Source organism: Euprymna scolopes, chromosome 31, assembly GCF_053919585.1.
Source record: "Euprymna scolopes isolate OS-2025 chromosome 31, ASM5391958v1, whole genome shotgun sequence".
Classification (NCBI taxonomy): domain Eukaryota; kingdom Metazoa; phylum Mollusca; class Cephalopoda; order Sepiida; family Sepiolidae; genus Euprymna; species Euprymna scolopes.
In genome coordinates, this window is record NC_136512.1 from 32,927,667 (window position 1) to 33,071,845 (window position 144,179).

General features: G+C 35.1%; 2 protein-coding genes across 3 annotated transcripts; one reads left to right on the forward strand and one right to left on the reverse strand.

The window, feature by feature from the left end:
- Positions 1-2,319: 2,319 nt before the first annotated feature.
- Positions 2,320-21,632, reverse strand: LOC145255683 (B9 domain-containing protein 2-like). The gene is made up of 4 exons (XM_080114247.1): positions 21,446-21,632; positions 16,619-16,721; positions 3,882-4,007; positions 2,320-2,738 (listed from the first exon to the last, which is right to left on the reverse strand). Exons 2-4 carry the CDS (start codon positions 16,704-16,706, stop codon positions 2,425-2,427), a joined length of 528 nt encoding a protein of 175 aa, XP_079970373.1. The 5' UTR covers positions 16,707-16,721; positions 21,446-21,632; the 3' UTR covers positions 2,320-2,424.
- Positions 21,633-22,171: 539 nt separating this feature from the next.
- On the forward strand, positions 22,172-116,487 carry LOC145255684 (tyrosyl-DNA phosphodiesterase 1-like). 2 transcript variants are annotated; one of them, XM_080114248.1, is made up of 16 exons: positions 22,172-22,259; positions 51,297-52,641; positions 59,711-59,887; positions 62,286-62,329; positions 75,106-75,161; positions 77,388-77,484; positions 81,034-81,068; positions 87,707-87,799; positions 88,613-88,783; positions 90,121-90,199; positions 92,967-93,149; positions 105,735-105,850; positions 110,688-110,795; positions 112,140-112,242; positions 113,186-113,294; positions 116,327-116,487. In XM_080114248.1, the coding sequence occupies exons 1-16, from the start codon at positions 22,209-22,211 to the stop codon at positions 116,404-116,406; spliced, it is 2,847 nt and encodes a 948-aa protein (XP_079970374.1). In that variant the 5' UTR covers positions 22,172-22,208; the 3' UTR covers positions 116,407-116,487. The 2 variants fall into 2 exon arrangements, with proteins under 2 accessions (XP_079970374.1, XP_079970375.1); XM_080114249.1 differs by lacking the exon at positions 22,172-22,259 and adding an exon at positions 39,292-39,659.
- Positions 116,488-144,179: the final 27,692 nt, after the last annotated feature.

Sequence of the window (144,179 nt, forward strand, 5' to 3'; positions counted from 1 at the left end):
TTTAGACCCAAGTCCAACTGGCAAGGTCATAATTCCCCCTAAAAACGCACAGAATTTATCTCTTAGAGAAAACTAATGTTTTGGTTAACTGCTCTAAAATGCTACAACATCTTGGAAATAAAACTCATTTTACGTTAAATTAATAAGTGGAGCAGATCTTCCCTCCTAAATTCTTAAATAAATTACTGTTTTTTTTTTTGTTTTTCTTCCCACCAAATTTTTCAGGATGTTAACACATAATCACCTAAAAGGGTTGAATCTCGTTTTAGTTTTGGGGGCATGATTTAGCTAAGGGGTGTTAATTTACAACAACAACAACAACAAATAATAATAATAATAATAATAATAATAATAATAATAATAATAATATAAACAATACTTATCAGTTCGTATATAGTAAAAAAAGAATCTATTTAATTTCTACAAAGATTTATTAAAATATAAGTTTTAATATGAAAAATAATTGGGAAAATATAAGTAATTCATTTTTAATTCATAAAACACAATTTAAATGTCTTCAGATTAATATTTAAAAATACAACTACATTGGCAAATTTTCAGTCTTTCACATGGGTCTAGTCAGTGGAACACTTCTGTGACAAATAAACTACCCAAAGGTTTCAAATAACCAAAAATCATTTTTTATTTTTTATTAGTAGTCTCGATTTTATGGCTTTAAAAAAAAAAAAGAAAGAGAAAAGTTCTTTGCTGTGGTTGTAGGTAGATGAATTCTTGTTGTCAATGTTTTACAAATGCAAGTACCAGTCGAGCACCTATCATGAATATAACGATAGAGTCAAGAGGGGTGATCAGCTTCTCTTTTGAGTGAAAGAAGGTGAAAGAAGTTATAATGGCAAAGAAATCAACCCAACTAGATTGTGAAGTCAATTATGTTATTATATTCACATTTTGGTTGATATAACCTCTGAATTTCTTCAGGTTGATCCTTCCTGAATTTAGAAACTATGGACGGAATTTTGGAATTGGAATCCTTTCTGAATTTGAAAACATGGACGGAATTTTGAATTAAACACAACTTAGATTAGAATATTCCCAAATTTGAAAAGATACACCCGAAGAAGGTTAGAGGTTATTATATTGGCTGAAACATTGTGAATATAATAACCAAGATGATATTAGTATTCCGGTAATCCAAATTATTAATTTTCAAAAAATCCCGAAATATACAGGACACAGATGATATTTGTTTGCAATTTTTAACTGCTATTTTTTTTTTTTTTACTTATATTGTCAGTTTTGCTTTCATAAAAACGGCAATTATTTTTTATTCATTATTTTTTTTTACAGAATAATTATGAACAATTCTGAAACTTCATATTTGCAGAAAAAGACACAGTCTTCTTTGGAATTTGCACTAAAAGAACAAACCAGATTTTTACTATCAGGCTGATAGTAGAAAAATTCAGAAAAAAAATTGAAAGATTCAGGGTTCGATCATGAGATTTCATCAGAGAAAAAAAAAATAAACCACATTATCAACTATCTGACAACATCAGAATGGTGTTGGAAACAATAAAGATTATGTATTACCTCAGACTAAACAACAATAATTATATGTACAGTCTAAGCGAGTTAGAGAAATGCTGATTCAACCAGGGAACTGCATGAAGACATAGTGCTCTGCCAAAGCAGCCAGAAGACCCATGCCTGTATATCGGAGAATGTCATCGACTGACCACACTTGAATGTCTATTAGAAAGAACTTAAATGCCTACTAGACACTGTCCTCGAGTGTCTTGGGTCTCCCTGTACAAGTATGGCTAACACAGTGGTTTATACAAGGAACGGTGCACCTTCTCCAAGCGTTGTTACCTATAGTAACAGCACTAAGCTGGATATTCCACCAGACTAGATGAATATTTGTTCTGGAACTTAATAAGACCAAGAAATTACATTGAACTGGTCAATTGGGGAGAAGAAAATTAATATTCTTAACTTCTTTACGAACTCAGTGTTTGAGAAGTAAAGGATATTTAATGGAATACTCGAATATCTATCTCATATAAAGATCAAGTGTTAGCCCCCAAGAAAGGGTCTTTTTGACCTTTGAGAACGTTGACTGAAGTAAAATGAAACAAAAAAATTGTCTCACAACTTGCTTGATTGTAATCTCTTCAACTTTCGGTCGCAACATGAAGGAAGAATTAAAGGTCAGGAGGAAAGGGTCTGGTTGCTTCAGACAGGAAGTGATGAAGAACGCTGGCTGGTTCTGAGGCTATTATCAAAGTCAAAAGTTGGAGTGAAATTAAGAGAACAATTTATGTAAAAAAAAAAAATAAAAATATTATGAATTTTTTCTTTGATCTTGCAAACAAATATCGTGTGCACCCTATAAAAAGTTTTCGCATTTTGAGAATTTTAGCTCTCTCAAGGATCTGCAAATTTGCATTTGAAACCATTCTTCTAGTACTCAACTCCAAATTCACTAAAACCTCGAAAGATTACACCGAGTTGTAGGGAAACTGTTCCTCGGGCCACAGTGTGCAGCCGATAACGATCTGCTCCACTATAGACGAGGTCGGGATGCCGTAGTTGAACACTTCCTCCAAGAAAATTCTGTGATATCTGCTCCCAAAATGTTCCACTTGGGCTCCAAGTCGGACATTCCACTGTGTGCATGCCTGGAGTGGAAGGTACGTGACAAAATCCATAACCATAGAGTTCGTTGCGTCCAAATTGATCTTTGTGCCAAACTTGGAGGTGGATTTTGGGCCAACCTGAAAATTTAAGACAAGAATGGATGATGGCGGGAAAAAGCAATAACACTTTTAATGTTGGCAACGTTTTTATTTCTGCAGAATGGATCTATTAATAGAGGCATTGCAATTAGTTAATTATTTAGGCTTAAGTTTGTCATATATCTGTATATTATTTATATATATTTATAAATATTAATTATTGTTATACCTACAGACACTAGTGTTTCACCCTTTCGCAATCATCAGTGCAGGAAGTGATAATTACTGCTGGTCAGGAGATTCGAATCCAGTTACAAAGTCACCTTTGACTCCATTCACCAGGGTGTTACCTCTGGGCCAGCATCAATCAACACAAGTATTAAGAGAAATTAAACATCTGATATGATTAACAGAATTGGTTGATGATTTGGTTCGGTTTGTTTGGTTCAGTCGTTTTACAGGTTATTTAATGCCGAATCCAGTTATTTTGGAAATAGTATTCACGTTGCATCCAGTTATTTTGTAGAATGTTTTTATTCTTCAAGCTCTTTGTATCTTCAATCGCTAGTTTGTAGTGTTTAGTTTGGTTGTTTTATAGTGGATTTTATCGCTTTTGTTCCCTGTCCTGCAGAACATGAATGAGTTTTGCAATGGGAGAGGGAAAAGGGTTACTATTAATGTTTGGTACATTTTAAGTTAGGAAACCAGTCAGGAAGAAAGAGAAAGGGGAAATGGGAAGAAGTAAAAGGGGGAGGGGAGGTAGGTAGTTGTTTTTGTTTTTGGTTTTGCAGAACATAATTAAGTTTTGCAAAAAGAAAGTGGAACAACAAAAAGTATTAATGTTAGGTGCATTTCGTCTCAGGAAGTCAATATCTTCCGACAGCTTGATCTGGTATCACCAGGGTTGATGAATTAAGCACAAGAAGAATCAAACGTTCGAATTGCTGTGTGTGCATTTCCATCTTAACAATGAACCATCCATCACTATCAGTGAGAATAAAGATATATTGTTATATTTTTATATATCAGTGTGTTGTCATTCTTTTAATCATGGCAGAAATAAAAAGATCTTGAATGACATCCGATATGATAAACACATTCCTTTCAGCTGCATAATTTAAGTACTGAAAATACGTTTAGTCTGAAATTCTCTTGATGATGATGATGACGATGAAAACTCACCTTGCAAGCCTTTTGAACCAAAGTGGACGTCAATTGGGTGTGACCAGTAAGCAGCATCTTCATGTTCACAATGGTCAACTTGGGTTTGTCCTTCCGTTAAACCAGATATCACATTCCAGGTATTTCCTAAAAAAAAAAAATGTATATTGAAAAATGCATCAGCAAGGACAGACGTAAGGTGCAAACATGCACAGTGATGCATGTTTAGTGTGCGTGCGCATAGATGCATGCCACAAGTATGAATCCGGCAATCGGAAAATGTTTAGCTTTATCTAAAAGAAGGAACCAAGAGATTAGCTCACCTTTTTGAGGTGATAATGACTTCTTGAGAATGAGAGTTCAAGCCGAGAAAGCAAATTACATGAAATTTTACAAAATTAATGTCCACTTCAGAAAGACGTCATTATCACTGTGGTACAGTTGATAGGGGACGTTGAATCTCTACGGTTCCAGGTGAGCATTGTTTGAAGATAGCGGTTTCAATCCTACCCAAAGCAGGCTGGAGGATTAGTTGGCCAAAATGTGGTCAGACAACAGCAAGTATGGAAGCCAACATTTATTGAGGATACAGTTAAGAGACTTGGCATTTCTATCCTGTTGCGGTTAATCATCTGAAAAAGGCCAGAGAAGGAGTTGGCCGAAATGTGATAAAACAACAATAGCTATGAATATGAGGATAACAGTCCGCAAATAAATAAATAAATTATTGGTCAGTGTTTTTTTTTATTTATTAAAGATTCAATAATTCTGAAATGGTTTTGCTGTGTGGCCTACCTTGAATGACAGGTTATCTATATATATATATTTCAGGAGAATTGCCAGGGAGGGTTGGTTTGATCTCTGTTGGTTTAAGAGACAGTAGAACTTAAGCAGAGAGACTGTTTTTTTTTGTTTTTTTTTACATAGGAGTCATCGCTTATCAAGGCCCAGAGGCCACTCGAGGATAAGGGTTAAAGAGTGTACAGTATTCAATGGGACAATATCATAGTAATCGTTAGTAATGGAAATTTGGTAAATTGGATTACTGAAGGGGAATGACTCATCAAGAACTTGTTTACCTTGGACTTGAAGATGACCATATTGTAGTCAGCTGGAAAGCAGGCAAACGGAAAACAGTTCCACAGGTGTGCAGTTCTAAGGAAGATTTGTTCATGTAATCTATGTTTAGGTTTAAGCACAGATAAAGAGTGGGGGAAATTATTGATAGTGTCTTTCCGCTAGACAAGTATTTCTCGTGAAAGTTTGGCAAAGGAGGGGAACTATAGATTGAAACTCAGACGAGCACTTGCCATGAAAATAATGATAAAGCAGAGACAGACTCGCAACGCCTTTTCTGTGAGAAAGGGGTTGTAGGGGAAAAAAAGGGCATCCCCTATGAGGCTATGAAGTCTATTTTGAACTCTGTCAAAGCATAATCAGGTTTTTCTAGCAGCTCTTGCCTAGATGTGGCAACAATACTCCATGCTTGGATGTACCTGGCTCTTATATAGGTAGAGAATTGTTTGCTGGTTGGAAGAAATGTTTGTTCTGGTTGCAAGTCTGTCTTGTACTTGTTTCAACATTCGCCCTGGAACGGTTGGGCCAATTTCATCCAGAGAATTTACAGCGTCTTGAACAAATGCTGACCAGGCGTGATAGTCCACTACAGTAGCAAGTACGAGTGTTAGCTAACCAAGATTCCAGTGGTGAATGCCATAGAGATGAGGGTCCAGGATCACCCTGGTATCCTGCTTCATTGTTTTGAGTAAGGTTTTCAGCTGGCATCTGCATCGTTTTTCTAAATCTGAGGAGAGAAGCTGGTTCAATGGCTTTGTGGATGAAATCATCTGGGTAATGATGATGAAGGTGACTGAACCAATAAAGACATCTAAAGAGGAGAGTTTGTTGTAGAGAGAACATGTGGCAGTAAGAACAAACAGTGGCATTTGAGGTGAACTTTTGCCAGTAAATACAAAGGATGTGACATAAACAATCAATAAACACGTCAAGCTTTTGTAGGTTGCTTTCATTGACCAAACCAATATATTTATCTCTATTATTATATAAAAGTCAGTTTTTTTTTTTGTTTTTACATGGGGGTCACGACTTATCAAAGCCCAAAGGCCACTCAGGGATAAGGGTTATTGCGTGTACAGTAATCAATGAGATAGTATTGTAGTCATCATTAGTGCTGAAGATTTGATAGAGTGTCTTACTTAAGGGGGCGGTTTGTCAGGAGTTTGTTTATGTTGGACTTGAAGACATCCAAGTTGTAGTCAGGTGGGAAACAGGCAAGCGGCAGAGAGTTCCACTGGCGTGCAGTTCTAAGAAAGAAGCTTTGCTCATGGAATCTTCGTTTGGATTTAGGCACAGATAAAGAGTGGGGAAAATTATTAACAGTAGTTTCAGCCAGACGGGTGTTTCTCGTGAAAGATTAGCGAGGGGGGGACGAGAGATTGGAGCTCAGACGAGCACTTGCCATGGAAATAACAATAAAACAAAGACAGGCTCACAACGTCTCTTCTGCGGGAGAGAGGTTGCAGGAAAGAGAAAAGGACATCCCCCACTAAACCACGAAGTCTATTTTGTACTCTGTTAAGGCAGGATAGGCTGTTTTTAGCAGCTCCTGCCCAAATGTGGCAGCAGTACTCCATCCTTGGACGTACTTGGCTTTTATACAGATAGAGAATTGCATCAGTAGTGAGATATCTTCTGGAGCGGTAGAAGGATCCCACCATCCTTGGTAACAGACCTGATGTACGTGTTCCATTTCAGACCAGGAGTAAAGGTCAAACTCAGAAGCTTGTCAAAATATGAAGTCTCCCCAAGACGAGAGCCATCCATTTCAATTGATGCCAGATTGGGATCAGAGCATTGATGATGTAAAGATAGAAGCTTGGTTTTGGATGCATTAAAAGTGACCAGCCACCTCTTCCCCCACTGTACCACGCGCTCAAGATCAGAGGAGAGAGAATTAGAGAGAACTTTGTCATTTACGGCCTTTGATGTGTTGCCATAGATGGTCGTGTCATCAGCATAGATGTCAACGAATGATTTAAGTATGTGTTTTGGGAGATCATTGATGTAAATCAGGAAGAGTGGGAGTTCCTTCCTTATAGGTTCCAAAACGGCTGAGCCTATCTTTTGCAAATTTTAGTGCAGTAAAATGATGTGGATGAAATTTTAATAGATGCAAATTTTAGTACCAAGTTTGATTTAAAATCTTAAAAAATGATTAAAAAAAATGGTTCAGTAAAAAAATAATAAGTAAAGATAGAATTTATCAAATTATCTAGTTTTATCGTATATTTTAATATGGAAAAGTTCTGTGATCAATTTTGTATGACAAACAGAGTTATCTTCCTTGAATTAAATTAAAGATCTGTCATTTTTAAACACAATGCATCAGAAAGTAACCATGGATGATTTTTATTGTTAAAAATACATCTAGCACATCTTTTACTGGATGATTTTTTGTAATTTAAAAAAATTCTTTTTCACCCCAAACATGGCATATTGACACTTGAAATATAAGGGAGCTACTATTCTGGGATCATGTCTAATGGAAGACTGTAGGAAGTTGAGCAGTAAGATGTTTGTGCACATTACATTTAAACTTGTAGAGGTTAGTAAAGTCAGTAAAGTGGAAACAGGAGAGAATTCTAAAGTCTAGCAGTCTTAGGGGAAAAAATATTGGAGTAGAAGGGCTTCAAGCATCTAGGGGTCTCAACCGTAAAGAGGAGACACAAGTGCTATGAGTTCATCACAGCACATTCCATTAACATACTTGTAAAATAGGCACAGAGATGCCACATTGTGGTGATGAAACAGAGGTTGGCGGAGAGTGCAGGAACTATTAGATTTGAGACTCTTTTTTGGATCCTGTCTAAAAGAAAGAGACTAGTGGTAGATACAGCAGTCCAAATATCACAACACTACTCCATGCACCGGCAAATTATGGCTTTGTAAAGATATAGGATGTTCTCTGGTGTGAATAATTTTCTAGTCTGAGAGAGGGAGTCGAGCTTCTTTGCAGCAACCTTTGCAATGTCCTCAATTTGTGTTCCTTGTGAATGTTAGACCGAGGAGTTTGAAAGATGTGCTTTCAGGTAGCAATCGGTGGTTGAGAAGGGTTTCTTTTTTTTGTTGTTAAAGGAAAGAAGCTTAGTCTTAGTCGCATTAAATGTTACCAACTATTTACGGATCCATTCTACTACAGACTGAAGGTCGTTTTTTAGGGTTTTTGTGATTGCCTTGGATGGCATAATCACGTTGACACACTGGTTCCCGTTAGATCATCAAAGTTAAGCAATGTCGAATCTGGTCAGTACTAAATGGGTGACCATTTGGGACTTCCATGTGCTGTATGTGCTCTCCGCTTACTTCGGCATTGTTACCAGTCGTCCTGAACTTCTCTCTGCCATTGGACTTAAACAATGCTGATTCAGGAGATGTATAGTTGGAGATTATGCAACCCTTGCTTCACAATTACATGCACAACTGCCACTACAGGGGTATCCTTTTGTTTTTCAAGACTGAACAGAGGCCATTTTCTTGGACAAGGGTACCTTCCTTTTACCCTCATGCCTTTTATAGAGCATGGTGTTACCAGCAACCACACCTATCTTAGACATAATTTTATCCAGAAAATCAATTATGAATATCAGGAATAATAAAAGTCCAAAGATCACCTACTGGGGCACACTTTTATAAATATCATGTTGTTTAGACATACGGCCATTGGAGAGAACCAGGACTTTTGTTTTGTCTAGACAGGATCTGATGTATGTGTCCATAAATATTATATGATTTAATTTTCACAAGGAGCTCTTTATGCAAGACCTTGTCAAAGGATTTGGATATATTAAAGGCTACAGCTCTAACTTCCCCTGTCTCATCTGGTGCATGGCATATGTGTCCAGAGATGACTGTTAAAATAGAACGGGCTTGTCTAAATCCATATTGTTTCTCAAAAAGAAGTTTAGCATTTACAAGATGGTGGATTATTGCTTGATCGATTTTGACTCAAAGATTTTATTTGAATTTTTGGAATTTATATTTGTTGCAATAATTTTTGGTAGAATGAGAACGGTATGATTACAAAAAATTGGAAGGTTCTATTTATAGACAGGGGTGATAAGAACTGGCCAATCAAATGGAAAGACGCTCTGCTACCGACCAATCAGAAACCAGAATCACTCCATAAAACATTTGAAAAATTTGCACACACTTTTTGTTCTTCACACAAGAGAGAACTTTGCTCTTCAGGACTTCTTTGAATGGATGTCCCAATGGAAACTCTATTCTTCGTCTTTGTTTGCAAACTTTTACGATTCAAAGCTTCTCTTGAATGATACTACCATTTTGTTTGTAACAGCATTTCTCTTCTAAAACTAAAATTGTTGTACAGGGGGTACACATAACAGGGACAAGACGACATCTATAAATATAAAAGTGAAAATGTTTGTGTGTGTGTGTGTGTGTGTTTGTGTGTGTGTGTGTGTGCGTTTTCGTGTATGTCCAAGAAAGGATTTTTTCTGCTTGCTTTTCGCTCGGGTTGCTTCTTCTTAAAACTTTTTATATCACGTCTAAATGATAATATGTACGAGTTACAAACTGGCGTCGCGTGTGTATTTAATTTGCCCGACTTACAAAACTTAAATATTCAACAGTTTTTGATTCGACTTTTTCGTATAAAGAAAGAATCGAACAGACTCGTGGTAAATAAAACACTGTCCCGCACTCAAAGTTGACGTCAGTAAGTCGTCAAAAACGCGCACCTGCCGTTAAACGTCGTTTTTTTCACACTTTATTATTTTCCAACCGCACGTCAAGGCTTCGTTTTTTTTTAAACAAACACCCGGCTAACGATTTTTGTTTTCATTTACCCAAAAAACACACACATCTCCAAACACTCAGGCAATGCAGGGTACCTCTCGCTAGTATAATATAAATCTCACCTATCTGTTTAAATGTATGTATGTCTGCCTAAAACTTTTGACAGAGGTGACGGATTTTCACGGGATCAGTATCGTTTTGAAGCTCAACCCTTCAGATGACAAATATCGAAAAATTGGCTAAAAACATTAATTCTTACACCCTCAACTGGGCACTTTTCTACAAAGAGGGTTCGTATTTTTGCCGATATTTTCGAAAGTCATCCCCTTATTTTGATTGACTAGCCTTAATTTAAACCTTAACCACTTCCGACATTATTTTTATTTTCACATTCTTTTCCTCCTTCGCGGTACAGATTCAAGCCTACTTGCCTCCTACTACTACCACTTTTTTTGTTTTTGCTCAACACACACCTTCAAACACTCGGGTAACACCGGGCACCCAGGCTAGTTTATAATAGAAGGCTGAGATGTGAAGAGATGTATAATGAACAGTTGTTTAAACAGGAGGGGTGGGTAATGCATTATCAAAGAGGGGGATACAGTCAACCTTTGGAAGAGGTTTACATACAAAGTTGATTTTACAAGACGAAAACAAAACACATTACCTTGCGGTTGATGACAAACAAAGACAAAAGGTTTGCATAACAAATAGAAGACATTTATTTTTTCAGCTGGTGATGAGAATCCAATGCTTGTTCCTACACTGTTTCGTCTTTGTTTCCCTTTCGCTTTCTAAGGAGCTAACTCTCTGCTAGACTAACTTGGACTGTTCTCTGACTCACCTCTTCTCTCAAACTCTCTGACTGAACTGAATTCAAGTGTATATATTAATTCTATGTGACATCAACAAGTGGCCCAAACATGTGCATCCTATAAACATGCCTCCAACATGCGTCCCGGTAACACAAGGACATTCCTTAATTTCATCATTCCATTATTCTTGCGTCAACCCAAATTAACCAACCCAACTTTTTGTTTACCGCATTCATTTATTGTATAAGTTATTCTAATTTTGCATTCCTCACTACAATGGATAATTCCACTGCATTCCTGGAATCGTATCCAACTAACAAAAATGTATTCATTTTAACTTTTAATAACTGTGTTCGATTTCAGCGTTCTCCTTCGATAATAATAATAATAATATTCGATCCTAATTACTTTGTTTCTAACTAAGAACCAGAAGCTGTCAAAATGGCTTACGACTAAAAAACAATACTAATTTTGACATGACAAGTAAGTATGGAATAATGTTTTCACCTGAAATGCGTTAGTTTAAAAGATCTTTAATCTATACAAATACCTTTGTTTTTGTGGAAGGATAATCCTTTTGTCGCATCAGTAAGCAACACCACATGATCGATAACATGGTCATCATCAAAATTAAATTTGGATGAAGACAACAAACAGATGATCACAACTTATGCAACGAATGCATACAAAATTAACACAAGTTCAGGACCTCCTCCTCTCCATCATCCTCTCCCGACTTGAAGAGGAGGAACTTTTGAGTACATACTAATGGCAAATTGATGTAACAGAGCACGTATGATCGCATGGGAAAATATCAGCAGAAGCTGTAAGATAGTTGGCTTGCTGAAAAAAAAGCACATATGCAAATTAGGAAGTGTGCGAGATGAAAAATTAAAAAAAAAAGGATATCACATGATCCAGAGAAGAAAAGTGCGGTTGAAAAAGATAGATGTGTGAGATCAAAGATGAGCAAATGCTGTCTACGGCCGGCATATAGTTAAGCAGAAAGGAAAACGCCTGCCAGGGAAGATGGACATGTGGCCCCACAGTAGCAGAGAGATACTCTTTAAGCTGGTGTTGAGACGGGGAGAAAGAAAAACGGTAATAAATGACTTGCTTGTGTTATGTTGATTAATCGGACTATTATTCTGATCTTGCATGTTAATAGTACAACGTTTCGGTCGCTGCAACCTGCGACCTTCTTCGGGTGTTGAGAACATGCTTCTTTTCCTACTAAGGAAAAAGAGGGTTGGCTCTGCATTATCAGAATTTGAACCGTTTGTTTGAGGGTGGGTCCGTAGATCATAAATAGGGTTCAATCATGAGGGGGTCACTAAGATATTTGTTAAAAGTTTTTCTATGATTCAATTCTTTGGGATATTTTTTTTCTTTTTTTTTTTACACAGGAATCACCACATTATCAAGGCCAAGAGGCCACTCAAGGATAAGGGTTAAAGAGTGTACAGTAGAAATTGGACAATATAGTAATCATTAGTAATGAAAATTCGGTTAATTTGATAACTTATATGGAACGGCTCATCAAGAACTTATTTACGTTAGACTTGAACACAACCATATTGTAGTCAGCCGGAAAGCAGGAAAACGGAAGACAATTGCACAGGCGTGCAGTTCTAAGAAAGAAGCTTTGTTCATGGAATCTACATTTAGGTTTAGGCACAGATAAAGAGTGGGGGGAATTATTGATAGTGTTTTCAGCTAGACGAGTGTTTCTTGTGAAAGTTTGGCGAGGGGGGACCATAGACTTAAGCTCAGTCGAACACTTTCCATGAAAGTAACGATACAACAGAGACAAACTTGCAACATCTCTTCTGTGAGATTTAGGTCTAAACTAATTGTTAATATTAGTGAAGAAAAAGTGTTTTACGAAACAGTAGAAAAAGAAGCATGTTTTTAACACCCAAAGAAGGTCGCAGGTTGCAGCGACCGAAACATTGTGCTAATAACACCCAACATCAGAAGAATAGTCTGATTAATCAACATAACACAAGCATTCTCATTTTAATTGCAAAAATCGTTATTGTTATGAATAAAGATTTTCAAATACTGAGTTGAATTTATTTATTTTTGTTTGTTTATTCCTTTTCGATAGTGCCAGATGGCATGGGGGGGTTCAAGAGAGGTTTGAAATGCAATGAACATGGTTTGAGCGTAACGGCTATGTTACATTGATACCACGGTTTATGAAATGATTTTCCCTGTTAGTGTTTAATAAAAAATAATTAATTCTTGCTGTATTGTATTTTATGATGACACAAACCTGTGCTACATTTTCTCAATGAAACCATGATGGCAAACATTCACGTTTCACAGAACTGCAGATAACAATAGCAAAAGTTAGAAGAGATGCAAGATAAAAAATAAAAAAACTGGCACTCGTGCGAACACATACTTCCACCAACAACAATCGGTGCTGTTTTAATTCAATCACCCTCCAAAAACAACTTATGATAAAATTATGTCTTGGTTTTGTTAATCTGATGCAGACATTAAAAATATTGTGCAATTTTAAAATGGATTCGTTTCATATTGTTGTCCTTTCATGTCTGAGCCAAATACTGCAGCTAGCCAAAGAACCAATGGCTGGACAACATCAAGCCTGACCTCCACGTTCATCCGGTCAGTGATCGTAATGCCTGGAGAGCAGCCATCAACACCAATAGTAACACGGCAAGAAGGTGTCCAGTAGACATCCCTGAGTGGCTTCCGGGCCTTGATAAGTGGTGACCACCATGTAAAAAAACAAAAAAAAAAAACAAACCTGCAATAGTAGTAATAGCAGTAGTAGTAGTAGATTTTATTCTGATGTTAACCCATTATTGTCTATGATTCTTATTTTAAGGACCAGAATTATGATGAACGAGTGTGCCTTAGTAGATCTAGAATAGGAGAAATAACAGAAAAACAAAAAAGACGTCCAATACATGGCAGCATATATTATTCAATTGAAATTCATTGAGATGAGTATCATTTATTAATTTTATTGCGGACTATTATCCTCATCTTTTCTTAGTTGTTTCACAACGTTTCGACCAACTATTCCTCTGGCCTTCGTCAGGTGGTAACCACGATGAGATAGGAGCTCTGAATCTTTGGAACCCATGGCGCAGTTGATAGAGACATTGAATCTCCACATTTCCAGGTGAGAATTGTCTGAAGATAGCGGTTTCAATTCTACCCAAAACCGGCCAAAGGCTTACTTGGCCAAAACGTGGTGAGACGACAACACCTATGGAAAGCAGTAATTGCAGTGGATGCAGTCAGGAGATTCAGAGTTCCTATCTGTCACGGTTAACACCTGACGAAGGCCAGAGGAATAGTTGGCTGAAACGTCATGAAACAACAAAGAAAAAGATGAGGATAATAGTCTGCAATAAAAAAAAATTAATACATGGCAGCATATAAAACAAATGTTAAATCGATAATAAAATAATAATATATAAAAATCGATAATAAAATAATAATATATAAAAGTAAATGTAAAAAATATTCATGAAACCAATATATATATATATATATATATATATATATATATATATATATATATATACACTAGCTGAACACCTGGCATTGCCTGGTCATACAATACGCTTAAACATGATATTCCTCCGCCAATTTTGGGTCTAAACACTTGAAATTTTAGATGTAGGTTACCTGGACATGAGTCAAACTTCTTAATATATATATATATATATATATATATATATATATATATATATATATATATATATACAATATATATATGCACATAACGTTATGAACAGTACATAGGGCCCAAGCAAAGCCAGGCTGAACTGCTAGTAGATTAAAAAATTGATATAATAATTACTTGAATGATTCTGCGCTACGAAACAAATGCTGTCAAGAATTGAACATTACAACATACTGAAAGAAATAAATGGTAAGATGGACAACATCTTGAAATTTGGAATATAGACTTTTTGTTCATTTATTTGTATATGCTCTGTAGTTACATCGAGCTTCATAAATTAAAGGATTGGTATTAATAAAGGCTGGAATATAATTGATTAAAAATGTTTTTCCCATAAATATAAAAAATATATATATATATATATATATATATATATATATATATATATATATGGATGACTATATTGCTCCCTATCTTGGGTTAAGCATATTGGGAAGTGATATACAAATTACCATTAACGTATGAAGTGATGCTCTTTGTGCAAACAAATTGAGCTTAGGTATTTGATCAATGTCAAAACATTGTTAATTCACTGCGGGCATAGCAGCAGCCGAATAGCGCAATGGTTAGAAGCTCTGACTGTCATATGGGTGGTCGGGTTTCGATCCTGGCTTGAAGTAGTTGCTTATCTAGCCGCACTGATGAGCTGTGAAACAGCGAAACAGTACTGTATGTGGATGACTATATATATATATATATATATATATATATATATATATAAAGCTGAATGTATGTGTGTGTGTCTGGTCACGAATAGGCTCCTATATGGTTGACTATTATAGAAAACTGATCACATATAATGATAGAAGATGTATTGAGACACAGGAATGGGTATGTTTGATCTGGCATAATGATGATTCATTAAAATTGTGGGGTCCACGTACACGCCTGGTCCACAAAGTATAGAAATAAAAAATTTAGAAATTAAAAAAAAAAACGTTTACAAGGGTTTTTGATATAGATGTACATAATACTTTGATAAGTATATTTTAACTTAAATAGGGATGGTATAATAAAATTGTGGGGTCTGCGTTCATGCCTGGCCTCCATAGAATGGAAATAGGCACAAACTTTAATAAAGACTTTTCATATCTATCTGTGTAAGTATACTTTGACAATTATGTTTCAATTTGAAGAAATATGGTATAATAAAATTATGGGGTGTTCGTTCGCGCATGACCTCCATAGAAAGGAAATATGTCACAAAGTTTAACAAGGTTTTTTAATATAGATCCACAGAATATTGTGATAAGTGTTTCAGTGTGAACAGGTATGGTATAATAAATTATGTGGTTTATCTATTTTATTTTTACTTTCATCATATTTTGCTTTGGTTTTGATACCCCCAAATTCGAAGCTATCTCTTTACAACCCTTCCTTTTCATAACTTATCATACTTTCATAAATCAGAGTCCATTTTCTGTAGGCTGTTTTTGAACCCAGTCAACGACGGGTACTTTTGCTAGTATATATATATATATATATATATATATGTACAATGGTTATATAGATTGGTTTCCTAAAGGTAAATCCAATAAAACCCATGTGATTATCAAAGAGTGCTCATGGGAGTTGTTTTTTTATTCTCTGTATTATTGTTGGTTATAGAAATTACTAGTTTTATCAGGTTTTAAAAAGAGGTTATTTGATTTCCCATTCTTTTTAACAATATTATCGAGTTTCCTCTGCAAGAAGTTCTTGCTCCTGTAAAATTCAATGCTTCTTGCTAGGTCATAGAGACCCTTTTCAAAGAGTGCTAGTTGGGGGATTATAGGCGGAAGTTTCATCCTTTTAACTGCAAAGTTTTCCTTTATGCTGTTATCCTCATTATTTTGTAAAGAAAATGCCTTCCATTTCATGCCTAATTAGATCGTCCATGTTCCATATTAGTTTCAGGAAGTAATCAATAGTACTTTGTGTAGGAATGTTCTTGAGAGAGTTTTCAAAGTTGACCCTTTCCATGTTTGTGTTTAATACACGTTTAAGAGTGCTCGACAGTTTAGAGCTGGATCATGGTTATATAGATTGGTTTCTTCGGTGTAAATCAACTGAAACCTGGATAATAGAGCACAGAACAGGTATATAGTCTGTTTATTATACAAACATTATTGGTTACATATGTGCATACATGTTTCAGTGGAATCCTAACTCAAAGAGACTATCTCATCAGAACAAAAAACAAAGAAGCGATATTGAGAAGAGTGTCATTTTTTAAAAGATAATCGGGTATGGTTTCCACTTTGGAAGAAAGTGAGGTGTCAAGTTTATTCTTATTTTTTTTTAGTTTTTATGTATTTGACCTATATATTAAAATTTGTTAGATTCAAATTTTAGAGTCACCAACCATTCAGCAAATATTATATTCTAAATCTTACCCATGTGGATTCCAAATTTGCAGAATAAACTGTTGTCAGGAAAGCCGCGGGCGCTAGCAATTTGCCCAATCAAATGCACCTCGGCCATTTTTTTTTACGTCATCTGAAATAATATGAATTAAAAAGTACAAATAGGAAAACAAATTAAATCTCAAATGGAATACATATATCCAGTCTGTTGCTAAGGTCACTACAAAAATGGTTAGATCATTCCACTGCTCCAGAAAGTATCTGACACCAGACACAATCACTTACCTATATAAGAGTCAGATCAGATATGTCCTAAGATGGAGTAGTGCCGCTCATGACACTCTTTGCTGATTTTATTTTAAATCATTTTTTTTTTGCATAATTTAGAATGACAAATAATTTAAACAACTTTTAACAATTCTTTTGGAACGAAATAAGGCAAAGCTGACTAGTCGGAACATGACAAATTTTAACAACATTTATTTTTATTTATGTAGAATAAATGCAACAAAAAAAAACATAACAAATAATTTAAACAACTTTTAAAAGTTGTTTCAATTATTTGTCATTTTTTTTTTTTTTTTTTTTTGCATTTCGTCCGTTTTGACTTTTGATCGCAAGGTCAAGGCAACTACTACATACAGCCAGAACAAATCCCTGGCAGGAACATTTTCATAGTAATCACCATTTTCAACACCCATACGTATGAAGAATGCACAAACACACAACATCGTGATGCGACCACCACACACATAAAACAAAAAACTATATTACGTTTCCTCGTGTAGAGATACAGCAAACTGGCTGGAACATTCAAGAACATCTTTATATAAACATTTGCCATGAAAAATCAAATCAGTTTCTCTCCAGATTTCTCCCGTCCGATCCGTGTTGAAGAAACTGCGTCCTTGAGACGTTAAATCCCCCATCATGAACTTTACACATGCTACAGACAAAAAAATCAAACCGGTTTTTCTCTTTAACATCCATCGTGGAATGTTACCACATTCAACGAGAATTTAAATCTTCCTTTCAAACAATTTTATTTGAACTAGCATTCACTTTCATGATTAATGACTGTTTTTTCTCAGAGAACAACCACATTAACTTCAAGCCATGTGTGACACGCTGATCATAAAAGTTAGTCATTTTAAATCTTGTGCTATTCTCACAAAATCTGCACTTTGTTAATCCGTCAGTATGAACACTCCACGCTAGAAAACACTTATATTGGAACAATTTAAACTAATATATTGACGGGTAAATAAATTTTGTTTATTTCATGTTAATAGTGATTTCGAGTTCTTTGTCAAGTGTTGTTATTTCCCGGTGTTATTTCTATATTTTTATTTTATTTACGTGGATGGTGGAAACCTTCTATTAATCGGTGAGCTCATTAAATTTACCTTTAACAGTCCCGCGAATGCCCTCCTACTTGCGTCTTCAAAAAATTTCAACACCTGCAACCTCGGTCCTAAAAACTGATAGATCCCTACTATAGATTGGTGAACACCGACTCACACCATTGTTGTCTGTTGCAATCTGATCGGCTAAACAGTATGGCATCTTCCGGCGATTTACATGCACTGTCGAAAGATGCCTATGAAACGTCTGTTTCAGCACAGGTCATAAACTGTGTAGCGACTCGCTACAAATATTAAGTGATTGTGCAAGCAACATTTTGGTTCCGCATACATCCGTGGTTTACACACACGCCATTTTCGCGATCGTAAAAACTTGTAGCAGCCGACAGCCGCTACTAAGAAAGAAGAGCTACATCTCACAACTTCGAGATTTGAAATTCATTTCCTCATGGCTTTTCCAATCACAAGCCAGCTCTCTATCACGTGACAGAGTATATAAAAAACAAAATCTGAAACCATTAACCCTCTTTCTAGTTGGTCTACCCAACAGCAAACATCGCCGGGGGGGGGGGGGCTTTGGCCCCCAGGCCTAACGTGAGTACAAAACAAGCTTCTCTTCAAACTACTATTTGCTTCCACGTGCCGTACCCAAACGAACATTCTTTGTCATGCTTAAGAACTGTCTTCGATGATACAACTCACACGCACTCATGACAACACGCTGAACGTCTTTGCCCTTTCTTTCTTTTAACCGGTTTCCTTGTACCGACGACTACTAGCTATAAACACGTGCACGCACCTAAATTCTCCACATGGAAGTACCAAAGCAGCGAGAATTAACATTTACCCTTCATTTTGCCTCAGCCAGAGCAAGATTTCTCTCTCTCTTTACGCATTTAATTCAAAACCTATCAGACTAAATACAAATATACATAGAGTCCTAGCGACCATACAAGAAGTTACAAACTTTATTGCCAAAATATTCCTTTCCTGAACATTTTAGCTTTATCACTTTCATGACTCTCGTGCTAAATCAGCAAATGCACAAATAAAAATACATCAACACAATAACATCATTCGCCTTTCTTATATTGTTAAATAAGATTCATACTGAACTTTTAAAATTCGCCATTTCTGACAGTCTTATCTTTTTTTTTATTTTTTTGTTAGGGGTTAGGAAACGTTTATCTATGCTCACATTATGACCGTGATACAAGGCATCGGTGCATGTCGACCAAGCACTCCACAACTGCACCAGCATGGAAAAGCGTGCACGGTGACAAGCAAAATAACATCGGCATTTTAAAAATACAATCCTTTGTCTTTTAAAATTATAAGATAAAATTTTAGGGTAATCTCCAAAAATACCGTTAGGGCTTACAACATGGCCGCCAGAAGAGTCACGTGATCCGGTTGATCCAAAACATGAATCGCCGTATTACGAAACCGGAAAACGCAAATTTAAAGCAAACTTTGACAAACAAGCATAATAATTAAGCACAGAAACAGTTTTTCAATATCATAATAATAAATAATTTAACTAAAAACAACCTAAGATTGTTTCTCAAAGTTTGCCTATTTTTATAACAACATTATATCAACAAAAAATTAAATACAAACAAATTGTGATTGTTTGTCAAAGTTTGCCTTCAAGGCTGCGTTTTCCATTTGCACGATTCATGTTTTGGATCAACCGGATCACGTGACTCTTCTGGCGGCCATGTTGTAAGCCCTAACGGTATTTTTGGAGATTACCAATTTTAGATAGGGTTTGTATTACTGTACACATAGATTCGAAAAAGTTGTCAAAAAGCAAATACATAACAAATAAATGTTATCAAAGGCAAGATAAGTTACTTTTCTACCAAACTGGATATATTTTTTGTGTTTTTATTCAATGTAACATATTTATTCAGCTCGAAAAACATACAGTGTTTACCGATGTATTCGAAAATTCAAGATGGCGTCTCACACCCTCTTTGACACCGTAAGTTTGGGAAAAGGTGTTATAAATAAAAAAACTATACAAAATACTATTAAAAACCCGCCGAATATATGTCAACCTATGTCACGGTAACATATATTGAGCGAGTTTTTAACCGTATTTTATCCGGTTTTTTATTTATAACATCTTTTCCCACACTTACCGTGTTAAAGAGAGAATCAGACGCCATCTTGAATGTTCCAATACATCGGTAAACACTGTATGGTTTGCGAGCTGAATAAACATGCTACATTGAATAAAAACATGAAAAATATATCCAGTTTGGTAGAAAGGTAACTTATCTTGCCTTTGATAACATTTATTTGTTATATATTTGTTTTTTGACAACTTTTTCGAATCTATGTGTACAGTAATACAAACCCCATTTTTTAAAATTATAAACCGAAAAAAATGGTAAAAGAAACAATCTGTCACCATGACATGGATGTGGTAATGGTGTAGATTGGCCTTCCTTTGTTTTCAAAGCCATTTGACGGAAGTGACGTCAGACATATTTTTATCTACGGATGGCCAAAACCGTATAGAATGAACCCTTTTTTTTTTTTTTTTAAATAAGTTTTATTCAAACAGTCTGTATTTGAACTTAATGGATTGTTTTTTTTTTGTATTTATTAACGGTTTTAGTCTTTTTATCAAACAAAAATAGAACTTTTATAATGAAATATATATTATGGACTGTTTTTCAAACATCAAAATTTTAAAATATTTTTTTTTTTCACCATTTATCACTTTGAAATTTTATTCAACAATGAAATTATAAAAAAAACAAAAACTTTTCGTTAAATATATTTAAAAAATATTATAAAATATCTATAAAGTATATTTTTTATGTCTGTAAAAGTTTGTTGAAAAGTTCAAATAGAGTTTATAATTTAATTGAAAAAAAAACACCTCGTCTTTTTTTTTTTTAATAAAACTAACTTTAATATTAAAATTTCGATGTTTGAAAAACAGTCCATAATATATGTTTTAGTTTTGTTTGATAAAAACAATAAAACAGTTAATAAATACAAAACAAAATAAAAAACAGTCCATTAAGTTCAAATACAGACTGTTTAACTTATATAAAAAAAAAGGTTCATTCTATACGGTTTTGGTCATCCGTAGATAAAAATATGTCTGACGTCCTTCCGTCAAATGGCTTTGTAAACAAAGGAAGGCCAATCTACACCATTACCATGGATATTTTATGGAATGGATATTTTAATTTTCGAGTTTTAAGCGATTATCAAGTCTCACGTCAGCCGTATTGTTCTCATTCTAACTTAGCAACTCAACACTACTTATACTGCAAACTTAAAAACAAACGCTTTAAAATAAGTTAAAACACACAACAACTGATCCAGATAAGTAGTAGAGTAACTTATATTGTCTTTGTTGTATATTTGTTTCTTGGTCACTTTTTCGGTTTGTTGTCTATAGTAATAAATGCCCAAAAAGTAATTTCAAAATGACATTTAACAAATATTTTTTTAGTTAGAAACTTACCCGAGGCAGTAGATAAAATTGCCTTTTTTAAATTTTTTTTTTTATCAATAAAGAATCATTTAGAAAAATAAAGAATCATTTAGAAAGAAAAATGAAAGAAATCGTTAAAAAAAAAAATCAAATAAACTTTTCTGAAAATTGTTTCCGACGTGAAGTTTTCTTTTTAAAAAACAGTTGCTACTGTTGTAACAGTTTACATAGCAACAGCCGTACTTTCTTAAGTTATTATTATAAAAATAAACCACAAAACCATTTTATGTATACTTCATTAATATTACTCGCTTTTTGAAAACAAGCAAGTAGAATAAAATAAAATAATTAATCTGTTACATTTTTTTCCAGATTAAATTAAATTTGACAAATAAAATTCGAAACTAAAAATAATATATTTATTCAGTTTCCATAGCAACAGCCATGATTTCGTAAATTTAATTTTAAAAAATTATAATAAATGCAGTTTATTTATATTTTATTAATGTTATTATTTTAATTTTAAATATTGCACAATAAAATATAAGAATTAAAACTAAGAAAAGTGTTTTCATGAATAATAAGTTTTAGCAAATACAATAGTTTCGTAAATTTTATAAACAAAATTATAATAGATTTTATTAATATTTCATTAATAATTAATTTTAGTTTAAGATATTTAATTTAAAATATACATAAAAATATGTTCATGATAAATAAAACTGAGCAAATAAAATACGAAAATAAAATATCTTTTGTGTTTTTAGATGGCGGTAAACAATTGTCTGTTTTGATGACATTTCATGACTTTGTTTTTTTTTTGGATATGTTTTCAAATGCAAAGGTAACTTTTTTTTTTCTTATACCGGACCTTTCTCCTTCTTTCTTCGCATTAAAAAAAAAAAAAAAATAATAAAATAAAATAAATATAGCCTAACTAAGAAAGATGCAACCATAATTCTCTATATTTTGATTTACCAAAACAGCAAACATTGAACGACGTTGTCCGTTCTTTGATACAATTGGGGCGCCGTTGGTAAGTCTGTTTTCTTTTTAATTTTGAGGAGCAAACCACATCGGTGCTTGTTTTCATTGGTGACCTTTTAAACTAACGCATTTAAGGTGAAAACATTGGTACTTGTGCAGTTGTGCATGTGCACTCTTGTCACCGTGCTGAAAGGGTAAATATTATCTTACGCGGTACTCATTGGGCGTTGAGTTCCATGACGACCCCCCCCCCCACCAAAAAAAATAACACATTTTATTGGTCTGTGTTCTGTTGTAGTTAAAGTAAACGGGGTTGTATTACTGTACACATCGATTCGAAAAAAGTTGTCAAAAAACAAATATATAACAAATAAATGTTATCAAAGGCAAGATAAGTTACTTTTCTACCTAACTGGATATATATTTTGTGTTTTTATTCAATGTAACATATTTATTCAGCTCGAAAAACATACAGTGTTTACCGATGTATTGGAAAATTCAAGATGGCGTCTCACACCCTCTTTAACACCGTAAGTTTGGGAAAAGGTGTTATAAATAAAAAACTATACAAAATACTATTAAAAACCCGCCGAATATATGTCAACCTATGTCACGGTAACATATATTGAGCGAGTTTTTAACAGTATTTTAACTGGTTTTTTATTTATAACACCTTTTCCCAAACTTACCGTGTTAAAGAGAGAATCAGACGCCATCTTGAATGTTCCAATAAATCGGTAAACACTGTATGGTTTTCGAGCTGAATAAACATGTTACATTGAATAAAAACACGAAAAATATATCCAGTTGTGTAGAAAAGTAACTTATCTTGCCTTTGATAACATTTATTTGTTATATATTTGTTTTTTGACAACTTTTTCGAATCTGTGTGTACAGTAATACAAACCCAGAGTCTATAGTTTGCCGTGCGTCTCTCGTTGTTAGCTGGTTTATTGTTGTAGAGAGAGAGAGAGTGAGTTTGTGTGTGTATGGAGTGCTTCGTTCAACCTCATCCATTTCATTTTTAAATAACGGGGTCACCATCCATGTTGCGGACCAGGGTATATAAATCCCAATCCCGTTACAAAAGAATAATGAAACGAATGGAATTGAAGGATAAGATAAACGTAGTTTATTTACTGTTGAAAGAATGTTTTAGATATAACATGTGTTCATGTCCGCGCGGGTGTAACCATCATTTGTAGAGGACTGGTATTGTAGAAGGAAAAAGGAAATGTGTTTTCATCTCACGTTCGGGTCACTATCATTTGTTCGCGCGTGGGAAGAGAAGTGAGTAATGTAATGGAACGAGAAATGGCTGTCCATCGTGTAGACAAAGAAGAGGATAGAGGGTTGATGTCAGTTAGCAGTCAGCTACGCGAAGGTGTTCTCAGGGACCAGTAGTAGATAGAGAGAGAAAGAGTGAGAATGTGTACGTACGGTCTGTTAGCTTTTTGTCCCACATAGTAGTAAATGGCGTGAGGTAGGTACGCGGTTGGTCCGTAGACCCAACCAGCTCGAAAGCTGGGCCGAAAAAATGGAGCCGCTTATTGCTTTTTCTTTTATACTCGTTTCCGGAGTGTCTTTTTGCACATGTGTGGATTTCCTTTGAAAGCGGAAGTGACGCTGTCCATGCGCGCGTGTATGTGAGTACATGTGTGTACGTTAACATGTGTATATACACGTGAATGTGAGTGTATGTACGCGAATGTGAATATATGTACGTGGGCGCGTATGTTTGTGTGCGCGTATGTATGCGACAAGTAATATAGCTTGAAATGTGAATGTGTGTTTGTGTGAGACTAGGAAAGGCTCGCACAGTAGTCTCAGGTTCCAGGGGTTCATACCATGCAAACAGTAAATTTGCGACGGGTTTGATTATCAGATTCGTTGTCAGCGACCTCAAATACCGCTAAAAAACAAATTAGAGTGGTCGGTGTTCTGTTGTAGCGTAAGGTAATATTTGGCACTTGTACAGTTTAATCAAGACATACAAAAAAAAAAAAATGAAATATCGAAAAAACGTTATATTGTACGTATCCGTTTTGGACTGAAGATCTCCGAAAAAAAAATTCACTTAATTCGATTGAGTAGTTTTTTTTTTTTTTTACAGCGGAAAAACACGTTTTTATGACAACGCGTTGAATGCAGACATTTTGGAATTTTTTTAACACGCCACGGGGAGATAACTGAATTTAAAGCGCCGGCACCCCCTCCCCATCTTTAATACTAGCTTTTCTTCCTAAACATCGAACCTTTTACCACTGAAAGAATAACGTTATTATTTTGAAAGCCATTCTTAACATGGGGAGGGGAGGGTTTTTGTGATTATTTTGTGCTTCCACCTAACAATTAAATAAAAAAATGGTAAATGTTTATTTTAACTGTAATACAATGCCGGACGTTCTAGTTTGTGGTTTTAGGCGTTATTGAAGTCGCTGAAAACGAATCTGGCATTTAAACCCGCCGCAAATTTACCGTTTACATGGTATTAACCCCATAGCCACTGGGACTAACAAATAAACAAAAAAGAAATACAATAAAAATTGAATTCAACTATAAAATGCTATTCACAAAAGGTATGAAAAAAATAAGTTGAATTTAACTATAAAATCCTATCTAAAAAAAAACACAGAAAAAATATGGTACTTATGCTGAAATAATAACGGTTTTATTTAGAAAGACATGGAGTATTGTGGCGGCCGCCACAACACTCCCCTCCCTTCCCCTCCCCTCATGTAAACAGAATTTATGTGAAATATTAAACGGTTCTTCTACTCTGTTAATGTCGTGCGTTACTTACAGAAAACGTTTAATTAAATTGCAGAAGCACTTGTTAAAAAATTAAAAAAATGAACTACATTTTTATTTTTTAAAAACTTTCTCATTTCAAATGTCTGCTAAAAACTCCTCTGCAATGTGACAAGTCACTTTACTACGCAAACACATCATGTAAGAAAAGCGTTAACGAAAGCGGTGAAATGGCGCAAAATAGTCCCAGGATCCAGAGGTTAATACCATGCAAACGGTAAATTTGTGACGGGTTTAAATGCTAGATTCGTTTTCAGCGGCCTCAATGACCCTAAAAATACAAACTAGAATGGTCGGCGTTGAAGCTTGAATTTAACCCGAAAAAAACTGTTTAAAAAAATGCACAATCATCAAAACTTTATTACATACTTACGTTTCATGGCATATGAAAATTTGTATAAATTCCAAAAATTACGAAAAATAAAACAAAAATCCAGTAGATGTGATAGATGTACTTTTAACAAAATAAAATCAGCCACAAAGGCTCCTGAAAATAAAAATGGAGTACCCTTAATTTGTCAATTTAAATTTATCTCCCTTGTTTGTCATACTGAATTGGTTGCACAACTCTACCTTATTAAAACATACAATAAAATTTGATAATTTGATACATTCTAGTTTTACTTGTAATTATTTTTGTATTGGGTCACTTTTCGTAATCTTTCAAATTTATACTAATTTCGACATGACACGTTGGTACATAATAATGTTTTCACCTGAAATGTGTTGGTTTGAAAGATCACCAATGTTAAAAAGCATCACTACACCATTTCTGACTCAAGCAAAAAATTTTTCTGTCCAGAGTTTAACTAATTAAAAAAAATAAAACAAAAAGAAACAAAACAAAAAACAATATGAATAAAGAAAAAATCCTTTAGCTGCTTCTTTGTGAAAAAAACTGACATAAGAGATAGACCCTGAAGAACATGAAATTTGCAACACTAAGACGCTTACCTTAAATGAATTTCTCGATTCTGTCATTGCCTCATTCCTCCCAATTATAAATGAGAGCAAAAAAAAGGCAGATCCCCTTCCCTAAAAAAAAAAAAAAAAGCGAAAAATAAAAATGCCCCCACTTCCAATCTAAAAACAAACAAACTTTCCTTGCATGGACTCTCCAATAGCGATGCCCACCCCCTCCTAAAATTTTTGAAAATCGAAAAAGAAAACCAGGTTGACTTGTTTTACTTGTAAACAACAATATTCAAAATGGCTACCAGTGAATTTATAAGCAAAGCATTGGAAAATGAAGGTCTTAATATCGAAAGAACTACTTGCCAGTGACAAGTTTAAATGCGATATTCATTCGAAATAGACTCAACTACCCCTAAAAATGAACTCTTTAATTGTAAGTCTTCATTTGGTCTGCCAGGCCACAAATACCCTCTCATTATCAGTTACAAGATTACAATTCAAATCCAGCTTCCTTCAGCTTTCACGAACAGAACGATAAATAGACCTGACCGATTCAAAATCACTACTGGTCTTGAGCAGGTTGTCAACAAGAATTATTGGATAGGATGATAGAAGCTTCATCATAAGTAAACTGTTCAGTATAATCTTTGAGTATGGAACTCAAGAAGAACAGACTCACATTAAAGCTAAAAATAATAGATTTATATGTGAAGGTATGCAGACAATCCCCATCCTTCAGAAAAAAACCCAAAAAAACAAAATCGAGTAGACGAACTTGCAAAAAGGCCTTCCTGAGATCTCCTAGGAGCACCTGATCGTTTTTCCTGAATGCTACTAACAAATCCAATAATTTGGAAGTCAAATTTACACCCGAATATACTTTCATATATTCAGAGAAACAACCGCTCGCATTTTAAACGATCAATTGAAAACTGGATGGAATCTTAGTGGTGAAATCTGTACCTTGTTCACCGGACGATGGGAGATCCAACAATATTTTCCAAAGACTTCCCAAGATACATGTATGCATTCAATAATGTCTATATTTTTCATACTCCTGGAAGAGTCTTTTCTATACATTTCCTTTTTCTCCAGAGAGTTCACCACTCTCTCAAGGAAGGAACATAATTCCACTCCACCTGAGATCTTGTTATCATCCCAAGGCAGATCAACGTGGTATCTCCCCGCCTTCATAATAATAGTTTCTTTAAAAACTTTAATTTTGTTCTCATTATATGATGACAAATCAGAGTCCCTCTCTATACCAACTCAGTCGAGAGAAAAAAAAACTCAATTCCATGTTCAACTGAGGATTTTTCAAAAAGTAGTCCCTAAAGATCAGGAAACAAAATGGTGTGATTCAATACTCCTTCGCTGAAGTAGTTTGAACATTTCGGTAATTCACAGATTGAGCAAGTGAAGGAATGAAAGCCACTTCTTCAAACCTTTTCCAAAAAAACAACTAATTTGTCCGAAAGGAATGATACCATCTGAAGTTTACCAAGCAGGTCTGTCCAGACATTTAATCAAACCAAAATTCTTCAAGCACTGGATCAAATCCAAATTTATAATACCATCCAAGGTGGAATGGTTATTACTTAGATGGAATCTCGCAGTAAAATCTTGTCAAAGCAAAGGCTATTAAATTTCAAATTCAGCTGACCAGTAAACAATGCATTAAAGAAATAGGGCTTTTGAGACCCCAGTTTTAAGGACACTTTGATTTGATGATGATTAATATTTTTTGTACCTATAAAGGTATTTATGGGCATACTAACTGGTTCCGAGGCTATGCACTCAAAAGAACCCAATTTTTTGTACACGGCACTGGAAAAGAAAGAATGTTGGGTCCCAGTGTCTAATAGACAATTCAAATATATGGGGGATCCTTTCTTTTCACTGATACGTGCAGTATGGGACTAATACATTTGTCATGGGCTGACGGTAATGAAGTCTTCCTCATGGAGGATTGAGTAGAATTTGGATACATTGCCAAAAAATTTGAACTCTACAAATAACACTCGGGTAAGGAGATTCCCTTATTCCTGGACAGTTTACCACCTTGTGTGAACCCAAGCAGTTTTTGCATAAATCGAGGTCTGCTGCTTGCTTAAATCTTGAACTGAAAGATTTGAACGTAGAGCAATTCTTTGTTCTGTGTTCAACTTTATTGTGCAATGTTCAGGCTTTATTGTTTTTTCCAGAAAGAGTGGTGTTTTTTGGGAGAATTTCCTTCCTTTGTGATAAGAATTTACTAAAAGGCTTCTTTTTCCCACCTTACTGTTTATCAGACAAAATGGCGGACATTGTTGGCACCCGATTTTCCCGCTGATAATTTCTGGAACGTTCTCAACTATTACTGTGGACGACGGATATTTATCTCTAGTTTGGACATCAATTCTTTCCGAATTTTAGCAGGAATCCTTTTAAATATCACGTGAGCAACTAACTGTCCTGAAGATGAACCTTTCTTAAAAAATTTCCATTAAAGGAGTGGTCAACTACTGCCAATCAACTTGACTCATTCAGTATGATTTCTCAGTTGATCAGGGTTTGTAAATGGGTCAGTATGATGAAGAATTTTTTCACATATTTTATCTCTTATGAAAAATCTTTCCCTGAGGACATTCAAAGCTCTTTCGAATTTCTCCGATTTAATGTCGAACTCTAAGATTAATTTGAAGATTTTTTCCACTTAACTTGGATTTTAATAGAAGCAATTTGTCTGCTTCTAAAGAGGATGTATAGAATTCAAAACAGTTGAGAAATGTTCAGAATGCAAATTTGTTCATGGGGGGGGGGTGATTTGTCTTTGAAAACTTGACACTAGACTTTCAACTTCACCTTAGGAGATTTTTTAACATGCTGATCTCGGGGCCCGTGACGCAGTGAATAGAGACGTTGAATCTCTACGGTTCCAGGTGAGAATTGTCTGACGATAGTGGTTTCAATCCTACCCAAAGCTGGCCAGAGGTTTACTTGGCCAAATCGTGGTGAGACGACAACAACTATGGATTGCAGTAATTGCTGAGAATGCAGTTGGGAGATTTGGAGTTCCTATCCGTCGCGGTCACCACCTGATGAAGGCCAGAGGAATAGTTGGCTGAAACGTCGGGAAACAACATCTAAGAAAAGATGAGGATAATAGTCCGCAATAAATAAATTAATAAATAATACTCATCTCAATAATGAATTCCAATTAAAAAATATATATATGCTGATCTCTTATTCCCCGGTTCCAAACCTGCTCTTCAAACTTAGCAATATTCTCTCGTATATCCTGTGCAAACGCCAAATCTTCCTGGCAAATCACAACTCGCTCATCTACCATACATTTAGTCAATATCTGGTCCACGAGAGCTTCTCTTTTAACGTCAGATGCATAAGCACTTATTATTGATGGAAACACATCAGACTCGTTCAATTTCATGAGGGTTGCTTCAATTTGAAGTTTTTTTGCCACCAACATCCCTTCTAGGTCCTTTTCAAGCAGAAGCCATTTTGAACTAAACCAGCAGCTGTAATAAGCTTAACTTTGAAGCCGATATCAATTTCTTATAACATATAATGTTTAACAATTTAACCCTAATTAACAAGTACAGACCGATACAAAATATCTGAAATGCATTAAAAATTAAAACAATTAAAGTTTAAGAACTAGATAACATAATCTAAATGTAAAATGTTTTTGATGGGGGTATGAGACGAATGGATTCGCCAATCATTTTTATAACCAACGGCTGTGCTAAACAACCAATCAAAACGTCACAAAATTATTATAAAAATCGTCGAATTTTGGATTCAATCAGTTCGCCATTTGCTACGTCACGGACCGCATTTAATTCTTCGCCGCCATCTTGGTTACTGATCTGAACTATGCCGCCATCTTTGTTCAACATAATATCTCAGAACTTAAGAGGTTAACTACGCGACGGACCGCATTTGATTCTTGGTCGCCATCTTCGTTACTGATCTGAACTACGCCGCCATCTTTGTTAAACACAATGTCTCAAAACTTAACACTAAATATTTATTTGATTTTATAATTTTTTTATAAAGGCAAAGTTTTGAACATTAACCATTTCAAACTAGAAAGATATTTTTTTAACTAGAGTTTTTATTATCGATCAAACAGTTTAAACATTTAAACATGTATATATTATTTTTTAAGGTTTAATCATTATTAAACAACATTTATATTCAAAAGTCAAACAATAAATTTATATATATACTAGACTAACTGTAACCCGTTGGGTCAGTATGCTATAATAGCTATGGAATTCATGTATGAGCGTGACATTTGTGACGTAAAGAAAATAGTTTTTTTTTAACATAACAGAAACATTTCTATGAAAATATATTAAAATGAAAAAAGAATATAGATAGATTTCTATAAAAAAAAATTTAGTTACTGAATTATAAGTGGTTGGCCATACTTATAGGTAAATGTGCACTGAACAGATACCAGAATACTAAATTAAAATTTTGATATGTCTGCTTTTTTTAAATTTTTTTTACATTGTTCATTTCTGTAAGTTATTTCAAACACCCCACTCTTCCCATGTTAAATAATAATTTCGAAATAATAACGTTAATATTTCAGTATCCCAATTGTTCTTTTTTTTTTTTGCGTTTAAATTATCCAAATAAACAATTGTTAATACTGTCTGCTTTTTTTTTTTTTACATCGTTCATTTCTGTATTACGTTTAAGTTATTTTAAACCCCACTCTTCCCATGTTAAATAATAATTTCGAAATAATAACGTTAATATTTTAGTGTGCATGTCATGTGTGCATGCGCAACCGGATGTCGTAAACCGGAAAGTGGGTTACATACATCGTTACAAGGTCATTTGAGTTTTATAATTATATAGAAAATTTATATATATATATATATATATATATATAAAATTTTTAATACTAAATTAGTATTGAGGAACAATCTAGTTGCTTCTGGTAAATTGCAGAATAAATGCTTTTGCACTGAATCACACAATTATTATTATTATTATGAAATAAATAAGCAGAATGCACACTTATAAATCACTTTTTTTTTCTTTTTTTTTTTTTTTATTACATTTTCACCCCAAACAAGGCACATTGCCACTTTGGTGTAGGGGGCTACTATCAGGGGAAACATCTACTGGGGTACTATGTAGGGATTAGGGCAGCGAGATGTTGGTTCACGTTGCACTTGAACTTATGCATGTCAGTACAGTTGGGGAAGCAGTGACCTGGAATGGAATTCCAAAGTCTAGCTGTTCTGGGGAAGAAACTACTGGAGTAGAAAGATCTTTTACATCTAGGGATCTCTACAGTGTGGGGGTGGGATTTTGCAGCTTGTCGGGTCTGTCGAGGGTGTTCACGTCGTGGGGGCACAAGTGCTTGCAGTTCTTCAGAGCATTCACCATTATAATACTTGTAGAACAGGCAGAGGGATGCAACGTTTCGACGATGGGACAGAGGCTGAAGTTTAGATGCCAGTTTAGGGCCTATCAGATTTGCGACTCTCTTTTGAACCCTGTCAAGGAGCGAGAGACTAGTAGCCGATGCACCGGCCCAAATATGACAGCAATACTCCATACATGGGCGAATAGTGGCCTTATAGAGGTACAGGATACTTTCGGGTGTTAGAAGCTTTCTAGCACGGTAGAGAGAGCCCACCTTCCTTGCAGCGGCCCTGGCAATGCCCTCGATGTAATTGTTCCAACTCATGTTTCCTGTGAACGTTAGGCCAAGGAGCTTGAGAGACGTACTCTCAGATAAAGAGTCGTTGGCCATTGCTATAGGTGGTAGAGAAGGTTTCTTGTAATTATTGAATGAAACCAGTTTTGTCTTGGTGGCATTGAACGTTACCATCCATTTTTCTCCCCATTCCACTACTGATTGGAGGTCATCCTCTAGTGTTTCTGCCATTACTTTAGATATATGTTCATTTGTTTTCCTGTCGTGCCTGCTATAGAGTGTGGTGTCATCAGCATATATACCCATCTCAGAGGCAATTTTGTCGGGGAGGTCATTTATGAATATCAGGAACAGCAGAGGTCCAAGGATAGAACCCTGGGGCACTCCCACATTTATATCATATTGTTTAGATGTACGACCGTCGAGGACAACCTGGAATTTTCTCTTATCTAAGAAGGATTTAATTATGTTAAGTATTCTACCAGTGATACCGTAAGATCTAATCTTCCTGAGGAGACCCTCATGCCATACCCTGTCAAAAGCCTTAGATATATCTAGAGCTACCGCTCTGCCCTCTCCCGCTTTGTCCAGTGAATGGTATATGCGTTCAGAGATTACAGTGAGGATGTCTGCCGTGGAATGGGCTTGTCTAAATCCATATTGATGGTCGGTCAGAAGTTTAGTATCTGTAAGGTGCTGGACTAGAGCATGGTTAATTAAGGTCTCAAATATTTTGGCAAAAAGTGGGAGGAGGCTAATAGGGCGATAATTTAATGGGTCAGTTCTTTCACCAGAATTCTTGAATACTGGTACTACAAAAGCGGTTTTCCAACAGCTCGGAAAGCAAGATTCATTAAGGCATTTGTTGTAGAGTTTGGAGAGAACTGGAGCTACTTCGGCTGAGCACTTTTTTAATAGCACAGCTGGGATGAGGTCGGGTTCACATGCTTTGGAAGTGTCAAGGTTTTTTATGATAGCATGCACCTGAGCAGGGGTGATTTTCAGATCGTCTAGCGGGGCGTCTGTCCGCATAGGAAATTGAGGTAGGGGGTGGTTTAGAGGGTCCAGTGTGGAGTTTGAGGCAAATCAACTGGCAAGCATGTTAGCCTTCTCGGTTGCTGAGCAAAGAACCTCGTGATTGTTAGTTAGTGGGGGAATTGTTGATTGCCCATTATTTACTACACTGTTGTAGATTTTCCAGAAGTCACGAGTTCCTAGTTTTTGTGCTTCGATGCGTTTTTTAGTGGTTTCCGTAAATTCCCTCTTAGCTGTCGCTATTTCTTTCTTAACGTTACTTCTAGCTTCTATGTACTTCTGTCTGTTTGAACTGGACTTATGTCGGTTAAACCTGCGGAATGCATGCTGCCTTTGAGCAATGGCAGTTGCGCAAGTTGAAGTAAACCATTGGGGAGAGTGGGGCTTGCTATAGAATTTCCGCATGGGAACATGCGCTTCGATTGCAGTTTTGAACCATTCAGTGGTCTCGGTTGCACACTGTTCAGCAGGAAGAGAAAAAATATTTCCCCATGGGGCGTCTCTGATAAGATCTCTGATAGCTTCCCAGTCAGCCTTTTTATAATATCTCGTTGTTTTGAGCACTGGCTCTTCAGTTTTGGGTCTAGAGTTTAGGGCGATTTCAACCATTATCACCGCATGATCAGCGTTCCCAAGTGGGCTGTCGGCTTTCGTTACACAATCATCAGGAACTGTGGTCAAAAACAGATCTAATAGTGATGCGTGTTGTTCTTCCTGATCAGGGAAGCGGGTTGGAAAAGTAACAATTTGCGATAGGGAGTGAGATACAGAGAAGCTATGAGTTGCGCTGCCTGCTGCATCTGTGTAAGTAGAGAATCCAAGCCAGTTTTTGTGATGGACATTAAAGTCGCCAAATACATGTACTTGGGCGCTAGTGTCGAAGGAGAGTGCTGTATCTATGCTGTCAGATACTTTGTTTATTATGATGCAGTCTTGGGTCGAGGGAGAGCGGTAGAGAAAGTAAAAGTAGCTAATGTTGTGTTGCATGATTAGTCTAAAGCACATAAAGGCTTGATCATCCGTTTCTAGGTTTGTTTCTCTAGTCAAGGGAAGGGTATTACGAATGTAAACTCCAAGCCCGTGCATATGTTTGTCAGAGTCCTTACGGCAGAGTGGGAGATATCCAGGCATGTTAAAGTAGTTAGAGGGGATGGAGGAGTGTAGGTTAGTCTCACTTAGTGCTAAGATATCCGGGGTATTTGTTAGGAGAAATGCTTCAACATCAGCTAAATTAGTTCTAAGCCCACGGATATTTGTGAATGCAAGCCTCAAGGGAGGAGGCAAGTTGGATTTGTTTGACCCTAAGCCTGGTTTAAGCTTATTTTTAGATTGTACTGTCATCATGTTTTTTAACGAGTTTCAGTTAGGTTAGGGGAAGCTGAACAGGAGGTTATGCAGAATATCACACATGCATCACAAGTAGACCATCAGCTGACCCTCCATCAACTAGGACTGTGGCCTCAGGAAAGCCCACCGGGGATGAGTGCAGGGTCCCTTTCCATGCGCGCCATGGCACTGCAAACAACCCGATATTATTCAACTGTTGATGGAGCAGCCGCTCTAAGCGCTACCAAAGAGTTAGGGCACCTGTACTACCAGTCGGAAACAGCAGCCTGTAACTGTCAATCCGGTACCCTCAACCCATCAGAGGAAGGTCAACCCAATCTAATTGCTCAGGCATATGTGGTACTCAAGCATTCTCAAGTGCCCAGCTTTAGGGGTGGGGTGTGTCGGGAGTGGGGAAACGGCGTTCATTGCCCTAGACAAGAAACAAGATCTACCACTGGGTGTTTCTGTCGAATCACTGTGATAGTATCTCTGCGCCTGACTAATAGGCAAAGAAGGAGTATGGAAGCCGGGCGATAGGCAGGACCTATCTACTCCTTAAGCATTTTAGGTTTGCAAACCAAAATCTCTCGTGTGAATAAAATTCACACAAGAGATAAACCAGAAAAGGACAGAAAATTCACAAATGCTAAGACACTTGAATGAATTTCTCAATTCTGTTTGTGCTTGCACAAGCAATATGTTTTTGCGTACTGATTGGTCTGGTTGAGACCTCTCCAAGTAATCTGATTTTTTTTTTAATGATTTTTAGCGATTTACTATTAATCATAAGCCATTACAAGGCTAATTTTGATCTATATTTCTGGAGAGGTTGTTAAGGGTGGGAAAAACTTCTTTGCTCATTTATAAAAAATATTATTCATTGAAAGTGGTTTATAAGAGTCAATGTTCATTTGATTTTGTATTAGAAAAGTAGTTCAGTGAGAAAGATTGGGAATATTTCAATGATTAAAGTTTTTCTGCAATCGATAATAAGTCAGTGAGTTGTGTGTGTCTGTGTGTACGCTAACGTTTGTGTGTGCGTTAGTAGAGAGATGTTGCAGAGATTAGCACCTAATGAGAGGCGCCCTAGATCCATAGACTCTGGTCAACTGAGTTCCACTGTTTTATTGAAAAAAAATCCGGCTTTTTAACGGATTTAGGTAGCACCCAGAAAAACTATCTATATATATTAAAGGCAAAAGTGGCGCACGCGTTTTTGCATGTCCAGCAAAGGTTTTTTCGGGGTGGGGGGGGGGTGGGGGTTCTTGAGAAGGTTACTATTTTTTACAACTTTTTATATGCTGCCTAGATTATAATATCTACGATTGTTGAATGAAGGTTGTCTCCACATTTATTTTGAGCGAGTTTAAAAAAAAAAAACTGGTTTCAAGTGTTTGTTTGTCTTTCTCGTATAAATAAAGTGAAACTGAATCGAAACAAAGCGAATCGCTGGCCTTCATGGCCGACACGCCTTGAAAGCAATTAGCTTGGATCAATGTGGGGAAAACCCTTCATATCAGACAATTGCTATTCATTTGATAGTTCCCCTTTTTCGGGGGAGCTTGGTTTCCTGAACATCGATAATAAATGAAACGGCAGAAAACTGAACTGGCTTCCAGCCAATGCTCATTTGTGCACCTGCGTGAACTCATCCACTTAGCAAGTCAACGTTTTGATTGACATCGCTAAATTTGAATGCTTTTCACCTCCTATGGCCTCGTAGCGTAGCAGTAAGATGTCACGTTTTCTTTCACTTTCTTTTCCGCTTTCCTGCCTACTAACACATTTTTTTTCTTTTACACCTCCAAACACCTGCGCAACACCGGATACCCTCTCCCTGCTAGTCTATAAATATAAAAGCGAAAATGTATGTATGTATGTATGTATATGTGTTCGCTTTTTCTGTATGTCTACAAAAGGCTTTTTTCAGAGAAGCGGTCGGTCGGTTCACAATTTTTTAAAACTTTTTATATCACATATAAATCGTAATATCTCACAGTTAACAACAAAGCTCGCCTGTCTATTTAATTTGCTCGATTTCGGAAAGATAAATATCCAACATTTGTCGCTCGCTGCATGTGGGTTAGTCTTTTTCCTATAACATCTTGGGAAAATAAAAATCCCGCAGTCAAACTTGACCTCATTAACTCATTAAAACGGGCATCTGCCAAATCCAAGTAATTAAGTAAATTCAAACATGTTTCCGTTAGCATATCGCGGTCGGGCAATGGTTAACGTCGCACGTTTTTTTTTTTTTCATACTTTAATTTACAACTTTGCCTTAACGGTTCGGCTTCGATCCTCATACTTACTTTTTTTACCCCCCCCCCTGGAGTTTCCACACACACCTCCAAACACCCGGGCAACGCTGGGTACCCCCCGCTAGTCTATATATATAAAAGCAAAAATGTGTGTTTGTGCATTTTGTGTATGTCCGCAAAAGGCTTGTTTTTTTTTCGGGAAGAGATCAGTTGGCTCGCTCCTTCTTAAAACTTTTTATATCACGTCTAAATCATAATATCTATAAGTCAACAACGGGGGTCGCCTGTCTATTTAATTTGCCCGACTTTGAAAAACTAAACATTCCACATTTTTGGATTGCCCCGTGTGGATTCGGCTTTTTTGTGTAAAAGCGAAACTAATTCGAAGCTTAACACCGGTCCTAGCGCAATCGCCGGAAATGTCCAAAAGCAATCAGCTTTGATCAATGCGGAGTTTCTCCTTATATCAAACAATTGCTATTCAATTTCGACAATCCCCTTTTTATGGGGAGCTGGTTTTCCTCCAACATCTTGTGGAAGCAAAAATAACTTCCCCGCAGTAAATAAAAAGCTGCCTCGCAGTGAAAGTTGACCTCATTAAGTCATTAAGTATGGACACCTACCAATTCTTAATATTTAAATAAATTCAAACATCTTTCGTGCTGGCTCAGCGATTAATGTTGCATGTTTTTTTTTCACACTGTATTTTCCAACTTTGCATCACGGCTTCGGGTTCGATTCTTCCTACTTACCTACCAAAACTTTTTTTAACCCCCTCCCCCTCCCGACACAAACACCAAGGCAAGAATTCTTCGCTTATTCTTTTGTTTTGATTTACCCAAAACCACACACACCTCGAAACAGGCAACGCTGGGTACCCCCGCTAGTCTATAATATAAATCTCACCTGTCTGTTTAAATGTATGTATGTATGCATGTATGTATGTTTGTATGTCTGCCTAAAACTTTTGAATTAGACCATGGATTTTCACGAGATCAGTATCATTTTTAAGCTTGACGTCTCAGACAATAAATATCGAAAAATTGGTCAAAAACATTAATTCCTTCACCCTCAACTGGGCAGTTTTCTGCAAGAAGGGATCGATTTTTTTGCGAGCCATTTTTGCAAGTCATCGTATTGGTTGGATTGACTTTGCTTAATTTTAACGTTCCGAACTTCCGGTCGCGTCATGGAGTATGGGTAACACTTCAGGTTTTCTTTCACTTTCTTTTTCGCCTTTGCGTCACGGTTTCAAGCCTGCCTGATTACTACTTTTTTTTTTTTTTTGTTCAACACGCACCTCCAAACATCCGGGCAATGCTGGGCACCCAGGCTAGTTTCGAATAAATTCAGAAAGTTCTCTGATTGATCCAAAATATAATTATTGTTTTTTATTCAGGATAGTGTATGCACAGATGATGTACATACAAACGAATTTACGCATTTTGATTTTGGATGTCAATGTGTAAACATTGGACGCTACAAATGAAAAGTTTGCATGGAAGAAAAACCTCCAAAAAACCCCTCTTTTTACACAACAACAAAAGGTTTATTCACTTCGAAGAAAGTGGGACAGTGTCCGAGCAAGGAAAATAAACGGTTGAAAGTTTGGTGGTCAGTCACCAGTTATTTTAGGCGAATATTGTCAATGCTGAAGCGTCCAGTGGACAGGGACATGAGAGAGAAAGAGAAGGGATGTCTTTGATGCTTCCTGGGTTCTCTCTGCTGATGGTGTTTCACAAAAAGAAGAAATTTCTCAGCAGACATGCAATCCCTCTGCAAGCTGATTGGTCAGAGTCTGACCAAATTGCCTAGCAGGGACATTAATTCGCAAGAGAAAATAAATCTTTTATGACTAGTTAAAGACTTTCTTTGGAGGGGGGGGGATTGAATTTTCCCACATTAAAAACCGAATTTGTGTCCACCTCTGTCCTTGTGGGGAGGCAAGTAAATAAAGACAAAGAGAAATTCTTCATGCCTAGAACAAATTTGATGTTGTTCTATACGAATTGCCCCTTTTTGGGAACTAGATATATCCCACCTAGAAAAGAACAAGCAAAAAAACAAAAAAACAATCATATTTGTTTTGCTTTTTTTTCTATTAAATCGATGTCCGTTCCCCCTTTGAACTGACATGTGTTGATATTTTACCAGCACGTGTCCCTTCTCCCGTTGTTATTGAACAGGCGCATGTTTCACCGTTCATTGCTATTTGACCAGCAAGTATTCTCCCCCCACCCGACTACCTCGGAGTTCGTTGCTATTCGACCGACATGTAATCCCCCACCCCCTTCGTTGCTATTCGACCGGCGTGTAACACCCCTTCCCCACAGCATTCATTGCTATTCGGTGTAATCCTCCTCCTCCTCCTTCGGCGTTTGTTGCTATTCGACCGACGTGTAATCCCCTCCCCCTCAGTGTTTCTAGCTATTCGATCGGCGTTAATTCCACCTCCTTCAGCGTGCTTTGCTATTCGACCGGTGTTATAACCCCCCCCCCCCCCAGCTTTCTTTGCTATTCGACCGACGTTAATTCCCCCCCCCCCTTCAGCGTTATTTGCTATTCGACCGGCGTTAATTCCCCCTCCCCTTCAGCTTTCTTCGCTATTCGACCGGTGTAATTCCACCCCCTTCAGTTCTTTGCTATTCGACCGGTGTAATCCCCCCCCCCCCCTTCAGTGTTCTTTGCTTTTCGACCGGCGTTTTTTGCTATTTGACCGGCGTTAATTCCCCCTCCCATTCCGCGGTTTTTGCTAATCGACTGGCGTTAATTCCCCTTCCCCTTCAGCGTTCTTCTCTATTCGACCGGTGTTAATTAATCCCCCCATCCCCCTCGCCCCACCTGTCAGCGTTCTTTGCTATTCGACCGGTGTTTATTCCACCTCCCCTTCAGCGTGTTAATTCCCACGCTTCTTCACTATTCGACCGGCGTTAGTTCCCCTTCCCCTTCATATACTTTGCTATTTGACCAACGTTAATTACCCCCTCGTCTTCAGCATTCTTTGCTAATCGACCGGCGTTGGTTCCCCCTCCCCTTCTGCGTTCTTTTGCTATTCGACCGGCTTCAGCGCCTTCGTTCGTTGCATGCGTGTCGTCGATTGCTGAGGTTCGCAGTTAACGGCGAACGATCGTCTCGCATCTTCCCTTACTTATATCTATATAAGTCTAGCATCTTTTATTTTTTTTTTGGTGTTTGTTTTTTTCTTCAAAATCTGCAGCAGGTAAGTCTTTTTTATTTTTATTTTTTTTTTTTAAATTTATTTAAATATCATCTTCTCATGGTTTTAAATCCGCTTTTTTCTTCGTTTCTTGAAATTACGTCGAACTTTTTCTCACCATATTGTAGACGACACATATCGGCATGAAAACAGACCATTAACAAAAAATGCCAGACATTTTTAATTTTTAAATTTATTTTACAATAAAAACTTTTTTTATCATTGACATTAATTATGAATTTATTTTTATTTTCTCAAGAATTAATTTTTTTTTTTATCAGAAAATAAAATATCACTTTAAAAAATTGCCTACGTAACTAGTATTACTTTTTTTTTCTTCTCTAAGTTCTATAGGCTTTCTTAAAGATCAGAGCACCCCTGTGTTTACATAGGCTTTCTTCGGTCTGGTCGACTGGACGAAAAAAAAAAATGTCGTTATTTGAGCTTTTATAATAATAAAAAATATTTATCAAACGAGATGTTACATTTTTAATCAAACATCATACAAACGTGGGATGAAGTTTTATTTTATTTTTTTTTTCGTTCAGCTGACAGAACCGCAGAGTAGAGCCCTCCGAAAGGCTTTGTCAACACAGTTGTCACAGGGATGCTGATTTTGTTGTATAATAATGAAATTTAAGTTGCGATACAGAAGCATAGGCGACTCTATGTGCGACTGTACCGGTGTCAGATGAAAACCTAGCCTCGGTGTGAAAATATTCCGATTACCAAACTGGACTTCTTGTTTCAGTTTTTTAAATAAACAAATTGACATAAAAGAAAATCTGTGAAACTTTTGAACACGTTTTTATTATTTATAAATATATTTTACAGATTTATTTTAAACTAAAACAGGAAGTCCGGTTTGGTAATCTGAACATTTTCACATCGAATATGCTTCTGGATCGCCAATTAATTTCTGTTACTGTTAGTGTTAACTTAATATACTTTTTGCATTTATTTATTATTTATTTAACATTGTGTCAAGATCTTGGGCGAAATTGACTTTTAACGGTCCCTAAACATGTAACGGTAGCAGTGTCAGAAATTTCGTGAAAATAGTGAATAATTCCACCCCATCTTTCCAAGCTTATAACTCCTCGAAAAATGTAATTCAAGCCCTAATTTTTTTTTCAATTAAAGGAGTAAGGACCAAGGTTTTATTTAAAAAAAAAAAAAAAAAAAAACAATGTGTTTTTTTTTTTTTAAAAAGGTTTTAAACTTCGGACTTTACAGGTAAATTTCTAAAAAACTGATTTTTTTTTTTGTTTTAAATTTGAATATATTATTTATTGACCTTTTCTCTTCAATTTGTGATATATAAACCTATTAAACATAAATTAATTATTTACTTTTTAATAGACATTTCAAAATGAGAGGCGTAAATTATTCCACCCCCTATCTTTCTAAGCTTATAACTCCTCGAAAAATGTAATTCAAGCCCTAATTTTTTTTTCAATTAAAGGAGCAAGGACCAAGGTTTCATTAAAAAAAAAAAAAAAAAGACAAAAAGAAAAAATGTGTTCTTATAAAATAAGGTTTTAAACTTCGGACTTTACAGGTAAATTTCTAAAAAACTGATTTTTTTTTTTGTTTTAAATTTGAATATATTATTTATTGACCTTTTCTCTTCAATTTGTGATATATAAACCTATTAAACATAAATTAATTATTTACTTTTTAATAGACATTTCAAAATGGGGGGGGCGTGAAAATGGGGGGGGCGTGAAAATGGGGGGGCGTGAATTTAAAAAAAACGTTTGTCTAAAATATTATATTCGGTTTATTGGAAAGAACATAAAATTTCACATTGACCCTGAAAATATCGTAAAAATAGAATCAATAGAAAAATTTTGATAGATTTTTAAAATTTAAAAATTTAAAAATATTGAGTTTAAAAATTGAAAAATATTGAGTTCGGAAAATTCATTACTGTTTTAAAAAAAAAATAAAAATATTTTTATTACTTTTAAAACAACTGTAATAGTTTATTTTGGAAGTATAATCCATAAAGAAAATAAATAACCCACTTTTAACAGAGAAATTACGAGATTTTTATATTGTATTCGCAGTTTCGTGTTAGGGGTGTCAAAAATTCCTACAAAAATTCTGATACTGCTAATGTAACGGGGAACGGTCCCAAACAATTTATTGTATAATGTTCTTGAATGATCAAACTTTAGAATGAAAATAACACTATTAAAAGTTACGGTACAAATCCAGAATTATTAAAAACAAAAATACAAGAAAAAATATTTATGATATACGTACCCGTTATAGAACGGAAATATTATATTTAAAAAATCACGTAAATTGATGAAGTAAATTTTTTTTTTTATCTAAGAAAATCAAATTTTGGTACTCATGCCATGCAGAGAGTGATCCGTGCTGATGAAATAATAAAGTTATTATTTAAAAAGCCATTCTTAACATGGGGAGGGTGTTTTGTACCTATTCTGTACTTTAACCTTACAATTGAATAAAAAAAACATATAAAACTTTAATTAAACGTATAAATACGATTTCAAAAATAGTGCTGGCTGATCACTCTCTGCATTAGCACCCAAATTTTATAGGTACGGGCAAAAATGGCCGAATAAAGATGGGGGACCTCCTAGTTTTGAAAGCCGATTTATCATAATTTTTTTCTAAGTTTCCGACTACTTTTGGATTGTATTTGGAAGATTAAAGACTAAAGCTAATTTCCAAAAGGAAAAAAATATTTGTACACGTGTGTGTGTGGGGGGGGGGGAAGTTATGAAAAATGTTTTCACGGCGAGTTAACCAATTCAACTAAATTTTGAAGTTAAATAAATTCATTGTAAAAATCCTTTAAAAGATAAATTAGTTTTCTGACTCTATTTCAAAGATAATTAGTGAAGTCCTAAGACATTGAATTAAATTAAAAACAAACAAACAAACAAACCCTTGTTTGTACAAAAGAATAGCTTAATTAGCCCAAAAAATTCTGCACTTCGCAAAATCGCAAGTTTTGTAAACACGGATTATACGGAAGCCCAAAATTTCAGCCAGTCGAAAGGCTGTGTGAAAATGACGTCATGTAATTAAAAGGAGGTAGAGGTGCTAGTTTTCTTCTCCCCCCCCCCAGATGTGCATTCGTACATTCCTATCCTGAACGTTTGTATCATTTTTACTATTTTTTTAATGTATCGATTGCAGAAAATAGAATCTCAGGATTTCTTGAAGATTTATAATAGTGTGATGAATAATGGACACTCAACAATTCTCCAACTATCCAACAACCATGAGGTCGTTTGCATGGCAACTGAGAAAGCTGGCTTACTTGCCCGGTGGTTTGCCTCCAACTCCACCTTAGACCCCACAAACCACTCCCTCTCAAATTTCCCTTTGTGGACAGAAGCCACACTCGTAGATCTGAAAATCATCCCTTCTCATGTCCATAATGTCATAAAAAACCATGACACCTCTAAGGTATGTAGGCATGATCTCATCCCTGCCATAGTGATTAAGAAATGCTCAGATTCTCCAAACCCTTCAACAAATGCCTAACTAACTCTTGCTTCTTCGTTAGCTGAAAAAATCGTTTCAATTGTACCAGTATTCAAGAATTCTGGTGAAAGAACTCATTCAATTATTTCCCCATCAATCTCCAGCCCCTCTTCACTAAAATCTTTGAGTCTGTAATTAATCAAGCACTAGTCCACCATCTAAGCTTCTTTCTAACCGACACTATGGATTTAGGCAAGCTTGTTCTACTACAGATATTTTAAACGTCCTCTCTATCAGATTCTTCCTAAACAAGAGAAAAATTAAAGTTGCCTTCGAGGGCCGTATGTTTAAACAACATGATATTAATGCGGGTGTGCCTCAGGTGTTTATCCTTGGACATTTATTATTTCTAATTTTCATAAAGGACCATTACTCCTGATCTTAAATGGAACACGTATATCAAATCTGTTGCCAAGGCCGCTGGAAAAATGGTGGGATCTTTCTATCGATCCAGTAGATATCTCACTGCTGATGCTATTCTCTATCTATATAAGAGCCAGGTACGTCCAAGGATGGAATACTGTTGCCACATCTGGGCAGGAGCTGCTAGAAAGGACTTGTCCTGCCTTGATAGAGTTCAAAATAGACTTCGTAGCCTCGTAGGAGATGTCCTTTTCTCCTCCTTACAACCTCTATCTCACAGAAGAGATGTTGCGAGTTTGTCTCTGATGTATCGTTATTTTCATGGAAAGTGTTCAACTGAGCTTCAATCTATGGTCCCCCCTCGCCAAACTTTCACAAGAAACACTTGTCTAGCTGTAAACACTATCAATAATTTCCCCCACTCTTTATCTGTGCCTAAACCTAAACATAGATTCCATGAACAAAGCTTCTTTCTTAGAACTGCACGCCTGTGGAATTGTCTTCCGTTTTCCTGCTTTCCGGCTGACTACAATATGGTTGTGTTCAAGTCTAAGGTAAATAAGTTCTTGATGAGCCGTTCCATATAAGTTATTAAATTTACCAAATTTTCATTACTAATGATTACTATATTGACCAACTTCTACTGTACACTCTTTAACCCTTATCCTTGAGTGGCCTCTGGGCCTTGATAATGTGGTGATGCCTTTGTAAAAAAAAAAAAAAAAAAAAAAAATAAAGGACCTCCCTGATCAAATTGTGTCTGAGACGGGTACATTTGTTGATAACAACTTGCTCTATAATGGCCATGATGGAAAAATGAATGTATACATATCCAAAGCAATGGCAGAAACCCTATAAAACGACTTTCAGTCGGTAGTGAAATGGGGGCTTGAAGTGAAGAGTAACATTTAATTCTACAAAGACAAAGCTTCTTTCCTTTAACAACTACAAAAAACCTTCTCAACCGCTGATTGCCAGGACACCCTACCTTTCAAACTCTTCAGCCTTACGTTCATAGGCAACATGAATTGGAACAAATACATTGAGGATATTGCTAAAGTTGCTCCAGAGAAGGTGGGCTCCCTCTATTGTGCTAGAAAATTACTCACACTAGAGAGCATCTTATATCTTTACAAAGCCACAATTCATCCATGCATGGAGTATTGTTGCCACTAATTGGTCCTGCACTATTCGCCAGCCTCAACCCTTGTCTTATCGGTGTCGCATCCCTATGTCTGTTTTATAAGTTCTTTAATTGAAGTTTCCTGCTTTTCTCGGTGATACTAACATGCAAAAGTTTAAATGTAATGTGAACAGACATCTTGCTGCTCAACTCTGTTCTGTTAAGCACAACCCCAAATAGTAACTCCTTCCGTTCCCTGTGACAGTATACTTTGTTTGGGGTGAAAATAAGTTTTTTATATATATATGTGTGTGTGTGTGTATATATATATATATATATATATATATATATATTTTTTTTTTTTACACAAGGTCGTCACCTTTTATCAAAGCCCGGAAGCCACTCGGGGATAAGGGTTATTGTGTGTACAGTACGTTAGTATTGGAGATTTGATAAAGTGTCTTACTTAAGTTAATCAGGAATTTGTTTATGTTGGACTTGAAAACATCCAGGTTGTAGTCAGGTGGGAAACAGGTAAATGGAACAGAGTTCCACAGGCGTGCACTTCTAAGAAAGAAGTTTTGTCCATGGAATCTACGTTTTGGTTTTGGCACAGATAGAGAGTGGGGAAAATTTTTGACAGTGGTTTCAGCTAGACGGGTGTTTATCATGAAAGATTGGCGAGGGGAGACGAGAGATTGAAGCCCAGACGAGCACTTGCCATGGAAGCAACGATAAAACAAAGACAGGCTCGCAACGTCTCCCCTGCGAGAGAGAGGCCGCAGGGAAGAGAAAAGGGCATCCCCCACGAAGCCAAGAAGCCTATTTTGTATATACTAGTGGCCTGGCAAGGCCACAGCAGAAACAACCAAGCAAAAAAACCCAAGCAAAATTCATCCTAAAGCAGCAAAACTAAAGATAGCCTGCCAGGACACTATATACAATTGTAGGAAAATTTGGGCATATTTTATTGATTTGAAAATATAGGTTCTTTTTTACTAATTGTCATAAAATGTTAACCATAGAATAGTATTATAATCTTCAAAAAGCCTGCACATTTTCATATAATTTTGTTCCATAGAAACAAATATATGAGCATTTCAATATTCAATTTAGCTAAGAGTGTATATATATATCTATATCTATATCTATCTATCTATATCTATATCTATCTATATCTATATCTATCTATCTATCTATCTATAAAAACAGATGTGTGTGCCACAGACGATTTCTGATTGGTTAATCCAATAATCACATGTCCTAAAAAACTATGGTTCGTAGGCTCTTAACTTTACCATAAAATATTATGGCTTTATTTATTGTCCATCTTGGAAGGGTTTAATTTTTTCCTAACTTGCGATTTACAAATTACAAAAATACGAAACTAACTTACAATCTAACAATCGAACCTCCGACATCACGGCCGCCATTATGAAACTAAACTAAAAAAAAAAAAAAACGCGCGTCCACTCGTGGTCTTTACATTTCGGGTTTGGGTACTTGTGCAGTTTTCCATTGACATTAAAAAATGGAAATATTTTTTAAAAAAATATATTGTACGTACTCGTCATGGGATAAAGTTTTCCTACAGAAAAAATCACGTAATTTCATCAAGTAGTTATTTTTCTATAGCGAAAAAAGAAAAAAATCACCGCTACAAGCGAAATTAAACAGAAAGTTCAAGTAGGGGGATTTCCCCCTTTTTTTTTTATAGCGAGGCCAAATTTCGCGAATTTGGCCTTTTTTTTAAAGCAGTTTGGCCTTCAAAATTTCTGTTTGGCCATTTTCTTCACCGATGAAATAAAAAAAGCAAATAAAAACAACGCAATAAAACTTTTAAAAATACGGCAAACTTTTGTTGTTCTTGTTTGTTTTTTTTTGTAATTTTCCTTAATTTTTTATTTTTTCAAGATAATACTATTAAATGGACACTATTATGCCAAATTAGCCCCCCCCCCAAAAAAAATGCACAAAAATTCGAGATTTAAGGTTTTGACGAGATAATTTAGCGAATTGTCCGGACTATTGCGAGATAACCATCCATTAGTTTTTCCTGAAATTTTGCCACAAATTGTATTTCATTACATAGATGTGCATAGTAACAACATTTTTTTTCCGAAAATTCCCGTTGAGTCTCCAGATTTCATCGGTGAAGAAAAAGGCCAAACAGAAATTTTGAAGGCCAAACTGCTTTAAAAAAAAGGCCAAATTCGCGAAATTTGGCCTCGCTATAAAAAAAAAAGGGAACTTTCTGTTTGGTAAAGAATCAAGATGGCTGAATTATTAATTACTCGCTTATAAGATTATCATTACACACAAAAAAAATATAGATTTATTTTTGGGTAAAGTTCCCCCGGGTTTTCCTTTCACTTGAGTAAATAATGGTCTTTTGTTACATATATGGCGTACTATTATCCTTATATATATGATGTTTATGTTTATAACAACATCTTAATACGGCGCTGCTGATCCATAGTCGTTTCGACTGACGGATGCCACACACATGTTATATATATATATATATATATATATATATAAAGTGTCTGTGTGTGTCTGTGTGCATTTCCCTACGCTAAAACTCTGTCAATTTTAAGCCTAGAGATTCGAAATTTGATATACAGGGTACTGAGATTTGGGAAAATCGATGTGATAGGTTTTCGACAGAAATTTGGCGATTAAGTGGTCAATATTCAACGATTTGACCTTTGAGAACTCTACCAAACTCCTCCTACAATTTTGGGTCTAAACAGTAAACACGTGATATTTTAGATATAGATTCCTTGGACATGGATCTAACTTATTAACTTTACTTGATCCCTAAACAATAAATGTTAAGAGGTCATAATAGGGGTCAAAGTTTTAAAAAATTGACCGTTTTTTTTTTTTTTTCTCAGCATTAACCTCAAAACACCTGGGCAACGCCGGGCACCGATTGCTAGTGTATATATATATATATATATATATATATATATATATATATATATATCACCTTTTTTGGCAATTTTATTAGTTACAAATCTCAGTGACTCTTGATCAAAATTTAACGAACAAAAGCTCGTTGGAAAGATAATGATCTGAATTGTGTAGTGGGCTATGTAACATTTGCCCTTAAGGTCGCACATTAAGGAGATCATCCATCATTCAAAGCCTACTTTTGGCACTTTTTTACAGCCATAAAATGTTTTGGTTTCGATTATGGCTGAAAGAACTCAAGTTATTTATATATATATATATATATATACATATAATTTTTTAAAAGTTTTTATTTCGATTTCGATTTAAGCTAATGCACCCAAGTCAAATAGATATATTTTTTTATTTTTGAAATCGCAACTTTATAATATATAAAAATCGATAGAAGATTAACTCTATAATAATATATATACAAAATCTGCAAGAATTAAAATATCATATTTAAGCATACTTTACAACCGGGCTTTACCAGACGTTTGTGCTAGCTGAGATAAATACTTTTGCAGTTTTAACAAAAGAGCTACAATAATATCAGAGCGTCTCCATTTACATTGAACATCTACAGAATGCCAACATCAATATATTACATATAAATGAGTACCCTGTGGAATTTCCACAGGTCCCGCTAGTATAAATATTAATACTAATATTTATATTTGCTTTAAGTTTACAGAATTATTCCATTTTTAAACTGAAATAAAATTTTTCTTGTATTTGTTTTTGTAAGAAAATAAAAATCACGATGTCAGCAACCTCTCAATCCAACTATGAATGATGTATTAGTTATTAAATCCGATAAAATGTTCCCAACTTCAAAAAGATGTACCTGAAGAAGATCCGAGATTACAGCAGTCGAAGCATAATGAATAGTTTATATTGATTACGCTTCGTCTGATGAGAACAGGAATCTGAATAGCCATAATTGAATTACTCGGTGGTCGTGCAGCTAAGTAATGTTTTAAACCAATGCATTTCAGGTGAACACATTATCATGTACTTGTCATGTCAGAATTAGTATAAATTCCAAAAATTATGAAAAATGATCTAGTTGATATGCTGGATGCATTTTTAAGAAAAAATCATCCACAATTACGTTCTTTAAAAATGGTGGACCCTTAATTTAAGTCAAGAAAAATAAGCCGGTTTGTCATACAGAATTGGTTGCATAACTCTTCATCATTAAAGCATATAATGATTTAATAAATTCTATTTTTAATAGTAATTATTCTTTTGCTGGATCATTTTTCATAACTTTTGGAATTTATACTAATTTTGACATCGGTCATGACTGGGTAAAAGTCCTAAGTAATTCACAATTATACTTTGAGTGTCCCCCATGCTGCGGATTGAACCTTCGATCTCCAGAAGAATGTAACTTTAACTAAATTTTACCAAGTACTTTATTCACTATGCCACAGGTTCTTATGGATGAAATTCAGTGCAGATTCCCGAGTTTGACAGAAAGATTTCCGAATTTGACAAGCCAGAGGTTACATCAACCGAAATGTTGTGGAATCAGAAGCTCACAGTATAAATGCTGGAGTCCCTCAGGGGTCCATCCTGGGCCCAACTCTTTTCCTGATCTACATTAATGATCTTCCAAATCACATCCTTACATCATTCGTAGACATTTTTGCTGACGACACTACCATCTATGGTAGCACATCTAAGACAGTAAACGACCAAGTTCTCTCCGATTCTCTCTCCTCTGATCTTGATCACGTTGTACAATGGGGAAAGGAGTGGCTGGTTACTTTTAATGCATCTAAAACCAAGCTTCTATCTTTACATCATCAACATTCTGATCCCCATCTGGCATCAATTAAAATGAATGGCTCTCGTCTTGGGGAGGTCTCAAGTTTTGACAGGCTTCTGGGCTTGACCTTTACTCCTGATCTTAAATGGAATACGTACATCAAATCTGTTGCCAAGGCCGCTGGAAAAATGGTGGGATCCTTCTATCGATCCAGTAGATATCTCACTGCTGATGCAATTCTCTATCTATATAAGAGCCAGATACGTCCAAGGATGGAATACTGGTGCCACATATGGGCAGGAGCTGCTAGAAAAGACTTGTCCTGCCTTGATAGGGTTCAAAATAGACTTCGTGGCCTGGTGGGAGATGTCCTTTTCTCTTCGCTGCAACCTCTATCTTACAGAAGAGATGTTGCGAGTTTGTCTCTGCTTTATCGTTATTTTCATGGAAAGTGTTCGACTGAGCTTCAATCTATGGTCCCCCCTCGCCAAACTTTCACAAGAAACACTAGACTAGCTGAAAACATTATCAATAATTTTCCCCACTCTTTATCTGTGCCTAAAGCTAAACATAGATTCTATGATCAAAGCTTCTTTCTTAGAACTGCACGCCTGTGGAATTGTCTTCCGTTTTCCTGCTTTCCAGCTGTTTATAATATGGTTATCTTCAAGTCCAACGTAAACAAGTTTCTGATGAGCCGTTCCACTTAACAAATTTACCGAACTTCCATCACTATCGATTACTATATTGTCCTTTTGACTACTCTACACTCTTTAACCCTTATCCTTGAGTGGCCTATCGGCCTTGATAAGTGGTGATGCCTATGTAAAAAAAAAACAAACAAACAAAAAAACACTCCAGATGAGAATAATAGTCTGAAGAATTCAATTTTCATCTCAAAATTTCAGAAATTTATTTAACAAATCTGACATTTGGAAGAATGAACCAAATATAATTTTGAACTCCTTTGCATTGGGCTTCCTTGTTATTCGGATATTCTCATAATTTAGACCCTCTTATAATTTGTATTCTGTTTGTTTTCTTTCCTGCATAATACTGATAATGTTACTTGTTAAATTGTATACCTATTTCAGGGATAAATTTAAAGCTCTCGATACCCCCCAACCTCCAACTCCGGAATCTTTTGTAGTATACAACAATTTCCAGTTTGTTTTGTTTTTCAGATACAACCATGTGGTTGTCCATTCGACTTTTTCTGTGCATGTTTATTTCCTTTCTGTAAACACAGTTGCATATTAACGTTTCTTTTTTCTGGGAAATGTTGTGCAAATAGTGCTCAAGATGAAAGCAGTAGTCAGAAGAATCCATATCAGTAAATTAGAAGAATAAGCAAAATAAGCAAGAACTGGCTTTTGGTGTGAATAACTTTTGGTGTGAATAACTACTAAAAATAAATAGAAATTAAATGAACAAGGAAGTGTTTGTATTTTAAACTACGACTGAACATCCTTAAATCAATGTTATGTTTCTATGGTAATTGACTTACTTTCTCATGCAACAACTGCATTTTTATGGTAACTGACTTGCAAGAACTAGTATATGTTTACGTGCAAAGCCAGTGATTATTATTATTATTATTATTATTATTATGATGATGATTGTGCACCTTTCTACTTTTCTCAACAAGTAGAAAAAGAACCAAAATGCTCTTGCATTGCAACATAAAGCAAAAAATAGTATGTAATGATTATTAAGTATGAGTATAAAACAGAATTGTAGGGGACATTTTGTTATGTATATTCTAAAAATGCTATGGGAGATAAAATTGTGAATGTTTGCGTATTTGTAATCTGAAGACCTAAATGATGTCACGTGTGAATAATTTTATGCTTCTATTTTGAATTAATTTTGAATTTTGTTAATTTTTCAGTCTGAAAACACTTCTGCATCACAGAAAATCCATGATAGTCGACATGCAGTGTCCAGTTCAGATTCGGATGCCACAATAGATCCCGGCTCTGATGCAGCCACGGATCCAGACACAGATGTGACAATCGAACCTGATCCACAAGATTTTGACAGTTCAAAGGATCTTTTTTCCAATTCCTCGGATGACGAAAGAACTCCTGTTACTATGGCAACGAAGATAGCCAGACAAGCGACACATGTAATTTCTGATAGTGGGTCGGATTCAGAAACAGAGATCCGATCATCCAATAAGGATCATCAAAATAGTCACAAATCATCTCTGTCTTCATCTTCTTCAAAGAGACTCGACTCTAAGAAGGTGTCTTCTGGACATGACCGCAATGGCAGTGCTCACTCCAGCCATCATGTCAAGAGTCATTCACACAGTAGTTCATCCACTAATGGTAGTAGTAGCCATTCCAACCACCGTGCGAAAAGTTATTCGCAGCATAGTTCATCTCCAAAAGTGAATTCAGATGCATCACAGAAAGCGGAGAAGCGTTCTAAGTCTAATCTGTCATCATCCAATGGTTCAAGCTTGTTTTCGGATGTGCTTCACCTCTCTAACACCGATCAAGCCCCAGCTAAGTTGTCATCTCGGACTGTGACCTCTGAAAAGGTCACCACCCCCAAAACTGTTACCAATGTTAAACCCAAAAGTATTACTACACCCACTCCTAAAACTACGAGTGGTGCCAAAAAATCCTCAAAACTCCGTGATATTTTTGGCAGTGATTCTGAAGATAGCGGTGAGGATGCGAGTCCTCCTAATGCCAAGCTTGACCCAAATGAGTTGGTGCCACAACCGACATCGCCTTCCCCACCCCCGATGTCTTCTCCTTCACCCCCACCCTCCCCTTCACCGCCACCCTCGCCGTCATCTTCACCAGCACGCTCTCCATCCCCAGTTGTTTTGCCTACCCAGGCACCAGAGACTTCGCTGTCGTTTGAGCAAGCCCTTAATTTTGATAGCGTGCCTGCAAATAAAGTAGCCAGAGTTAAATCATCTTCTTCGTCCAAATTGCCGTCATCGTCATTTTCCAAATCGTCAACAAATAGCGCTTCCAAAACTGAATCTCGAAAGTCCGAACATTGGTCAGCTAAATCCTCTTCGCCGTCCGTCACCCCAACGTCAAAGAAAGAGCCGGGAAAGGACGTTACGAATCGGGATTTGTCGACCGTGAAAGAAAGCAAGCGGAAGCACGTTAGTAACAGTAATAATGGCAGCAAGAGTAAACCGCAGTGCAAATACGGAAGCGAATGTACGAGAAAAAATCCGTTGCATTGGGCAGAGTACGAACATTTTGGTAAGTACAGACTTCTTACTTTTATTGTCTTTTCAAAATTACCCGAATTAATGAGCTTTTTATCATGATTAAACAAAGCATCACTATGCCGGCAACCACTGTAAACACAAATTACTTCTTACTAGCAGGAATACTTGGCGTTGTGCAGAGCAAAAGTGTAACCTATTTCTATTAAACTACAACTTCAGACAGATAACAAATCTCCAATTAGCCATAGATATAACAACACAATATATAGAAGTAATGACATATTAGGACTTCAGACAGATACCAAATCTTCATTGTTAATAGACTAATAGGAAAACCCGACATTGCCCGGGATTAAATGATCAACGAATGTTTCGCACTCATATTTTATTGTTATTGAAATCGGTGAAATCGCCTATTTTTCAAGTAAATTGATTGATTACCTGCTCTAGTTGGGGGGGGGGGTCCATCGCGGTGCACCGAGAGGAAGCTTTACATGCCTCTCACAGTGACTCAGTCCACAATACATTGTAGTCTATATTGCACCGTAGAGAACCTACTGTGGATTTTATAAAATTTCTTATATATAATGGCTTGAATGAAAGTTTAAAGTGCAAAAGTCAAGTATCATGGTGCTGTTGTTCTCTAAGCAGAAACATTCATTTCAAACACACCCGTGTCATATCAAAGAACCTATTGCTGATTTTATATGTCGGGTCTTTCTGCTTGTGTAGTAATAAATCTTCTCAAATCCACTTGTGATGTTAGGCTGTGTAAGGTGTTAACTTTGCTCAAAATCGCCTGTTCCTTCTTTCATCGGATTATTTTGATTATCGATACTTATCGAAAGACATTTTGATACAAAACCTATCTGAGAACATTGTCAGGCACATAAAGTACCTTTGTGTGAAATTTCATAAAAATCTGCCCAGCCATTTTGGAGTCCATAGGGAACGAACTCACAGACACACAAAGTTCCCTTTTATACAATAGTAGAGATAGAGATATAAATGTACAGTATATAAAAGTAATTTTGTCGTATGATTTCAAATAGATACTGAATCTTCATTTGCAATAGATATAATTGTACAATAAAGTAATAGAAATTTGAAAGTTAAATTTTATTATTATACTACTAGTGGGACCTGTGGAAATTCCACAGGTGACTCATTCATCTGTAATATATTGATGTTGGCATTCTGTAGATATATAATAGAACCCCAGGATACGGCATTAATCCGTTCCAGGGTTGGGATCGTGAGGTGAAATCTCCGCATGGCAGGGTCTAAGCAAAATTTTATACAGTACATATTAAAAATTAATAACAAAATACAGTACAGTATCTAATACACATGTATATAATTAAATAACATAAATAACCCCATAAGGCGGGGCAAATACCATAACCAGGGACCGGAAAAACATTGTATTTCACCTCATAACCTGAAAAAATCATATGCCAGGGTTCTACTTTTGAATATATAAATGATTAACGTGTTCATTTTGTTTACCTCCTATTTACTCTACTTTAGTTCTAGAAAATTTAACTCCTTTTCCATAGAACTGATTATATATCTATACTTTCCCTTACGTTATAAGAGTTCGTTATCCATTGTTGTTCTTGTGTTCTGGCTTCAGACAATTATTTCTCTCTCTTTCTCTCTCTCTCTCTCTCTGTCCAAACTAAACATTGTTAAATTCATTACCCACACAGCAGTAGCCATATAGCGCAGTAGTGAGAAGCCTTGACTGTCATTTGGGCAGTCAGGTTTCGATCCTGGCTTGAGGCAGTTGTCTGTCTAGCAGCACTGATGAGCTGTGAAGCAGCAAAACAGTACTGTATGTGGATTACTATATATATATTTTAATAATTTTGTTGATACCCACATATATATTTCATGTTCACCAAGATCATCAGTGTGGCTCAAGTATTCTACGAGTCACAGTGACTCTAATTCTTACCTTGGACTCCAGTTAGCATCTAAATGAATAAATGCGGAAGGTTTTTTTAATTTATCCCATATCACCATCAAAACCGCTTATTTTTATTTTAATCACCAATAGAATATTTTGAAATACTGTATATATTGTAGTGATAAATGGTCAAATGACAGACTTTGAATGCCTAATTTGCATAACAATTTTTTTAAACAGTTCATAAATTAATTTTTGGTATTATTCATACATAATTTTATTGTCCTATTTTTTCCATACGTATGTAATAGTTTTGTGGATGTTAACAGTAATTAAAGTGATTTAATAAAAACAAATTATTGAACATTCCTTAAAACATTTGCTGATTAATTTTCACATACCGTTATAATGGAAAGCCCTAGCACCCCTCTAAATGGTGATAAATAAATGGGAAGAGACGATGAAAGAAAGCTGGAAAAGGAATAGTTAGATAAGGACTGGGAAGATGAAAGAAAGTAGCTCCACACGTGTGTTGGACAAAACGCTCTTCCAACCTTACCCACCTGCCTATACATATGAAAAAATCTTACTCTCTTTCAGAACACTAACCCCAATCCCCTGAATTTCTGAAATTTTCGTTTCTAAAATGGAACAAAGTCATACATTTCGTCACATCAAAAATATATTTTCAAATATTTGTACTGGTGTTTTGTTCTCTTAATTTCCTTCATCCAGAGGAAGTCTCAAAATAAAGATGAAACATTGATGAACACATAACTTGGTTTGTTCCTTTTTTATCTCTGTTTCGTCGGAATACTATTTCCATTATTCTCATCATATACATACATATGTACGAATTATTCTCATCATATACATATATATATGTACAAATTATTCTCATCATATACAAATGTACAAATTATTCTAATCATATACATATATATGTACAAATTATTCTCATCATATACATATATATGTACAAATTATTCTAATCATATACGTATATATGTACAAATTATTCTCATCATATACATATATATGTACAAATTATTCTAATCATATACATATATATGTACAAATTATTCTCATCATATACATATATATATGTACAAATTATTCTCATCATATATATATATATGTACAAATTATTCTCATCATATACAAATGTACAAATTATTCTCATCATATACATATATATGTACAAATTATTCTAATCATATACATATATATGTACAAATTATTCTCATCATATACATATATATGTACAAATTATTCTCATCATATACATATATATGTACAAATTATTCTAATCATATACATATATATGTACAAATTATTCTCATCATATACATATATATATGTACAAATCATTCTCATCATATATATATATATGTACAAATTATTCTCATCATATACAAATGTACAAATTATTCTCATCATATACATATATATGTACAAATTATTCTCATCATATACATATATATGTACAAATTATTCTAATCATATACGTATATATGTACAAATTATTCTCATCATATACATATATATGTACAAATTATTCTCATCATATCCATATATATGTACAAATTATTCTCATCATATACATATATATGTACAAATTATTCTCATCATATACAAATGTACAAATTATTCTCATCATATACATATATATGTACAAATTATTCTCACCATATACATATATATGTACAAATTATTCTCATCATATACATATATATGTACAAATTATTCTAATCATATACGTATATATGTACAAATTATTCTCATCATATACATATATATGTACAAATTATTCTAATCATATACATATATATGTACAAATTATTCTCATATACATATATATATGTACAAATTATTCTCATCATATACGTATATATGTACAAATTATTCTCATTATATACATATATATATGTACAAATTATTCTCATCATATACATATATATATGCACAAATTATTCTCATCATATACATATATATATGCACAAATTATTCTCATCATATACATATATATATGCACAAATTATTCTCATCATATACATATATATGTACAAATTATTCTCATATATATATATATATGTACAAATTATTCTTATCATATACATATATATATACAAATTATTCTCATATACGTATATATGTACAAATTATTCTCATCATATACATATATATGTAAAAATTATTCTCATCATATACATATATATGTAAAAATTATTCTCATCATATATATATATGTACAAATTATTCTCATATATATATGTACAAATTATTCTCATCATATATATATATGTACAAATTATTCTCATCATATACATATATATGTACAAATTATACTAATCATATACATATATATGTACAAATTATTCTCATATACATATGTACAAATTACTAAAATGTTGATATTCGAAAATTGTTGTCTTGTGTTTGCAACACAATTATGACTGAAATGTTATATATATGTACAAATTATTCTGATCATATATATATATATGTACAAATTATTCTCATCATATACATATATATGTACAAATTATTCTCATCATATACATATATATGTACAAATTATTCTCATCATATACATATATATATGCACAAATTATTCTCATCATATACATATATATATGTACAAATTATTCTCATCATATACATATATATATGTACAAATTATTCTCATCATATACATATATATGTGCAAATCATTCTCATCATATACATATATATATGCACAAATTATTCTCATCATATACATATATATATGCACAAATTATTCTCATCATATACATATATATATGTACAAATTATTCTCATCATATACATATATATATGTACAAATTATTCTCATCATATACATATATATATGTACAAATTATTCTCATCATATACATATATATGTACAAATTATTCTCATATACGTATATATGTAGAAATTATTCTAATCATATACGTATATATGTACAAATTATTCTCATATACGTATATATGTACAAATTATTCTCATCATATACATATATATGGTCAAGTTATTCTCATCCTATACATATATATGTACAAATTATTCTCATCATATACATATATATGTACAAATTATTCTCATCATATACATATATATGTACAAATTATTCTCATCATATATATATATATGTACAAATTATTCTCATCATATACATATATATGTACAAATTATTCTAATCATATACGTATATATGTACAAATTATTCTCATCATATACATATATATGTACAAATTATTCTCATCATATACATATATATGTACAAATTATTCTCATCATATACATATATATGTACAAATTATTCTCATCATATACATATATATGTACAAATTATTCTCATCATATACATATATATGTGCAAATTATTCTCATCATATACATATATATGTACAAATTATTCTAATCATATACATATATATGTACAAATTATTCTCATCATATACATATATATGTACAAATTATTCTCATCATATACATATATATGTACAAATTATTCTCATCATATACATATATATGTACAAATTATTCTCATCATATACATATATATGTACAAATTATTCTCATCATATACGTATATATGTACAAATTATTCTCATCATATACGTATATATGTACAAATTATTCTCATCATATACATATATATGTACAAATTATTCTCATCATATACATATATATGTACAAATTATTCTCATCATATACATATATATGTACAAATTATTCTCATCATATACATATATATGTGCAAATTATTCTCATCATATACATATATATGTACAAATTATTCTCATCATATACATATATATGTACAAATTATTCTAATCATATACGTATATATGTACAAATTATTCTCATCATATACATATATATGTACAAATTATTCTAATCATATACATATATATGTACAAATTATTCTCATCATATACATATATATATGTACAAATTATTCTAATCATATACGTATATATGTACAAATTATTCTCATCATATACATATATATGTGCAAATTATTCTCATCATATACGTATATATGTACAAATTATTCTCATCATATACATATATATGTACAAATTATTCTCATCATATACATATATATGTACAAATTATTCTCATCATATACATATATATGTACAAATTATTCTCATCATATACATATATATGTACAAATTATTCTAATCATATACGTATATATGTACAAATTATTCTCATCATATACATATATATGTACAAATTATTCTCATCATATACATATATATGTACAAATTATTCTCATCATATACATATATATGTACAAATTATTCTCATCATATACATATATATGTACAAATTATTCTCATCATATACATATATATGTACAAATTATTCTCATCATATACATATATATGTACAAATTATTCTCATCATATATATATATGTACAAATTATTCTCATCATATACATATATATTTACAAATTATTCTCATCATCTACATATATATATGTACAAATTATTCTCATCATATACATATATATATGTACAAATTATTCTCATCATATATATATGTACAAATTATTCTCATCATATACATATATATGTACAAATTATTCTCATATACATATGTACAAATTATTAAAATGTTGATATTCGAAAATTGTTGTCTTGTGTTTTAAGACACAATTATTACTGAAATGTTAAATATTTATCAGGTTGATACAAAAGATTTTGTCAGTTTATGCATATTGTTATTACTTGATTGATTGATAATTTTTTCTTTCAGATTATTAAAACGTCATTCATATTTTTGTGTAATAGAATTTCGTTGAGAAATCTCACTCCATTCTAAATATTCTCTTGACGTAGCCTCCTCGATTTATCACTTGTTTTTAGAATTACAAAACCATTTTGATGACGTTAGTTCGATTCATATTTCATATCAAAATCTTAAGAATTTTACAAGCGAGGCATTGTTGACAAATGAAGTCAACTCATTGAGAACAAAGGTTGTTATTGTTATGAATAAAGATTTAAAAAAAATACAGTTTTTCATTTTCAAAACGAAATTTTAAATTTGTAAAAAGTTTTGCATTGACCTGATAACATTTTGGATTTAAGTATTTCCAGTCGCAAACTTTGCGAAATGCACTGACAAAGCCAGTAAAAGTAAAATAAACTTCTTTTTATTTCAGATGAAGATTTTGAGCAGAGTCCATTGCCAAAGAAAACAAAAAGTTCTGATGGATTGACAGCTGACGAGAAACTCATTAAGAAAAAGTATGAACAAGCCCAGCCGTTCAGTTTTTTCCTCACTCAAGTGAAAGGAATCGATGACAAATATAATTCCTCATTTGCCTTCGACATTTCAGGTAAGTCACGAAGGGTGGAGTTTGTAGTGGGAGAGGTCAGTGTCATGGAGGGGACCCTTGTGTTGAACATTGTTGTCTCCTAGCAACATCATCAAGAAAAAAATAATCATCCTAATTCCTCAAAGTCACTCAATCATTCTCATGTGTTAATAAGAGAGACACACATCAGTTTTGCTCAGTGAAAAAGATTGCATACTTTTGAGTTGTAGGCAAATTTAGTTGTAGAAGAGAAATGTTATTTTAAACAAAATGACAGTATCAATCCAGAAAAGTTTTAAATTGTGGAAGTTTTCAAATGAAGAGCAAAGTTCCTTCCTGTGTGAAAATGGAAAGTTATGTGCAGGAATTCTGAAGGCAGTACATTTTATGGAATGATTCTGGTTTCTGATTGGCTGGTGTAAGAGCATGGTTCCATCCCATTGGCCAGTTCTTATCACTCATGTTTATATATAGAACCTTCCAATCTTTTTGCAATCATACCCTCATTATGACAACAATATCGCAATCTCATTTACATTTACATGGTACATGAAGGAAAGAATTGTTAGTCGTAAGCCATTTTTATAATTTTAGATGTTCTTTCAAACAAAATGGTAGCATCAATCCAGAGAAGCTTTGAATTGTAAAAGTTTGCAAAGATGTAGACAAACAGCAGGGTTGCTTTCTGCGTGGAGACAAAAAGTTGTGTGCAGGAATTCAGTATATTTTATGGAGTGATTCTGGTTTATGATTGGTTGGTAGGAGAGAGTGCTTTCATCTGATTGGTTAGTTCTTATTGAAACACAAACAATGTGTAAAGATTGAAGAAATCAGACATAATTACTGAGTAAATGAGCAGTAATTTTTTCATCATATCTTTTCAGTCATTACCTCCTCCTTTTTAGGCTCAGTTGATATTGTTTTTTCATCATAAAATCATTCTCTAAGTCCAGCAAAAATGCTTGCTAGTAAACTTTAAATCCAAATAAATATGGTTAATTAAAATATTCATAACATGTTCATACGAATTTAACATTTGTTCTCATCAACATTTAATGAAAGAATATGAACACACCAATAAGTTAAGGACACATACTTACATACAATTTGGATATTCAAGTGAATTATTGGTAAAGGAATATTCTCTTATAAAACCATTCTTGGATTATTATTATTATTATTAACAAATAGGAAATATGAAAACTAAAAATAAATATCAAATTGCACTGTAGCTTTTTCAGCCAGATTCATTTTTTTTTTTAAGTTTAAAACTTTTTCATTTCGTTATATTTAGAATCATTTTAATTTTTATTTAAAAGAAACAAAAAAAAAAGAAGTTGATATTTGAATGTTTTTCCATGCAAACACTTCAATTTATCTGTTTTTATTTAAAAATATTTAAATTTTAGATTCTGTAGGTATATATTTTAGTTGAAAATTTTTAATTCATTTTTGCATACGAGAATTTGGGATGCTAAAACCAATGCAAAACATTTAACATTACAAAAGCATTTATTAAACAAGTTTGACTTTTTAATGAAACAAAGTTTATAACATTAGGTAAAAATGCTCTAGTGGACCAACTAAAGACTTGCCTTTAAAAAGTTGATGTTTAGAGTTATTCAGGTTTGTTTTGAACTAATATCATATTTAAAATTGTTGCTGACAAGTAGTTTTTATGACATTAAAACCTGTCTCCCTAATGGTTTTCTCTGGATGCCATCTTGTTCTAGCTGAATGCGTGTGTCGATTGTAGCGTCGCAGATGCCACACTCGTTCACGCATTCAAAAGTTTATTTAAAGGCAAGTATATTAACCATCTAAACTGCTTATATTTTGTACAGTCTTAATGTCAGTATAATAAACTGTTTAATCTTATAGAGATTCAGGTGCACGGAATGAAGATGTTATATTCCAAAAATCATGTAAATTGGTCAAGTAGTTTTGTTTTGAACTAAGAAAATCAAATTTTTTTGTGTGTGTGGGAGGGGTAGGAGTTGGGAAAAGGCATCACCATCTTGAAAAAAAACAAAAAAAAAACAAACAAGAGCAGGCAACAATTAAAAAAAAAAAAAAAATGAATATTGAAAAATCTTTGATGTATTTACTTGTTATAGAATAAAGATATTGTATTTCAAAAATCACCTAAATTGATCAATCTCTGTGATTTTTTTTTAAATATAACATCTTTGTTCCATGACGGGTCGATCATAAAAATTAGTCTGTGTTTTCTGTATTTTTGTCTTTTTAATCAAGTTGAATTTTAAATAAAAATCACTTTTAGAATATAACTTTTCCATTCCGTGACGGAAGACATCAGAAAGATTTTTCTGTATTTTTTGTTTTTTTATTTAGGTTGAACTGTGGACTTGCACCAAGATGAACCTTAAGTGAATAATGATCTATTTTTTATTTTCAGAAATTCTTTCCCCGGCTTTTGGTAATCTTCAAGCTTCTTGTCAAGTAAGTACTAATGATCCTTGTTAATCTATAGATCGTCTGAGAGTTTTATTACTTCTACCGCTACCAAAATTCAATAACAATAATGAAACATGTAGTACAGCAATACAAAACACATGTGGATTAAATTTATTTACTTCCGACAAAGGAATGTGATATTACTTGTATTGATTAGATTATTACTCTCATCTTGAGTGTTATTAGTGCAATGAGTCGGTCAGATTGTCCTTTGACCTTCATCAGGCATGCCAGTTGTTGTTTGGAAAAGAAAGGAGAAAAGTTACTGGTTCAGTAGATATTTTTGTATTTCTGTGAGTCAGTCTCCACTTTTTAGTCTGTAAGAAAAAAAAATGGTTGACAAAGGGGAGACAACTCTGATAAAGATCAACAGGAGAATTATCTCGCTTCCATCACCAAAGGTCCTGGATATGACCTTAAACTATATCCGATGGTGAGGCCCCAGCTTGCGGGCTCTGGGGGAGTGTGGAGCCACCCTTTAATTGCCATTGCTCCCAGGTTCACTCTGACCCGGAGTGGTAGTACCTGTTAGGGTCCCAACTATGGGTTAAATAGAAACTGACTTGCAAAAAAACAAATATATTCTATTAAAAATTTTTTACTCAAAATCACCGGATTCGGCAGTAAATAACCTGAAAAGGGTTGATATGCTGTAAAACAAAAACAACCAACCAACCAATCTATCACCAAAACTTTTAGGATGTACAATATTTTATTTAATTAGAATTCATTATTGCGATGAGTATTGTTTTATTAATTTTACTTATTGCAGACCATTATCCTCATCTTTTTCTTAGTTGTTTCATGATGTTTTGGCCAACTATTCCTCTGGCCTTCGTCAAGTGGTAACCGCAACAGATAGGAACTCTGAATCTCCTGACTGCATCCACTGCAATTACTGCCTTCCATAGTTGTTGTCGTCTCACCACGTTTTGGCCAATAAAGCCTCTTTACGGTTCTAGATAAGAATTGTCTGAAGATAGCGGTTTCAATCCTACCCAAAGCCGGCCAGAGGCTTACTTGGCCGAAACGTCGTAAGATGACAACTACGGAAGGCAGTAATTGCAGTGGATACAGTCAGGAGATTCAGAGTTCCTATCTGTCACGGTTACCACCTGATGAAGGCCAGAGGAATAGTTAGCCGAAATGTTGTGAAACCATTAAGAAAAAGATGAGGATAATGGTGTACAATATTTGTTTATTTTACAATTAGTCTTCCAAATGTTACTAAATTCCAGGCTTAGTCTGCTTAGTAATTTTTCTTTTTCCTTTTTTAGCATATGTACTGCTTCCTTGAGTCGCCTAGAGCAAACACCAATGGACAATATCCAAAAACTTGCCATAGTGTGCACATATATATAAAGGGCCTGTTCAAAAATATTTTTTTAAATATGCAGTCCATATAACATCAGAACAATATTCAAAAGTGATTTGACTCTCAAAAAACACCCAGTACAAGTCAAATCCCCGACCGAAAGTCTCATGGCAAAAAACTGTATATGAGATTTCCTGCAAATGTGGAAAAGTATACAAAGGTGAGACTGGTCGCCCCCCTAAAGGTAAGGCTAGAAGAACACCGTAAAGCCGTGACACAAGGAGAGGTTGAAAAGACAGGACTAGCTGATCACATATGGATAGAAAAAGGTACATACTTCCCTTTATGGAATGAGGTCAAAGTAATCGATGCAAGGTGGAGAGTCATAATATATTCTCACCCTCGCTATCCAACACAAGGAAGACAAAAGAAAGCTCGAGTAGAGTGTTCATTAAGGTGTGACAGTTAATTGGAAACAAAGAAGATGCATATATTTTACAGTTAGTTTTAGGATTGGAAATAAGTTTTATGATACTTCTATGACTGTTGGGAGCAGTTTGTGGATAGTCTTATCCTCAAGTGGACTTCAGGCTTTGATAAGTGGTAATCTCTATATAAATAAAATGAACTCATTTTTTCCCGTCTGATTTTGACATTAATAGGATTAAAAATCAAGATATTTCATGCAAATATAATATGCACAAACGGCAGAACAATATCTGAGGTGTGTTATAGGCTTATTATTTCTCAAATTCCTCGATAATCTTAGATTTCTATACTTTTTCTGCTGAGAAGTCACGGCCAAAATCGGTTAAGATCAATGGAAGTGGTAAAATATTTTCTCTCTAATAAATTCCTCCTCCCCCTGCCACCACTTAACACCGTTTGGGGATCGTTCACAAGGAACAGTTGAGAAGAGAACACCGGTTTGGCTTCGTAGTTCTTTCATGTGAAGTTATTTAAAATCACTAAACTAAGCTGCAGTGCTCTGTGGCGTAGTGGTTAGCGTGCTGGACAATTCGCATTATATTTTCACGTTCGCGCCGACCTACCGTAGTCGTTTTTTTTTTTTTTTTTTTTTTTCCTAAACAACTGGAATGGACTTTTCTTGGTGGCCGAACTGTTAACGTTGCAGATGTTTTTTTTTTTTTTTTCACACTTTATTTTCCTACTTTTACTCATGACTCCGGGTTTGATCCTTCCTACTTACCTACCATAACATTTTTTAAAACTCCCCCCCCCCATCCCCCCGTCCCGGAAACAAACACTCGGGCAACGCCGGGTACCCCCGCTAGTTCTCATATAAAACACAATTAACTTATCTTATTTTTGACAATTGGTCAAGTTGTTTCTTCCCATACAGATTCTTGGTGTCAGGTTCTTAATTTTTATTCAAATAGCCTTTTGATACATTTGATAATTATTTTATGTTTGTTTTGTATTTGCTGCCTAGATATTTAACAAATTGACAGACGGTGTAATACAAAAAAGTTATTTGATTAGATTTTTACCGTATTTATTTTCTGATACCATCGATCAAAGAACGAATAATTATTGCAATGCTATTGGCAACTCCCTAAATGTTGAAGTTGTACATCAAGGAATACAAAAACAAGCTGAGGTGTGGCAATGTTTGGGACAAAGAAGATTAATATATTCTAAAGTTAGTTTTATGATTGGCAATGAGTTTTATGATAGTTTTATGACTGTTGTTAGCAATTTGTGGATAATCTTGGGTTTCCAGTGGTGGACTATGATCCAGTTGAGGACAGTGGCTAGTTGAACACAGTTGATGAGAGTTGCCAGTTGAACCAAGTCGCACACAGATTATGGTTCGGAGCAGATGGAAAAATGAATTGATCAAGCAACTAACAAACACAGCCTCGACAGAATGTAGCTTATGATGTTAGTGTGCATAGGGTTCATTGTGTCACATACTCACATCCAGAGTCCAACTAATATTTGTAGAAAGTGTTGGAGTCTGTTTTCTTTTGTTTCGTTTTATTTTTATAGATGTGAGCCAGTGCACACCCCTTGGCAGTCGCAAATGTGTGAGAGACTATGATACGTCCAGAACAAAAGAATATGAAAAAAGAAATCCATGGCACACAACATTTGGGTTGGCGAACGTTGTCGAGTGAGATAGCACATGGTATCACAGTAATGTATAAAATAGAAAGGATTATGTATGTATGTATGGTGGCACAAAATATACAGTAATGTATAAAATAGAAAGGATTATGTATGTATGTATGGTGGCACAAAATATACAGTGATGTATAAAATAGAAAGGATTATGTATGTTTGTATGGTGGCACAAAATATTCAGTAATGTATAAAATAGAAAGGATTATGTATGTTTGTATGTGGCACAAAATATACAGTAATGTATAAAATAGAAAGGATTATGTATGTTTGTATGGTGGCACAAAATATACAGTAATGTATAAAATAGAAAGGATTATGTATGTTTGTATGGTGGCACAAAATATACAGTCATGTATAAAATAGAAAGGATTATGTATGTATGGTGGCACAAAATATACAGTCATGTATAAAATAGAAAGGATTATGTATGTATGTATGGTGGCACAAAATATACAGTAATGTATAAAATAGAAAGGATTATGTATGTTTGTATGGTGGCACAAAATATACAGTCATGTATAAAATAGAAAGGATTATGTATGTATGGTGGCACAAAATATACAGTAATGTATAAAATAGAAAGGATTATGTATGTATGGTGGCACAAAATATACAGTAATGTATAAAATAGAAAGGATTATGTATGTATGGTGGCACAAAATATACAGTAATGTATAAAATAGAAAGGATTATGTATGTTTGTATGTTGGCACAAAATATACAGTAATGTATAAAATAGAAAGGATTATGTTTGTATGGTGGCACAAAATATACAGTAATGTATAAAATAGAAAGGATTATGTATGTTTGTATGGTGGCACAAAATATACAGTCATGTATAAAATAGAAAGGATTATGTATGTTTGTATGTTGGCACAAAATATACAGTAATGTATAGAATAGAAAGGATTATGTTTGTATGGTGGCACAAAATATACAGTCATGTATAAAATAGAAAGGATTATGTATGTTTGTATGGTGGCACAAAATATACAGTAATGTATAAAATAGAAAGGATTATGTATGTTTGTATGGTGGCACAAAATATACAGTCATGTATAAAATAGAAAGGATTATGTATGTTTGTATGGTGGCACAAAATATACAGTAATGTATAAAATAGAAAGGATTATGTTTGTATGGTGGCACAAAATATACAGTCATGTATAAAATAGAAAGGATTATGTATGTATGGTGGCACAAAATATACAGTCATGTATAAAATAGAAAGGATTATGTATGTATGTATGGTGGCACAAAATATACAGTAATGTATAAAATAGAAAGGATTATGTATATATGGTGGCACAAAATATACAGTAATGTATAAAATAGAAAAGATTATGTATGTATGGTGGCACAAAATATACAGTCATGTATAAAATAGAAAGGATTATGTATGTTTGTATGGTGGCACAAAATATACAGTAATGTATAAAATAGAAAGGATTATGTTTGTATGGTGGCACAAAATATACAGTCATGTATAAAATAGAAAGGATTATGTATGTATGGTGGCACAAAATATACAGTAATGTATAAAATAGAAAGGATAATGTATGTATGTATGGTGGCACAAAATATACAGTAATGTATAAAATAGAAAGGATTATGTATGTATGGTGGCACAAAATATACAGTAATGTATAAAATAGAAAGGATTATGTATGTTTGTATGTGGCACAAAATATACAGTAATGTATAAAATAGAAAGGATTATGTATGTATGTATGGTGGCACAAAATATACAGTCATGTATAAAATAGAAAGGATTATGTATGTTTGTATGGTGGCACAAAATATACAGTCATGTATAAAATAGAAAGGATTATGTATGTATGTATGGTGGCACAAAATATACAGTAATGTATAAAATAGAAAGGATTATGTATGTATGGTGGCACAAAATATACAGTAATGTATAAAATAGAAAGGATTATGTATGTTTGTATGTTGGCACAAAATATACAGTAATGTATAAAATAGAAAGGATTATGTTTGTATGGTGGCACAAAATATACAGTCATGTATAAAATAGAAAGGATTATGTTTGTATGGTGGCACAAAATATACAGTAATGTATAAAATAGAAAGGATTATGTATGTATGGTGGCACAAAATATACAGTCATGTATAAAATAGAAAGGATTATGTATGTATGTATGGTGGCACAAAATATACAGTAATGTATAAAAATAGAAAGGATTAAGTATGTTTGTATGGTGGGACAAAATATACAGTCATGTATAAAATAGAAAGGATTATGTATGTTTGTATGTTGGCACAAAATATACAGTAATGTATAAAATAGAAAGGATTATGTATGTATGGTGGCACAAAATATACAGTCATGTATAAAATAGAAAGGATTATGTATGTATGTATGGTGGCACAAATATACAGTAATGTATAAAATAGAAAGGATTATGTATGTATGTATGGTGGCACAAAATATACAGTAATGTATAAAATAGAAAGGATTATGTATGGTTGTATGGTGGCACAAAATATACAGTCATGTATAAAATAGAAAGGATTATGTATGTATGTATGGTGGCACAAAATATACAGTAATGTATAAAATAGAAAGGATTATGTATGTATGGTGGCACAAAATATACAGTAATGTATAAAATAGAAAGGATTATGTATGTTTGTATGTGGCACAAAATATACAGTAATGTATAAAATAGAAAGGATTATGTATGTATGTATGGTGGCACAAAATATACAGTCATGTATAAAATAGAAAGGATTATGTTTGTATGGTGGCACAAAATATACAGTAATGTATAAAATAGAAAGGATTATGTATGTATGGTGGCACAAAATATACAGTCATGTATAAAATAGAAAGGATTATGTATGTATGTATGGTGGCACAAAATATACAGTAATGTATAAAATAGAAAGGATTATGTATGTATGTATGGTGGCACAAAATATACAGTAATGTATAAAATAGAAAGGATTATGTATGTTTGTATGGTGGCACAAAATATACAGTCATGTATAAAATAGAAAGGATTATGTATGTATGTATGGTGGCACAAAATATACAGTAATGTATAAAATAGAAAGGATTATGTATGTATGGTGGCCACAAATATACAGTCATGTATAAAATAGAAAGGATTATGTATGTATGTATGGTGGCACAAAATATACAGTAATGTATAAAATAGAAAGGATTATGTATGTATGTATGGTGGCACAAAATATACAGTCATGTATAAAATAGAAAGGATTATGTATGTTTGTATGTTGGCACAAAATATACAGTAATGTATAAAATAGAAAGGATTATGTATGTATGGTGGCAACAAAATATACAGTAATGTATAAATAGAAAGGATTATGTATGTATGTATGGTGGCACAAAATATACAGTAATGTATAAAATAGAAAGGATTATGTATGTATGTATGGTGGCACAAAATATACAGTAATGTATAAAATAGAAAGGATTATGTATGTATGGTGGCACAAAAATATACAGTCATGTATAAAATAGAAAGGATTATGTATGTATGTATGGTGGCACAAAATATACAGTAATGTATAAAATAGAAAGGATTATGTATGTATGGTGGCACAAATATACAGTAATGTATAAAATAGAAAGGATTATGTATGTATGGTGGCACAAAATATACAGTAATGTATAAAATAGAAAGGATTATGTATGTATGTATGGTGGCACAAAATATACAGTAATGTATAAAATAGGAAAGGATTATGTATGTATGGTGGCACAAAATATACAGTAATGTATAAAATAGAAAGGATTATGTATGTTTGTAATGTTGGCAAAAAATATACAGTAATGTATAAAATAGAAAAGGATTATGTATGTTTGTATGGTGGCACAAAATATACAGTCATGTATAAAATAGAAAGGATTATGTATGTTTGTATGTTGGCACAAAATATACAGTAATGTATAAAATAGAAAGGATTATGTATGTATGGTGGCACAAAATATACAGTCATGTATAAAATAGAAAGGATTATGTATGTATTGTATGGTGGCACAAAATATACAGTAATGTATAAAATAGAAAGGATTATGTATGTATGTATGGTGGCACAAAATATACAGTAATGTATAAAATAGAAAGGATTATGTATGTTTGTATGGTGGCACAAAATATACAGTCATGTATAAAATAGAAAGGATTATGTAATGTATGTATGGTGGCACAAAAATATACAGTAATGTATAAAATAGAAAGGATTATGTATGTATGGTGGCACAAAATATACAGTAATGTATAAAATAGAAAGGATTATGTATGTATGTATGGTGGCACAAAATATACAGTAATGTATAAAATAGAAAGGATTATGTATGTATGTATGGTGGCACAAAATATACAGTAATGTATAAAATAGAAAGGATTATGTATGTTTGTATGGTGGCACAAAATATACAGTCATGTATAAAATAGAAAGGATTATGTATGTATGGTGGCACAAAATATACAGTCATGTATAAAATAGAAGGATTATGTATGTATGTATGTGCACAAAAATATACAGTAATGTATAAAATAGAAAGGATTATGTATGTATGTATGGTGGCACAAAAATATACAGTAATGTATAAAATAGAAAGGATTATGTATGTTTGTATGTTGGCACAAAATATACAGTAATGTATAAAATAGAAAGGATTATGTATGTATATATGGTGGCACAAAATATACAGTAATGTATAAAATAGAAAGGATTATGTATGTATGGTGGCACAAAATATACAGTAATGTATAAAATAGAAAAGGATTATGTATGTATGGTGGCACAAAATATACAGTCATGTATAAAATAGAAAGGATTATGTATGAATGTATGGTGGCACAAATTATACAGTAATGTATAAAATAGAAAGGATTATGTATGTTTGTATGTTGGCACAAAATATACAGTAATGTATAAAATAGAAAGGATTATGTATGTATGGTGGCACAAAATATACAGTAATGTATAAAATAGAAAGGATTATGTATGTATGGTGGCACAAAATATACAGTAATGTATAAAATAGAAAGGATTATGTATGTAATGGTGGCACAAAATATACAGTCATGTATAAAATAGAAAGGAATTATGTATGTATGTATGGTGGCACAAAATATACAGTAATGTATAAAATAGAAAGGATTATGTATGTTTGTATGTTGGCACAAAAATATACAGTAATGTATAAAATAGAAAGGATTATGTATGTATGGTGGCACAAAATATACAGTAATGTATAAAATAGAAAGGATTATGTATGTATGGTGGCACAAAATATACAGTAATGTATAAAATAGAAAAGATTATGTATGTATGGTGGCACAAAATATACAGTCATGTATAAAATAGAAAGGATTATGTATGTATGTATGGTGGCACAAAATATACAGTAATGTATAAAATAGAAAGGATTATGTATGTTTGTATGGTGGCACAAAATATACAGTCATGTATAAAATAGAAAGGATTATGTATGTTTGTATGTTGGCACAAAATATACAGTAATGTATAAAATAGAAAGGATTATGTATGTTTGTATGGTGGCACAAAATATACAGTGATGTATAAAATAGAAAGGATTATGTATGTTTGTATGTTGGCACAAAATATACAGTAATGTATAAAATAGAAAGGATTATGTATGTTTGTATGTTGGCACAAAATATACAGTAATGTATAAAATAGAAAGGATTATGTATGTATGGTGGCACAAAATATACAGTCATGTATAAAATAGAAAGGATTATGTATGTATGTATGGTGGCACAAAATATACAGTAATGTATAAAATAGAAAGGATTATGTATGTTTGTATGTTGGCACAAAATATACAGTAATGTATAAAATAGAAAGGATTATGTATGTTTGTATGGTGGCACAAAATATACAGTAATGTATAAAATAGAAAGGATTATGTATGTTTGTATGTTGGCACAAAATATACAGTAATGTATAAAATAGAAAGGATTATGTATGTTTGTATGTTGGCACAAAATATACAGTAATGTATAAAATAGAAAGGATTATGTATGTATGGTGGCACAAAATATACAGTCATGTATAAAATAGAAAGGATTATGTATGTATGTATGGTGGCACAAAATATACAGTAATGTATAAAATAGAAAGGATTATGTATGTTTGTATGGTGGCACAAAATATACAGTCATGTATAAAATAGAAAGGATTATGTATGTATGGTGGCACAAAATATACAGTAATGTATAAAATAGAAAGGATTATGTATGTTTGTATGGTGGCACAAAATATACAGTCATGTATAAAATAGAAAGGATTATGTATGTATGTATGGGGGCACAAAATATACAGTAATGTATAAAATAGAAAGGATTATGTATGTATGTATGGTGGCACAAAATATACAGTAATGTATAAAATAGAAAGGATTATGTATGTTTGTATGGTGGCACAAAATATACAGTAATGTATAAAATAGAAAGGATTATGTATGTTTGTATGTGGCACAAAATATACAGTGATGTATAAAATAGAAAGGATTATGTATGTTTGTATGGTGGCACAAAATATACAATAATGTATAAAATAGAAAGGATTATGTATGTTTGTATGGTGGCACAAAATATACAGTAATGAATAAAATAGAAAGGATTATGTATGTATGTATGGTGGCACAAAATATACAGTAATGTATAAAATAGAAAGGATTATGTATGTTTGTATGGTGGCACAAAATATACAGTAATGTATAAAATAGAAAGGATTATGTATGTATGGTGGCACAAAATATACAGTAATGTATAAAATAGAAAGGATTATGTATGTATGTATGGGGGCACAAAATATACAGTAATCTATAAAATAGAAAGGATTATGTATGTATGTATGGTGGCACAAAATATACAGTAATGTATAAAATAGAAAGGATTATGTATGTTTGTATGGTGGCACAAAATATACAGTAATGTATAAAATAGAAAGGATTATGTATGTTTGTATGTGGCACAAAATATACAGTGATGTATAAAATAGAAAGGATTATGTATGTTTGTATGGTGGCACAAAATATACAATAATGTATAAAATAGAAAGGATTATGTATGTTTGTATGGTGGCACAAAATATACAGTAATGTATAAAATAGAAAGGATTATGTATGTATGTATGGTGGCACAAAATATACAGTAATGTATAAAATAGAAAGGATTATGTATGTATGTATGGGGGCACAAAATATACAGTAATGTATAAAATAGAAAGGATTATGTATGTATGTATGGTGGCACAAAATATACAGTAATGTATAAAATAGAAAGGATTATGTATGTATGGTGGCACAAAATATACAGTAATGTATAAAATAGAAAGGATTATGTATGTATGTATGTATGTTGGCACAAAATATACAGTAATGTATAAAATAGAAAGGATTATGTATGTTTGTATGTTGGCACAAAATATACAGTAATGTATAAAATAGAAAGGATTATGTATGTTTGTATGTGGCACAAAATATACAGTGATGTATAAAATAGAAAGGATTATGTATGTTTGTATGGTGGCACAAAATATTCAGTAATGTATAAAATAGAAAGGATTATGTATGTATGTATGGTGGCACAAAATATACAGTGATGTATAAAATAGAAAGGATTATGTATGTTTGTATGGTGGCACAAAATATTCAGTAATGTATAAAATAGAAAGGATTATGTATGTATGTATGGTGGCACAAAATATACAGTAATGTATAAAATAGAAAGGATTATGTATGTTTGTATGGTGGCACAAAATATACAGTAATGTATAAAATAGAAAGGATTATGTATGTATGTATGGGGGCACAAAATATACAGTAATGTATAAAATAGAAAGGATTATGTATGTATGTATGGTGGCACAAAATATACAGTAATGTATAAAATAGAAAGGATTATGTATGTATGTATGTGGCACAAAATATACAGTAATGTATAAAATAGAAAGGATTATGTATGTTTGTATGGTGGCACAAAATATACAATAATGTATAAAATAGAAAGGATTATGTATGTTTGTATGGTGGCACAAAATATACAGTAATGTATAAAATAGAAAGGATTATGTATGTATGTATGGGGGCACAAAATATACAGTAATGTATAAAATAGAAAGGATTATGTATGTATGTATGGTGGCACAAAATATACAGTAATGTATAAAATAGAAAGGATTATGTATGTATGGTGGCACAAAATGTACAGTAATGTATAAAATGGAAATGATTATGTATGTATGTATGGTGGCACAAAATATACAGTAATGTATAAAATAGAAAGGATTATGTATGTTTGTATGGTGGCACAAAATATACAGTAACAGTAATGTATAAAATAGAAAGGATTATGTATGTATGTATGTATGGTGGCACAAAATATACAGTAATGTATAAAATAGAAAGGATTATGTATGTTTGTATGGTGGCACAAAATATACAGTGCCATAAGATGTTTTACAAAGTTGTGCTTTTGTGATTGTGCCTTCATTGCTGTTATATTTTTTGGTAGATGCAAAAAGACTTTTGGGTGACTTTTTAGGTAGGGGTTAAAACAACTTTTGGATAACCTTTTTTAGTAGGGGGTAAAAAACTTTTGGGTAATCCTTTTTGGTAGGGATAGAAGACTTGTGCATAACCCTTTTTGGTAAGGGTAAAAAGACTTTTGAATAAACATTTTTGTTTGGGTTAAAAATACTTTTAGATAACCCTTTTTGGTAGAGGTAAAACCACTTTTGGATAAACATTTTTAATTTTTGGTAAGGAATAACAAGATTTTTGAATCCCAGTTTTTGGTAGGAATAATGACTTTGGACAAACTTTTCTGGTAGGAATAACTTTGGATATCCCTTTTCAAAAAGGGTAATAAGACTTTTTGGTATTTGGTAGAAGTAACAAAATTTTTGGAGAACCTGTTTTTGATCGGGGTTACTAGATTTTTAGATTACATTTTTTTTTGTAGACGTAACAATCGAACCATCATTTTTGTGATGACTACCAAGACTTTCAAACCACTCTGTACATTGTTATATTTCTATCTCTTGTTCTCATCCTGTCTTTCTTAGCCTATCCATCTCTCTCCTAGTTTCTCTCTTTACCCATATTTTCTTTATTATTTTTATTACTCTTTTCCCTCTCTTGACACTTACTTCACCATTCAATTTATCTAATAATTCATTTGAAATATTTTAACAAGTACATTTAAGAATTATTTTAAAGAATAATATTTTACATGCAATTCTGTTTTTTCTCTCTTCTTTCCAGTTCAATTATATGATTGATATTTCATGGTTAGTTCAACAGTATTCTCCAGAATTCAGGTAAGCTACTCTTTTGCATAAAAAACGATAAATTTTTCTATGTACAACCAAATTAAAAAGTTAATAGAATTTCTAGATTTAAAAAAAATATGCAATTATCCAGAATTCAATCTAATTAAAAAACAAAAATACAGAAAAATCTGTCATGGAATGAAAATGTCATATTCCAAAAATCATGTAAATTGATCAAGTAATTTTTTTTATATAGATTTTTTTTTTTTTTTTTTTCAGTGATTATTAGTGTACTGTAGCCTTTATAAGACTGATTTTAAAATCTTGCTAGTTTGAATTCAGTTGTCCCTTTTATTAAACATGGTAGATTAAGACAAACTGTTCTCGTTTCATCATAAAATTTGATATTCTTTGTAAAAAAAAAAAGAAAAATGAAACTACTTGATCAATTTATGTAATTTTTGGAATATGACATTTTTGTTCTGTGAAGGATACATCCATCATAAAAACATTTCTGTACTTTTGTTTTTTTAATTAGGCTGAATTCTGTACTTACATGAAAAAAAAATAGTTATCCGACGTCAGTGGAATATCATTAATTGATTACTTTTATTATTGGTTTTTTTTCGATGGCACAGAAACATTTTCTAGTTCCGTTTATTTTCAGTTCTTTGTTAGTTTGATCACATAAGAGTGGATGAGAATCCTTTAGTCGGTAGATGTGTAAAACTATTGCGTTGGCAGATGAAGTCTTGAAAAGAACAAAGAGGTTATTTTAATTTTGTTTTGTTGTTTCCATAAATGTGCAGCTAGAGACTGTGAATAAAGTCCGATCTTGTGTAACATAGTGTTCTGTTACATTTAAGCAAATTCTCAACTTCCACTTACTTTCTGAGGATAAAGAGGAATGACATCCCTATAGCTCGGTGGATTTTTGGTGTGTCGGATGTCTTTTATTAAGTATCCTATTTTATCATTTTATTCATAAGGATCTCCTTTCGCATTGTGTTCTGTAGTCCTGAACGTGCTGCCTCAGAATTGTGTGAATGAATATGTATCACCGTCACATTCTCAGAGTTACGTATTGGCTAACTATTGTGATGTTCCTAAGTTTTATGCATTCTCTAATTAGCTTAGTAGCCTTTGTCTTTTGATAACAATTTTATGACCATGGTTTCCATCCATCCATCCATAGCCTTGAGCCCCTGTAGGGACATAGGCCATCCACAACTTTATAGATGCTTTTGTAGTGAAGAGTTCTTTTTTCGGGGTGAAAGTGCTGGCCTCACGCCCAACCTTCCCAAAAGGTACATACAGCGTCTAGCCTTTCCAAATGGTCACCCATCTGGTACTGGCCAGGTTCAACGTTGTTTAACTTCAGTGATCTGGCAAGAACTGGTGTGTCAACGTGATTGTGCCGTACGTGACCATGGCTTAATAAAGGAAGAAAAATAATACAATGAGTTAAACTGCCAAATAAACTTTGCTCTATGTCCATCCAGTTTAAATTATAAAAGAGAATATTTTCAGCATCCCATCAGCAAGAGGTGTGGTCCTGAACGGTCTTCACACCTGCAGGGCCATAACATCCCTCCACCCAAGTTGTCTATTAATAACAGTTTTATGATTATAGCTTAATAAAGGGAAAAAAATTAAATAAACATCTTGTAAATTCATTTAATAAATATAAATACGCAATTCAATATTTGATAAAATATGAATATTAGATTTAAATATAAAGATGAATGAAAATCTCTTTCAATCACAAAATAAAAAAAAAAACATTCAGAACATCAGAAAGTTTCATCGAATGTCGAGCAGGCACAAGTAGTTCGCTCAAATAATGGCAATAGAGAGGTGCTGTATGGAAAATCCCATTTCTTTTTTTTTTTTAAGTTTAAATTCTGCTGATTGTATTTTAAGCTTCCTTCAGCCTTGACAGACTATAGATACCAACTGTAAAGGTGCCTGCACGTGAAATTTTTGTGGCAAGAGTTGCACAATCTCCAACCACACCTCTCCATCAACATTGTTGAATACCAGTAGCAAGTGGAAGTTCAGGACGACTGGAAACAATGCCGAGAAAAGCGGAAGTCACATATAGTGACTAGAATTCCCAAATGGTCACCCATCTGGTACTAACCAGGCTCAACGTTGCTTAACTTCGGTGATCTGATGAGAATCGGGGTATCAACGTGATTATGCTGTACTGATTGTATTATTTGTACAATAAATGTACATATTTTCTTTTTTCTTTTTTTTTTTTGTCTTTAGGAAGAAGCCTCTCCTGATTGTGCATGGGTTTACGGGCGCCGAACAAAAAGGCTTACAGCAGGATGCAGCTAAATTCTCCCATGTGTCATTATGTCAGGTGAGACAACTCTGTCTTATACTGTTTAGAACAATTGCTTCCAACTACTGTGCCATCGCAAAGATATGGGTGCAAAACAGCTTTCATATTGTTATAACTTGAGTTGTTTGCATTAATAAATACTCACACATTATTACTTTTGTGATATTGATGCCTAAATATCAAAAAGAGAAGAAATAAAAATGTATATAATAAATTGTTAGTTTAAATTTATTTAATTACTAACATGGGTGCCCCGCGTTGCCCGGGTATTTGGAGGTGTATGCTGAGCAAGAAAAGAAACAAAAAAAAAAAGGTCAATTTTTTAAAAACTTTGACCCCTATTATGACCCCTTAACATTTATTGTTTTGGGCTCAAATAAAGTTATTAAGTTAGATTCATGTCCAAGGAACTTATATCTAAAATTTCAAGTGTTTAGACCCCAAATTGTCGGAGGAGTTTGGTACGGTTCTCAAAGGTTAAATCGTTGAACTTTGACCCCTTAACAGCCAAATTTCTGTCCGAAAACTGATCACATAGATTTTCCCAAATCTCAGTACCCTGTATATCAAATTTCCAGTCTATAGACTAAAAATTAATGGAGTTATTGCATAGGGAAATTGTACACAGACAGACAGACAGACACAGACATGTTGACTTTTATAGATATATAGATTGGAATTTTTTGATATGAGTAATTTGTAATTTATTTACTTGCGGACTGTTATCCTCATCTTTTATAGTTGTTTCACGATGTTTCAGCCAACTATTCTTATAGGGTTCGTCAGGTGGTTAACTGCGACTGGATAGGAATGCTGAATCTCTTAACTGTATCCTCAGTAATAACCGCCTTCCATAATTGTTGACATCTCACCACGTTTTTGCGAACTAATCCTCTGGCCTGCTTTGGGTAGGATTGAAACCGCTATCCTCAGGCAATGCTTACCTGGAACCATAGAGATTCAATGTCTCTATCCACTGCGCCACGGGCCGTGGAGGGCAATCAAGGTTGATCACCTGACGAAGACCAGAAGAATAGTTGTCCGAAACATTGTAAAACAACTACTATAAAGATGAGGATAACAGTCTGTAAATAAATAAATAAATTAGTTGTTTAATATTTTGAATTTTCGGTAATATTATTATCGAAAATTCAAAATATTTAACAATTTGGTAAGCATTGTTAAATATTCATTTTTTTTTTTTGTGATAGGTGTGCTGCAAAAAAAAATACTCCATAGTATGTCGCTTTGTAAAAAAAGGTTGGGAATCACTGGTTCAGAGTAATGGATGTACTACATCCCCTTGACCCCAAACCCTAATCCCTAAATGCCACCTGTGGAATCGTTAATAACAATTCAATCCTTTCTGCAATCACTGCTTGTTCGGTATATGAACGCAAATCAAAAAATTTAATTTCAATCAAAACCAATCATATCTACTCAATTGTCATGTGGAAATTAGTAAAATATTCAAAAATTATAAAAAATGATAAAGTAGAAAATTAATCATTAATGAAAATAGGGGTTGAAAAAAAATTACAAAAGTTATACTTAAATAATAAACAGAATTTCCAAACTGAGTTACTTCCCTTGTATAAGTTACATTTCAAACATAATGGCGTCTCAACAGATCATGAAATCATCAGAGTACATGTTTTCTGTAATAATGTTATAAAATGTAACTTAATGATTAAGTAGATAACAAAAAAAACTCCTTCACTTTAATTAAAAAAATAAACTAAACTATTTTTTTTTTTCCTTTATGATGATTTATGTCTGAAAAATGGAATTACTAATGTAATTCTGTGATTATGTATAAATACTTTAATAATATTAGGTTAATGCAAAAGTTTTTGATGTTTTGTTGAAAGGGCATTTTAAACCATAGTAAGTTATTTTATGCATATTACTATTGCTTGAACATATCACCATGATTAATTTATAAAGTTTCCATTTCAGACTATTAAACATCATTCATATTTTTCTGCATTATTCTTACCCATGTTGACCTGAACAACCTTTTTTAGTCAACAGAAAGAGAACCATCTTCCATCATGATAATGCTCATCCTTACACGTCATTATTGATCCAAATATCCTCAAAAGAATTTGGTTGGGAAATCTTGCGGCATCCTGCATAATCTCCTGACCTAGCTCTCTTGGATCACCGCTGATTTTGAGAAGTACAAAACCATTTAGATGACCTTAGGTTAACATTACGAGAGGAGATTTAACAAGTTAGATTCATATTACATATCGAAATCTAAAGAATTTTACAAGCAAGGCATTTATAAGCTTTGCTGACAGATGGAATCGAGTTGTGTTATATAGTCGACTCCTATCATATATATATATATATATACATATATATATATGTTGTGTGTGTATTATTTAATGTCTTCATGTGCTTTGTCTTTTGTGTGTGTTTTATTTAATGGCCTGTGACTTGTCTAGCGTTCGTGGGTACGTATATTTATTACATAATTCACATTACATTTATAAATGACATACCTTTTGCTGCGTGGCCTTCTGTCTTTTGGTCGCTGTCTAGGGGATTCACCAACATCTTGGAGCTAGGTTCTTCTACAACATAGCATGCATGCAAGACAGACGCAAGATGACGTATGTTCTTATATTGGTTTATTTCACTCCCCAGCATCTCCTCTTCCGTAGCATGGAGTGAAATCAACGATCTCGAATTTGTGGTGTTTCTCTGCACCTATTTAGAGACCATCGTCCCCTTATGGGGAGACGTTTAACCCATCTTGCTTCCTCGGTTTCTAGGACCTAACTCACTAACTTACCCCAAACCGGAACCCGTGACACGTCAGATCTGGCTCTTGCTTGGCCTACTTCCAGTGCAATTTACCGATCACCCAGTTTGACTGATTGTCAACCTGACCCCTTGGCCTCTGCACCTGTATGCTTGCTTAAATCCGTTGCTTTCTCACGATTCAAATCTCCGCTGTTTAATTATCCCTAGACAGATAAATAGACAATAAATGCTTTCTACATGGCGTTGCCCGGTTGTTACCTTACATAAAGAGCAAAGGTGGTTGTTATGAATAAAGATTTTCTAATTTATATAATTTAGAAATGTAGCTAAACTGGTACTTGTGTAGATTGATGATCTTTTAAACCAACACATTTCAGATTAAAACATTATTTATACACATGTCGAAATTAGTCCAAATTTAAAGAATTATGAAAAATGATCCAAGAAAAAAAAAAACATCTACAATTACATTCATTAAAAATTTAAGTCAAGGGAGATAAGTCAGTTTGTCATACTTATTTGGTTGCACAATTTATGCACTTTAAAGCATAAACTTAATAAGTTGATAAATTCTATTTTAACTTGTAATTAATTTTCTGCTAATTAATTTTTCATAAATTTTTGGAATTTTATATTAATTTCGACATAACAAACAAGTATGTAATAATGCTTTCACCTGAAACACACTTCTTTAAAACGGTCATGCAAGTAACTTTTTTTTTTGTGTAAATTTTATTTGGAGACAACTGTAAGTATATCTTGAAAAAAATGTCTTGTCTTTTTTTTATTCAGGCTCGATTGGACATTCCTTATGGAACCCATCATTCGTAAGTGAGACCATTATTCGATTACTTTTTTCTTTCCTTTAACTGTTTATATGAGAATTAAAACTAGTGTTTTACATTATTTCTGTAACGAAAAGACTTGTATTTCACCACTCAAAGCAACTCTCATTATACATAATGTTTAATGTGACTCCTGATTATTTTAATACATATCTCCATATATAATAAAATGCCTGCAGAAATTCCCCTCTGGACCAAAGTATCGTAGGTTTGCAACAACAGATGCCACATTTAATACAGCTAGGTTAATAGCCACTATCTTATGTAACTTTCAAACACTTTTGCAGACACATTCAATTGTGATAATAAAATACTACATTACATCCGATGAGCAACACCATCACAATCGCGCAGTTAGAGAAAGAGGTACCTATTTTTTCTTCTAAATATTTAGTCCTACCACTACTACCAGTTGACATTGGGAGGAAGTCTACACATTCCACAGATTCTATGCTTAGGCAACCCGTAACTGGGTCATACAAACACATATATACCATTAACTTCCTCATATTAGAATCAAAAATTAATAAAGTTTCCCTCAGGAAATACTGCTGCCTCTGATAGGTTGTCTGTTAATTATCTTATTTCAAAATTAGATCATTCTAAACAAACATTTCAAAACATTACAATATGGCATCGCTATGACAAATATTGATTCACAGGCATCAATTTCAGTCAATAGACACTTAATTTCTAACATATAACAACAATGACTGATTGTTCCATCCCTTTTTACATAACTAATGACTGTTTACCTTCTCTGCTAACATAAAAACATACACAAACATATGTATAGTATCTAACAGTAAGTGTATCTTCTACAGTCTTTCTTTGTGTTTTTCAAATCAAACAACTTTCCATAATACATTCATAAATTTTATTGTTTTTTTTTTCTTTTTTTATTGGCAACTGTTTTATTCTGTTTTTGTTTGTAGGGTGTTATAAAAGTCTGTTTCTTTGAATTGGTGAACAAAAATATCTTTTGTTTGTGTATGGAAAGTTAGTGTGATATTTTTTAACGCCATAACCCAGTGTCGTTTAACACCTAACAAAAAATAATAATCTATTTTTTCTTTTTGCCTAATACATTTAAACGGCTTTTAAAAAGGTATTTTTTTTTTTCCACCCTAACCCAGCATAGTATAAACACCCCCTACCTCCCCATGTTAAGAACGTCTTCTGAGGTTTGGGATGTTTATTCTGAAAACAATGGCTTTACATGAGGGAGGTTGGGGGTGTTTATACTATGCTGGATTAGGGTGGGAAAAAATACTCTCTTGAACGGACCTGAACGAGACCCCCCCCTCCCCATATATTAGTGTTCAATCAATAATAATCCACTGAAAAAATTGGAAAAATCCGAAAGCCATTCTAAACATGGGGAGGTTGTGGGTGTTTATTCCAAAAGTCGTTCTTAGGGAGGAGGAGGTGTGATTTTTGTTCAGGTCCGCCCCCTCTTTCCCTTTTTTTTTTCTCCCAATTTTTTGCCTGTCTGATTGCTCTCATCTCTTTTTTTCTCACTCTGTATAATCTGGCGGTTTTCATCATTTGTCGGGCATTGCTGAGCGAGACTCCTGGAAAAACGGGATTTAAACTGCAGGAGTACCCATTAACTAATTTATTAGGATAAAACTTTCTTTTCTCATTCTGATTGCCTACGAGCGAAGGATGATGTTTACACAAAACATATATCCTACATTTTCATGAATAATTTTCACTTCCTTCTTTTTTTTTTTTCTTTTTTTTAAATATATATATATATATTCATACTTTTCGTCTTTGGACATTCATTATATTCTTTTTGGACATGCATTTAATGAAGCGCACTGTAATAATAATGTGATCATTTAGAAACCCATTACAAATGTGAGAAGGGGATAGTGTTTTGCAACTATTGCATACTTTCACAGAACAAATTTATAACAGATGCTGAAAAAAACCCCCCACTTCTCTACAGGATGCAATAGTGCTAAAAAAAATCAAATACAAATGTCATGAAACCAACTGTGGAACAAAAGTAGCGTTTTCAACGGTTAATTTAAAATTTTTTTGAACACTGAACTCTACCTAAAACGAAGACTATTTTTAAAAGTTTGCATTGAAGACAGAAGCTTTTAGCAGATAAGTTGTTTAATTGTGATATGTATTCTATGTTTTATTAGGTTTCAGTTTTTAATTTATATTTTTTTCTTTGATTTAATAGATTTTCTCGTCCATGAATGTACTCGTTATATCTAGCAAGTTGATTTTAAAAATAGCATGAATAGATTCCACAATGCTATTTATTTTCAGTTAGTGAGAGGGGGAATCTATCACCAAACTTTCCCTTTAACACATAAATATTATTTTTTTTTTAATAGGCAATGCATTGTGGATGTGTTATGGGCAGCTCTCGTTACTTTCGCTTCTCCTAATTTGTCTCTCAGTCCTCATTTTTAATGAGTGATTTTTCTGACAAAGGGAGAAGAAAAAGCTGTATTCTAGGTTAGCAGTATTTTGCATGAACAGTCGCCAGATATGTTGGAAATTTTCTGTTTCTATGTCTATCCTTGTCACTAATAAGGGTGCTGGAGGTAAACGTGTTATCTAAGCTGACGTTATCCGCCTGATAGTCAGAGACCCTGAACCTTGGATTAACCACTAAGGAGGCTGTCCTATCAGCAGGTGCAAAGTACTGGGGCTGTATTGCCATTTGGTGAATGGATTCTGGACAATGTAGTAGTTTCTGGTGAGGCTTCTCGATGCCATATTAGTGGGTAATTGTTATGGCTTTACCTTATGTGTTACAAAATATATATATATATATATATATATATATATATTTATTTTTTTTTTTCTTTGTTTCTATTTCTCCCTTATTTTCCCTCTCTCCCCTGCTGTAAGTAAGTCTGTCGACAAATCCCAAAACTCCATAAAAAGTTTCCAGAAAAAATACATGATTAAACCCAGATCTCCAACTTCCAACATAGACCCCCACCCCTACTACCATGTCTCCTTCTCCAACATCAGGGGTCTACGTTCCAACCTTCCAGAGGTTGAAACCCAATTACAGGAGACTAAACCAGACCTATTATTCTTAAGCAAAACTGGCATTGAACTGACTATTTTCCTAGATGAGTTCGTAATTAATGGATACTCTTACTTAACATCCAAATCTAACCCCCAAGATCGCCATGGGCATGGAATATGTGCCTACATTAAAGATGGCTTTCCATGTGGTAGGAAATTGCCAAAAAAGACCTGAAATTGCCCATATGTGCTTCCGAGTTGCACTTGCACACACTACTGCGTTTATTGTCCCCGCAAAAGCAGAGTTACTATCTTTAAGAGTGTAATTGACCACTTCCTATCCTTCGGCTAACCTGCATGTCTGTGGAGACTTCAATGTTCACAATGTGGAATGGTTAACTGACTCAAACAAAACATGATGAGGGGAGGTTCTGTTACGATTTCTCTATTGCTTATGACTTCACTATGATTGTTCATGAACCTACCCATGTGCCCAACACTGACGGTCTGTATGCAAGTCTCCTAGACCTTTTCTTCACAACTTGCCCTGAGCGATGTTCATCTTCCGTTCTGTCCCCACTGGGATCTTCTGACCACTCTGTTGTATCAGTTAAGGTAAAAACAAAATGTAATAAGTCCTCAAACATACCGCTCCATCGTACAGTATATTGATACTCTATGGCTGATTGAGATAGCTTCTGTACATTTATATCAGATCTTGCTCATACATAATGTTTTTGAAACACTAAAGCTTACCTTGTTTATTCTGTTGTTACCAGATCAGGCTGTCTGAAGATATCGGCTTCCTAACTTAATTGTATCAAACATTCATGATAGTGTTTTTTTTTTCTTTCCCTTTGCAGAACTCTCATCTTCTGCAAACCAAATGCAGAATCAATTTTTCTCTACAAACAACCAAACTAAATACCATTAATAAATATTCAGAGATATAAAGAACTTGAAGCATAAAAACTTTTTCCCAATGGTTTAACCTTGTCATAACTTTGATCCAAAATACCTAAACTAATGCTGTTAATATTAATGTTAATAATTATAATGACATTTTGGTGATGCAGAAGAACAGGCGACCCAAAGTCTGGCGGAAACGGTGTCAGATTAAAAAAATTGCATTGATATAAGTGTCCTGCTTATTAAACTTCCTGTTGTAGTTAAAAAAAATGATTAAATTGGTGTAAAAAAAAAAATATCGAAAAATTTTGTACATGTTTTTATTTTTAACAATATTTTTTACTTTGAAAATATTTTTATATATATTTTAAAAATATCTATTTATCAAGTAATACTTGATTGTATTTTGCATAAAATAATAAATAAAATGGTATTGTTTTACTGTTTTGGATTTGTTTTTAGTGTTATGAATATATATTACTTTATGAAATATTTATCGATTACTTTTTTTTAGAAAAAGTAGAATAAAATGTGAATAAAATAAAATATGCATCAAGTGCGCTTGAAACCAAATCACAACGTAATATTAGGAAAATAAATAAATGCATATTTTATTCAAATTAAAACAACGTTTCTATTGAACTCTCATTCTTGACGTTATTCTCACGTTACCTATGCACAGTTCAAACATTTCAAAATACAACCACCAGATACAACGCGTTGCTCTATACAGACTTCTTTCTCCAAATTTACAACATGGCAATAAAAAAGAAAAGGGGGGGGGGGAAGAAACAAAACAACACACTGAAGATGGAGTCTACCTCTGAAATATATTTGTGATAAATTTCAAACAAAATATTTGTTTATTTTCCTAATTATGTTGTGATTTGGTTACAAGTGCACTTGATACGTATGTTATTTTATTCAAATTAAAACAACGTTTCTATATTGAACTCTCGTTCTCGATGTTATTCTCGCGTTATCTGCGCACAGTTCAAACAATTCAAAATACAACCGCCAGATACAATGCACGGCTCTATACAGACTTCTTTCTCCAAATTTACAACATGGCAATCAAGAAGAAAAGGAAAAAAAAAAAGAAATAAAACAACACACTGAAGTATATCTCTGAAATATATTTGTGATAAATTTCAAACAAGTAAAATATTTGTTTATTTTCATAATATTACGTTGTGATTTGGTTTCAAGCACACTTGATGCATATTTTATTCAAATTAAAACGTTTCTATTGAATTCTCATTCTTGAAGAATAAAAATTTTTTTTTTTTTTTTTGTATTAATGATTTTTTATATAATTAAAATGTTATATCAAATGTGAAAATAACACTTAAGATGAGAACAGTAGTCCAAAGAATCCATTCAAAATTGGGGCAGTTTTTAAGATATGGAAGGAAGCATCAGCACGTGTTTTTTTTTTTTTATAAAGTTCATTTTTTTTTATAAAGTTCATGCTTTTTTTATTTTTGCTTCATTAACTGAATATTTTAATAGAATGTAAATTTTTTAAAGAAAAATATATTTGAAAATTGACTTACTGCAGTAGTAGCTTAAATTAAATATAACGCTGTATTTAAGAGATAGCAAAATAATTGTTTTTGTTTTTTAAATTTTCTGAAGACCTTAACCGCAAAACACCAGTTAGCATGCGTAGTTCTAATATTATTCCAATAATATTCTTTTTGAAACTTCAAAAGACTGTCAAAGTTTTGCGAAATAATACCACGTGATCAATTTCATTTTAGAGATATTTCTTTCAGAAGCCTTCCTTTAAAGAAGAAAAAGGTATATTGTTCTATTACTGTTTTACTGTTTAAATAATTTGACTTTGCTCGTTTTTTTTTTTTTTTTTTAAGAAAATATAAGTTGAAAAGACATTTTTCATTCACTATTAGAAGAGTTGTCGGTAAAAAAAAAACAGTTGCCAAAAAGATAAGTGTTTTTTTTATTTTTAGTCGCCAACTGGAAAAATCACTTGCAAATGCGAGTGATTTACTCGCAATGTAGAGCCCTGATTATTTTCTTTTCTATTGAACCAGTTACCAAGTAGACAGAACAAAGGTGTGTTCAAAGTTGTGACTGAGCATGTAGAGAGAAACGTTTAAAAAAATGTGGCATACTTTTGAATTTTTTTTTTTTACTTTCATTTTTGTATTCATGTTGCCTGGTAATGCTAGCAAGTTTTATTAATATATTTATAAAATTATTTTTGCTTTTTATTTGGCACTTGTACAGTTTAATCAAGACATAAAAAATGAAAATATCGAAAAAAGGTTATATTGTACGTATCCGTTATGGAATGAAGTTCTTAAAAAAAAAAAAAGATTCACTTGATTTCATCTTGTAGTTTATGATACCGAGCAAAAGGTTAAATTTTTAGGAAGAAAAGTTAGTAATAAAGATGGGGAGGGAGTCTCGGCACTTTACATTGAGTTATCTCCCCGTGGCATTTTAAAACATTTCCATAATGGCTGACTTCAACGCACTTTCATAAAAACGTGTTTTTCCGTGGTAAAAAAAACAAACTACTTGATCAAATAAAATTAAATTTTTTTCAGATCTTCAATCCGAAACGGATACATACAATATGTAATATTATAATTTTTTTTTTCTCAATGTTTTCATTTTTTAATGTCTTGATTAAACTGTACAAGTACCTTTTTATTTTTTTCATTTTTGTCCAGGAAAATGATGTTTCTTCTCTATGAACACGGAATGAAGGTGGTTATTCACACTGCCAATCTGATTCCCGGAGATTGGCACCAAAAAACTCAAGCGTGAGTTGCATTTTAACAACCTTTCTTTTTGTGCAAGTCTACAGTTCCACCTAAATATAAAAAACAAATATACAGAAAAGTCTGTATTATGTATGCATCCATTACAGAACAAAAATGTCATATTTCAAAAATCATATAACTTGATAAAGTAGTTTTTTTTTTTTTTTTAATAAAGAAAATCATTTTAAATGATTTTAAGTGATTAATGTGAAATCGTTAGCATTACTGTGGAGAGGTGTAGGAATAAGTGCCCATGGTTGGTGTATGCCTGCTGTAAAGAAGCACTGACACATGAGCCTTGAACCCTTTTGATACAAAAATAATACAAGTATACAAATTTAAGTATTGTTGGGAATCTGAGTTGCAATTTCAAAAAAAAAAAAAAAAATATATCCATATGACTTGGGTGCATTAGCTTGAATCGAAACCAAAATAAAAACTTATGAAAATATATATATATATATATAAAACTTGAGTTCCTTCAGCCATGATCGAAACACAAACTTATGAAGAATTCTTGATAAAATTATTTATAAAAAAAAAATAGATGACTTAAGTGCTATCAGCTATAATCAAAACTGAAACCAAAACTTATGAAGAATTCTTGATAAAATTATTTATAAAAAAAAAATAGATGACTTAAGTGCTATCAGCTATAATCAAAACAGAAACCAAAACTTATGAAAAATTCTTGGTAAAATTATTTACAACAAGTACATAACAATTAAACAACCCGGATGTAAGCGTGACACAGAAAATAATGAACACGCTATCATATTAATATATAGATATTTTTGCTTTGTTTTTGTTTAGTATGTGGATTAGTCCATTGTTTCCAAAGTTGAAATGTGGTGCCAACAAAAATGAGGGCCATTCTCCAACATCGTTCAAGAAAGACCTGCATCAATACGTGACAGCTTATCGGAATTCAGCTCTATCTGAATGGGAAAGACACATTCTTGCACATGATATGTCAGCAGCAAAGTAAGTTGCATCATTTCTTTTTTTTTTGTCAGCGGTGGGGGCTGGTATGACGTATGGAAATGGCAAGTGGAGTGGCAGGTGTGTTATCATTTGTGACTGATGAGTGTTCGATGCAGAAAAAATACTTAAAATACGATGATTAAAAAAAACACATTTGTTTTTGTGTATGTTGGTTTGTGTGTGTTTTGGTATGTGTTGGTGTGTGTTTTTGATGAGGCCATTTTTTTTGTATAACGGACAGTTGTGTATGTCCAGCTAAAAATAAAAAAAAAAACCCAACAAACCAAACACTCACAAAGTTGCTATTTTCTTGATCAGCATTGTTCTGGATGAATAATATATAAAATGAAAAAAAATAATTATTCATTCTTTAGGGGGTCAATTGGGTCATGCTGCATAAGCTGAAGCCATTATAAATATAATTTTTAATACGCCATTTTAAACATAATCTATTATGTAACTGATTAACATTATTATTTTCAATATTTTTTAAAATGAGATAGAAATTGGGTTGAGCAGAGGTGAAAAAGTGGCAGGGAAAGGAATGTGGAAAAATGGCGAAGAAAAGAGAGATGCACTGAGAGAGATAGAGAGAAAACATTTTTAATACAAACACGTTTGACACATTTTTTAACCTCTTCTATTTTATTTTATAACTAACCTTGGTGCCCGGCGTTGCCTGGGTGTTTGGAGGTGTGTGTTTAGCAAAAAAAAAAAAAAAAAAAAAAAAGTGGTAGTAGGTAGGCAGGCAGGCTCGAACCCATACCACGAAGGAGGAAAAGAATGTGAACCCCTCCCTATAGAAAAGTGACCCCATTGCCTGTTTCCCTCCTGACTTCAACTTGGATGTCTTCAAGTCTAACATAAACAAATTCCTGATGAACTGCCCTGTTAGGTAATGACACTTTATCAAATCTCCAATACTAACGAATAATACAACACTACCCCATTGATTACTGTACACATAATAACCCTTATCCCCGAGTGGTTTCTGGGCCTTGATAAGTGGTGACCTCCATGTAAAAAACAAACAAAAAAAAAAGTGCCCAGTTTAGGGTGAAGGAGTTAATGTTTTTAGTCAATTTTTCGATATTTGTTGTCCGAAAGATCACGCTTCAAAACAATATTGATCTCGTGAAAATCCGTTGCCTCTCTCAAAAGTTTTATGCAGACATACATACATTTAAAACAGGTGAGATTTATATTATAGACTAGTAGGAAAATTTGGGAGGGAGTAATTTTTTAAGTCCAAGGGAAATAACTCCTAAATATCTTATTGAGCCAACACTTTTTAAACATTTTCTTATTTTCTTTAAATTTATCCATTTTCATTCCAGAGTGAATCTGATAGCTTCCGTACCAGGACGTCATACAATGTTGCAGAAAAATGCCTGGGGTCATTTCAAACTGCGCAAAGTAAGTGCTAACACTCTTAATGAAAAATTTGTTTAATTAGCTGCATTCACGAAAGGCATTCAATAACTAATGCCCCCCCCCCGGCCCACTCCTCGTAGCAGTAGAGCTATAAAACTTAGCAGTTATCAGCCTTTTTCTACATGAGGACCATCCAGAGTTCCACATTTATCCCATCGTTTGATGCAACTCCGGAGACCATTTTTGTAGAATGCTCCAGGTTAGTTCTCCAACCATGACGTGACTGTCGGAAACAAGACTACATCCTCAGCGAAACACTTTCCTTTAAAAAACAACTTGATGGCTGGGAGCAGGTGATAGTCATAGGGTGCAAAGTTAGGGGGAGGATTTCATAGCTACAAGCCTGCGCGTCCGATCTTGCAACGTGCTCGTTGTAGACTTGAGTATTGTCTTGCAGGAAAAGAATACCTTGCTAATCTTACCCTGCTTCTTGATTTTGATAGCCTTTCTTAATTTCCTCAAATGTAAAGCATAATAAGCTCCTGTAACTATGGTACTCTTTGCCAAAAAATCTATCATCACTACTCCATCCTGATCCCAGAAGACTGAGCATAATCTTGCCAGCAGAGGGCTGCACTACTGCCTTCTTTGGAGGTGTTGAGTCCAAGTGCTTCTGCTGCATTGACTGGGTTTTGGTCTCTGGATCAGAGTGATAGACCCAGGTTTCATTGTCTGTAATCAGTCTTTTGAAAAACTCTGACTCTTCCTCTTGGCACATTTCCAAATTCATCCTCAAGCAGTCAACCTGTTCTTGCTGCTGGATAGGTGTCAGCATCCTGGAAATTCATCTGGCTGACACCTTATCCACATGCAAATAGTCATGAATTATAGTTTTCACAGACCTTGTAGTACTTTTGACCTCTAGGGCTATTTAGCAAATAGTCATGCGTTAATCTTCCAAAATGGCAGCCTCAGCTTGACTGACAAATGCCTCATCAATGGCAAAAAGGGGGCAACAAGGTCTGGAAGCTGTTTCCATAAGTTTCCAGCCATGTTTGAAATCACAATGCAAGGTCATTTGATGAGGCATCATAACCAGACATGTCTTTCATGAAAAGTTTTCTGTGATGTACATCCTTTTAAATATAAAAACTGGACCACATTTCATACCTGACTTAGTTTAAATGTGTAAATCTGAAACCACAATTAGTTCAGAGCTGTAATTTAACGCATAACCCAAAGAGATATAAATCATTACATATGCAAAATTCCAGCTAGATCAGATAACTGGATGTGGACCAGGTCCATTACTTATTGAACACTCCTCGTATTTGGTATTGTTTGAGAATCCTTTATTTACGTTAGTTTTAGTTTAACTTATCTTCTAAGTAATTTCTTAAGGTTTCATCTATCAGTTCTTAGAATTGGTTACACAATAATTTAATTTATGAATATTAAGAATTTGAAGCAGAAAACCTTTTATGAAAGTAACTGAATTCAGCATTAAAGGATAAAAAAGAAAAAAAAAACCCAAATCTAGCAATCCAGATCGTCACATCTTGAATCCAAATACCTGCTTTACTTTAATCAATCCATATCACACAGGTATATTCATCTTAATAACTAATCAAGCAAAATCTCTAGCCTATAAATTTATTGTCAAATTTTCAAAGTCAGACCCAGATAGCATTTCATCTGACAAATCAAATTTTGCTTCTGACTAACCAATTTTCATTAATTTTTATACTGTGTGGTCTTTATGTGTAAATTTATCTTATTACATCTTCAAAGTGAGATCTAAATAGCATCTCAGCTGACAAATTTTGTTTCTGACGAGCAGATTTTGTTATTTTTGTATTGATTTAACATATAAATTTCTCTTGTTGGATTCTGAAAGTCAGACCTAAATAGCATTGCTTCTGATTATTATTCTGATTTTATTGGCAGTATAAAAACATACTTCACTACAATTTATTTTTAAAATTACTTAGTTCTGCCCAGACAACCGCTGGTATAAATTATTTGGGTTTGTATTACTGTACACATAGATTCGAAAAAGTTGTCAAAAAACAAATTTATAACAAATAAATGTTATCAAAGGCAAGATAAGTTACTTTTCTACCAAACTGGATATATTTTTTGTGTTTTTATTCAATGTAACATATTTATTCAGCTCGAAAAACATGCAGTGTTTACCGACGTATTGGACAATTCAAAATGGCGGCCGACTCTCTCTTAAACACGGTAAGTTCGAGAAAAGGTGTTATAAATAATAAACTAAACAAAATACTATTAAAAAAACACCGAATATATGTCAACCTATGTCACGGTAGCGAATTTCTAACAGTATTTTGTCTAGTTTATTATTTATAACACCTTTTCTCGAACTTACCGTGTTTAAGAGAGAGTCGGCCGCCATTTTGAATTGTCCAATACATCGGTAAACACTGCATGTTTTTCGAGCTGAATAAATATGTTACATTGAATAAAAACACAAAAAATATATCCAGTTTGGTAGAAAAGTAACTTATCTTGCCTTTGATAACATTTATTTGTTATATATTTGTTTTTTGACAACTTTTTCAAATCTATGTGTACAGTAATACAAACCCAATTATTTTTAAATTATTGTCCTAAAACTAAAGCTCAACAAGTCATATTTTTAATCGAAGAATATAATTGTATGACAACTAAAATTTTATTTCTTTTTCTGTATAAGTTTAAAAATGTGCAAAAAAGAGAAATCAAAAACTGAAATGCATTGCAGGCAACATATTTTTATATAAATCTATTTCCTTCTTGTTGGCAGGTGTTGATCGATAATGGTCCTGAGAAGATGGAAGTCGATTCTTGGCCACTGATTGGCCAGTTTTCCAGCATTGGTTCTTTGGGACCGTCTCCAGACAAATGGTTGTGTGGCGAGTTCTATCAGAGTTTGGCATCTTGCAGATCCTCAGCCTTTAGCACGCTACAGCACAAAAATTTGAAATTGGTTGGTTGAGTTTTTTTTTTTTCATTTTATTTTATTTTATTTTTTTCAATTGACTGTTATATATAGTTGCCTGTTTATATGAGTATGTCCAGCTAAAAGTTACAGTCTACACAAGACACACCCAGAAAGTTGACATATTTCTACCTACTTATGGCTGACAGAACGAGAACAATCTACCTGTTAAAGGAGCATAAGAGGACAAAGAGCTGGGGAACATGAATCTAAACTGTTGAAGAAACTCATGGTCAGTACAAATGTAAACGCCAAGATGTTCATTCATAGTGAAAACTGAAAATAAACTTCCATAAGAATTTCTAAAACAAATTTGAGTTGAATTCAGATTAAATAATAATTTGCATGTTTTATTGCTTTTCCACGATAACATTTCATGCCAAACATAAAATGTTATGTTTCCCCTAACATGCTGGTTGTTTCAAAAAAGGATGGCGTCAAAGTTCCTATTTACAATGCCTCCCCACGGGACAGAGTTAGACACCAGGGTCGTTTTTTTAACGTGGAGAAAAGGAACAAAAATAAAAATTGTCTCAGTTGTGAAGGATTTCTCCTCCACTGACAGAGAACAAGAAGTTGAAGTGTAAATCTGAAGAACAGATGGTATTTATTTGCTCCCCCACTGAGCAAATTAGGCACAAGGCCGATTTTTAATGTGAGGAGTGAAGGGGAAATGGGGACCAACTCCCCGGGGAGTAGGGGAGCTGGATAGTGACAATTGGTATGAAAGCTTGCCCCTACATTGACCAAGGTCTTATCTGTGGGGTCGCCCCCACATAGGGTCTTTGCTTGCAGTATCTGCCGGAACAGATGGTATTTATTTGCTCCCCCACCGAGCAAATTAGGCACAAGGCCGATTTTTAATGTGAGGAGTGAAGGGAGGGGGAAGGGAAAAAGGGGACCAGCTCCCGAGAGGTGGGAAATGGGAACTGGTTAATGGTCAGGCATGTGGGGTTGCCCCCACATCTGGTCTTTGCTAGTCATAGCTAGTCATAGCTTGCAGCATCTGCCGGAACAGATACTACACTTTGAGATATTAAATCTTTTATTCATGTTAAAAAAATACAGTAAAATTAACGGTGAACAAAAAACTTAGGCACATGGCCAACTCAAAAGGGGGGATTTTGGGGGTCGTTGGTCATCCTTGTCGCTCCAGAACTAAACAAAGTCAAAAGTTTCTCCCAGCTAGTATCTTCTTTCACCATAATACCGCATTCACCCTTTCATCTTGGGGGACGTCCTAGTAACTCCCAATTTTTAAAACATTTTTTATTGACGTGTAAAAACAAAAAAGATAACAATAAAATGGTAACAATAATTCATTTGTGTCGAGGGAGGGGGAAGAAAAAACAAAAGGTGATTAGTAGGACCCTCCCAACCCCGTCTAGTTGATAGACTGCCCGTTCCACTAGGTTTGTAAAAGGAACCTCGCTTCTGCGGGTCAGTCTCTAGGTGGGGATGCCCTCTAGATGGGGGTGAATGGAGAAAAGAAAATTTTGTGGGTAAGGGATGGAGGTTAGTTTGTATTTCTTTTTCTCCAAGATGGGTAAAATTTAGAGGAAGGGGTGAAAAACAAAAATTGCAGGTAAGAGGGGATGGGGATCTTGGAGGCTTCCTAATCGGGGAGGGATGGAACACACACTCAGCTAGCTGAGAGACTACTTGTTTAATTTAACTTTACAGAACTGCGCGTTCCACACCTAGGCGGGGAACACGTATTCGAATTTGGCTCCTCTTCGTACACACAGACTTGCCACATGTATCCATCTTCTGTCAAATGCCGCGCGATGCAGCCTTCTTCTATCACATCTGATCTTCACCCGTAGTTGGTGTTTAAAGAACGCGATCAGATCTTGATCAGAAAAAGACAACACCCCCCGGCAACCTTGCAGACGCGACGTCCAAATCACCATTCTCGCCACGGCCAGAATCGTAACGTAGACCATTTGTCTTTCCCGGTCCCACGGCGGCCTCACGTTGTCCACAACATTGGATACAGTAATTGGGCGAGGATGCTCAGGATCGATGCGAGCCGTCACCCCACTGACATACGACCAGTACTGGCGGAGTTCGCGGCAATCAAAGAAAGCGTGATCCGTAGTTTCCACAGCCGTTGTCCCACAACGGGGACAATCGGGCGACTCCAGAAACCCAGAACTGCATTGTATGTTGTTGAGTGGAAGTGCATTTCGGGCCAATCGCCAGGTCAGAGAGAACTCCGAATTGTTCAGATGACTCGAACCTGGCGCCCAGCTCCACGCGGAGCGGATCTCACTCTGCTGCCACCCCAAACGCGCGCATAGCGGGTCGTCAGCGGCCTCCCTCACTAGATCCCTGTGGAGTTCCCTACGGGTAGCAGTCACAAGGTCACTGGACCTTGGTAGTCGTTTTAGCGCGGCTCGGCACTCTTTCATGTAGGCAGATTCTCCCCGCGGCCTGCGACGGCTCTCGATGGAAGGGTCGAGAACGAGGTCGGGGAAGGCGGCAGTAACCACGGGGTGCCACGGTTGGTCCTCCTGCATATAGTTGCTCAGGAAGGCCAGTCTCTCAGCATCTCGATGACACTTCAAGTCCGGCATTCCCAAGCCTCCCTCACACGGACGTTGAATACAGGCCTGTCTGCTCACCCAGTGTCTTCCTCTGTCCCAAAGGAGCGAGGACAAGAGTTCGACGAGAGCTTTTAGGTGTTGTGCAGGCAGGGGAAGTACGGCCAGTCGGTAAAGGATGAGAGGAAAGACGTAAGTGGCGCACGCCTCAGCTCTACCCTTTAAGGAAAGTTTCCTAGGAAGCCACGAACTGACTGCAGCCTCCACCTTTGACCGTACCTCCAACCAATTCTTGTCAAGCTGGAGACCCGGTCCGAACCACACGCCGAGGATCCGGACCGGGCCATCTGTCCAGCTGAAGGGCGCAGGGAGGTTTGCGTTGCCACTCCATGCGCCCAACCGCAGTCCTACCGACTTGTTGCGGTTTATCTTGGCCCCTGTAATTCTTTCGTACTGTGTGAGTGCCTCCGACACGACCTCAATGTCTCTGGAGCCCGACACGAAGATCGTGACATCATCGGCGAACGCGGATACCTTGGCAGCTGAGCCGCCAGGCAGAGCCATTCCGCGCAGGGCCGAATTTGCCTCCCCATGTCTCAGCTTGCGGAGAAGAGGCTCCAAAGCCAGGATATAAAGCAGGGGCGACAGCGGACAACCCTGACGAACCGACCGAGAGATAACAAAGGGTTTCGAGCGCTTTCCGTTCACTTGCACGACAGCCATGGGCTGCCGATACATTATGGAGATCCACTTGCAAAAGTCCGGTTTAAAACCGGCGGCCTCTAAGACAGATGCCAGGAAACGATGGTCGACCCTATCGAAAGCTTTGGACTGATCTAAGTTTATCAGCGCGGCTTCTGTGTCGTCATCTATTCCCCCCTCTAGGATCATGCGGATCAGGTGCAAGTTGTTCTGAATCGATCTCCCCTTCACAGCGTAGTTCTGTTCTGGTTCAACCAACTCGTCGATAACAACCTGCAGCCGATTCGACAGGACCTTGGCCAAAATCTTCAACTCTGTGTTTAGCAGAGTTATGGGCCTGTAGTCATCTAACTCTTCCCCTCCATGCCCGTCACCTTTCTTCAGCAATGTGATCACTCCCTTGGTCACCTGCCCTGGGATGGATCCCTGAGCAAACCAATGGTTGAACATATCCGTCCGAAGAGGCAGAAACATGGGCGACAGCCTCAAGTACAGTTCGTATGGCAGACCATCAAGTCCTGGCGATCTGTCACAGCTGACCTGCTTCAGCGCAGTAAAGACCTCCTGCTCCGTCACCCGGCCCTCGCAACCAGCCGCTCTAGCCGCCTCGAGGCGGGGAGAGTCGGCCAAATAGTCGCTAAACTCAAGGACCGGAAGATCGGGCTGCTGCGTAAAACGCTCCTCGAAATGTTCTCGAAACCCCTCGCAGATCTCCCGAGTCGATTCCAGGGTGCGTCCATTCGGATGTTTGATTTTTGCAATATATTTGTCCGAGCCACGCCTAGAAACCTCACGGCGCACGTCTGCATCAGAATTGACTGCTTCGTTGCCTATCTTTCTAAGCCTAGCTCTAACTACTTGGCCTTCGTAACGCTCGCTAGTCTCGCGTAGAAGGTCCTGCTTAGCTAGTTCCTGACTAACCCTATCACCCTCCCCGGTAGCCTGGGCTAGTTTCTGCTCTAGCTTCTTCTTCGTCTTGGCCTTATCTAGTGCGAGGCGCTGGGCATACTTGACGGAGAAGCTTCTGATCTTGGCTTTGAGACCTAACCACCACTTACTCCCGGTAACCGCCCCCACTAGTGCCTTTTTAATCAATTCTCTTAACTGATCTTGGAAGTCTTGTCTCTCCAGAAGGGAGGTGTTTAACTTCCAGTACCCCGCTAACTTAGGCCTATTTCCTAGCTTCAGCCGGGCCATAACTAATTTATGGTCCGTCTGGCCTAGCCAAGTGAACGTGGGACAAGATAAGAAGTCTACTTCGCCTCTCCTAACTAACATCCTGTCCAAATAAGTATTTGGATAGGAGGAAACACTATTGGTCCACGTCCACATCTCCCGCCCTGGATGCTCGACCCGAAACCTGTCGACCAGACCGCATCTAGCCATCAGATCAGCCAGGCTGGACTCGCACCTCTCCGATCCTCTAGCTCCGCCTCCTACCTTATCTATGTCGGGGTCTAAGATGGAATTCCAATCCCCCATTAGCACTACCCGCTTCCGACAATCTACAAACGCGTCAAGCTGACTGAAGAATGAGACCCTCTCACGAGCGGTGCTGGGCGCATGAACCGCAATCACCCGAAACACAGAATCTTTTACGGCAACATCGGCCACAACCAGCCTACCCACTGCATCTCTATGGACAACGTCGACCGTCGCCGACAGGGTACGTTTAACCAGCACGGAAACTCCCTTCCCCCGCGGGCTGCCATATGCTGAGAAAACCTCAAAGTCTCGGGCCAGCACCTGACAGTCCACAGAGGAAACGAAATGCGTCTCCTGAATCGCAGCGACATCCACTCCCAGGGACAAGAGGTCGTGCCGGAGGCGAGCCGCCCGGCCCGATGATCTCAAGCCCCTCGCATTCAGACTAGCCAAATTCAAAGCCATGGTACCTACCTTAAGGTGTGTTACACTCAGCTCCGAAGTCAGCCGGGGAAAGGACACCGACGTTGTGTGCAATGCTCAAGGTGGTCAGGTTTTTCATGTCCTGACCTTCTCTCACAATGCCGCCGACATCCAAAGGGTAGGTCAATTTAAGGGCCCTATAGAGTGACGGATGGACCAACACTGGGACCCTTCCCTTGCATTGTTTTGACAGTTCATCAAGAGAAGGGTCATTTTTTTTAACCAGTTCAATTCCCGGAAACGCCCCTTCAGCGGCCTGCAGCCTTGTCCACAAGTTGGTCTTGCAGGCCTCTGGAGTTCTGACAAAGGTTATTAGGAGTGGGGCGTCCGGGAAATTTGAGGGGATATTTACATCTTTCCCCTCTATCTGTTTGTAATCGAGCAGAGGTTTTAAGTTTTTCCTCTGCCGATGGGAAATGTCTGTGGCCACAGATAGAGGGTCTACATAACATAGTTCCTCAGGGGCAAGGACCTTTGGTCTGCAAGAGGCAGAGGAGTCTCTCCTCTCCCTCGGTTCATTCTTTTCATTTTCTTTTTGGGGTAGTGGCTCAGTTTGCCTTGGTGTGGGGACGGGTGTTTGTGTGGTGCCTGGTGTTGGTGTTGGTGCGGTGTCTGGTGTTGGTGTTGGTGCGGTGTCTGGTGTTAGTGCGGTGTCTGGTGTTGGTGCGGTGTCTGGTGTTGTTGCAGTGTGTGGTTTGGGGGTGGAAGTGGATTTTGTTGTTAGGGGTGGTGTATGTTCACAGGGAGTGGGGGCCACCTTTTCTTCCTCTTTTCTTCTTTTGTTTTTCTTTTTCATTCTTTCGAATGAACCGGGGAGAGGTGAGGTTGAGTTCCTCTCCCTCTCACTTGCGGATTCATCCTCAGAGGAGCAGTCTTTTCTCCGCTTGATCCCCGTCTCGATTGGTGTGGGGACCGTTGGTTGTGTCTGCTCCTCTATTTGCTGCTGCAGCTGTTTTTGTTGTTGCTGCTCTCGCTGGTGTCGTTGCTGCTGCTGCTTCTGCTGCACTTGCTGATTTTGCTGTTGCAGTAGTTGCTGCTGCAGTTGTTTCCGCGGCATTGGCTGCGGTGGCTGTTGTTGTTTCTGCATTTGCAGAGGCTCCTGCCTCGATTTTTGGGCTGGTGGTGGGACGGTGGCAGAAGGGATTAAGTGTTTCCGCTTTTGTCTCACTACCGTGCTCCATTCTTCCCCCTTGGCCTCCTGGGTGGTTTGAGTTTTCCTTGGAGCTGGGGTTGGTGCTGCAGTTGCAGGGGTTGTTGCCGCCTGTTTTGGTGCGGGCGTTGTCTCAGTGGATGTGACCGCCTTTTGGGTTATTGGATTAGGGGTTACCCTTTGGGGGCAACTCCTAGCCATGTGGCCCTGCTTTTGGCAGAACCAACAGTGTGGACGACGGCCCTCCACCACTACCGTTATGCTGGCGTCTTTGTATGTCAGCAGCGGTGGTATTGCCTGAAAACCTTTCCTCTTCAGCCTCATTGCTATTGTGTAGCAGCCCAGGTGAGTCCCAGTTTTTGACCGTATTGGGGTCACCTGTTCTACCTCGCCGTACTGGCTGAAGAGGCATCCTAATACTTCCGCAGGTATTTGGGTTGGCACATTAAATACCTGCACCCGAGTCCTTCTCTTGCCCTGGTATTCAGGTGTTAGTTTGACTCTCCCATGCTTTATTTCTTGGAGGGAGAGTCTCTCTGCATCTTCCTTGGTGAGTAGGAGGATGTCCCACATGGCGTAGCTCCTCTGGTACAGGTATAATACCGGGATATTTAGCTTATGTAGGAGCCCTGCCATGTCTTCCTTTTTCATCCCTAGGAGGCGGTTTTCCGGCATATCCGAGATGATGAGGGAGAGCACTCTGTCTTCGATTGCCTCCCAAGCGCCTGGCACTGGTTTAATTTCTGCCCCCTCTATGTATTGTCTGTACTTGGTCAAGTACAAGTCTTTATACTCTTGAGGGGACAGTTGCTTCTCTACAGTCTTCCCCCATGCCAACCCTCTTGTTGGTGTTGGATCTTTGGTGAGGTTGGACTGTTTTTGCTGTTCCTTGGCGGAAGGGTTGCTATTTTGAGGGGCATTTCCCTTTCCGCTTTCCTTTGGGACCGACTCTCCCTGCTCTATACTTCTTCCAGGAAATACTTCCCTTTTTGGGGAGTCGGCCTCCTGGGGAGCATTGTCCTTGGGAGCTTTTGCCCCTTTTGTTTTGGGGAGGTTTAGGCTGTATGCCCCCTCGTTTTCTTGATTTGCTCCCCTTTTGGGGCAGTAGCCCTCCTGGGGAGCACTGTCTCTCTTATCGTCCTTTGGGGCTACTGCCTCTTGATTTTTGTTGTCAGAGCGGGATGCCCTGTCCAACATTGTTTTTTCTCCCCTTTGTGGGGAGTCGCCCTCTTGGGGAGCTGCTGGTGAGTTTTCTCCCTTCTGGGGGGCGTCCTTCGGTTTCGTGTCCGGGCGGTATGCCCCGTTGCTTTTTGCTTCCCCTGTTGGGGAGCCGTCCTCTTGGGGAGCAGTTTTTCTTGTGGTAGCCTCCTGGCTGGGGGTATCTGTATTGGTGGTCCCCGGGCTGGGGGTGTCCATTTTTGAAAAAAGCTCTCTCTCTTCTGTATAATTCACCAAAATGAGTGACGTGGAGTCGGCGTCCAAATTGGTAGCCGACTTTGGCGCCAAAAAGAAGTGGCGCCAAAGGCGGCAAGAGGGGAGATAGAACTGAGAGAGGGAGTGGGAGGTTAGTGGAGGGAAGAGAGAAAGTGTTTCCGACCCTCCCTCGCGGGAAGGTCGTAAATTATCAGCTCGGATCCCCCCCCGTGGGGGAGGGGGGAGAGCAGAGAAAGACAGACAAAGTGGGGGTGCGGACAGAACGCTACCCAACAAGCTCTCCGGGCACGAGAATGTGTCGCCAGAACACGACTGCCTATCGCTGTGTATGTATCAGAGAACAGATACTACACTTTGATCTTGACCCGATGGTGTCAAAGTTAAAAAAAAAATTTATTTCTTTAATTAGCATTGAAAAAGGACAGTGCAGAAACTCCATGCCCCTTTTTGTGATTAAACAAAGGGGGACGACTCTCACACATTTATACTACTTCTATGGATTAAATAAACGGTTCAATTCGTAATTCTCGGTTCTGGGTATGGCCTTAAAAGATATCCAGTTGTGAGGCCCATTTGGGGCTGTGGGGTAATGTGGAGTTGCTACTTAGCTATATTTGTTCCCAGGTTCACTTTAGTCCAGAGTGATAATACCTGTTAAGGCATCTGGTGTTACCAGATTAAGCTGTCTGAAGATAATGGCTTCTTAATCAAAAATGCACCAAACATTAATGTTATTGTTTTTTTTGTTTTTTTTACTTTCCCTTTGCAAAACTCATGCTCTGCAAAGTCAAAAACAAAACTAATTTTCTTCTACAAAACAACCAAACCAAACTCCATGAATATATAAAGAACTTGAAATATAAATGCTTTTTCCAAAATTACTGGATTTAACATTAAATAACCTGAAAAGAATTGATATACTGTGAAACAAAACAACCAAACCAAACCCCATAAATAAATATTTAAAAATATAAAGAGCTTGAGGCATAAAAACTTTTCCCTAAATTACTGGATTTGACATTAAATGACCCCAAAATGGTTGATATCCCGTGACACAAAACCAACTGATTCGTAATTCTGTACAGATTTTCGGGTTTGACAAGATACACCCGGATAAAGTGAAAAGTTACATCAGCGTTTATTCAGTTTTACTTCAAATATAAAAAAAACTGTTCATAAAAAAAAACTAAAAAAGGGATTACAGACCAACCAATAAGAACAAGGTATGTGTCTTAGCATATGTTATGTATAGACACGTAGTGAATGAACGGTGTTTATATGTGTAACCATTCACCCGCAGCGGGCTACTTAATGAAAAAGAACATCGTAATAATATCAACTGAATGTATATACACATTATATCTACTAGAAGCTAACCGAGACATTTATAGATATATATACAAATACATTATACACTTAAATATATACACCCTGTTATATAGACTCCCACTGTATTACACTAACAAGTAGGTACATAATGGAGTATTTATACAATTATAATTTTCTAATATTCGGGTAAAACTGAGTAAATGACTTTACATGAGACAAATGTGTAAATAACATTTAAGATGAGAACAGTATTTTTTTAATTTATTTAAAAAATTTTTTTTATTACATTTTCACCCCAAACAAGGCAAATTGCCACTTTGGTGTAGGGGGCTACTATCAGGGGCAACAACTACTGGGGTACTATGTAGGGATTTGGGCAGCAAGATGTTGGTTCACGTTACACTTGAACTTCTGCACGTCAGTACTGTTGGGGAAGCAGGGACCTGGAATGGAATTCCAGAGTCTATCGGTTCTGGGGAAGAAACTATTGGAGTAAAAAGATCTTTTACATCTAGGGATCTCTACAGTGTGGCCGTGGGATTTAGCAGCCTGTCGGGTTTGTCGAGGGTGCTCACGTCGTGGGGGAACAAGTGATTGCAGTTCGTCAGAGCATTCACCACTAAAATACTTGAAGAAAAGGCAGAGGGATGCAACATTTCGTCGATGGGACAGAGGCTGAAGCTTAGATGCCAGTTCAGGGCCTATCAGGTTTGCGACTCTCTTTAGAACCTTGTCAAGGAGTGAGAGACTAGTAGCAGATGCACCAGCCCAGATGTGACAGCAATACTCCATACATGGGCGAATGGTGGCCTTATAGAGGTACAGGATACTTTCGGGTGTTAGTAGTTGTCTAGCACGGTAGAGAGAGCCTACCTTTCTTGCAGCGGCCCTGGCAATGCCTTCAATGTAATTGTTCCAACTCATGTTTCCTGTGAAAGATGTACTCTCAGATAAAGAGTCGTTGGCTATTGCTATAGGTGGTAGAGGGTTTCTTGTAATTATTGAATGAAACTAGTTTAGTCTTGGCAGCATTGAACGTGACCAACCACTTTTGTCCCCATTCCACCACAGATTGGAGGTCTTCCTCTAGTGTTTCTGCCATTTCTTTAGAAATGTGTTCATTCGTCTTCCTGTCGTGCCTGCCATAGAGTGTAGTGTCATCAGTATATATACCCATCTCAGAGGCAATTTTGTCGAGGAGGTCATTTATGAATATCAGGAACAATAGAGGCCTAAGGATAGAACCCTGGGGCACCCCTGCATTTATATCATATTGTTTAGATGTACGACCGTCGAGGACAACCTGGATTTTTCTCTTATCTAAGAAGGATTTAATTATGTTAAGTATTTTACCAGTGATACTGTATGATCTAATTTTCCTGAGGAGACCCTCATGCCATACCTTGTCAAAAGCCTTAGATATATCTAGAGCTACCGCTCTGCCCTCCCCCGGTTTGTCCAGTAAATGGTATATACGTTCAGAGGTTACAGTTAGGATGTCTGCTGTGGAATGGGCTTGAGACTAAATCCATATTGTTTGTCAGTCAGAAGTTTAGCATTTGTAAGGTGATGGACTAGAGCATGATTAATTAAGGTCTCAAATATTTTGGCAAAAAGTGGGAGGAGGCTAATGGGGCGATAATTTGATGGGTCAGTCCTTTCGCCAGAATTCTTGAATACTGGTACAACTGAAGCAGTTTTCCAACAGCCCGGAAAGCAAGCTTCATTAAGGAATTTGTTGTAGAGTTTGGAGAGAACTGGAGCTACTTCGGCTGAGCCCTTTTTTAATAGCACAGCTGGGATAAGATTGGGTCCACATGCTTTTGAAGTGTCAAGGTTTTTTATGATAGCATGCACCTGAGCAGGGGTGGTTTTCAGATCGTCTAGCATGGCGTCTGTCCGCATAAGAAAGTCAGGTACGGGGTGGTTGGAAGGGTCCAGTGTGGAGTTTGAGGCAAACCGACTGGCAAGCATGTTAGCCTTGTCGGTTGCTGAGGAGACAACCTCGTGGTTGTTGGTTAGTGGGGGAATTGTTGATTGCCCATTATTTACTACACTGTTGTAGATTTTCCAGAAGTCTCGAGTTCCTAGTTTTTGTGCTTCAATGCGCTTTTTAGTATAATAGTATAATTGTCTAAATGATAAAAATTATCAATCCTCATCTAAAAAATTTCAATACACTAATAGTATAATTCTTTTTTTCTCCTTTTTTTTCTTTTACTTGGGGTTCACTACTTATCAAGGCTTAGAGGCCATTCGAGGTAAATGAGTGTTAGGTAGTCGGTGAGACAACACCATCATGATCGGTAATGATGGAACTTGGGTAGGGTTTAATCATATAAGAGGATAGCTCAACAAGAGCTTATTCATATTAGACTCGAAAACAATAGTCAGCTGGGAAGTGGCTCCGTGGTGTTGTGTTCCGCAGATGGGCAGTTCTAGGAAAAAAACTCTGCTCATGAAATTTGCATATAATCATAGGCAAGGAGAGAGAGTGAGGAAAATTGTTGACAGTTGTTGTAACTAGTCGAGTATTTGTTACAAATGTCTTGTGGGTGGGTGGAGGAGGGATCATAGATTGAAGCTTGATCGTGCACCTACCATAAAAGTAACGATAAAACAGAGATAGACTCGCAACATCTTTTCTGTGAGAAAAGAGGAAGTAGGTCGGCGAAAAGGTCCTCCTCCACTAGATTTCAAAAATATTGTTGTACCCTAACAAGGCGGGAACTGATACTCTTAGCAGCTCCTCCCCAGATGTGGTAACAATACTCCCTCTTAGAGCGTGTATTTTATTTTTTTAATTTTAATTTTTTTTTAATTCAATTTTCACGCCAAACAGGGCACAGTGCCACTTTGAAGTAGGGAACTACTATTGAGGACATAAGTTGCAGGGGTATTATGAAAGGAGATGAGTAGCAAGATGTCTGCTCACATTACACTTGAACTTCTGCACTTCTGCATAGCTGGGAAAGCAGAATCCCGGAAGGGAATTCTAAAGTCTAGCAGTTCTGGGGAAGAAACTAGGAGTAGAAGACTTTTTTTACACTGAGGGGTACAAGTGCTTGCAGTTCGTCGGAGCATTCACCATTAAAATACTTGTAGGACAGGCAGATCGTTGTAACATTTCGTTGATGGGACAGAGGCTGAAGCTTATATGTCAGTTCAGGACCTATCAGGTTGGTAACTCTTTTTTGAACCTTGTCCAGAAGTGAGAGACTAGTAGCAGATGCACCAGCCCAAATGTGACAACAATATTCCATACATGGACGAATGGTGGCCTTATAGAGGTACAGGATACTTTCAGGCGTAAGTAGCTTTCTAGCATGGTAGAGAGAGTCAACCTCCTCGCAGCAGCCTTGGCAATGCGCGTATTTGGCTGTTTCAGAATAAAGTTTCATCAGAATGAATTAAATAATTTTAATGTATCTACTTTCAAATCGTTTTGTTTTCGCTGACAATAATTCTTGTAACATCTTGTTTTCTCTTTCTCTATAATTTTAGATTTACCCGACAGTTGACAATGTACGGGTTAGTCTGGAGGGCTACCCTGCTGGCACTTGCCTTCCATACAGCATTAATACAGCATCAAAACAAAGCTATCTTGTTAATTTCTTGCAGTGAGTACAGCCTTTTTTTGTTGTTGTTCTTAAAAACTTCATGGATTTTTGGTATTTGCTTGTATTAATTTTTTAAACCATTGCATTTCAGGTGAAAACATTATGTACTTACGTATCATGGTGAAATTAGTATAAATTCTATGACTTGTCTCCCTTGACTTACATAATTAAAAAAAAGATTCTTGTCAGCGTTCATACAACATTGTAAATTCTGACTTGTTCAGTTTGGTTCCTTGAACTAAACTGCCCTGCCTTCTCGACTTTAGTCTTTTTTTATAACGTTTTTTTTTTTGGGGGGGGGGAGGGGGAAACCCCCCATTGATATGCAAATCAATGCATATCGAATTACTGTATGAAAAAAAAATGGCGGTCCTTTAATTTAAGTTGTAGTTTGATATGCATTGATTTTCATATCAATGAGTCTTTGCCCCCAAAAAAGATGTTATAAAAATACATCTAGCACATCTTGTACTGAATCATTTTTCTTAATTTTAAAAATTTATATTAATCTCGCCATAGCACGTATGTAATAATGTTTTCACCTGAAATGCGTTGGTTTAAAAGGTCACTAATGGGAAACAAGCACCGAATTTTTTTACTCTTTTAAAATAAAAGCGTGATAATTTTAAACATAAGGGAAATAACTCTGGATGAAAATATTTTCTCCAAAGAGAGATAACTCAGGACATCTTTTTTTAAATTTTTTACACAGTTACAAACCCTGATCACCGTACGATTGTCATCCATTTAAAATATGTAAATTCCATATCTATAAATCCAACTATAATCCAGATTTTTTTCTATACCAAAAATGTCAAATAAGGTATTATCTGTCTGGCAATTCACATTCAAATGTAACATTTTGAATCAACTTAATAAACCATGCAACTAATAAGCTGTAAAGATAAGCAACATTGATATTTATCATTTTTGTAAAACTCTATCAGAAAAGATAATGAGCACATGAATATAATCTGGCATCTCAGCTTGATTTCACAATTCATATCTGAACAACTAATTTTGAGAAGTTAGAAATTGTATGTTTAAATTATGTGTTTATAATCTATTTTTCTCACATCTTGACATATTACATTTGAAACAATACTTTTTCTATGACTTTTCTTTTCCTTTAACCTTGTCTTTTTTTTTTTCTTCCGTGTCGGTTTTTGCCATTCACTTTGCTTTTGTTTCCCTTTCACCCTGTAATGTTACCCACCTTTACATACATAGACTCAACACCTTTAATGCATCTAAAACCAAACTCCTATCCTTACATCATCAACGCTCTGATCCCCATCTGGTATCAATTGGGATGGATGGCTCTCGTCTGGGAGAGGCCCCGTGTTTTGACAAGCTTCTGGGTTTGACCTTTACTCCTGATCTGAAATGAAACAAGTACATCAGGTCTGTTGCCGGGGTCGCTGGGAGGATGGTGGGATCCTTCTACCACTCCAGAAGATATCTCACTACTGATGCAATTCTTTATCTATATAAAAGCCAAATACGTTCAATGATGGAATACTGCTGCCATATCTGGGCAGGAGCTGCTAAAAACAGCCTATCCTGCCTTGACAGAGTACAAAATAGACTACGTGGCTTAGTGGAGGATGCCCTTTTTTCTACCCTGCAACCTCTCTCCCACAGAAGAGACGTTGTGAGCCTATCCTTGTTTTATCGTTATTTCCATGGCAGGTGCTCGTCTGAACTCCAATCTCTGGTCCCCTCTCGCCAATCTTTCACGAAAACCCCTGTCTAGCTGAATCCACTGTGAAAAATTTCCCACACTCTTTATCTGTGCCTAAATCAAAACGTGGATTCCATGAACAAAGCTTCTTTCTTAGAACTGCATGCCTGTGACACTCTGCTCCGTCTGCCTGCTTCCCACCTGACTACAACTTGGATGTGTTCAAGTTCAACGTTAACAAATTCCTAATGAACCGCCCCCTTAAGTAAACACTTCATCAAATCTCCACACTAACGTAATGTACTTGCAATAACCCTTATCCCTGAGTGGCTTCCGGGCCTTGATAAGTGGTGACCACTGTGTAAAAAAAAAAAAAAAAAGAAAAAATAAAGAAGAGTACATTGCAAGGAACATAGTACAAGTAATAACTTGACTCCATTTTTTTTTTTTTTTTTTTTTTTTTTTTGTAACAATAACATTTATTTCCTTATTCTCCCACCCAGCGTGACTTCTTGTTATGGCTCTGACATCATGCATGTCTTTAACAGGATGTTTTCTTTTCTTTACGGTGATGTCATTTTGCATTTTGTATGCGTTTGTATATGTGCATCTGCGCTCCTTTACAACCCTTTATCTTGCTTACCTTCTCACGTTAATTGCGTTTTTTTTTGTTTTTTTTAATTTCTTATTTAAATCCTACTTCCATGTTACTATGAAGACTTTCAATAAATCAAAACAAAATAAAAGCGCTGCACATAAGTGTGGTTTGATTTGATTGTACAGTTATATATTAGAAGGCCGCCCGACGTTGCCCGGTCGTAAGATACACTTAAATGATATTTTAATAAATGCAGATTTCGTATTTATTATTATAGAACCACTTCTCTATTGATTATTATATTGTACCCAATATAGAGTAGAGTCCCCGTCCGGTGTAACCTGGTTATAAAATATGCTTAAATATATTTTAATCCATGCAGATTTCATATTTATTATTAGAGTTAATATTCCAGTGATTATTATATTGTACCCTATGTATATAGTAGTGATTTCAAAAGTTAAAAAAAAATGACTTGTGTGTCATCAGCTAAAATTGAAACCAAAACATATGGCATTCCAGCCTCAGTTAAGTTTGAAACATCCATGCTATAGTCAGTTGGGAAGCAGTCCTGTGATATTGTGTTCCTCAGGTGGATAGTTGGGAAAAAGTGCTGTTTAGTTTTAAGTATACAGAGGGGAAAAAGGAAAATTGTTTACATTTTTTTTTTTTTGAGCTAGACAAGGTTTTGTTATATTTTATAGATGGAATCATAGATTGGAGCTCAATTGAGCACCTGCCATGAAAATAATAAAGTAGAGAAAGACTAGCAACATTTTTCTGTGAGAAAGATTCTGTAGGAAAGAGGAAATCACTCACTAGATTTCAGAGTCGGATTTGTACTTGACCACAGCCGGAAAGGCTGCTCTGAGTGGCACCTCCCCAGATGTGGCAACAGTACTCCATTTTAGGACGTATTTAAGTCTTATACAAGTAGAGGAGTCAGGAATGAGATACTTGAGTCAACTACTTTTTTGGAGCGACTTGAGCAAAAGATTTCATATAAGTCTTCTATTTCAAATATGAAGCAGAGGTTAGTCTTACGAACTTATCAAACCATGGTCCTCAACAAGAGAGCCATTCATTTCAGTTGGGTCAAAGTGAGACCAGGCAATCGGGAAGAGAAGACATTCTCCATTAGGTTTCAAAGTCAGTTTTCTATTTTATCACAGCCGGAAAGGTTGTTCTGAGCAACACCTCTCCTGATGTGGCAACATTACTCCATCTTAGGTTGCCTTTGACTATTATACAAGTAGAGGATTGTGTCAGGAGTGAGATATTTTCTGGAGCAGTAGAATGATCCAACCATTTTATGGATGTTTTAATAGTGATGTCATCTATATGTCAGGCCTGAAACTTGAGTTGTGTTAAGTGATGCAATTAAAATTGACAAAAATCTGATTGAAAAAAAAAATATGTAAAAAGGACAGCTGCTTTTTTTAAACAAACAAAATAAAAAAAAAAAGATGCTTATTTACATTGTTGATCTTTTAAACCAACACATTTCAGGTTAAAACATTACATACTAACGTGTCATGATGAAATCTATAATATAAATCTCACCTGTCTGTTTAAAAATATTTATTTATGTATGTATGCCTAAAACTTTTGACAGAGGCAACAAATTTTCACGCGATCGGTATCATTTTGAAGCTCGACCCTTCGGGACGACAAATATCGAAAAATTGGCCAAAAACATTAATTCTTTCACCCTCAACTGGGCACTTTTCTACAGGGAGGGGTGGCTTTTTTTGCTGATATTTTCGAAAGTCATCCCCTATTTTTGAGTGACTTGCCTTAATTTAAACATTTGTCACTTCCGGTTTGGTGATGGGCGCAACAGCAAAGATGTCACTTTTTTGTCACATTCTTTTCCTCCTTCACGGTACGGGTTCGAGCCTGCCTGCCTACTACCATGTTTTTTTTTTGCTCACCACACACCGCCAAACACCCGGGCAACGCCGGGCAATCAGGCTAGTAATTGTATAAATTCCAAAAATTATGAAAAATAATCCAAAATAGAAAAATGATTATAAGTAAAAATGATCCGATAGAAAAATAATTATAAGTAAAAATAGAATTTATCGGATCACTGAATTTTAATGTATGTTTGGATCTGGAAGAGTTGTGCAACCAATTCAGTATAAAAAACTGACTTATCTCCCTTGACTTAAATTAAGTATCCATCATTTTTAAACCAACACATTTCAGAACATAATTAAGAATGATCATTTGTTAAAAATACATCCAGTGCATCTTCTACTGGATCATTTTTTGGAATTTATACTAATTTCGACACGTAAATATGTTTTCACCTGAAATGTTTGTCTAAACAATTACCAATCTACACAAGCACCATAAAGAATATATTATCATGGCTATTTAATTGTGAAAAGGAAAAAAAAATCATTTGAAGTTTTGTGAATATAGTAGTTGAACTAATGATGAAAGGTATGAACCCATCAATTGCTGACCACACATTGCAACCAAAACAACCAAAAAAATGAGGATACCAATTACAAAATTCAAGTATTTTTTTTTGTTTTGTTTCGTAGTCGTTGGCGATCTGAGGGGCGTGGTCGGACACGTGCATGTCCTCACATCAAAACCTACATGCGAACGTCTCCAGATTTTTCTATGGCAGCTTGGTTCATGGTCACGAGGTATGCACCCCTTAACACTTATCCTGTTTGAATAGAAAGTATTACAGTTTCTTCTAATATTCTTTTTTATTTAAAACAAAATTGCAAACATTATTTTAATCGGTTTCACAAGATTACATTTTGACTAGGATTTATGTCATTCTTTTTTTTTTTTTTTAAGGGGGGATAATTTTTCTGGATCTAGAATGATAAAAACAAGGAAAATGCAAAAATATGTGTACCTATAACAGGCTTATGATTAAATGTTCACATGTCTTTAACGAGCCACTTTTTACTAAAATTTAACTATTTCATTCAATTTGAAACATTTTGAAAGTGTGTCAGTCAATTTGAAACATTTTGAAAGTGTGTGAGTCAATTTGAAACATTTTGAAAGTGTGTCAGTCAATTTGAAACATTTTGAAAGTGTGTCAGTCAATTTGAAACATTTTGAAAGTGTGTCAGTCAATTTAAAACATTTTGAAAGTGTGTCAGTCAATTTGAAACATTTTGAAAGTGTGTCAGTCAATTTGAAACATTTTGAAAGTGTGTCAGTCAATTTGAAACATTTTGAAAGTGTGTCAGTCAATTTGAAACATTTTGAAAGCGTGTCAGTCAATTTGAAACATTTTGAAAGCGTGTCAGTCAATTTGAAACATTTTGAAAGTGTGTCAGTCAATTTGAAACATTTTGAAAGTGTGTCAGTCAATTTGAAACATTTTGAAAGTGTGTCAGTCAATTTGAAACATTTTGAAAGTGTGTCAGTCAATTTGAAACATTTTGAAAGTGTGTCAGTCAATTTGAAACATTTTGAAAGTGTGTCAGTCAATTTGAAACATTTTGAAAGTGTGTGAGTCAATTTGAAACATTTTGAAAGTGTGTCAGTCAATTTGAAACATTTTGAAAGTGTGTCAGTCAATTTGAAACATTTTGAAAGTGTGTCAGTCAATTTGAAACATTTTGAAAGTGTGTCAGTCAATTTGAAACATTTTGAAAGTGTGTCAGTCAATTTAAAACATTTAGAAAATATTTCGGTCAATTTCAAACATTTTGAAGCAATATGAAGGAAACAATTGTGAAATTACTAACAGTTCCATTAGTATAAGTAAATATCTTGAATCAAAATCTTACATCTAAAATTATTACAAATATAATCTTATAAAAAGAAATGCTATAAATTATATATAAATCACTGGTTTCTGTTGAAGAAGGCCAGAGAGTACATCTGCTGAAATATTGTGAAAATAACAACCAAAATCAGGTTTGAAACATGTGAATAGATCAAATTCCTTAGAAAAAACAAAAAATAAAACTGAAAAATTTTGCCTTGTTTAATTTTTATTTCTTATATCATCTGAATTTCAGTGCCAATTTGTCGAAAGCTGCTTGGGGTGTGTTAGAGAAAAATGGATCCCAGCTAATGATTCGTTCTTATGAGATTGGCGTTATGTTTTTGCCAAATTTATTTGTAAGTTGAATCTTTTTTGTTTGTAATTATTTCTGCTTCAAAACTTATTTTTAACTTGAAAAATTTTTTTTTTTTAATTTCATTTTTTAACTCTTTTTTTTTTTTTTTTCTTACTATTGCTTATAGTTTTTTTTTTTTTACTCTTTTTAAAAACTTTCCCGCAGCAAGAATAAGAAACAAAGAACATTTTAATAGTTATTTCCCTTAGATGCTTTACTCTTCAAACATTTTTATGAGATTTAAAATTGTTTCTTTCTGAAAGTTGTTTTAAAATCTTTTCCTAAATTCTATGTAGAGTGACGCAAAGAAAATATCACCTATGAAATCATTTATAAAATCCACAAAAGTTTCCATCATCCAAACATATTTATTATAAGTAAATTTCAGTCTGTCTGACTTGTCCATCTAATTCCAGTCCTGAAAGTGCAACAGTCTTTGTTTTATCGCTGTGTAGTGATATGCAGGGATACTTTGATAATTATCTGATCAGTGGAAGATGTGTTCCTAAATAGACTTCACTTTTGAGATGAGGATTGATTATTCATATTATTTAGAATCTTGTTGAACTCTAGAATCTGCACGTAATTTTGAACGGAACCCTTTATTTAATCCATGGTGGGGCGTGGGGGGTAGCATGCTCTTATTCTATCAGCAATGACTGGGTAAAAGTCCTCAAGTAATTTGCAAATGTATTTTAGATGTTGTCCGCGCTGAGGATTGAACCTTCAATTTTCGGTTTGTTCTGCAAATCACAATCGGAAACCTTTGAACTGATATGAATCCTTGGCTGGAGAAGGAAACCGTTTTTTTTTTTTTTTTTTTTTTCGCTTTTTAGATGATGGGATTGCCTTCCAGTGTTAAATTTGACTTTGTTTTTGTTAATTTGATTATCGATTATATCTTTCCCAACTGAATTTGCTTTGCAATATAAACTGTTTTGTAGGATGTACGCCGCCTGAAATTGACGTCTGATATCAAAGAAGCATCGAATACAGACAAGACAATGTTTCTACTACCATATGATCTGCCTCCAATACGGTATGATATGAATGGTAAGTGTTCAATCCTTCTAACCTCTCAATAACTTGGACACATAAAGTTTTATATATATATATATATATATATATATATATATATATATATATATATATACTAGTATATCTGAAAATGTGTTACAATCTAAAATCTCATTGTCTTTAATAGATACTTGCATGTTGCCCAGTCGTAAAATATGCTTAAATGCAAAATTTTAATTCATTCAGATTTCATATTTATTATCACAGAGCCAATTCTCTATTGCTTATTATATTGTACCCAATATATAGTAGTGATTTCAAGTTTTAAACAGAAATGACGTGGCTGCCATCAGCTAGAATTGAAACCAAAACATTTAGCTATCAGATTAGTATTGTATTTATTAGTTACAACATTGAACCTGACAATTCTTTATGGTAAAATCATGGAGGCGTCTTATCTAGATGCAAATGTGATACATATATATATATATATATATGTATATGTATGCGTGTGTGCAAATCCAATGCACACGCATAAGATTCAAGCAAACAAGGACACCTGGAGGGTTCAGAGTTTTATAATTTAGATTCTATTTCTCTTTATCTGTCTGTATGTCTCTTCATTCCACTTTTCTTTTTTTTTCTTTTTTTAAACTATTGGGACAAGCTGACTGGAATTTTGTATGGCCTTTGTTATAATAAGCTGATATTCCGTTCAATACACACTTAATTATTAATGGGGATTAATAAGAATTGGTATATAATGCAACAATGAGCACAAACTTAACCATATTCAACAGTCAGTTTGGCACAAAGCATTCATTCTAAATCAACAAGCTATAATTCTTGCCCGTTTTTAAATGGGTGAAAAAAATCTAGTGTTTTTTTTATTTTGCTACTTTGTTCATCTTCACTTATCCCATAGTGTGGCAACAACGCTGGAATAGTAACACAAATAACAAGCTCTTTCAGATTAAATCCACGTTGGGAGAACAGGGACCATCCCCATAAAAATCAAGAAAAGAACAAGTTATTTTCAGAACACACATTGGCCCCACAAACATTACTCACTCCTACATACGCAGGCAAGAGCAACTACCACAATGCCTAACACGTAACTCTGCACAATAAGACGTATCTTTGTGGAATGTGAAGCCTATGCTACCGCGAAAAAAACGCCACCTAAAATCCAACAATATAAAAAACATATTTAAAAACACCTGCACAGAAAACATTCTCTCATTTCTGAGAGATCAAACTATACCTAAAAATATAACATTACAGAAAAAACTTACAGTTTAAACAGATAACCTTGTCCCCATCCAAAAAACAAAAAAAAAACAAAACTAAACAAACACACTGAAACAAATAAATAAAACGAATCAAAATGATCTTCAGCATTAAATGACCTAACGATGGTTGATATGCTGGTTAAATAAAGCAGGCAACCAACCATAGTCTGGCTGATGTTGGATGGCACGACAGTCTGGCTGATGTTGGATGGCACGACAGTCTGGCTGATGTTGGATAGCACGACAGATAACCTGTCAACTATTGCTTTTCATTCCTCCATGTCCTACAATTTCCTCAGGTACTCACGTATATTTAGGTTAGTTCATTTTTGTATGTTGTCATCTCATTTCATTCACTATCTGCCTTGTCTTCTTTCTGCTGAATTGTCTTGTCTCGTCAATTGTTTGACATGTCCTTATTTATTTCAGTTGTCTTTTTACTGTGGTCAAAAGGTTTTTGTATTCCTTGTTTCCGTTTGATAAGATGAAGAATAAGTTTTCCCCAAACCACAGCTTCAAGTGTAGGTGATGTATGACGCAGATGTGTATTATTGACGGTCATCTCCACAAAGAGATGGTACTAGATGACAATATCCTGGAGGTAGTAGACCATGGGTGCACACACTTTTTCAGCGTGAGAACTACTTATGAAATGACTAAGTCTAAATGATCTACCACCGACTAAAAATGCAAAACACATTATTTATAAATATACTGTAAATTATTTTTATATGTACAGTATATTCAGGTGTACATCGCATTATTGTAATCGACTCAAATTGCACAATGCAACGCTGTACAGTTTTTGTTGTTACCTTACTCTGATGACTTGCATTAGATGGAATCAGTCAGGAAAGCGTAGCCTGGACAATAGCTGCTAATAGCCAGTCTCTAGCAGAATAATAGATGCACATCATGGTGGAGTGGTGGTATTTGGACTTAATGATCTTTATATGGGAAAAGACTGACTTGCGTAAATAAGTTCACCCAAATAATGCAGTCAAGAAGGCAGCACATTTACTGATGTTGGGGTCCTTTGTGAGTAAGTTCCAGAATTGTCCATGAGTTCTACATCAGCCGAATATCAGTTTATAGTGTCGGAATCTCATTCCTCGCTCCAGAAAGTTCGGGTTGCAATTTTCAATGCGAGTGAAACAACCTCAGCATCTTAGAAACGGCAGCACATGAATGTAGCAATTAGCTCGAGGTAAGCAGTTTTTAAAGTGTTTGTTGAACCCTGACAGGCAATTGCCAATTTATTTTATCTAACGTGCACTTGACTGCTCTTGTGTCTCCAGTTCTGCTATGAGGTTCTGAAAGTTTGCCAGCACTAACGATTTTTTTTTTTTTTTTTTTTTTTTTTTCAATGCCATGTGATCTACCCACAAAGTTTCTGCGATCAATCGGTCAATCGAGATCGACGTAATGGCACCCCTGTAGCAGACACTTGAGGAAATGCTGAGGATACAAACAATGCATGTATTCTTGTTTTTCTTTATGCGCCCATTTGATTATTTTTAACTAAAACAGGATGTTCGGTTTACTAAGTGGAACATTTTTACATCAATGCAAAGTCACCTATTATTCTGGATTACCAAATTTTATTATTAATCTAATCAATCTATTTTTAAAGGTTATAAATAATTAAACTATTGAATGCTGACAAAGATTAAAAAAAAAAATATTTGTTTTATTTTTCTCCCTTCTTGATTTGTGCTTGAAAATGTCTGATCATCTGTTTGTACTGATATTTTTCTATTTTTTCATTTGCTTTAGATTCTCCGTGGATTTACGACATTCCTCATAAGGAACTTCCCGACACAAATGGCATGTCATGGTGTCCAAGCAGGTTTTGAGATGAGCACATTTTTTTTTTTTTTTTTGACTTCACTGTTAAGAAATGATAATAAAATATTTGTTATGATTGAACCCATTTGGCCTGTTTTAAGGCATCTACATTTCTTTCCCCACCCCACTCTTTCTCTGTCTTTATCCATCTTTCTCCCTCTACAAATAAAAAAAAAAAAAAAATTGTTGGAACATTAATTTATGAGTTATCTCCCCTTGGACTAAATGAGAAAATCATGCTTACAATTCGCTATGCAACAATACATAAAACCGTACCTTCATCCCTTTTTAAATACTCAGCCTTTGAAAACAAAAATTCAGATTATTCAAAGAAAAAAAACCAAAAAAAAATTTGAAATTATTTTTTTAATAATCTGAGAAATGACTATTCAATCCATGATTTTAAATGATGGTGATGAAGCAAACTAAAGTTTAAAAAAAAGTATGCAAATTTGGTGCTGAATTGTTAGTGATACAAAGTTTAAAAAATAAAAACCAATAAATAAAATAAATAACAATTTTAGAGAGTCGGCAGCTGCCGTATACATCTGTCTTTAAACTAAAGTAGTTTCAATTGATTTTATAAGTGCCACAATAACTAATTCTAGGATTGAATCTTGCACATTTATTGATGAAAATCAGCCTTTTTTTTTTTTTTTTTTTTAAATATTTAAGAATGGCTAAATTAGCCTATAATTTTTTTTGTCCGTATCTCCTGCAAACTAACCCGATCTAATTACATTGGTTTATGAAATAATCATGTTAGTTGATGTATTTCACTAATTTTTACATGAATTCAAATTTCCTGTTTCCCAGCAAAGGAGGGTACAATAGCAACTTGTGTTCAATTTTGTTGCTTAACATGTCTCTTCTGCAGAGTATGGGAGAGTGCGGGTGGCATGTTGGCCATAGCAGCACAAACTGACTTTTTCCACAAAACTATCATTTACGCTAGTTTCGATGTGCCATTGTTTGCGGTCATCTTTGAGTGAGTCATTCTAAGTTTTTCTCAGTCTTCCATTTTCCTTGATCACCATTAATTGAGATATATACGTCCGTTTATCCAAGCAGAGCTTTGTTCAACATGTCCATATCACTGTAAGTAGTTCCATTGCAGAGCTAACTCCAGTCTAGACTTCTTCAGTGGTATTCATCATCATCATTTTGTGACTGCATTTGAAAAGATGGAGTTTACCAAACTTTTGATATGGCTGTTAATGTGTGCGCATGCATCCACTAAACGCATTGAAAAGGAGGACTGATCTGACCTTCTACTGATATAGACTGTGTTGGTAGTCCCAAATGGTCCCCCGTCTGGTTGTGGCCAGGCTCAGCAGTGCTTAACTTTGATGATCTGATAAGAACTGGTGTGTCAAATAGGTTGTTATTATCAATCAGCAATTTTCTAAGATAAAGTTAAATGAAAACAAGGGAGATAAATCAGTTTGTGATACGGAATTGACTGCAATAGAAAAACATTAGAAAGGATTCAGGACTAACTTTGCCGTCAGGCTCCATACCACAAGTCCGAATGGAACATACATCATGGCTTTACATGAAATAATCTTGAACGCTTGATTGGCTGTTAAACATAAAAAACAAATCAAGCGTCTTATTCTTTTACATGACCACTTTTCTTATCACGCAGATGTAACACTATTTTATTTAAAAAAGCCTTTTTCTTGTAAAATTTGAGGGAAGGGTGCTTGTGCATTATAGTTGCATATTTAAAAAGTAAAAACACTGTTATGTGTGAGTCATTTGAAAACGAGTAACAATTTTGGGAGTTTTTCACGACCTGCCGAAGCCTAGTATAAACATCCCTAACCTCCTCATGTTAAGAACGGCTTTCGGAATTAAAAAAAAACAACTTTGAAAGCTGTTCTTAACATGCCTAAGTTGGGGGTATTTATTCCAAAAGCCATTCTTAATATGAGGAGGTTGGGAGTGTTTATACTACGCTGGGGCAGGTCATAAAAACAAATACCAAAGTTTTTAAAATTAAAAAAAAATATGATCAGGTAGAATATCTGTTAGAATAATTTTTGACAAAAAACAAAATTATTATCAATTTGCCATTTTTTTCATTTGAAATTGCAAAAGTTAAGGGAGATAAGTCAGTTTGTCATACGGATTTAGCAGAAATAGAACAGATAAAACTGCATTATTTATTTATTAAATTTTATTTTTTGTAATTTTGATCATTTTATGTTTTGGAATTTTTGCTAATTTCGACATGACACATAATTCTGATCTTTTTGACTTTAAAATGCAATTTTTCTGATATCTAATTCTAATGCATAAGCACCAGTTGCCGAGGAAGAAAATACTGGATATGACAGAAGATAATGCGAGTGGAAGCTAACATAGAAGACAAAGATGAAAACAACAAAGAAAAAGAATAAAATTAAAATGCTTAAGAGAAGAGCACACACAAAAAAAAACAAAAACAAAAAACGATGATAGCAAAGTGACAAAAAAGATTTGGAAGAGAAATACAAAAAAAAGAAGAAGAAATAAAGATGATAATAAAAACATTTATTTTGATAATTATTTTAAATGAAAAGAATATCCATCCCAAGATGGGTAAAATTAATTCCCTGAACAGAAGTTTTGCAACACTTTTACATTTGTATCTGAAAATAAAAATTATAAACCCTTTGTTTAGAATCCTTATTCCAATTTCAGTCAAAATCCAATTTATGATTTTTATTCTAGTAAATTTTGGTGCTTGTTCAGAATTCCTCCTATATTAAAAAAAAAAAAAAAAAATGAAAAATCTCTGATATATTTACCCATGACAGAACACATACAACAAAAATCACGTAAATTGATCAGGTAGTTTTATTTTTAAATAAGAAAATCAAATTCATGACAAAATTACAAGAGACAATTTGAGATAACTCCGAATAATATTTGCAAGACTTTAGAAAGCCATTCTTAACATGGGGAGGGAGGAGGCATTGGAGAGATTCAAATTCGCTTAAAAATGATTTTCTTTATAAAAATAAAACTTGATCAATTTACGTGATTTTTGGAACACAATATTTTCTTTGTTACAGATAGGTATATCATACAGATTTTTCTTTAATTTTATTGTTTCATGTAGGAAGACAAGCACCATATTTCTCAAATTAAAGGCTTAAGCTTAAAGGGTCTTAAGGATAAAGTCAAATTCAAGGAATCTTGTTTGATTCATGTCTAATATTTATCCACCACCTGACTCGTTCTGATCAACAGGAATGTCAGATCTCAATATTAAAAGCATCCGTTTTAGCATCTGAGGATTGCAAGTTCAATCTCTCGGCTATACAATTTATTTAAATTTAAGTGAAAAAGAACTAGTAAAAAAGACTAGGACACGGAGAGTAAGGATCAAAGCATAGTATCTGTTCTGATACTACACTTCATCTTCTCTGTCTTCATTCAATGAAGGAGAAATCCTTCTAGACTGAGACAATTTTAATGTTTGTTATAATTCGGGATGCCCCTTTTTGGTGAGGTGAATTTTTTTTTTTTTTTACATAAAAAAACTTGTTTGTAACTCCGTCCTCGTAGATAAAGCAAGCAAAAATAAACTCTAGAGAAATAAGTTATTCCGTAATTTTAAAAACAATCTAGTTTTCTAAAATCACTGTAGGGAATTATTTATTTTCTGTTTTTTTTTTTGTTTTTTTTTTTTCTAAATAATTTAATAATAAAGAAATGTTTATTTTGTGTAACAATGCCAAATCTGGATTTTTTTGTTTGCAATAATGAATGATCAAAATAATAATAATAATAAAAAAAAAAAAAAGACATCTTGCAGAATTTTTTTTCTCTTTTTTTCTGTTGATTTGATTTGATTTAAACTTACAAAAAAATGTTTTATTAGCAGGTTCGATCTCTATATCCAGCATTTCATTCTTTACTAGATGGTAAATGTGAACAAGTTTAATTTACTGGGAGTCACAATGTATTTGCCCTCCACTTGCCTACAGGTAAAAGATGCCTTGAAAAAAGCGACCATTTTGAGTTGCTCTCGACTATGGTCATTCACTTTTATTTTTTGTTTTTTTGTTTTGTTTTTCATGATTGAATTTCGAAAGTGGATGAGATTATTACCATGAGTAAAATAAAGACAAGATCCAACAGAAATGTCCTTTATAAAAAAAAAAATTTAATTTTTTAGTGGAACGAAATGATATGTAGATTTTGTACGTTTTGGATTATCTCCCTTGAATCAAAAGCTGCTCTATATTTCCTTTCTTTCTCTTCCATCTCTTTTTTCTTCTCCCTTTATGTCTCTTTATTTTCCGTCTCTTTTCTTTCTCGTCCTTTTCTTTCTTGTCCTTTTCTCTTTTTTTTCTTTTTTTCTCTTCTCTCTCTTTTTCTATTCTCTCCCCTTTTCTTTTCCTTTTCTTTCTCTTTTTCTCTTTTTTTCTCTCTTGTTTTTCCTCTTTTTCTCTCTTGTTTTCCCTCTTTCCTTTTTTTTTCTCTCATCTTTCCTTTCCTCCTATTTTTTTCCCTTTGATGAAGACAAAACAAAAAAATACACCTCTGTACACTTTTGGGAGTGATAACACACATAAATCACTCCCTTGGTCACCTGCCCAGGGATGGAGCCCTGAACAAACCAATGGTTGAACATATCCTTCAGAATAGGGACCAACATGGGCGACAGCCTCAAGTAGAATTCGTAGGGTACACCATCAAGCCCCGGGGACTTGTTGCAGCCGACCTGCTTCAACGCAGTAATGATCTCATGTTCCGCGACAAGACCATCACAGCTAGCCGCTCGAGCCGCCATGAGGCGGGGCGAGTCGGCCAAATAGCTGCCAAACTCTTCGACCCTGAGTCTGGGTAGTTGGGTGAAGTGCTCCGATAGATGCTTTCGAAACCCCTCGCAAATCTCCCACGTCGACACGAAGGCGTGCCCTTCCAGGTCGTTTACCTTTCGAATGTACCCGTCCGAGCCGCGCCTTAAAGCAGCCTTACGCTCAACAGCATCTACATTAACAGCCTCATTCGAGACTTTCATTAGCCTAGCCCTAACTATCTGGCCTTCGTACCGCTCGCTAGCCAAGCGGCTGAGGTCTTGTTTAGCTAGTGCTATCTCTAGGGGGTCCCCACCCTCCAATGCCTGGGTCAGTCTATTCTCTGTACGCTTCTTGGCCTTAGCCTTATCTAGTGCGAGGCGTTGGCTGTACTTGACCGAGAAACGTCTAATCTTAGCCTTGAGACTAACCCACCACTTACTCCCGGTAACCACCCCCACTAATGCCCGTTGGATTATCTCTGTAACCTTCAACCGGTAGTTCTCCAGCTCCAACAAGGTGCTGTTGAACTTCCAGTATCCAGCCAGTCTAGGCCTAGGGCTCAAGTTCAGACGGGCCATAACTAGTTTATGGTCCGAGTGTCCTAAAAAGTGGAACGTGGAGAAAGATAGGAAATCTACATCGCCTCTTCTAACTAACATCCGATCCAAGTAAGTACTTGGATAGGAAGGCGTATTAGGATGCCACGTCCACATCTCCCGCCCCGGGTGATCCAGGCAAAATCTGTCGACCAGGTTTCACGAAGCCATCAGGTCAGACAGACTGCTGTCACACCACACCGACCCGCTAGTCCCCCGACCTTATCTATCCTGGGATCAAGGATGGCATTCCAATCACCCATTAAGACTACCCTCTCCGGATCATCTACAAAGCCCTCCACCCGTCGAAAGAAGGAAGCCCTCTCCACAGCAGAGTTGGGTGCATAAACTGCGACTATCCGAAACACACTGCTATTAACGACTACATCGACGACAATCGCCCGCCCGTCCTCGTCCGTGTGAACAACATTCACCGATGCTGATAGGGTGCGATTTACTAGCAAGGAGATTCCACAACTATAGGTATTGCCATATGCTGAGTAAACATCGTAATCGTTCACCAGCACCTGACAATCCCCGTCACAAATAAAGTGGGTCTCCTGTATAGCGGCAATATCTACCTTGAGGGACACCAGATCTCTCAGCACGCGTGCGGCCTTGCTTCGACATCTGAGGCCCCTCACATTATAAGTAGCCAAGTTTAAATCATGGTCACCTACCTTATTCAGTGTCAAACACGGGCCTGAAATCCTCGGGGGTGAGGATGTGGCAGGTCTGTCCAAGGCTTCCGGTCAGTAAGTCTGCAGAGGGTACTCCATTCTTAGCCACACCTCCCACGTCCAGGGGGAAAATTAGTTTTAAAGCCCTGTAGAAGGAGGGGTGAATATATACAGGGACTCTGCCCTCGCATTTAAAAACTAAATTGTTTAGCGAAGGATGTTCTGTGTCCACCAGCTGCTGGTTTGGGATTGCATCCTTCGCGGCGTCTATCCACGCCCAGAGGGCCTCAGTCCTGGAATCCTTGTTGACCCTAATAAATGTGGTCAACAAGGGAGCGTCCTTGAACTTGGTTGGGTCGGTGACATTATCGCCACCGACGTAAAGAAAGTTTTTTAGCTGTGTATAACGGACCTTCTGCTGGCCTTTCAGTTCTGTTGTTGGCTGCAGAGGGCCCGTCTCACATATCCTTCCTCCTGGAAGGAAGGGGAGTCTCTTTGTCCGTTCCATGCGGATTGGTGGGGTGTGTTTTTCCTTGATTGGAGGGGGAGTGGGTGCAGGGGGAGTAGGGGAGGGGATGTCGGGTGTTGGGGTGTATGTTGGCGGGGGAGGTTGTTTTTTGGGGTCGTTACTCGAACTTTCTGGGGATCGATTGCGAGGTAATGTTCTTGGGGGTTCGGGGAGGGAGGGGGGACATTGCTCTGGCTGTTTTGAGGGGTGGGATTTGGAGGGCTCAGCCTCGGCTGGTTGGATATTGTCTTTGGGGGTGAGGGTGTCTCCCTTGGATCTCCTGCTTTTCCTCCTCTTCGTCGTTCTCTTGCTGATTGCTGCCTCTGATGTTGTCTCTTCTGTGTCCGTGGCTGTCTCTAGACCCTCCAACGCGATCTCTTCCTCAGAGTCTAGGAGCTTCCTCTTGTTTGAGGAAGAGGGCGCGTGAGTGTCCATTGGGGTGATTTCAAGTTGGGTTTTGGTTGTTATTGGTTTGGGCAGGTTTTTGTTGGGTCTGCCCTTCCTTGTGACCATTGCCCAACCTGCTTCTGCTGCCGGGTTGGAATTGGCTGGGGCTGTGGCTTGTACCTCTGCTGGGGTTTTAGCAGGTATTTTGTTGGGGACTTTTCCCGGGGGGTTCGCTGGTTGCCTTTTAGGACAGTCCTTGGCCATGTGTCCCCTCAACTGGCAGTGCCAGCAGTGAGGTTTTCTCCCCTCCACGATCAGTGTCATGGTCTGCTCTATAAACTTGAGCATGGCTGGAATGTTGTCAAAACTGTCCTTGCCCAGGACCATCCGAACTTTGTAGTCCCCAGTCAAAACGTTGCGTCAACCGCGGGCTGGGGCGACTGCCTCCACCTCCCTGTACTGACTTAGTATGGGCCCGACTTGTTTTCCGGTCATGTAGCACGGGATGTTCAGTACTGAGACAGTGGTGTTCCTCCCGCCGAGGTATACTGGCTGGAGCCGAATGTTCCTGCTTCTGTGTTCAGTCCTGGCTAGTCTTTTTGCATCCTCCTCTCTGGGGAGCAGAATGTCCCACATGGCGAAACTCCTGCATATATAACTTGCCGGAATATTCAAGTCAATGAGGATTTCCACCATGGTGTCTTTGTTAACACCCGTTAAACTCCTGGTCTTGAGGTCAGAGGTGATCAGGGAGAGAACTCTTTTCTCCAATTTTTCAATCTGTCCCGGAAGGGGTATGATGGTTGTTCCCTTCGTGACATCCTTGTAAGTGAAGTTGAAGAGTTCCCTATAATCATCGGGTGTCATCTGCTCCAGCTCCGGAGGGCCCCATGCCGTAGTCTCGTTCTGTTTGGTGTTGGACGGACCGGGGAGGGGATCGGCTGCCGCTGCCTTTTCCTTCTGCTGCTGGCTCTGTTGTTGCTGCTGCTTGGCCCTTTTGTTTGGGGCTAACTCTGGCCAGTTCTCCTGTGGTGTCGTAGACTGGTTTTGGCCCGCCTTCTGGTCCGTTTCCTTCCTTTTGCCCGGAGATTGAGTCATGGGATTTCTCCCATCGGGCTTTATTGTCGTTGTGTTGGATTTCGGGGCTTTCAGTAGTGTCGGAGTGTTTTGGAGAGCTTTGAGCGGTGGTGCCTTTTATTCCCCCCCTAAAGCCTTTAGCGATTCCAAAGTGTCCCTGAAAAGCGCTTGGGTTCTACGGGCAACTCCGTCTTCATCATCTTTCCCTTCGGGCATTGGAGAGCTGCCCTCATGGGGAGTAGGTGCTTGGTGGCTGGAGGAGGGCTGGGAGACTGGGGTGTCTGAAAGCCCCAAAAAAGATCAAGAAAAGGGTATTAATTTGCTCCCCCACCGAGCAAATTAGGCACAAGGCCGGTTTTTAATGTGAGGAGTGAAGGGGAAATGGGGACCAACTCCCCGGGGAGCTGGATAGTGACAATTGGTATGACAATTGGTATTGACCAAGGTCTTATATGTGGGGTCAGCATCTATTAACAACAGACCTTTGATCTTAACCAAAAAGGCCAAGCACAAAAGTGTTAGGGACAGACCGATGGAGTGACTTAGAGTGGCTTGCACGCGACTAAAAATAAGTAATGAAATCGACATAAAAGAAAATATGTAGAAATTTTATACACAGTTTTATCAACAAAAATATTAATTTAACTTCCGGTTGGAAAGATTTTCACATTTCATTCAATTCTATTTTTCTAGGGAAAAAAAAAAAATTGTATTTTTTTGAGGAAAAAGAAATTCTATTTTTCTGAAAAAGAAATAAATCAATAAATATTTTATAAAGTAATATCTTTTCTAATAATAAAACCAAATTCCAAACAATAACATTTTACAAAGGTCGTTCCAAAAGTAAGGCGTCCTATTTTTCAACTCAAAAAATCAAAACGTTGGAGATGGGAGTGGTAACATTAAAACAAGCAACGTTTTGGGATTCCAGAATTAATTTTTCTACATAATCACTACAATTCTTAATGCTCTTTTGCCAGCCTCTTTTCATGGCCCGGTCATAAGTCTGCAGCACTCTTTCACTCACTGTTGCCACTCTGAAATTGATGAACCCATCTAACTATGCTGACATTTTTTTTCTACATGGAACAATACAATGACGCATCTTTCCTTCTAACACATATCCACTACAGGACTTGCTTTCTTCGTCTCGCACTGTTAATATCTGCAATTGGGAGATGAAATTTTCAGGCCATAAATCCAAAATTTCAGTCATGATAAATGTTAAAGTTGGAGTTATCGAACTTGGTGACCTATATATTTAGTTATGCCCCTTTTCTAAGTTGATATTCAATATGGCGTCCAACTAACAGTAACTCGTGTTTATCCGATGTGGAAAGTACTAAGTGAACTAACATTGGTAGCAGAGCGTATTCTTTCATGTGACAGATATATCTGTTCAACTTACGTTGAAACGCAATTGAAAGAAAGATGCCGTCATTTACGAAACAGCCACCTATTTTGCAAAATAAAGAAATGTACATCGAGTGGAAACAAGACTTAAGTATATTGTCTATCTTCATGGATTTACCTAAGGAAAAACAGTGCCCAACAGTATGTTTATCATTGCCACAAACATACGAGAATGTGTTTGACACTTACATATCACAGATATCGGCCGAACTGACGGATTAAAAATAATTATGGACAAGTTGGACGAGATATATTTAAGGAACGAAAACACGATGACACGCATGTTATTCAAGAAATTTTACTCTTACAAAAGAGCTGCTGAAATGAACCTAAACAACTTTTTAGTGCGTTTTGAATTCTTGTACCAGAAATTACGTAAATATGGAATTTCTGGGCTTGACCTTTACTCCTGATCTTAAATGGAACACATACATTAAATCTGTTGCCAAGGCTGCTGGAAAAATGGTGGGATCATTCTATCGATCCAGTAGATATCTCACTGCTGATGCTATTCTCTATCTATATAAGAGCCAGGTACGTCCAAGGATGGAATACTGTTGCCACATCTGGGCAAGAGCTGCTAGAAAGGACTTATCCTTCCTTGATAAAGTTCAAAATAGACTTCGTAGCCTTGTGGGGGATGTCCTTTTCTCTTCCATGCAACCTCTTTCTCACAGAAGAGATGCTGCGAGTTTTTCTCTGCTTTATCGTTATTTTCATGGCAGGTGCTCGACTGAGCTCCATTCTATGGTCCCCTCTCACTAAACTTTCACAAGAGATACCCGTCTAGCAAAAAACACTATCACTAATTTCCACCACTTTTTATCTGTGCCTAAACCTAAACGTAGATTCCATGAACAAAGCTTCTTTCTTAGAACTGCACGCCTATGGAATTGTCTTCCGCTTTCCTGCTTTCCAGCTGACTACAATATGGTTGTGTTCAAGTCTAAACAAGTTTTTGATGAGCCGATCCATATAAGTTTACAAATTTACCGAATCTCCATTACTAACGGTTACTATATTGTCCAATTTCTACTGTACACTCTTTAACCCTTATCCTTGAGTGGCCTCTTGGCCTTGATAAGTGGCGATGCCTATGTAAAAAAAAAAAAAAAAAAAAAAATTCTCTGCTGGAAGAAGTCCAAGCATTTTTTGTTTTCAATGCAGCGAATGTATTAAAAGAAAACGAAAAATTAGCAAGAACAACATGTGGAAGTTTAACTTATGCAGCAATGAAGACACTTAAAATAAAAAAGTGCTTTTTGATATTTCTTCATTGGAATGCAAAACAGTTCGCGCTATCAAGGAAAAAAAATTAAAACTGTAAATTTCAATTGTAACGGAAGTAAAAGGAAACAAAAATTCTTTCGAGGAAACAAAAATCCAACAGACAGACAAGGTAGGACAATGCATTGTTTTAAATGTGGTTCTATTGGCCATTTTGCCAAAGACTGTACTGGTTTTAATCCTAGAAATATTAAAACTTTTGTAGATTTAGACCCTGTACACTTCTCATTAATTAATTCCGAGTTCTGTTATGGAACATTGATAAATGATTCTAATATAAAAATGTTCAATCTTGTAAAAGAGACATTGGGTATGACAGTGTTGGATTCTAAAACTGTTACTGGAGAACTTTGGTTTAATGTATGTTGTGGTCCATTAAATGACTGAAATAAGTGGTTAGTGAAGACTTTTAAATCCAACAGGACATTTTGTTTTGGTGATGAAGAGGAGGTAAAAGTAATTAAAGCAGTTAAATTTCTGGTAACTATAGGATGCATAAAAGGTGTCAGAGCAAACATTGCTGACATTGTTAAAAATTATTTACCCTTGTTACTAAGTTATAAATCAATGAAAACTTCTGGCATGATACTACATTTTAAAAGTGACAGCAGTAAGATTTTAGGCAGATATATAAGATTGCAAAAGGCAACTTCTTGACATTATAGTCTTCCATTGACAAATATGCTTTTACAGGTTGAAAAGTCACCAAACTTTGTGTTAGATTCTGAAACCTGAAAAAAATGCTCTAAAATGGAGAAAAGAACGAAGGCTGAGAAATTACATAAACAGTTTGCTCATGAATCAAAAGAGAAATTGGTATCATTGGTGAGAGGCAGTAGGGCCTTTCATGATAAGGAGTTTCTGGCTCTTATTAAGGATGTCTGTGATTCGTGTTCAGTTTGTTTAAGGCTTAGAAGACCCCCCCTCTTCGTCTAGTGGTGGAATTGGGCCTTGGAAAGAGATTTAATGACACTGTGTATAGACTTAAAAGAATTCAGACAAAACTAATGCTGGATTTTTACACCTGATTGATGCATCCGCTAGGTATTCTGCTGGCAGGCTGATTAAAACCAAGAAGAGTGAAGAAATTATTTGCAACATATTTTTCATGCGGATAGCATATTTTAGCGTTCCCAAACACTTGTTGAGTGATAATGGGGGAGAATTTAATGACGATGATTACAGAGAGATGAATAAAAAACTGAATATTGAAACCTGCACTACAGCCACTGAAAGTCCATTCAGTAATGGCACTAAGAAACGTCACAATCTAATATTGGCTGAAGCAATGGAGAAAGCATTGGAAGATGAGAAATAGATTTGGCTTTAATGACAAAAATGCTCTTCAGAATCATTCGGGACATAATTCAAATGAGCTTGTTTTTCGATCCTACATAAATACGCCATCATTTTTGATAGATCAGTTATCAACATTAAACACTTCAACAACCAGTGATATGGGTAGAATAAATTTAAATGCCTTATATTTTGCGAGAAAAAGGTTCGTGGAGGCTGAATTAAGTGAAAAAATTTGCAAAGCGATTTAATAGAAGACATGATGCGGATGAATGATTTGTCATAGAGGACATCGTTTATTATAGAAGACAAAACTATAAAGGACTAGCGAGGGGTACCCAGCGTTGCCTGTGTGTTTGGAGGTGTGTGTGTGTGGGGGGGGGGGGTTAAAAAAAATAGTAAGTATGAGGATCGAACCCGAACCGTTGAGGCAAAGTTGTAAATTAAAGTGTGAAAAAAAAAAAACGTGCGAGGTTAACCATAGCCCCACCGCGAGATGCTAATGGAAACACGTTTGAATTTATTTAATTACTTGGATTTAGCAGGTGCCTGTTTTAATGAGTTAATGAGGTCAAGTTTGACTGCGGGATTTCATTTACTGCTGAACGCTTTTTTTTTTCCCCCCAAAATGTTATAGGAAAAAGACTAACCCACATGCGGCGAGTGACAAATGTTGAATATTTATCTTCCTGAAATCGAGCAAATTAAATAGAAAGGCGAGCTTCGTTGTTAACTGTGAGATATTACGATTTATAGATGATATAAAAAGTTTTAAAAAGTTGTGAAGCGAGCGACCGCTTCTCTGAAAAAAGCCTTTTGTAGACACACAGAAAAAGCGAACATATATACATACATACATTTTCGCTTTTATATTTATAGATAGATGGCATGGCCCTGCCAAAGTTTTGGGTAAAGAGGGTCAATGTGTATTGATCCGACATGGTGGAGCATTCTACAGGATGCATCCATGTCACTTAATGCATGTGAACAAAGACTTTAGAGGCCAATGAATAAAGAAAATGCAATTCTCATAGGATGAGCGAATCTCTCAACTAAGACTTCTTTTCTAGGGCATTTGCCCTTGACATATCAAAGACCTTTGATAGGGTATGGCATAAAGATCTACTCTACAAGATCTCTAGCCATGGTATAGTTGGAAATGTCTTTTCAATTATTAAATCCTTTCTGATAGGTTCATAAGAGTAGTGGTTAATCGACAGAAATCAGAAGCTCACAGTATTAATGCTAAAGTCCCTCAGGGGTCCATCCTGGGCCCAACTCTCTTCCTGATCTACATCAGTGATCGCCCAAATCACATCCTAAGATCATTCATAGACATTTATGATGACAACACTACCATCTATGGCAACACTTCAAAGGTCGTAATCGATCTTCTCTGATCTTGATCACGTGTTGCAATGAGGAAAGAGGTGGCTGGTTAATTTAAATGCATCTAAAAAGTAAACTTCTATCTTTCCATCATCAATCATGAATTGAAATGAATGGCTCTTGTCTTGGGGAGGCTCTATGTTTTGACAAGCTTCTAGGTGTGACTTTTATTCTTGATCTAAGATGGAACACGTACTTCAAATCCGTTGTCAAGGCTGCTGGAAAAATAGTGGGATTGTTCTACTGGTCCAGTAGATATCTCACTACTGATGCAATTCTGTACCTGTATAAGAGCCAAGTACGTCCAAGCATGGAGTACTATTGTCACATCTGGGCAGGAGCTGCTAGAAGCAGCTTATCCTGCCTTTACAGAGTTCAGAATAGACTTTGGAGCTTAGTGGGGGATGTCCTTTTCTCTTTTCTGCAACCTCTTTCCCACAGAAGAGACGTTGCAAGCCCATTTCTGTTTTATTTTCATGACAAGTGCTCATCTGAGCTCTAATCCATGCTCTCCCCCCCGCTGACCTGATTTTCATGAAAAACACTCATTTAGCTGAAACCACTATCAATAATTTCCACCACTCTTCATCTCTGCCTGAGCCTAAACATTGATTCCATGAACAAAGCTTCTTTCTTAGAACTGCATGCCTGTGGAACACTGTTCTGTTTTCCTGTTTTTCAACTGACTACAATATGGTTGTCTTCAAGTCCAATGTGAACAAATTCTTGATGAGTCATCCCGTTAAATAATCCAATTACACTAAATTTTTCACTACTAACGATTACTACATTTTCCCATTGACCACGGCACACTCATTAACCCCTTATCCTCGAGTGGCCTCCGGGCCTTGATAAGTTGTGAATTCTTTGTAAAAAAATTTCTTTAAATGAGATGAATGAAATCTTGAAAAAGGAAGTCGAAGATCAACATGATGAAAATTCCAATAGTTACAGGGAGGAACTGAAAGGCAATACTACGAGGCTGAGTAAAAGGAAAATAGTGGAAAATAATATTATTGGAAGTAATGAATGAAAAAAAGGAATGATTATGAGTACACGACCAAAATCAACTGAAAATTATGGCCATTGGCGGAATATAGAAGCAGCTGCAAAAATGAATATCCAGTGTGTATCAATTGGGATAAGGTTGATCAGTGTCGAGAGCTAAAATAGACTTCGTAGCTTAGTGTGGGACGCCCTTTTCTCTTCCTTGCAACCTCTTTCCCACAGAAGAGACGTTGCAAGCCTGTCTCTGCTTTATCGCTATTTTCATTGCAAATGCTCGTCTGAGCTTCAATCTATGGCCCCCCCCATCCAAACTTTCACGAAAAACACTCGTCTAGCAAAAGCCACTATCAACAATTTCCCACACTCTTTATCTGTGCCTAAACCTAAACGTAGATTCCATAAAGCTTCTTTCTTAGAAGTGCACGCCTGTGGAACTCTCTTCCGTTTGCCTGTTTCCCACCTGACTACAACCTGGATGTCTTCAAGTCCAACATAAACAAATTTCTGATGAACCGCCCCCTTAAGTAAGGCGCTTTATCAAATCTCCAATACTAATGATTACTACGATACTATCCCATTGATTACTGTACGTGCAATAACCCTTATCCCCGAGTGGCTTCTAAGCCTAGATAAGTGGTGACTACCTTGTAAAAGAAAATAAAAAGTTCCTGATGAACCATCCCCCTAAGTAATCCAATTTACAAAATTTCCACTACTTATGTATACCCGTTAACCCTTATCCTCGAGTGGCCCCCAGGCCTTGATAAGTGGTGACTCGTGAAAAAAAAAAAAAAAAAAAAAAAAAACTTCCCCAAGTAACAGTAGGAAATCATGAAGAACAAGTAAAAGACGTAATTAATGCAAAGGAGAAAGAAATATAAAAACATGAAAACTCATGAGGTGGAAAACGCATATCAACAAGATGGGTGATAACAGAGAAAGTTAAGGATAACAAAAAGATAATGAAAGCTCGTAGCTATGAAGAAAATCCATATAACCTAAAACCAGATTCCCCAACATGCAGCCATGAAGCTCTGCGTCTTGTAATGTTAACAACCTTTGTTAAGAATTGGCTGGTGGAGAACCTCGATTTCACCTCAGCATGTTTTGCAAGGTGATGCTAGAAAGAGAAGTATTACCATCTGAAGCATGTCCAGAGTCACAAGTGTGGAAGCTGAAAAGATGTATTTATGGATTGAATGATGCGCCTCGTTCATGGTGCAAGAGACTTACTCATGAATTAAAAATGATTTATCCAGGAATTTGATGGGTATTCTGGCAATGCATGTAGATGACTTTATGTTTTGTGGAAATGATTATTTAAAAAAAAAAAAATGTGATTTCAGAATTAAAGAAAATATTTAAGCTTGGAATGCATGAAAATGGAACCTTCAAATTTCTGAGATTGTGCGTTAGACAAACGGAAGATGGGATCATTATAAAGCAAAACAATTATAGCAATGTAAAGTCACACATTTTAGAAAACATTTTTTTAATGAATTTAAATAAGAAAATTTGAAAACCTGAAAATGTTGTGAAATGAAAAATCATTTGTATAATTTTTTTTTTTTTTTTTTTTGTTTTATTAAATTCCAAATTTTCGCCAATAACCTGGCTTTATCTAGCAGATATCAGTCTGATTAAGTTTTTTTTTTTCTTCTTCATAAGAGGTCGAAGTTACCAAGACTAGACATATTTTCTCTTCAGGAGGCTTCGACCTCTTATTACATCGTTATGAAGAAGAAGAAGAAGAAGAAGAAGAAAATCAATCAGACTGACATCTTGATAAAGCCAGGTTATTGGCGAAAATTTGGAATTTAATAAAACCAAAAAAAAAAAAAAAAAAAATAGTAAATACAAATAATTTTTCATTTCACAACGTTTCAGGTTTTCAAATTTTCTTATTCAAAACAATTATGTGTCATCTATTTCTCCAATAGAAGAAAGGAAGATCCTTAAGGAAAAATGCTGAATTGAGTGAAGAGGAGAACACAGATTTAAAAAGACTAACAGATCAAATGATGTGGGTATCTATCCAGACTCGACCTGATGTATATCATTTGATGTGTGTAGGATGAGCAATGCCTCTAAAGTGAAGTTACTTTTTGAAGCCAACAAGTCACTATTTAAAGCTTAAATTAAAGACAGGTTCCATATCCTTTCCACAGCTGGGAAATCCTTCAGATTTAAGTGTGGTTTGCTATTCTGATGCTACCTATGCCAGCATGGAGGATGGATTTTATCACCTTTGTTTATGGTAAGATGAATAGACTGCCTCCTGGTTATCAAAAAACTTGACTGAGTAACAAAAAGCCCATTGGCGTCTGAGACTCATGCACTCAGTGAAGCTTCTGATTCAAGTGCATTGATAGCTGCCATGCAAATTTTCAGACGACCCAACTGATTTTTGGTAGAGACTTTAAAACCATCAAATCTTGTATGTGACAGACGTTTGAGAGTTGATGTGGTCAGGGCAAAGGAAATGATAAAGGAAGAAATCCAAATTGAATGGATCAGGGGACAGGAACAGGTTGCAAATTGTTTGACAAAGATGGGAGCCTCTACTGAAATTCTTAGAGATTTGTTGTGTTAATAAGCTGTTTTCTTTGTTTGCTTTTTTTTTTTTTTTGGCTTTTTGTTGGAACTTTGACTTACACTTGACACCAGCAATGTTACAATTGGAGTTATCGAACTTGGTGGCCTTCTATATATTTAGTTATGTCCCTTGTCTCGAGTGGATATTCAATATGGCGTCTGGCCAACAGTAACACATGTTTATCCTATGTTGTTGGATGTACTAAATGAACTAACAATAATAATGTGATTTTCAATCTCTTCTGATCCATTCGGGCGAGAATATGATGACTCCACGGATTAGACAAAGTGTTCCAGTCGAGATTCCGAGCAGACTCCAGAGTTCAACAAAGATTTTTGTGTTCAATAGAAAGATTCTTGCATTCCACAAGATACCTCTGAAGAAGGTCGGAGGTTACATTGGCCGAAACATTGTGCGAATAAAACTCAAGATGAGAACTATAGTCCGAATAAGCCAAATAATACAAATTATCTATCCTCATCTAAAAAATTCAGAAAAAAAACAAAAAATGATGACGAGTATAACAATTACATTATTTATTGTGTTATTAAATGTTTAAAAGAAAACAAATAATAACAAAAAAAAAATCATAGCAAAAAACAAAACAAAAAAAACAGGGAACACAATAGAGGTTATTCCTTATTCAATGGAGTTTCAAAAATTTAAAAATTTTCGCATCAGAGGAAGTAAATAATTCACTAATGTAAAAAAAAAGAAAACAAATTTATAGTAATGTAAAACAAATGAAATCGATTTTTCTGATTGTTTGCTTTCTATCGAGCTGCATAAGTTTTAACGTTTTAACTTATTTTAAAGCGTTTATTCAGTTTAGCTCGATGTTTAGTTCCACACATGTTTAAAAAGATTTTTAAAGATTTTAATAGGAGATTGTATTTATTATAAGGTTTATTTTGTTCTTCATAGTTCGAATTGAGTTGTCTCCCCTTATTTATAAATCATGGTGGAATAAAACATTGTCTCGATTAGTCACAGTGAATTACTCAGTAAAATAATAAAAAAAAAACTACTTGATCAATTTACGTGATTTTTTTTTAATCGGACATCTTCGTTTCGTCAAGTCTTATGTGAGGACAAGAAAAAATGTCCGACATGAGAGCATCACATCTTGGGAGTCTCGATAATTGCTCAAAAATAGAAAATTAAATAAAACACCGAGGAAGTTATAGTTTTAAATACAGCCCCCCACTCCAAAAAATAAATTTTAATATTTTAAAAATACAATTAAAAAAAAACTATATATCGCTCAAAAACAAAACAAACAAACAAACAACAAAAATGAAATTAAAAAAACTCTTGAACAACGGGAGTAGAGTTGTCGATAAAATTGATAAGTTAATTGGAAGAATCTTCCGTGGACGAACCTTCCAGGCAGTATATATATATATATATATATATATATATTATTATTTTTTTTTTAATAATTATCCACTGACACGTGTTTCGTCGTCTACCACGTCAGCCACTCTGATGAGTTGCAGACGACGAAACACGTGTCAGTGGATAATTATATTTAAAAAAAATAATATATATGCCGTTCTCCATTTAAGGGGGTACCAAATTGGTCAAAGGGAAAATTATTCCCAACCCGCATTTAGGTAAAAATGCAATTTCGTATAAATACTTGAATTCATTCAAAAAGTATTGCTAACAAAAACAAATAAAAATATATATATATATATATATATATATATATATATATATATATATATATATATATATATATTAGTGTTGGGACGATTAATCGGAATAAAAATTGAGAATCGGAAAAATTGGAGCTTTTGAGCTATCGGAATCGGTATTGGAATCGGTATCAGAATCGGGAAAATTTAAACCTATTTGCCGCTTCCTAAACCGATGCCTTTAATTATCTATTTTATTTGATTTTGTTTTTATAAAAACATCTTTCACTGCTTGTAGTAATAATAAAATAATAAATATTTATTGATTTAAACTTCCAGGAAGACTAAAATCTCCAGATCATTCTCTCACAAGCGTGTTTTTACGTTTGAGAAAATACATGCACATTTAACATGCTTTCTTAAAGTAATCGGGATAAAATAACAATTTTATAGTAAAATATTTAGAGATTTATAGAGAATCGGAGTCGGATTCGGCAATTGTATCGGAATCGAGAATTTAGTACAGAATCGGTAATTGTATTGGAATTGGGAAAAATATTGAAATCGTCCCATCACTAATATATATATATCTATTATAAAATATCTACTTTCTAAAACGTACCTCCCCCTTCCCCGCCCGTTTAAAATGAACTCTTATTTTTCCACAGTCAGCTAGTTAATAAAACGTAGGTAATTCTATCTGTTGTTGTTTTAGTGTCAAATCACAAATGACGAAGTGAAAACAAGACGAACTTAACATTTTGCCCAATCGCCATTTTGTCGGTTTTTACAGTTGGTCATTTACTTTGTGTCTTGTTCAAACAAACACGTCGCAACAGACGGCAAAGTGGCTTCATTCAACTTGGCCCGCGAAATGTGACAGCACCGTCTGCTTTCGGCTACGACCATGTACCCAACGGCCTTTAAAACTATGGGAGCTTCTTCGTGTAATAATTATTTCTTTGAAAAAAAAACAAAAAAACAACCAACAAACAAGCAAACAAACAAACAAACAAAATCAACTAATAAATCGAAAAAAATAAAAAATAAAATAAACACAACCCCCTTCCCTCATATAACAAACAGCTTTTTATCAGACGTATTTACATTTGAATTTCTACCGAACTGTGTACTTTGAATGTTCGGGAACTGTTCGTGTAAAGCTCCCTCTTTCGACACACGAAGAACGGAATGACTGAAAAACAGTCATTTTGTTTCTCGTGTCGCAAAAGCAAGCCTTTGCACAAAATTTGAAATAAAAAAGCAAACTTGAAAATAATTTTGGAAAGTTAAAAGTATACAGATCGATAGGAAACAAAAATTTTCATGCATTTGGTAAAAGTTATTTGTTTCATCAATCTGTGTGTCTGTCTGTCTGTCTGTCTGTCTCTCTCTCTCTCTCTCTATATATATATATATATAGATATATATATATATAATTATAAAACTCAAATGGCCTTGTAATGAGTGTTGTAACCACACATCCGGTTTACGACTTCCGGTTGCGCATGTGTACATAAATATAAACCTATAACAGCGTAAACAAATAAGCACAAATTGCTAATTTTGCAGAATTTGACTGAAATATTAACATTATTATTTAGAAATTATTATTTAATATGGGAAGGGTGGGGATGTTTTGCAACTATTCTGTATTACAAGTATACTGTCGCAATTTTCTTACAAATAAATCAACTTTGACCCATTGACAACTATAAGAGCATTTTACAACGACGATTTACCCACATGCTTCCTTTTTTTTAACTTTATTCTCCATTTTTTAATACACCTTCCTTAAAAACATTCATACATTTTCTTCTACGCTACCAACATAAATAAATGACCCCCGAAAATGTTTTTTTTTTACAAATAAATAATAAACACAATAAAACGTATTGTTTTACTGTGTACGTTTTCAGCGTCCCAATTATTATTTTTTTCGTGTTTAAATTATCCAAATAAACAATTGTTAATACTTTCTGCTTTTTTTTTGCTTCGTTCATTTCCGCATTGTCTTAATTAGTTTTATTGACTTTATTATTAACATATAAATTAAATATTTGACCCAATGGACCATGAATGTTTGAATAAAATAAATGAAAAAGTTACATTTTATTTTCATTTTCTATTTAAAAAGCCATTCTTAACATGGGGTGAGTGTTTTTAACTATTCTGTACTTTCAACTAACAATTTCATTTAAAAAAGATATATAAAATTTGAATTTAACTTGAAGTATTACGGTATCTGTTCAGGGCACATTTACCTATAAGTATGGCAAACCACTTGTAATTCAATGACTGTAAGTTTTTTTTCAAAACTAAACAATTATAAACAGAACGACTCATAGAAATCCAACTACATTCTTTTTTTCAGTTTAATAAACTTTCATAGAAATGTTTCTGTTATGTCACAAAAAACTATTTTCTTTACGTCACAAGTGTTATGCTCAGACATGAATTCCATAGCTAATATAACATACTGACCCAACGGGTCACAGGTAGTCTAGTATATATATATATATATATATATATATATATATATATATATAATTGTAAATAATCTTTTTTAAAGTTTTTAATTTTTATTTTTACTTAATTTTTTTTAGCTTGTTTTTTTTTTTTTTTACTTTGCTAATCATTTCTAGAAAAAAGTATAAATGTTAGAAACCCCATGGATTAAGGAAACCACTTTTATTATATTTATTATTTTTGAACATTTAATATTTCAATGAATATATATATACTAGACTACCTGTGACCCGTTGGGTCAGTATGTTATATGAGCTATGGAATTAAGTATGAGTGTGACACTTGTGACGTAAAGAAAATAGTTTTTTGTAACATAACAGAAACATTTCTATGAAAGTTTATTAAAATGAAAAAAAAAACATAGATAGATTTCTATGAGTCGTTCTGTTTATAATTGTTTATTTTTGAAAAAAACAAACAAACTTACAGCCACTAAATTATAAGTGGTTTGCCATACTTATAAGTAAATGTGAACTGAACAGATACCATAATACTTAAAATTAAATTCAAATTTTGATATATCTTTTAATTTTAACGAAAAAAAACAAAAACAACTGGGACGCTGAAGACGTAAACAGTAAAACAATACATTGTAAAATGCTCTTATGGTTGTCAACGAGTTAAAGTAGATTCATTTGTGAGAAAATTGCGTTAAGATAATTTAAACATAATACGGAAATGAACCATCTAAAAAAAATGCAGAAAGTATTAACAATTGTTCATTTGGAAAATTGAAACGCGACCCCCCCCAAACAATTGGGACGCTGAAAACGTACACAGTAAAACAATACGTTGTCAACAGGTCAAAGTTGATTTATTTGTAAGAAAATTGCGACAGTATACTAGTAATACAGTTGCAAAACATCCCCACTCTTCCTATGTTAAATAATAACTTCTAAATAATAACGTTAATATTTTAGTGTGCAGGTCAAATATTGGAAAAGTCACGAGTTGTGTTTATTTGTTTACGCTGTTATAGGTTTAAGTTTATATACGCATGCGCAACCGGAAGTCATAAACCGAATGTTGGGTTACAATGCCCGTGACAAGGTCATTTGAGTTTTATAATTATACAGATATGTTATCTCTACGGTTATGATTCTGCAAGGATGAAGTAATGTAGATGATCAATCAATCAATAAGGGCTTTATCACTCTATGAGGAACCCCTCTCTGGACGTTAGCCATCTAATTCTGTCCCGAGCTATCCTTTGCCATGTGGGACCCATGTGTTGTATGAGATCGTCCCTCCATCTCGTTCTTGACCTTCCCTTTGGCCTCTTATGTTCACGAGGTGTCCATTCTATTGTCCTGATAGACCATCTGTTGTCATGTTGTCTGGCTACGTGCCCTGCCCATCTGTGTTTGGATGTTTTGATGGCAATATTAATGTCAATAACTTATTTGTTGGCAGATCCAGATGTTTGTCTTTCTGTCTTGTAGAGTGATGCCTAACATTATCCTACCCATCTACCTTTGTGCTACTGGCGAGATTTCACTTTGGTGAGTTGTCAGGCTCATGTTTCATGTAGATGATAAGTATTATTAAATAATAAGTAAAAGACGTCATGATATTGTAGCATTAGATCTACAATATTTTATTCACAGCATGGAATTCGAGACAAATGTGAAAAAAAAATTCCTTATTCCATAGAGTTTCAAAGATAGGCTCTTCTCCTCAGAGGAAAAAAACGTTAGCAAAAGAAATATATAGATAAAAATCTATTTTTGTTGTTTATCACAACTTTTGAAAACGGAAGAAAAAACAGTTTCTGAATGAAAATAAAAGTTTACAGGAAAATGAAAAAAGAGTACTCAGCAATATCCAATAATTTTGGTTGAAGATATCTAGTGATAATAAAAGGTTTGTATTGGGTATGGCGATTGGGAAGAGTTTGTAAGATGTCTTTTGGAATCTCTGTGGAAATTGAAACTCCCAGGCTAACTCGATTGTCGCCCTTTAACTCTGATAACCGGGGAGCGACACAGCCACGTCACTTCCTGTTTCTTATATCTCTCGCTCTTTTCCACTGAACTCTCGAGCAGTCAACATGGCCACCCACTTTGTAGTAGGGGACAGGATGGCTTGCTTATATTATAGACAATCCCGTCCCCATGTATAGTTTAATGAATGTATTGATTTGATTGGTAGAGTGATTGAGAAAAGCAAAGGTCACATAATGATGACGAAAACATACCGTTATATATTAGTGAAAGAATGCAGATTTATTTACATAAATTTACATGAGAAATAATAAGAATGCAGATATATTTACATAAATTTACATAAGAAATAATAAGAATTCAGATTTTTTTACATAAATTTACATAAGAAATAATAAGAATGCAGATTTATTTGCATAAATTTACATAAGAAATAATAAGAATTTAGATTTATTTACATAAATTTACATAAGAAATAATAAGAATGCAGATTTATTTGCATAAATTTACATAAGAAATAATAAGAATTCAGATTTATTTACATAAATTTTCATAAGAAATAATAAGAATTCAGATTTATTTACATAAATTTACATAAGAAATAATAAGAATGCAGATTTATTTACATAAATTTACATAAGAAATAATAAGAATGTAGATAGTGAGAATAAGAGATTGTTGGGAATAAGGAGTTGGTGGCCATGCCCAACCAGGAGCGGCTCTTCGTTACATGTTGACTGCTCGAGGGATATAAGAAACAGGAAGTTTCGTGGCTGTGTCGCTCTCCGGTTATCAGTGTTAAAGGGCGACAATCGAGTTAGCCTGGGAGTTTCAATTCCCACATCGCTTTAAAAAATATCTAGGGGATGAAGAAAAATGAAATATTTTTATAAGGGAGTCTTGTATTGAAAAGTGTGGGGAAATTCGTTCCATTGTAATTAGATGTTTACGTGGAGAGAAGCACGTGAAGTCTTATTTCTAAAAATGATAGACTTCAAATGGAGAAGGATTAAAAGAAATTTTATTTTTAGATTGCCATCAAAATCCTTGTAACATGTACATGTATTTTCACCAACGTAAAAACACATTTTTACTGAGAATTATAGATTTTTGTTTTACTGTCAGTTTATAATAAATATTTATCATTTTATCAACGGTATTAGCATGGGAAAATGCTTGGGGAAAAAAATACCGAAAAATCGTTTTTGACATCGAAAATTAGGCACAAATTTTTCCGATTCTGATGCTCCTAAAAGTTCTGATTTTCTCGCGATTCCAAATGTTAAAGAACAGCCGCCTGTTCTTGTAAGTGAGTAAATGTGAGATGAGATAGCCGAAGGATTTGAACTTGCGAAGCTAGATTTGGAATTGAGAATGTCGATCATAAGTTAAAATAATTAATACAGAATGTTATTGAAAATGGAATGTAGAATAAAGTTTTTTATAATATTTTTTTTTACATTAAAAAAAAAAAAGAATACAAACTCAATGAATGCCGTTTTATTGTGCTCCAGAGCATATATATTGTAATATAATAATTTTCCAAGTTCCAAATATGAAGATTTCTCAGTTAATCATTTATTAGTTTTCAAAAAATAGCCATTACAATATTGTTTTGTATTGCAACTAACAAATCAGCAAAATGTAGTCACATACTCATCAGATGTTTTCCTTAAAAAACTTAAAAAAACACCATTTTGGACAAATTACATGGTTCATGCAACCAACATGCTATGCCGATACTTCTCGTTTCCATATATATTAGTGATGGAATGATTAATCGGAATTGGAATCGGGAACCGAAAAAAATCTGAACTTTTGGAGGTATCGAAATCGGTATTGGAATTGGAAAATGTAGTGCCTGTTTTCCGATGCCCCAAAACGTTTTTTTTCTTTTATTTCTTTTTTTTTCTTTAAAACTCAATTTTCCACGGCTCGTAATGATGATGAAATGATAAATATTTATTGATTTCAAATTTCCAGTAAAACTAAAATCTATAAGTCATATCCATAAGTGTTTTTTTTTTTTGCGAAAAGATATGCATATTATACATAGGTTTTAGCGGTAATCCGCCCCCTCTAACATAGACTACTCTACATTTAGAAATTTAAATAGAATCCGAATTGGAATCGGTAATTGTATCAGAATTGGAAATTTAGAACAGAATCGGAAATTGTATCGGAATCGGGAAAGTATTAGGAGGCTATCACAATGCAAAGAACGGAATGTTGTCGGCGTTGCGGAAGGAAAACAAAAAGAAGTGACATATTTAAATCTATATATATAATTATGTATGCGCGCACACACACACACGCACACACACAAACACATATATAGATGTATGTATATATATATATAGATATATATATTTATTTATTTATTTATTCGATGAATTTTTTATTAATAATCAAACTTATTTGAAAAGTCAAACTTCTACACAATGATGTACTGTATGTGAGAGTGTTCCATAAAATATTTCGAGAATAATCCTCTTTCTCAAATGGCGGATGTTTCAAATTTTGAGATCGCAAGTATGAACAGGGACGCAGAGAAAATATCTCAGCAATAAATGGAATAAATTTATTTAATTATATATTCGAAGTTGATAGCGAATTATTATGTATTATTTATCTTCATTTTTTTATTATTTTTTTTTATATAGCCATATTACTGATTACTTATTATTTTTATTACAATTATTATTATTATTATTTTTGCTACATTTATATATATATATATATATATATATATATATATATATATATATATATATATATATAGGTATACTTTTGTGCATGTAAAATAATATTTAAAAAATAAAGGCGATCTATTCATATAGATATATGAATAACGATAAGAGTTTATAGCTTTTAAAAAACCGCTGAAGTAGCGGAAAAAATAACAGCGTTTCGAGGTTGTCAATATTGCTACAAAATGCCAATAACAATTCTTAACTTATATATATATATATATATATATATATATATATATATATATATATATATATATATATATATATTATATATCCTGTTATTCTAATTATACTTACATGCAGAAATTTAAGTGTACTATGAACAGGGATTTTGCTGTTCAACTCCCCCCTTAGAGTGTCCCAGATGCATGGTCCTTAATTCGCATTAACCCGTTACGCTTCAATGATAATGCGCCTTGTTTAGGGTGACGATGATAAAAAATAGCACTAAAGTACAAAATACATTTAAAAAATATTCAAGGAGATGACCCCCGACTATAGGTATGTAGTAATAACAATACAGCATAATCATGTTGACACACCGGTTCCCGTCAGATCACTGAAGTTAAACCTGACTAGTACCGGATGGGTTAGGGTTTGGGAATTCTAGGCGTTGTATGTTCTCTCCACTTATCTCGGCATTGTTTCCAGTTGTCCTGAACCTCCATTTGATAGTGGTATTTAACAACGCCGACTCAGGAGAGGTGGGGTTGGAGATTACGCAACTCACACAAAAATTTTACGCGCAGACACCCTTACAGTCGATATCCATAATCTATCAAGACTGGAGGATGCTACCAATAATATTTAAATGCGGCTGTGTTAAAATAAAGTTCAGAATTAAGCAGAAGGATAGTTTTCTATTAGAAGTCTCGGCCGTTAGGTCACAGACAGGAAGTCGCTAATGTGACGTGGCGGATAAGGGAGTTTCGATCTCTCTCTTTTCACAAACTTTTTTTTTTTTACACGGAGGTCACCACTTATCAAGGCCCGGAAGCCACTCAGGGATAAGGGTTATTGCAAGTACATTACGTTAGTGTGGAGATTTGATGAAGTGTTTACTTAAGGGGGCGGTTCATTAGGAATTTGTTGACGTTGGACTTGAAGACATCCAAGTTGTAGTCAGGTGGGAAGCAGGCAGACGGAACAGAGTTCCACAGGCGTGCAGTTCTAAGAAAGAAGCTTTGTTCATAGAATCCACGTTTTGATTTAGGCACAGATAGAGTGGGGGACATTTTTCATAGTGGATTCAGCTAAACGGGTGTTTTTCGTGAAAGATTGGCGAGGGGGGGACCAGAGACTGGAGTTCAGACGAGCACCTGCCATGGAAATAATGATAAAACAAGGATAGGCTCGCAACGTCTCTTCTGTGGGAGAGAGGTTTCAGGGTAGAGAAAAGGGCATCCCCCACTAAGCCACGAAGTCTATTTTGTACTCTGTCAAGGCAGGATAGGCTGTTTTTAGCAGCTCCTGCCCAGATATGGCAGCAGTATTCCATCCTTGGATGTACTTGGCTTTTATATAGATAGAGAATTGCATCAGTAGTGAGATATCTTCTGGAGCGATAGAAGGATCCCACCATCTTTCCAGCGACCTTGGCAACAGACTTGATGTAGTGTTCCATTTCAGATCAGGAGTAAAGGACAAACCCAGAAGCTTGTTAAAACACGGGGCTTCTCCTAGACGAGAGCCATCCATTTCAATTGATGCCAGATGGGGATCAGAGCGTTGATGATGTAAGGATAGGAGTTTGGTTTTAGATGCATTAAAGGTAACCAACCACGTCTTCCCCCACTGAACCACGCGCTCGAGATCAGAGGAGAGAGAGTCGGAGAGAACTTTGTCATTTACAACCTTTGATGTGTTGCCGTAGATGGTCG

Coding starts and splice junctions, on each gene's coding strand:
- LOC145255683 (XM_080114247.1), bottom strand. CDS start 16,706: ATGGCCGAGGTGCATTTGATTGGGCAAATTGCTAGCGCCCGCGGCTTT. Junction 4,008..16,618: donor CAAATTTGGAATCCACATGG/GTAAGATTTAGA, acceptor TTTTTTTTTTAG/GAAATACCTGGAATGTGATA. Junction 2,739..3,881: donor TGGTTCAAAAGGCTTGCAAG/GTGAGTTTTCAT, acceptor TTAAATTTTCAG/GTTGGCCCAAAATCCACCTC.
- LOC145255684 (XM_080114248.1), top strand. CDS start 22,209: ATGACATTTCATGACTTTGTTTTTTTTTTGGATATGTTTTCAAATGCA. Junction 52,642..59,710: donor GGCAGAGTACGAACATTTTG/GTAAGTACAGAC, acceptor TTTTTATTTCAG/ATGAAGATTTTGAGCAGAGT. Junction 77,485..81,033: donor CCCATGTGTCATTATGTCAG/GTGAGACAACTC, acceptor TTTTTTATTCAG/GCTCGATTGGACATTCCTTA.